The sequence below is a fragment of the Vanessa cardui genome, chromosome 7, assembly GCF_905220365.1.
Source record: "Vanessa cardui chromosome 7, ilVanCard2.1, whole genome shotgun sequence".
Classification (NCBI taxonomy): Eukaryota; Metazoa; Arthropoda; class Insecta; order Lepidoptera; family Nymphalidae; genus Vanessa; species Vanessa cardui.
Genome location: NC_061129.1, coordinates 6422110 through 6536950, shown reverse-complemented (window position 1 = coordinate 6536950; position 114841 = coordinate 6422110). Strand labels below are relative to the sequence as shown.

General features: G+C 31.1%; 6 protein-coding genes across 9 annotated transcripts; all 6 read left to right on the top strand.

Moving 5' to 3' along the window:
- Positions 1-5236: 5236 nt before the first annotated feature.
- Positions 5237-35256, top strand: LOC124531095 (cAMP-dependent protein kinase catalytic subunit 3). The gene is made up of 7 exons (XM_047105550.1): positions 5237-5989; positions 22911-23079; positions 24392-24501; positions 28223-28468; positions 30120-30301; positions 32634-32711; positions 33491-35256. The coding sequence occupies exons 1-7, from the start codon at positions 5812-5814 to the stop codon at positions 33614-33616; spliced, it is 1089 nt and encodes a 362-aa protein (XP_046961506.1). The 5' UTR covers positions 5237-5811; the 3' UTR covers positions 33617-35256.
- Positions 35257-36203: 947 nt separating this feature from the next.
- LOC124530938 (clavesin-1-like) lies at positions 36204-44650 on the top strand. Its single transcript, XM_047105310.1, has 14 exons — positions 36204-36478; positions 36673-36829; positions 37462-37591; positions 37793-37924; positions 38294-38404; positions 38764-38866; positions 39410-39546; positions 41364-41517; positions 42289-42445; positions 42983-43112; positions 43524-43655; positions 43811-43921; positions 44002-44110; positions 44437-44650. Exons 1-14 carry the CDS (start codon positions 36340-36342, stop codon positions 44586-44588), a joined length of 1854 nt encoding a protein of 617 aa, XP_046961266.1. The 5' UTR covers positions 36204-36339; the 3' UTR covers positions 44589-44650.
- Positions 44651-48156: 3506 nt separating this feature from the next.
- LOC124530856 (clavesin-2-like) lies at positions 48157-55356 on the top strand. 3 transcript variants are annotated; one of them, XM_047105199.1, is made up of 8 exons: positions 48157-48668; positions 50893-51041; positions 51166-51322; positions 51549-51678; positions 52202-52342; positions 52656-52766; positions 53429-53534; positions 54516-55356. In XM_047105199.1, exons 2-8 carry the CDS (start codon positions 50903-50905, stop codon positions 54653-54655), a joined length of 924 nt encoding a protein of 307 aa, XP_046961155.1. In that variant the 5' UTR covers positions 48157-48668; positions 50893-50902; the 3' UTR covers positions 54656-55356. The 3 variants fall into 3 exon arrangements, with proteins under 3 accessions (XP_046961155.1, XP_046961157.1, XP_046961156.1); XM_047105200.1 differs by having other exon boundaries at positions 48160-48668; positions 52202-52333; XM_047105201.1 differs by lacking the exon at positions 52656-52766 and having other exon boundaries at positions 48158-48668; positions 52202-52333.
- A 973-nt stretch (positions 55357-56329) lies between these two features.
- LOC124530937 lies at positions 56330-69944 on the top strand. The gene is made up of 15 exons (XM_047105309.1): positions 56330-56558; positions 57022-57178; positions 57745-57874; positions 58270-58401; positions 58748-58858; positions 58938-59043; positions 61397-61533; positions 64820-64849; positions 66335-66476; positions 66548-66707; positions 67645-67774; positions 67931-68062; positions 68670-68780; positions 68924-69026; positions 69368-69944. The coding sequence occupies exons 1-15, from the start codon at positions 56420-56422 to the stop codon at positions 69499-69501; spliced, it is 1854 nt and encodes a 617-aa protein (XP_046961265.1). The 5' UTR covers positions 56330-56419; the 3' UTR covers positions 69502-69944.
- Positions 69945-74017: 4073 nt separating this feature from the next.
- On the top strand, positions 74018-80174 carry LOC124530855 (alpha-tocopherol transfer protein-like). The gene is made up of 7 exons (XM_047105198.1): positions 74018-75110; positions 75186-75327; positions 77080-77239; positions 77315-77486; positions 77811-78011; positions 78906-79011; positions 80000-80174. The coding sequence occupies exons 2-7, from the start codon at positions 75186-75188 to the stop codon at positions 80149-80151; spliced, it is 933 nt and encodes a 310-aa protein (XP_046961154.1). The 5' UTR covers positions 74018-75110; the 3' UTR covers positions 80152-80174.
- A 2736-nt stretch (positions 80175-82910) lies between these two features.
- Positions 82911-114529, top strand: LOC124530861 (FYVE, RhoGEF and PH domain-containing protein 4-like). 2 transcript variants are annotated; one of them, XM_047105208.1, is made up of 9 exons: positions 82911-84211; positions 96454-96703; positions 97260-97346; positions 98435-98752; positions 99241-99381; positions 107147-107360; positions 112411-112500; positions 112625-112677; positions 113703-114529. In XM_047105208.1, exons 1-8 carry the CDS (start codon positions 83097-83099, stop codon positions 112663-112665), a joined length of 2256 nt encoding a protein of 751 aa, XP_046961164.1. In that variant the 5' UTR covers positions 82911-83096; the 3' UTR covers positions 112666-112677; positions 113703-114529. The 2 variants fall into 2 exon arrangements, with proteins under 2 accessions (XP_046961164.1, XP_046961163.1); XM_047105207.1 differs by lacking the exon at positions 112625-112677 and having other exon boundaries at positions 82912-84211.
- Positions 114530-114841: the final 312 nt, after the last annotated feature.

Here is a 114841-nt window from a genome sequence, read left to right as displayed (position 1 = left end):
GCTACGCCACTGTTCCATATTTAAATTGAAAATATTTTGTTTGTTTTTTTTTTTTCAATATTTTTTTATTGAAGTGACTGATCGTGTTAGTAAGTTCGTTTTAATCTAACATAAAAGTAATATAAAATTGAAAGTTTTTACTGTTCTTAAACACGCTAGTTTTAATTTTGTAATTGTTGTATATATGTAAGTATATTTAATTTTGTAGATTTGTAAATAAGACTGGGAATTCTTGAATCAAATTGTATAGTGGAGGTGGATTGTATGAAATTTTAATCATTTATGTTTGCTTTGTATTGTTGTAACCCAGTTTAAGTAGCTCGTTGGTGCTCACAACTCACAGCAACAATGAATATGAGCAGAGGTGACTACGTAACCTTACAATATCACAAATGCTCTTGTACCTTAGATAAGACAGATACAGCCTGTAAATTTCCCATTTCTGGGCTAGTGGCCTCCTCTCCCATTAAGGAGAGGGCTTGGAACATGTTCCACCAAGCTGTTCCAATGCGGGTTAGTGGAATGCACATGTGGCAGAATTTCGTTGAAATTAGACACATGCAGGTTAACTCACGATGTTTTCCTTCACCGCCGAGCACGAGATGAATTTTAAATACAAATCTTGTACCTTAATGCTATAAAAATAAAAAGTAATAAATTACACATATTACAAACTTGTATTTCACATGTTTTAGTATAAATATGAAAACTAGTGGATATCCTTCGAATGAATTGTTATCTTCATCTTATACTCTTAAAAGGTCATAAAGAAGGTCTGATTATTGTATTTCTTATTTTTTTATAAATACTGGCAATGTCTCGTTTTTTTAGGAATTACTAATAATATGAACGAGGCTTTCCTTGTTATGAGTGAGCCGATTGAGTACGGCAATATTATAAGTGCTCAAGATCAATACAGCGATTTTTACATCGCTTGCAGGCCAATATATGACTTTACTTGAGAGATAGACTTACAAATTCTGAGTTGTTACTAAAAAGGAATAGAATAACTCAATAAATTGTTATTGACTGAACATATGATCCTGGACGTTCAAATGTACGAGATAGTAAAGTTGGTAGATTTTTGAAGAATCGTATACCTTTTCCAAATATGATTTCATGCTATATGACTATTATTGCTATGCTGGTCGCAAAATCTTTAGTAATATGTATAAATAATACATTCTACAAATCAGTTCTATCAGGTGTTACGTCATTCTCGAGCGTAATAAATAAAAAAATGTCACATTTATAAAATTACTAAGATTATAGAACTTATTTACTTAACTTATTTCACGTTCGAATATGACAAGTAGTTTTATTGTTAATAATTATTGTGTAGGTATGTATGTATGTTATTACTTATAACTTGAGCATATGCAAACAATTAAATTGTTTAGTAGTTCATTTATAGATGACATTATCACGGCTTTGATTCAAAAAATCATTCATATCACCTGTCACATAATTTGGTTGGAAGTTGATTACTGTTATCTTGTCTAAATAATGTTACATGGTTTCGCGTGTTTGGTTTATCTTGAATTCTGATATATTACGTTGAGTTTATTCTGTAGTGAAATCTTATCTGACGATATATCGCATAGTGATGTACTATAGTTTATCTCGAAGACACATCAATATTCCTGGATAACTATGCGCAGACCTGGTGAAAGTTTAAATTATACAAATTTTTTGTAAGGTTAATCGGCAAACAACGGTATTTTGTATAAATTTTTGAGGCATATTATTATTTGAAAGCTACTAAACGCTACAGCCTAAGCCGTTTAAATAAGTTATTATAGAGCCTCTTTATATATATGGTTATATTTGTCACATAAAATTACAGATAGTTAATTAATAGTTAATAGTGCCATATTATTTGATTTTTTTTTCTAAACTAATAGTATATATATGTTGATTTATGCAGTTTTGTAGCTAATAAAATAGTAATTCCACTTTCGAAATACAATATTTTTTAATTTAGATATCTGTAAAGTTTTTTCAAAAAATACAGATCACATACAATTTGTTTATCTATGATCCATGATAAAGTTTATGGTTAGTAAATTGTTACAAAGAGCGTTTTAATTCGAAATGTTTTTATTAGCCACTTTCTGAAATGATGAGCAAAGACTGATCATTGGTTGCTTGCCGCTTCATCAGCTGCCATTGGGCAATGTGCATTCAGATTGTAATAACATCTTATTTCCTTATGAGACTTTGATTAGCGTTTCAGAAATTGAGAGTTCGTCTTTTTTTTAACAGCCAACATGATAGAACATAAATTAAAATGTGTTTCTCAAAGTTAATGTATGAATAAGATCTTTATTATATTTAGTAGGAAAAAAATATTGAAAGGAATATTACCAGTGTCTGATTATTATTATTCCACCTGCCACTATACGAATACGAGTTTACAAAAATATTAAAAAACCTCAGGATTTTCATTTATGTTTTTGTCGTCACAATAATTTCACTTTAAGAGAAATATTGTTTTGTAAATTTTCTTTTAAGTAAGTTTTGTTATAAGTGTCCTAGGTATTTATTTTTAAATGTAACCCAAAATCACATATATCGGACTTCAGTGATATTAATATATTGTTTAACTATGTAAGTAAATACATATTACGCTTGTTGCCTAATAAAGTTTTAAATAAAGTATTTTTATTATTTACAATCCCTAGTTCTGTTACGACATATGAAGAGATGCAGTGATATCGGTATTATAGTTTTAATGAAATCAACCTCCATATAGTAATTATTATTCTATTCTAAACGTACAGCATTTGGTTAAAGCTGTGACATATTTCTGACTTCAACCATCTCTAAATAGAACACATAATTGAATTGCTTCGGGAAGGATTAAGGATTCTAATTAGATTTAGAAATAGTTACGTTTTGCAGTCAAGTTGTCGATGAAACTTTATTGAAAAATACGTAAGTCATGTTGACCGAATAGGCTATTTGACAATGCGAAAAATAAATTGAAAGAATACAATAATTCACAATTTATTTTTCGCATTTCGATTTCAATTAATCAGTGTATATTATGAGTTTAAAAATGGTAATTTACTAACGAAACTTTAAAATATTACTTAATTTATTCAAAAATCAATAAATAAAAATGCATTTTTTCAAACGTTTGTCACGTGACACAAAACGCTCCTGATTAGCCGGGCTTATGATGAAGTCACTTTGTTGTAAACCTTGCTTTTCTGCTATATGTACAGATTAAAATACAGCAAAGTGACGTCACCGACCCCATTGCAGCGCCATATTGTCCAAGTAGCGTTTTCGCGCGTTATTTAAATATGGAATTTTTAATATGATATTTTTCGGCAAATATGTATTAGAAAAAAAAGGTTACTTTTACTGGGTTCCTTAACCTCTACTAAATAATATAAAATGGATTTTAAAAACCAGTCAAATAGCCTATTATAAGATGCTCATAGAATTTATCGGAGTACTGAATAGCAGCATTTAAAAAACAAAACACCCTGTTTACGCATTTAAGAAACATTATATTATACTTTATGTATGATCAGCAATAGGTCAATGTAATTAAGCGTTGTCTATAAATGCCTTTTACAAATCCAGCCCGCAGTAGAAGAAAAGAAAAATATAATTAAATATTTTTCGCCTGAGTGTAAGGAGAGCTATATATTCTATAGTTAATGGATTAGGTGCGTCAATAGAATTTCATAAAATCGTTTTAGTTGTTTAACTTTAAAAATGTAACAGGCAGTCAAACATATAGTTACTTTCGCATTTATAATATCAGTATAGATTAGGAAAGATTGTTCACAAATTCAGTGTAATTGTATTATTTTAATATGGAAATAGTCGTTTAACGTGTACAAAACATTGAGCGCTGTCCAAAGTCAATCGACCATTAACTAATTTGGATATAGTCGTAATTAAACATCCTTTCCGATACTTATTCATTTTATGGATAGATTCTGATTTTTGTTATCTATAAAATAAACGTAATCGAGTGCTTATTTATTTTATTCACCAACAACAGATAAATAATAAAAATATGGATATTACTGTCTCCCATTTAGTTATTATCAATAACTACTACTACTAGTAGACATGGTTTCTCCAAGGGCACATCACTGAGCTCGACCCTCAAGTGGCCATCCAATATTACGCTGGTCAAGTTGTGGACTCTACCGCAGAACATTTCTATTCCTATTTTTGGGATACTAAGACATACATTTATAGCTCACTCCAGTGTGTTAATTTGTTAGTGGTAATAGACCATTAAAAATACGTCATGTTGTTACATGACCGAATTGAAGGTGAGAAATATATGTCCGTTCTTACAAAACCAACGTGCTGCCAAACCACGGGATCTAAGATACCTACTAAGCGAGCCAGCGGTAAGCGAGCGTACAATATCTAAGTACATTGAATACTCTTTAGAATTTGATTGTTTGAAATTTTTGTTTGATTTTTATTATTTATATTTAAATCAATCGCTGACATAAATGAAATAAAAAAGGGCAACTCATTTCAAAAAAATAACCAGCTGCGAACCATTATTCATTAGTCTCACGATTAGTCATATCTATACGTTCAGTAGTTTTCATATGATAAGGCACAAAGAAAAAAAATACTTCATAATAGAAGAACTCTTGCCATGAGGTAACTCCACTTTTGTTAAATGCATTTGTTTTTGAAAAATATGGAGACATTATATTTGCTGACTAATTCCACGAAATCTTTAAATTGTCTCTTATCAATTTATAGATTTTCTTAGTTGTCATATACTACTCGACTTTAAACGCGCTCAGTGATATCTTAGTTGTATCATACTGGCAGGGGCAGTCCTTTCATATATTCTATAAGCTATCAATAGTAATGTCTGCCCCATGGGCGAATCATATCTATATATATAATCAATCAATTGGGCAGCTCACCTTTTTGTAATGACATACACAAACTTTCAAAACGGGAACGTTTCGAACCATTATCATATTAAAAAGTAAAGTAAATTCTTTAGAACCAAACATGTATACATATTTTAGGTCAACAAAATATTTAAATTTATTGAAATGAAACGAATATAGAAAAGAATATTAATAGGTTTTTAAGAAATTTTATAAATATCCAATCCCATGTTGCTTAGTAAAACAAATTTTAAAGCAAATTTTAAAGCAAATTTTATATTTTCTATTTCCAACATATATTCCGTTCCAGACACAGTGATTTTCATTTTGGTTTGAACTTTCGAGAATATTATTTGAACATAATAAAACGGTAATGACTTATGAGTAATAACTTCGTAGTTTCATATTAATAGCGGCAAAACACAAAATGACAAGTTCTGAGATTAATGCACTGGTTCTTATTTCAGTTCTTTGTGTCGGTCTGTATGTAACACGATGTTTAGTAATTACTGACATTTATTCGACAACGTTTACGAATACATTTTCCTAAAAATAATGTTTCTATCAAAGTTTGTTTAGGGACCAGAGTTTCGCACGTTAACGTTTGGTACACCGATGAGCGATCTCTACCGCCCAGTGAGAATCGAACCGCGTTGAGGAGAGAACGTGTCTTATAAATAACTCAATCGCGCGTTTTGCACTCTACGTATTCATCAAAACATAAAATCAAACAACTGGTTTAAAATAAATCTCGTAAATTGTCATAAATATACTGTAAGTGGGACGATATTATTTCTCGGATTCGTGATAAAAAAAATTAATAACGACAAGCTATTTTTATAGAGAATTTAAATAATGGTATAAATATATTTTCATCTTTTCTAGTTTTGTTTTAATTTTTTTTTAATCTTTTAAAATGATGATGGCTAGTGCGAAATTGATTAGAGACTGTAGCTCGGAGCTAAGTTCTGATGTACGGTCTCTTTCGGTGGCATCTTCGACGGAAGAACAGGAGTCAACTACCACGGACACTGAATATTCTGAAGAAGAGAAAGAATATGAATTAGAAGATCTCCAAATCTTAAAAACTATCGGTAAGTTAAATAATACAAAAGGTCTTACGCGTCACTAAACTGTAATTAAATTAATCCCGCTTTGTTATCCATTATAATTAAAAAAAATAACACATAATTTATGAAATCGAAAGAAGTCGTTGTAAAAATATCGTCATAAACTTTTTTATATTCATGATATGATATGAGTACTTATTATTTATGCATATTTAAATTACTCTAATAAATTAAAATTACCATACATAATTATAGACTTAAATTTGACCTATTTTATTTTTGAGGGAAATCGAAAGAGTTTAGTTGTTTTAAAAACTCATGAAATTTTATTACTATTTGGCACTTTAAATAATTTTCATTTTTAATGCCTAAATTAAGAAAATTTAAAATTTTGCCAGAGAGAGTCATTCTCTATTTACGACCCTTTGCCAGTTATCTTCGAAAGTTTTTCACACGTATGTGTGATGTGAACGTGAAGATAGAAAATAAAAATACCGTCGAAAACTAAAAACATAATCATAAAATCAATATAGCTATTGCCTATTTTCCTACGTGTACTTATGTAAAATGTTATTGACCGACATACCTGTAAATTGCATTGATTATAATGTTAGTTTACTCGTGTTCTATCTATCCATTATATATATTTTCAGAATAATCAGCACGTTAGTGGTTTGTAAATATACGATAAAATTATATCAATGTCCTTGGTCTAAATATTTCGTCGCGAATCGTTGCAAAGCGAAAGGTGTAGGAAGCCCCCTTTGACCTAAATATGGAGGGGAGGTAAGAGTCAAGGCCATTTGGAATTTGCAGCTAGATCTGTTTAAACTATTTGCGTATTGAGTTTTGTATATGGAGTGTTTGCAATTAGCTAACAATTAATTTTGTTGATTTTTTAATGGTAGGGATTCTAAAATAGACAGAGTTTACGTTATTTAAATACTAGAGTTATAAAATTCAATTTAAACGATGGGCATAAGGCACAAACCAATTATTTTTTTATAAAGTAAAGCGATATGTTAATAATTTGGCAATTGCATCAGTATTTACATATTTATATACTAAATTTACTTTCAAATACTGTTATTAATAATAAAAACTATAATGACAAAAATCAAGTCTTATCGAGAGCAATCCCTGAGATGGAAAACTATTGTGAAGATGAAACAGAGCACAAAGCGTCTCGCAGACAGATGTATCTGGTTTACCTATTATCCTCTCAGCGCCCTAGTTACAACAGTACCGAGTACCTAACGACTGCATCACGACTTTGTTTCTGTCAGTCAGTCGATTGAGAAGGTGACCAAAATATATGACTAGAAGACAAAGAAGTAACAATGTGAATTTCTCCCTGTTTTGAGTAGTTTTTTAGTTTATTCCACTGTATTGTCCCGATATGGGTTGGTGGATTTTCATCCAACAAAGAAATATACTTCACGATTTTTACGATGTTTTCTTTCACCGTGGAGCAAGAGATGAATGATAAAAACAAAACAAGCATATGAAAAAACAGTGGTCAAGAAATACTATAGAAATACTTAAGGCTATTTCGACTACTATTATAAAAAAACACATGGATGACAATAGTGAAAACGTATAAACGCTTATCTTTTATGAGTCATACTATTGATATGGAATTATATCTTTGATTTTGGTCGATTTTTATAATTAAACATAAATAATAATAAGCGATAAATGTTTAGTGTGTGTGATATTATTTGTCATTATTTTGTCACGCGTGATTAGCAGTAGAATGTGGGTTAGTGTATCACGCGAACTTGGAGATCAGAAAGTAACGCATTCGGTATCCAAAGAACATTATCTATGTAAATAATTAAATTATGCTATTGTGTCACAACGATGTCCCAAATGTTGCTGATGGAATAAATTGATATCACCTGTTAATTAGGCTTATCATTATACTAATAAAATATTTGCCAGACAATTTAATGATCACTAGTATAACGACGTAACACACGTATTAATGTATGTATGTTACGACGTTATAATACTAATTTAATAATTAGTTCAGATGTTCTCCCACACTAATGTCACTTTTTGATTTGTCGCCGTAATTATAATGATTCACAAAACTTTATTAGCACGACATATTAAAGAGCCACGTGTATCCTGCGCTTAGAAATGCTTATTATACGAGTATTATAGACCCGCGATGTATACAGAGTACAAATGACATACATTTCTTTAGTCAAAGTATATTAATGTGTAATAATAATGTACCTAATAAAATTCAAATAAACGATCTTCTCATCTCAAACTCATTAGCCCGTTTTTTAGAGTTCATTAGATTTGAGCAATATATTTCTACGTATAAATAATTTAGAAAATTTTACGATTACTATACTATAACAAAATTGATTAGATTTTTTACTATACAATCATGATAGAATCATAAACTTCCAAAAAGGCATTTATAGTACTTGTAACATATATGTTTAATAGAAAAATATAAATATTTCTTACTCCTATTGAATACTAGCTGTGCCCGTGACCTTGTGCGCGTTTGAATTTAACAAAAAAAGCCGGAACAAACATACAGACAGACCGACAAAAATTGTAAAATATGTTATTTTGGTATATGTACCGTGTATATATCGTGTACATATGCATTGAGTAAAAAGAGCCATTTCAAAAATTACAAAAAGACACTTCAACTTTATTATATGTTTAGATGAAATTTTATACAAAATGAATTTTGAAAAAAAATAATATATTCAAATGGTTATAAGATACACTTGGAATATAATGTAATCTCAGATTGCGATCATAGTTCACAGTTCACACAGATATTTATTACCAGAACTAGGTTTGGTTAGATTACAAAAAGAAAGTCGGCTAAACAATGCCTCGGCCAGAGTTGAGAGCACACGGAAACGATCATATTTCGTACTATTCTGTTTTATAAAAAAACGTTTTTATTTATATAATTATGCACAATGTTGTAATGTAAACATATTTTATTTAATTCAAAATTTCGATAATCATTTTGAAGTAAAAATTTGTTTGGAGGAATGTATCTAAATATTTCTATTTACGTGAATTGTAGATACATATTTAAGGCTTGTGTTTTTTTTATGTCTTTAGAACAAATCATTTTCATAACTAATGTATGATTGGTTTAATTAAATTTAATTTAGTTCACATTTATACCTATTTTAAAAAACATCTTAATATTGATGATTATTGCGGCTGAGAGCTAGACAAGATGATAATATAGTTCACTGCAGATTAATTCATATCTAGAGCACTTTTATATACTTAAGTCAGTATCACATTTAATTATATGGATGGTGATATTACCAGCTATATAAATTTTGAACACAAACTCGCAACTTCCCTGAAAACAGGGCTGAGGCAATAAAGTTTTCTGATAATCCGCAGACACCAACAGACCTGCATCATTGTCTCGGATCATTACTTGAGTCACCTTGCACTTCGATGCAGTACCCTTGGCCGGTTTCCATACTCTGTTTACTTATCTTCATTATTGTTTATAATAGGTATATCAAGAATTAATGCAAATGAAAATGCGTATTGTGCATACGGGCGGTGAACTTGAAACCTCATAACAATTTAATACGATTAATGCATTTATGTGAAGCGTTAAGCTATTTACAATTTATAGTTTTGGATGTACTACATGTCTTGGCCGATTTTTTCCAAAGAGGTCATTCTCAAAAAGCAGTACCAGAGCATTTCATAATTAAAACTATTTATATATGAATCGGAATATTAAGTACTGTAATTATCCGATTTGAAGGGTAAGTGAGCCAGCATATCTGCAGCCATACGGATTATACGCAACGCAATGGAGTTGGAAAGATGTGGTTAATATTTCCTTTGATTCGAATGTGTATGGGTGATGGCATATGGGTCACCTGATGTCAAGTAATATGCGGTGACTCATTTGCCCGTTCACCTACCTTTGCCTGCATAATTCGTTGAGACGACATACGACTAACAATCGTAAAATAAGACTGATAGATAACAGAAGGCTTAACAGATACGGCTGTGTAAACACTGCTAATTTCAAAACTCCGACCTGTTATTGAATTTTATTGTATCGGTAAAATATTGTCGAATTATTCTTTATAATTTGTTATTTTAAAAACAATGAATGCATTGTTACTATTAAATTTCAAACAAAGTGATTAATTAACATTTATAATCCACAATTATATTACTCTATAATGTCTACATCTAAGTTTACTATTTTATTGTAAAATTACAGGTATATGTGGCTTTAATGAAACATTTTGAATAAAGTTTAAATTGATAAAAGTGTTACTATGTCCATAAGTACAAGATTGATGATAAGTATTATCAAAAATATATAGATAAATATAAACATAGAGAATAGAAAAGGAATACATTTTTTATGAGTCTAAAGTGCAATATTTTTTATTGGACGGTCAATGCAGAGGAATTCAAATAAATCGTTGAAAGTGAATTTAACTTCTGCTATTCCTGTAGCGTACTCAGTAGAAGTGGTATTATGTAAGACATCAGCGGACGACTTCAAGATACGTATCCGAATAACGATAACGCTTTCTCTGACACAAACACTCGTCCGCTCCGTGTAGGTCGAGGAAATGTTAATTTATTTAGCTATTTGATTGACCTCACCAAACAGTGATACCAGATTGGTGATTTGTAATCGTTAACATACATTTCAGTCTTATTTTTCAATCTTATGTCCTTAAAATAAATTACGTTTTTAGACTAAGGGAACATATCTTATTTTACCGCCTTCTGTACCCCAATCACTAAAATTCAAAAATAGAAGTAGAAAAAATAAAAGTTTTATCTTTAATTTATGATTTTATTGTTCGTCAATGGATTGCGCCAAGAATAGTAAATCGTAAATCTTCAGTGAACCAACGTAAATCTTTCTTTTTCGAAAATAACAAAGTTCAACTTCGGCAAACGGGTTTTGTTTATGTAACCGAGTGAAGGTAATCGAAGACGATTTTCGTCAAGTCCGGGGCTTGTCGCAAGTTAAATGTGTCGTTGAGTCAATAAACTTGAAAGTGAAGCAAGCTCAGAGACAAGGTGTGTTTAAATAAATTAGGCAGCATATTTCTTTTATTGCCCATGATGTAATTGGAAAGTATTGCGGATTAACCTGGGAAAAATAAACATAACATTTAGTACCTTCCTTTAAATAAATAATGGTATTTCATTTATTTAGAAGCTAAGTGCTTTATTTTATTCAGTGACTCTGGTTGCGGTAAAACTATTAGCTAAATGTGCGCTTAATCAATTTAGGTTGAAAAATGAATATCAGTAGACTAATGGATCAAATAAATAGTACGATCACTTGCCATGCCCTACTAATCCATATTTTTGCTAAACAAAAATAACAAATGCAATTTATTTGAGCTGAATCTTTCTCTTCCGGTGAAACGACCTATTTAAAAGGAACTCACGATCTTCCCACGCTTCTGGGAAACACTCGTTAAAGTTTTGACAATATATTTTAATGTTAAGTGCGTCGACCTGTAATTTTATAGAACAATACAATAAATTATTGTGATTATTCTTATTTCATAACTTTATCAAATGCGAATGTTGTACAATTATTTGCACTTAAGGAGCTTAAAGTATTGTAGCAGCTTACAGCTGAGCTTTTTAGTTTGTTTCAAATTATAATAATCTGTAATGCTAAGATCATTATTGCTTCTGTCAAATATTATGAATGTGTTTCATTTGTAGTAAACCCATGCACGTTTATAAATTTTATGCCAATTGTTTATTATATAAAACTAGTTTGACGTAACGTAACATTTAACTTTAGAGTAACTGGTACTTTGACCTTTATATATTTGATATATGCCTTGTCACTTATACGTATATTTTTTTAAATTTTCATTTTAGGGTTTAGTTATAATTATAAAAAAGTATTTATTGACGAGAACTAATTATTATGAGTGACTAATTTGTCACCTTCAAAGGCTTTTAAACGTGTCGAACACTTTTATTTAATTTATAAAAAGGCTATGCAAAAAACGTAATGCAATACAAAAAATAAATATTAATTCCTTAATCTACCAAAATGAACTAAAAGATCCAAAAGTGGTCCCTGTTGGACGCTCACTTATAGCACAGATTCTGATGATATTATGCAATTTATAGAAACTAGTTGAGTTAATTGATTTTGGTATAAAGCAATTAAAATATGAGCTTTTCCTTAAACACTAATACTTAAGCCTATTAAAGCGGTTTATCCAATGTAATGCTTTACTTACATCACAGAATATACGAATAGCATTCTGTGATATCTTCTATCTGATTTGTATTGTATATACGTGTAAGCAATGTTAGACTAGCGTCTATCATTGACCCTATGAAATTCTTTTGCTCCCAATGAAAAAACTATACGAAAAATGATAATGATAAATGCTTAAAAAAAGAATAAAAAAAGAAAGTAAAGTAAATAAATTAATAAATTTATATATTATTTACATATTATTACAAATACATTGTAATAAATTTATGTATCAAGTAGTAAAACCTTGTATAGATATTTTATTAAAAATGAATTCTATAAGCCAAGCTATGTCAGGATGACTAATAAGTTACATGGACAAAGAAATACCCCATACGTTATTTGTTTTTCAAATAGTGACTCAAATGTCAATTTTTTCCATGATTTATTATTTAATATTATTTGATAGTAATTCAAAAACCTAAAAGTTATACCGATCAAAAACCGAATGACTATTATGAAGTTACTATGTGTATAGGAATATTAATTCATTTAAAATTAACAGCATCTAAACGTTTTTAACAAGATTATATTTCTAAGTATTTGTTATTTTTAGTAAACATGCAATAATTGTTGCCTGCAACAAAAATAAAATATCCTAATCTTAATTCACCTAAAACCTTTGATTCTTCTTCATCCGTTTTTGATAGGGAAAACGTATTATCTATGACTTCTCAGAGATATTACTATTGCGATAAAAATATTTATAGCTGTACTATTATCATGTTTGTCATCACAAGATCTTTTCTTACATAGCCTAGTGTACTGTCGAATATAATAGACAATGAAATTACGACAAAGACGGTGTTACTATAATTGTTAGGCTTTTGGCAATAATAAGACAAAACATACGACATCTTATTAGTGATATTATTTGTCTATGCAATCTATACTTATTACTATTATAAATGTCAAAGTAACTCTCTCTGTCTGTCTGTTTCTCTTTCACTACCAAACCACTGAATCGAATTTGATGAAATTTGTTATGAAGCAAACTTGAGCTCCAACAAAGGATAGGCTATTTTTTTGCCCTCAATCAAGCTCTTAAACGCGAGTAAAGCCACGGGCAAATACAAGTAAATATGTACGATCTATATTATATTGTATATTTTAATAACTACGTACATACTACGTTTGTGAAAATATTAAAATAGACTTTAATATGTTTTGCTTAAATCTCACTCTCAATCATCACATATTCTACCGTCAAACATGAATGATTAGTGCTGTTGTGTTCTGGTTCCAACGTTGAGTGACCCAGTGGAACATTTTACCTCCCAAGGTTGGTAGCGCATATCGTAAGCTGGTCAATTTGTCTACTCGCTACCTGGATTATAAAAAAAATCACGATAACTTCGACAAACTATCACTTTTTGTGAAAGTTATTTTTTTTAAATGGCATAAAACCTGATAGATTTATAAAAGCTATTTCAAAGAAGTAGTAATAAAAAAATCACGTTAAAATAATTCGTCTGCGTCAATACTTTTATGAATCTGGATATATTTTATTGATGAATATTATCTTTCAATAGCATTTACGAGATGTATATTGTTATTGGAATGAAGAAACCAGTAAATTTAACATTGTTATGAAAGATTAGTATATCGATGGCTGCCAACACGTGCCGTCTGCACAAGCTTGATGGAAATAATATAGTGTTTGTAATCTTTACGAATATCCCTTTCATTTAACGTCAAACGTCTAAGTAATCCGAGTTATTACTGAAGTTTCTTTTTATAAGACTGCTGGCAAACAGCTGTAATTTTTTTACTGTTTTATAAATGTCTAGTCTACACTGGATCCTCTTGAAAATATGATACACTTTCGTGATAAATTCAAGTGTCAATTTAGAGCATTAAGACGTAAAATATTTGCTAATTAATTATTATTCATCAAATATTTCATTTTTAAATATAAGGAATATAAATCCTACACATTACACATTTCCTTTCTTTAAGTTGAAATGACCAAAAATAATGTCTTAACAACGGCGTACGAATTAAAACTAATGTTCCAAATTTCAGCTTTCTAGACTTAGTAAATTTGGCCGTATGTTAATAGTCCGTTTTAGAAGTATTGATACAGCATTCCGTCTTATTGCTTCCACTGGTGACAGGAGGCCTGTCTAATTTATCGTCCTGATAATCGGAATTCCGATTCAACGCGGAAATGCTGCTACACTTGTTACCATTCCACGCGGTCATTATCTGTTTGGTAGCTATTTCTAATCTCGATTTTTATGTATTGATTTAAGTTCCTAATGTAGTTCCTAAATAAAAATGTATATAGACGGTGTAAAGGTACCGTCATATGATATTCATAAACGTCTACTAAGACTCGCAACCTGTCAAGTGCTTAAAAAATACATCATAACCAGAATTTAAAACACATATAATGAAAACGCATTACTGTGGGCCATGATAGTGTTAAAGGTTTAATCTTTTAATTTTCGTCTGAGTAACGAGATAGCAATTAGACACATATTAAAATACCAAGCGCTTATAAGACAACGTACACTGGATTATAAAAGATAATACAGATTTTGTATAATTATAAAAAAATTGTCACATATACCGCTTTATATGACGAGGAACTTAATCATGATTTATTTATCGAATTTTTAATATTAAAAGAGATTGCTAATTTGGCGAATGCATTTGTTATGGTATGTTTAAGACAATTAATCCCTTAGTACTGTTTTAATTAATTAACTTTTCATGCCAGAGACAATAAAGTATATCTAAAAATATATCGCGATGTAAATATTAGAATTATTAATAGTCGTCCCACGCTGTCGTAAAACGTAAGTGTAAAGGGTACGGACAGCTTTCAATTATATTTGCTTATAGCTAGTTTTCATCATAAACCATTTCAAATAAGTACGTAATTCAATATTTTTACTATACAACAATTTTAGGCAGAATGGATCAGATGTCCTAGTCGAATAAGTTTTACTGAAACAAATATGTAATCATAGCCTTTTTATTATCGACTTATGACACTATCAAGCTTTAAATTATAATAGAATTAAGGCCAAGCAATTACGTATTGCGTTGTCTTAAGAATTTCAGTCCGTAATCGTTTAAAGCGGCTTCGAATTGTTTGAACACAGACAGTTTAAGGTCAATAAAAATATTACGTGCTCAAAGAATGTTATCTTATTACATAATGATTGAAAGAGTGTTTTATAATTGAGACTGGGTGTCAATGTTGTATCTATCTACGGTACATTTAGTTATTCTGCGCGGTGTACCGCATATTACTTCCGTAGTGTCATCGGCTTATAAAAACAGATAGCATTCGTCGAGTTCCTGAGAGCAATTTCCGATTTCACGCGTCACGTTTTAAGATCATTAAACCATATGAAGATCGCGATTGTTTTTTTTCCCGTCCCCAATATAAATAATACATCGTTTTACATCGCGTACATTACATTTAACTGCATCATAAACAGTCTAAGTTATCATTGAAAATACGTGATGTGAATTTTTGTTATGTTATTTTTAGGAACAGGAAATTGTTTTGTTTTTACTGATTGTATTTAAACAATAAAGTTAATTTGCTGTGACTTCTTTAATTGTGATGAAAAATTTGTTTCTTTATAAGATAAAAAAAGTATTTAAAATATTGTTCTCAATACCGGTGATAATAGCCGATTGCAAAGACAGCCGGAGGTTCTAACGAATTCTCAGAATCTAAATATGTTACCTATTTCTCTACTCAATGGACCGTTTATCATTTTTTATAATATTCTTTAGAAATATAATTTTAATTTGACGGTTTAAAGACGCTTTTTTAAAAATTGGGAACTGTCATCTTTACAAGAGTGTCAGGTATATGACACTTTTCGCTTTTCATGTCACGGTTTCTTCCAAATAATTTCTCTATAACGCTACAGTTGATTTAGGTTAATATATTACTAGAGATATTATCATAATACCGTATATTTAAAATACAAATTACTACATATATTTATTTAAATAAACCGGTTTCAATTTAAAGCTAGGCTTAACTGCTTCTAAAGTTTGTATAACCATTTAAAACAAAGGCAATAATCACCTGCTCTAATTTTCAAGAGTGATTTGCTTTTCTGACAAGCTTATTTCAGCTTATTACCATAATATAATATTTTGTTAACCTATTTACGTTGCACGCGATGTTAGGAACGCATGACAGAATTTAATTATTACAACGTCATTCACTTCGTGACAAAGAGATCTAAATGCGTTGAATTTTTATTATATTCTAGTAAATATATAATTTTTTAATAAACCTTTTTTATAGGGGTGTATTCAAATTTATTTATGCAATAAAAAAAATGCAGGCATTATAATTTATTATTGATTTTTTAAGTAAAAACTACTAAAAGTTAGAAAAGAAAATACCCATATCTGAGAAGAATTATTTGAATAGTCAATGACCCTTCTTGAAGTTCAAGTTTACTTTATACCAAATTTCATCGAATTTGGTTCATTAGTTTGGTTGTGAAAGAGCGACAGCCATACACACAGACAGAGTTACTTTCACATTTATTATATTAATATAGATTGAATTAATTTTACGAATAAATTAAAAATAAAAGTCTTGGTGTTTCGTTTTTATTGCAATACAAATAACATTCGTGATCTATGTTTCGTTTACCGTATTATAATCAAGTGTTATAACATTGCTGTTATATTACAAACAATTATAAAGGTATATGAAATTGCTTTCTGTTTTTCCGTGGAGTAATTGAACGAAATAACGATTGTTATCCTTGAGTGTTGCAGTTCACTTTTATGGTAAGATAACAGGTTTTTGATTAAATGCAGTATTAGACTGTGCTTGCAAAAGTAAATATCCAATATTATTCCAGATTTCATACTAATCCTATCAAGTTATATTTATTCAACCGACTTCAAAAAGGAGGAGGTTATCAATTCGTCTGTATTTTTGATACATGTACTTAATACATATTGTCGACGAGTCGGTTTATTCTGGCATGGATAGTTCAGCAGAAGTTTGGGGTTGAGAAGTCGGTAGTGGACTGTTGGTCATGCGGTGTTTTCATCTTCTTGAGACGAACCTGAACCCCAGAGTGAATCTGTGTTGTTGTATATATACACAGACTTATGCATTATAATAACCCTTGTGCAGGCTGCGCAGTTGGCGAGTCTCAGTTAAAGAACAATCACCCTGACTAATGTTGAAAGGAAATCATTGTATTCAAAATGTAAATAGTAGGTACTAAAGGAACACCAGTTACATCAGTTTTATTATTTTAATTACATTAGGATGATAGTTTACTCTGGGATTGTCTCGATGTCTTTAATTGCACATTAATTAAGTACACGAAAAGAAATTAGTAAGCCCTTAGAATATTTAGTTAATCTTGATAATAACAACTGTTGTGACTTGTCTGTTGACGGCCCTCAGACGCAGATTTGCTATGACTTATTGGATTCGTTCCAAATTTACAAGTTAAACTTCACATTTTGACATGAGATGGGGATGGCAACATTTATATCAGCGTTGTTTGTTCTTGTAACACGAGGACAGATTTATGTGTTATATTAATAAAGTGTCTGGAAAAACATTCGATTTAAAAGTGTTAAATTTGAAAAACAATTTACAAGTGTAAGGTCACAACGAAAGCGGAAAAGTTTACGTTGAAGTTATTACTCACAATGACGATTATTTTTTTTTAAAATGGCTACTACCACGAAATATGCTTGAGCTTTATATAAAAGAAAAAGTAATTTACTAGCGAATGTGTTGTAATAATATTTAAACGATGTCGGTATTTTTAGGTTTTTCTTTTGTCGAGGTTCATTATTTTTAAATTTACGATTTAATCTAGTCGCAAACCGTTACGATTGATTTAAATTTTATATTAATCTCTCCCATCATTTTCGAGATAATATTAATTCCACGAAATAATTCGTATAGTTGCGTCTAAAATTTAAATGTTTGAAATTAACATAATATACTTCTTTCCGATACGTTCAGGATAAGAAAGTTGTCTGATGTTGCATATAAATGAAGAAAAAGCTTTAGAAATTTATAATAAAATGTCTGACTTTTGAGATGAACGGTACAACTAATGAAATTTTATTTCCATTTAAACATCTATTTTATTGTTATGTGCATCGAGTTGGTTCTGGCAAATAGCGTCTAATGTTCATCCAAATAAATGTTTATAAAGTTATTCATATGGTATCCATGTAAGTTAAAAAACTTTTTAAAAGAATAAGTAAGATGTATTTTACATTAAAATAGTATATTAAAATCAAATGTCTAAAAAATGGAATAAAACGAGCAAGATATATTTAATTCGGAAAGTGTAGGTTACCCACGCGATGATAAGACAATGAATTTTTAACAAAAACTAAGCACATGAAAATTTAGTTGTCCTCACCTGGGTTGGAACCCGCAATCGTTGAATAAGGTCAACGTGTTCTAACCACTGGGCCATCTCGGTACATAGTAAATTACGTCATACAAAATAATAGTCAAACAGTAATTGAAATAGATGAGCATCTGAGTTCACCACAGAAGTGCAACGTCTAATTACATCGTAGGTCCCAGTTTTAGCTTGAATGTGGAACAAGGTTTGTTTCCAAACGTACTTTATTTGACACTAAACATGTTATAGCACATCCCGTCTCTCATCATCATATGACTTTTATGTGTAATATCGAGGTTTACGGCGGACATAAAAATATCTGTTCTCATCGCTTCTTAATTAAATATAATAATTCTGTTGGCGCATAAATAACCTCTCATTATTGCTAGAATATTTATCGATTCGGCACTAAAAGTGTAGTTTATTGGTATTTTGTGAGTAAAAAACAAATAAGCATGTAAGTAAAAGTATCTGCCTTAGAATTCATGATACTGACCTGTGTCTACGTGTTTTGAATACCTTTCTATTGTTGCCATAATTGGTTAAAATGTTCTTTTTTAATTCTTATTTTCATTAAAATTTAACATATTGTATCTAGAAATATAGAACAAACCAGGTTTAATTTAAATTTGTAAATTTTTTTATTCATTTCCTGACCGTTTTATTAAATTTGATAAAAGGATAAAAATGTGTACTTTATCTAAAAGTAAGTATAAAGGTTAAGATAACTTTTAAACTACTATTGATTTATTTAACATTTAGTAATACAAAAACATAAATAAATTTAATGATTCAGATAACAAGAAAAAATATACGTGACATAATTTATCGATATAAATCTAAGAATATTCAATGTTAAATAAATAATGAGACATTGGTCTTGAAATTGAAAGGATGAGGTTGCCGTGCCACCTGACTGCACACACCTTCCAAGGCTATATATTTTTTATTTTAATCGAAAAGCACGAAAATAGATCAACTCAATTAAAGTAGTGCTTGTTTTCTTTAAATTAAATAAACATACTATATTTAGTGATGTTTTTAACGTGATTTAAAAAGATCGGCAATAAAAGTCACAGAAAAAAAAAAAAAATACATTAAAATTGTTACAATTCTAAAGTTGAAATAAAACGCAATTTAAGTGATATAATTACTCAGTTTCGAATAAACCGTGAAACTATTTAAAAACCGTGATGTTTTACCAATTTTATTATTTTATTGTTGTGATGACGTCGGTAACAAAATACAACTGTGACGTAAAAGTTGGCGTCGGATCCGTTATGTGCGTTATGCTGACAGTGAAAGTAGTCAAACTTGTACCATCATAGTTCGTTGTTTTGTTTAATGATTATGTCCTTTTCTTTCTAATATTCAAAGACAGAGACTGTATACTTTCAATAAGAAATGGTGTTTGTTTATGCCATTCTAAACTTCCGATTACAAGGTTCCCGTTTTATACGTTGCAAAGTCAATTATATAAGATTTGATTGAAATTGATTTGAGATACCATTGAATTATGTAATGAAGTAATTTGTTCGAATCTAGTTTGCTCCAAGTTAAATCATTAAGTTAAAACTGGTTTCAGAGGAAATTGAAATCGAATCAATTGGTGAATTCCTTTACTAACAATTATTAATTGGATTTATTTATGACTTATTCCAGTATTAGTTTAAAATTTCTCACATCAATTTATAATACTATTCGAAAATCTATTATTTATGTTTGATATAATTGTGCCTATAAGTCACAAAAATATAGTCGTAATATTTTGTTTAATTTAATAAGTATATTATAAGATATAAGATCAAATATTATTTTATAAATTTCGTATAAAAGATTTGCTTATTTACAAGTCGTTATCCTCTCCAGAAGCCAGAAGACTTTGTAGGTTACATGTAAACCTGTGCTATCTTTGCCCACCTTGCGCAAGATATCGCCGAAATAAAGTTGGAAGTAGGGACTTACGAAACAGTACGACGTCATAGCCGCTCAAAAATATCAAACATTACGCAAATTACTCTTCATGACGATTTAAGCAACAAAGTATATGTTTAATAAAATATTTTACGTATTTGCACTCGCAAATTACGAACGTGATTAAAGATTGTTTATGAAAATAAGCTTAATGTTTTATGTGATATTTCTTGAATAAATTTATTTAAAACTGAATATTCAATGACGCATTCTATTCGATCCCTTTCTTGAAGATAACTTAGTTTGTTTTCGCTGTTATTTAAAATTATCGTAGGCGATTGCCCAATGAGGAATCAAGGTGATAAATCTAATGTAGTGTCATTTTAAAAGAAGAGAAAATATTGAAAGCGCTGTCAAGTCGTTGACTTTCCTCAATAAATCACTTTACATTAACACTGGCTACAGCTAAAAGGTTTTTAATGTATTAAAGCATGTATTTAATATCGTATTTTTTACTTTTTAAAAGTAGATAAAATTGTTTTTAATATATCATTGGTCGCCAGGTGTTAGACATAAAATGTGGCTTATGTTTTTCTTTAGAGCATAAACTAGCTATATACTAAATTTCATCAAATTCGGTTCAATAGTTTAGCTGTGAAAGAACGCCAGACAGAGAGACAGAATTACTTTTGCATTTATGTTAATAATATCGATGTATGTAAAAGTAATCTAACAGAATGTTAGTGACTCATTGTTGGACAAACGTCATCTCTCAGTTTGAAAAGGTTTTGAATTTATTTTATCGTGTTGTCACATCCGACATATTCGGAAGATTATCACCGTGCAAGAGATGTACAAGTATCAATTAATATAGCATTAAGCAGTCAGCAACGCTTAATGTTTATTTTTGTGTGTAATGTATTAAATATAAATTTACTTTAACCTCCGTGGTCGGTTTTTATGGTTACGCCACTTCGAAGTCCCGGGTTCGATTCCCGGCCGAGTCGATGTAGAAAAAGTTAATGAGTTTTCTATGTTGTGTTGGGCCTGGGTGTTTGTGGTACCGTCGTTTCCCATAACACATCGTCGATTTTCCATAACACAAGTGCTTAAGCAATTTTCATTTTTTTTTTCAATTTTCTTATTATTATTACTTTAAGTAATATTAAAATTTCTCATTAATTATATCAATTTTTAATTTAATACGAGGAAGTGTGTAAAGATACGGGAAAGTTTTAGTTAAAAATCGGTCTGATGATACAATATTTATTCTAATATTAGGCTGCAATAAAGAAGCGCTGATTCATGATATTGAAAGACGAAATAAAGGCGATGCTTACGAAGAATTACCTCAATATAGTTTATTTGAAAGTATTACTGCAGGGCAATATGTTATAAGATACTTAAGGTAAATATTTTTATCGTAATTGGGAATGCCGCTCATGATTCATCAAGAAAGTTTCTCCTATAATGTACCAGATTATTGGCTAGCAAATTAAGAATACAATAACACCTATCACCTATTTATCTATTCTTATTATTGAATGATTCAATGCCGATAGTTTGCTATTATTGTTTGATTTGTTATTATTATTCTTTTATTTGGTTTATCATAATTATTAATTGAATTAATATGTAAATATTAAAATTAAAAGCTACCGCGATCTTGTTAGACACATTATTAATAGTCATAAAATATCGAACAAAGCGAATACATAATTTAGTGTTACGATTTAAATTAATAACTCTATTACTTATGACATTGTGTTAGGGTGAAAACGTTAGATATATACGAATGCGATATATAATACTTTGGGTTCAGGTTTGGTGACTATACTTAGTTGACTTGTGTTTATTTACCTACTAGTAATCACGCACGGCTTTGCTGTGTTTAGGACGTTGGTATTCATGTATCAGGCAAAAAAGTAGCCTATGTCCTGTCTTGGAGTTCAAGTTTGCTTCATACCAAATTTCATAAAATTCAGTTCAGTGCTTTGGGCGTAGAAGCGCGACAGACAGACAGACAGTTACTTTCACATTTAAAATATTAATATGAAATATAGATAAAGATAAAATCAGAGAATCATGGGGACTTGACTGGACAAATATCTCATTTGACCCGAATTGTAATGTGTTTAATTAATAAAATAAAAAATAATTTTGCCCAACCGGAACGAGTTAGTAGAGGCTGTATCTGCGTTATGAGGCACGGGAGGAGGTAATTAATTTCTTGCGGCGACAGAGAGGTTTCTCAGAGATACTCAATAAATTTTTCATGGCACAATTTGGGCGTTTCAGGTTTTCAAATAATAATAATATTAATCTTACTCAAATGTTGTTTTTATTGTTTCAGGGACCGGAACTTTTGGCCGTGTATGCCTCTGTCGGGACAAAGCCGCGGACGAATATTTGGCTATGAAAATTTTGTCCATGGCCGATGTCATCCGTTTGAAACAAGTGGACCATGTCATGAACGAGAAGAGCATTTTAGCAGAAATCAATCATCCTTTCATAGTTAATTTGTAAGTTATTTGTTTTGAAGTAATAAGGGTACATACGATTCGTATGACGTAAGTAAGAGAAAAACATCGGCTCCGAGCCAATTATTCTAGTAGGCATTATCACATGTAGGTATTTGTTGTTAAATAAATTGAATAGTGGGTACTTAGCATAAATTTATTATTATATTTTTATAATAGGAAAGTGTAATTTTTCCATTCGAAAGAAGTATTACAAATACATGTTTAGTATGATGGTAAATAATTTTGCCAATTGTCGTACATATAAAAAGTAAAGCCTGTAAATGTCCCACTTCCGAGCTAATGTCACTTTATGGTTTTGAGCTTATTTCATTACGTTGCTCAAATGTTGGTTGGTTTCAAATTACATGTGGCAGACTTTCACCCGACAGGTTTCCTTACGATGTCTTTCAAATCAAATTACACCTTAAAAATATGTGAAAATTCAGTGCTTGCCCAGGTTTGAAACAGCCAAATAAAATATGTCCATAGAATTTTTAAATAATAATTAATATATTATTTAAAATATTATTGTTAAGCGCTTTCATACGTGTTTAAAGATTTATTGATTTGCACTATTGCACTTCGGAGTTCGTTCGTACAAAAGTATGCTCGCCAGCGAGTCAAAGGTCCGAGCTAGCATGCCGCACGATCTTAGCGCACGTGTTGGGCAAGCCTAATCGGACGCAGATCTGGCAATCATCACCCTCAATTCTTTTTATTGACAGCAACTGTGATATATTCGAATATCAAGAATCGAACGATTAAACATTCGTTACTAGCTGTCAATTTGAATAATTAAAGCTTTCTTAATATTTTTTTTAACAAGTGCTATTCTCATCACAAAAAGACTACATATCCTGTTTTAGAAAAACATTTGAAACTGAGTTAACTAACTGGAATAATCCAAAGATTTCCTATTTGTGCTTCACAACTACATATTTATCTTTAGACTCATAATGATTTTTTCGATCCAATTATAAAAAAAAAAAATGAGAAAACTTACAAGAGTAAAATAAACACGTCTAGTGTTTTTGCTTTTTTATATACAGAAAATTTTACACCTATATAATCTATACTAATATTATTAATGTAATGTGTGTGAATTTTGTCAGTCTGTCTGTCTGTTGTTTCGCCGTAAAGAATAAAGATACGGCGAACCCACTTAATTGAATTTGATGAATTTTGATATGAAGCAAGATTAAAACTCAATGGAAGACATTTTTATGCAAAAACGGGAGCGGCAACTAGTAATGTATAATATTGTGAGATATTAGCACTTTATGAAAAATAATGGTAGGAAATTTGGTTGCAGACGATGGTGGACCCACGATGACTCCTGCCTCTACATGCTGTTCGACTACGTGTGTGGCGGAGAACTGTTCTCTTATTTGAGAAATGCTGGCCGTTTCAGCAATAGTATCGGTGAGATTATAAAAAAATAAACCAGTATTTGAATTTGGAGTTCTTTAACGTCCTGCAAAGGCTTCGTTTAAGGTGCAGATTCCCAGATTCGTTTTTGTTCATACAGCACATTGAGCACTTGTAGGTTTCTCGTTCCATAGTCGACTACATCTTGACATAATTGTACAGATTGCGGTCAAGAGCAAACCTATATTCCACAATAAAAATACATTTTCAGAGCTGGAATTGCGAACACAATCTTATTATTTGATATATCCACTCTGTATTTAATTAAGATCAAACAGTAGTATAATAAAGTTAGCTAATGCTTTAAAAGATAAAATTACGAGTTTTTCAAAAAACAGTCTGGCAATCAACATGTAGAATTTAGATTAAAACGTTATATAGACATTATTAGTAGGTATATAAATTAGTTTTATAGCATGGTGTTTAACAGAAATGCATAAAAACTTAAATCGGCGAGTGGATTGTTTCAAGGTAGATGTATTTCCTCTGTGGCGTTTTGGTGCAGTGATTGATAGAATGACGTCATCGTATTCGTTCCGTGCCAACTTTATTTCATTACACCAAGTAAAATTTTATAACAGTAGGCACTTCTGTTATTTGAATAAGAATGCTAAATCCACTTTGGATTTATTACATATCCAACAAAATGGCTTAAAAGATAGAAATCATCTGTACGTCGACTTGCTAATACATGTAAATTTTAAAATAAAAAAAAGCTTTAAAACAAGAATTACAATTCGTAATAAAGTAGTCTTTTACATTTCATTGCTGTCACGAAAAATATACTAGTTTATTGAATAATTATATTTTTATTTATAACGTATTTTAATGTGCTCACTAATTTAAAGCAAGGAATTATTAGATGATACTCAAATACATGGCGTGATGTTGAAAAGCACATAGTATTAATCAGATCTGAATAGGCGAGTATTTCTGGAGAAAGGACATTGACGGAAATAAGCGGTCAATGACGCGAGCGTCTGTAACTAAATTTCGAACAGCGTGTGGTCGTCCTTGTGTACAAGTGTTTGTTGTTAATAATTCGATTCAGTTTATCCTCGATTGTACCATGAATATTGTGGAACAATACTGGAGAACATTTATTATTGTAGCAGGTAATAAAGCGATTGCGGTCAGTCGACTCTGGCAGACGTCGTGACGCCTGCGTCACTCCTGCTCTTGCTTATTATAACCCAACTTATAAATATTTTGTGATCCGATTACGAGACTACCTATGGGGAAATAAAAAGGAAAAATTTTAATACAGTATAATTTTTTTGTGGTTATTATATTTAACTATTTTGTTTTATGTAAGACTTTTCTTTTAGTTCTCTAATGTATTGATTTTTATGTTATAAGAATTACTAAACAATTTAAAACGATTGCAGAAACAGCTGTGAAAGATGTTTCAGTATGAAAACTTTTTTGGGTTGTATAGTTGCATAAAATTTACAAGTATACGAAGTTTTTGCTGCACAAATGCTTTTAAATGATGTTCATTGCGTAAATGTTAATATATCAGTTTTATTCGTTTTAAATAGATCGTAAAACGATTGTAGAAAAGTGTTTTTGGGTTGCGATTTAAGAAAGCTGTGTTCCATTTCTATTTTCGTTCGTGATATGTAAAATTTGTTACATTCGTACACGAGGGATGGTGTTCTTACTCATCAGTCACAATTTACACTTTGAAAGTTTCCGGTTGTTCATTTTACTAACGTTTTACGTAATATATTAATAATATATGTTTTTTTTAATATATTTATAATTTACTTTTTTATTTTAAATATTTTTTTTTTATAAAAAAGCAGGTCTCACCGACTTCATGTGAATCTGCCTATACCGCAGTCCGCAGTTCAAATCCAGTAATTCATTTTTAAGTTTATATTTTGTTATTTATTTCTATATATAATATATATTTATTATTATTATCTTTAATTTTAAACTAACTTTATTCAAGTAGGCTTTCGATATCTTTATTCAGTTCGTAAGTCATCTTAATATCAATATTATTTTAAGATCGTTTCGGTAATTAGGGAGGAAACAAATCGTGAGGTAACAGATATTATAGACAGACAAAGTTACTTTCACGTTTATAATAGTTCCGACGTAGTATGCGAAAAATGATTGTTTAGGTTTTTTATTTATCCTTACTTTTGAATTAGTTTCTTAATGAAAAATTTCAATTACAACTGGGACAAACCAATTTATTAATAAAACGATATACTTGATAACCTTAATTTATTCCCTATAGCATTTACGAATAATGTTGCTTGAAAAAAATATATTATAACTCATATTTCGTAAACTATATAAAACAAAACAACTGTTTAACAACGAGGTGTGGGTTTTGCTGTTTTATAAAAGGCGCAAAACTTAATATTCAGCTCGTGATCTTCGGAGCCTTAATTTGGTGGTTCAAGTTCGTTTAAGACAGCGACTTTGAGAATCGTGATGTCATTCAAAAGCTTATAACCATTACTGACGCTTCACTATCGCCCACAGACCGTTGACTCATTCGGTCCATAATTCATTCGTTCAACTCATAGGCCACTTTATTTATCGTCAAACATTAAAAAATATTGTGATGAAATAGTGACTATACTGTGTATCGTTATTACGTATTTAAATAGTATCTTATAGTGACCCACGTGGGCTTTGTACGGGTGCAATACTGATATTAAATATACTGCAGAATTTGTTTATTACCGAAATTACATTAGACACTTCTAAAAATATCAGTCTTTGTTAACTATATTGTTCATGTATTATACACAAAAATCTTCTTCTCAAAACAATCTATCTATTAAAAAAACCGCATCAATATCTATTGTGAAATTTTATAGAGCTAAGCATGCATGGGGAGTAGGGACAGACAGCTGTAAGCGACTCTGTTTTATACTATGTAATGATGATATGCTATGGTACCTATCGTAGAGGACAAAATTTTCCTGTGAGAAGTGACTCTAATAATACACAAGATGACGCCCGACATCGTCCAGCGCTGGCACTCGTCAATGACTTTATGAACACAAAAATAAACTCATTTCTTTTTTCAAAATCATAGCAACACTTTTTTTTAATAATACGCAAATACTTAATCTTAGTAATGACGCACCAAGGAACATATTTATGCCATACAATAAATACATAATATATATTCATAAATAATCCATTTTTGTACTTGATATATTTTAAATAGTTTGTTACACCCTCGAGAAGTCATCAAAACTTGATATTATATGAAATTGGTGTAGGTGCGTGTTACAGAAACACCAACACGAACTAAATATAACTTAATATATCAGCGCAATCAAAATGAATATTAGTCATGTGAAATATTAACATACTTGTAAAAATTGCCTCGTGTAGAATATCTATTTAAAAACTAAAAAAAAACTTTAAATGTAGTGTTGTGATATAAACTTTTTTTAATGAAATATAAATTGTAAAAACGGTACCATATTTTAGTGAGTATAGGTATAACTATAGATTTCGGAGGTCATTTAAAAAAAAGAACAATGTTGATTGCTTGACGAATTATCCTATAATATAATGTGCAAGAATACCTCAATTACAAAGATTAATTTATTTTTTATTTCAAACAAACAAATACAATTGAAAAGATAGATAAATAGTTTGTAATTCATTACAAACACTATCCGCCAGTATAGAGCATACAGTAGTATATTAATGTGTTCGATGCTTTTTGTTACAGGCAATTTCTATGCAGCGGAAATTGTATCTGCGTTGGAATATCTTCACGCTAGGAATATTGTATACAGAGACTTAAAACCAGAGAATCTGTTGCTCGCAAAGGATGGTCACTTGAAGATCACAGACTTTGGTTTTGCGAAAAAATTGACGGATCGGACGTGGACGCTTTGCGGTACACCAGAGTATCTCGCACCCGAAATTATACAGAGCAAAGGTCACAACAAGGCTGTTGATTGGTGGGCTTTAGGTAAATATTTATTGTTTAATTTCTTCAATACACATCATTTCTACAAATTCGATTTTTTTAAAATAAGCCGTCAAAAAACGTTTAATCGCTTTTTCGTTATTTAAAATAACTGTGTGCCTGTAATATTAATTTAATAATAACTAAAATGTAAAAATTAATTATTTGGTCATTATGGTACGTTAGAAAATATTTTATTACTTTACATTATGGCAAACAAAAAAATCTATGAAATCACCATTTATTAAACAATAATAGTATGATTTAAATGCACTCATTTATCGTGTAGGCGAGTTTTTTCTCTGTTCTTGAATAAAAGGCGGGTCACGCGATGTGACTCATTTCTGTTAAGGTCACTAAAATGTTATATTTTACCTTAAAATATTAGGCCTTCTTGGTGGTTGTTTTGGTGAATAACATATTTTTTTAATTTCCGAATGAGTCAAGATTAAATTGCAATAGATTAAAAAAAAAACAAATACTCATACGTTAAATTGTATTCCAGTGTCAAGTCGATTAAAAATATTAATAAAACGGATTTTATACTAATATATTATATTCTACACACGCTGTAGCGTCAATATTTTATTATTATTTTTCTTGAATACCTTGAATAATGACTAGAAAGTTACACCAAGCAGAAATGATCCATTAAGTTTTGCGGGCACGTAATTTTTATACGACACTTTTGACTTATGGTCTAACACTTATATGTTGTTATGATGTTATATTAGTGGTTCACAAAACGTATGAATTTCATGAGGTTTCCATTAATTAAATATCGCTTGATATTAATGGAAAAGTTTTATCGGTGATAACCTAAATTTTATTGGTTTAGTGGTGTCAATTTTGTTTTGATATACTATTATTATTAAAAGTTGATATATAACGCGTTATTTTGCATCTATGTAAACAGCTTTCGTACATATTAATTCTTAATATTGTTGCTGTTCCTTTGAAAATCCGGCTTAATCTAGAAATGCAAAATTTTAAAATAAATAAATTTTAAATTAAATGTGTAAATTTTGTATACGGGTTTAGTCGGACTAAGTTTCCAGGTCAATATTTGAGACAAAATATATAAGAAAATTCACAACGATTTATTCAAATTATAAGCTAAATGACGACAGAATAGTTTTATTCTGTTCATAAACAAAGCGATATCGCGTCTGAGTAAAATAATTTTGGTAAAATTGTCAAACAACTTTATTCTATTCTTAACGTTGAAGAAATCACGTTGATAGCTCGTTGTTTTTCGTCAACGCGCATGCGCCGCTTATAGTGCGGCGTCTGGTGACATTTAATGTAATGTTTACATTATAATTATTTAATGTTGTAGTGATTTATTGCTTCGTCTGTCTAATTTGAATCGCAACTTGGTGCCAGACTTATAAATGCGTTTAGATAATTTATTGTACAGGAGCTTGCGTATGATTGTCTGTGATGTGGGGTCCTTGGCAATGGAATTGGAAATTCAATATTGATAAATATCGCATTCAAAGTTTATTGTCTTTCACAAATCAAAGATGTCACATTAGAAAATAGATTGGGTAGATTAATTGTTTTAAATAAACATGTTGATCGTACGCTGCATAATATGACGCTTACAATACAAAGTGCATGGCTATATACTTTATAACATTATATTTTTCAGGAGTTCTCGTGTATGAAATGCTCGTGGGTTATCCTCCTTTCTACGACGACAATCCTTTTGGAATTTATGAGAAAATTCTTAATGGTCGCGTGGATTGGCCGCGACATCTCGATCCAGTGGCCAAGGACATCATCAAAAAGCTATTGGTACAGGACAGAACTAAGAGGCTCGGCAACATGAAGGTAAATCTTTTTTTTTTTCATTTATCTTTAGATAATTTATGAGATACACACTTATCATCCGCACTGCACTACTTTAAGTAATCGAAGGGTTTTGTTTTATATTATAGAATTGATTACTTAAAAGATTTTTGTAAGAGTGGCATTATATAAATGACGCCGTATAGTATCAAATTGTTTTAAAAGTAAGGCTCGATCTATTTACAATTTAAATAACACGTGGCACAACTCATCCACATTAGTACGGGTGAATTTTTCAATTGTTTTTTAAGCATTTGATGCGTTTTATTTGAAGTAAGTACTTGAATATAAATTAATAATTAATAATTCTGTAATCCAACACTGCGTTCTGTAAGAAGACAGGAAATATATTAATATTACGATTTTGTTTACATGTTCATTTTATTGTACGACAATAAACGTTTTGCTAACTAAACATTTATAATAATAGATTTTACTAGTTTCTTGTAGGTTTTGTTTAATGGACGTGTAATAAAATCTAAAAATATATCGGCTAACGTTTTAATATTTCACTAGAATTATGCAAGTGGAACAAATTGCAATATTATTGTTTCCATTTTTTTTTAATTTGGCTTATATTTTTTTAAACATCGCGTTAAATTATATTAAATAATGGCATCTAAGTGGCTTGTTTTTCAATTGTAATTCAGAACGAAATATTTAAACCCACTTTAATTTTGTAAATAAATTGTGTTCTCATACGATTTTTATTCGAGTTTGTACTGCAGAAAAAATGCCGTACGTACTTCGCTTTTAAAGTTGGCTGTTTTCCAGATGTTTCCATATTTAACTCCTAATCTAACATTTTACAAATTGCATTAAAATAACAAAATTTAAACGTAACGGACAAATTAATTTAGGTACATTTTGAAATATTAAATTTAATAATATCAGAAACTTCTATAAAATTAATTATTGTTTTATCGTTGAAATTCAATGCTCATTCGTTTTATAATTCGTAACGGAAGTTCGAATGCTATTTAGACTTACTTTAAATGATAAATGGTCGAGACATCGTGTGATGAATATTAAAATGTGGACAAATACGGCAGTTGTAAAGCCCGTGCCGCCTCTATTTCTCGTCTTGAAGGTACAAATAACGTTAGAAAACTTTCAAGATTTTCTCCAAGTAAGTGGACACTCATGTGGTACTTTACTTTATAAAGAGAGAGTATGTATTAGGAATGTGTTCAAATGACTGCAGTTTCTAGTAGTGTGACGTTTTCACCGAGCTTTTTGCTTCGATGTTGCAGAAATCTTTAGAAAGCCATCAGTCAAGTATCCAACGACACTAAAAAGTGTCTACACTATATAATATATTAATTTATTGCAATATAAATATCTATATAGGCATAAGTAATTGTTGAATTAATTAAAAATAAAATAAGCCTTAAGACAAATTGACGATGAAAGCATTCCATTTATAAATTGAAAATATAATAACATTATTTTCAACAAGAGGTAAAATTGAATATTAATGTTAATACTATGTTATTTTCGTAATATAAACCAATGGTATACTTAATACAATTTAAAAAATCACGTCAAATCAAATGTAATAGGCAGCGGCTCAGAGAATAATACGGATCATAAAAAATTATAATTAATCATGTTAAATTACTCAGAACGTCGTGAAAGCCAATAACAACAAAACCGCTTTAATTCGAAACCATTTTATTACGACTCGACGATATTGATTGATGTACATGAGAGGAATTGTTTACAAAAGCAATATTAGCTACTATGATGGAAAGGCGGTCTAAATGTTCGTTATTACATTCTGGTTTATTTCCGATGTTTCACTTATAGGACATTCATTGTATGAGAAATACTTTCAACTTTTTATTTATAAACAAAAACATTCAAAACATTCTTAACAATTCGACTTGCTCTTATAAAGCGTCAAGTTTTTACTAAAAAAATAATAATCATTGATTTCCTGTTACGTTTTTTAATAAATAATTTTTTAAACATAAAATATATACGTCTTAGCTGCAGGCGTCTCAGGCGTTCTATTTTAATACATAATACATTTTAAGTATTCTTGAATACTGCACCCTTGCATGGTGGTATTGTCATAAATCGGTGTAGTCAAGTAGTGAATAAAGTCAGAGTGTCAATAAGCGCTTTATGTACCTTGAAACTTAAAAGTCAATAAGTGGGTCTGATTTAGCCTAAAGCTGTATGAATTTATTGAGGAAAAAACTAAAAAACTAAATATGTCTTATATGAAAACTTATGTTATTGACATAAATGGTAATAAAAAAATATCTTATTTACAAAATTGATTTAATTATTGTAATGTTATTTTCAGTGCGGTTCGGAAGACGTGAAACGGCACAGATGGTTCAAACATATCGACTGGGCTGATGTATACATGAAGAAATTACAGGTAGATTTTTAATTATATATTTATACATTTACCATAAACATTAAGAATTATTAAATAAACAAACCTTGTTCCAATTTCAATAAGCAACTGTTTTTAAACGATACAATTATAGGCAATTGACTGCTGAGGTGCAATACTAGTCTAGCAGTAATAACTCATTTCCTCTCCCGTTACTAAGAATGTTAGTTCGTAGTATCAAATTAAATACAATTTATAATTTACCGATATACCTACATTTTATAGTAAACTATATATACTTGTTTTTATCTAAGTACATTAGAAAGATGGAATGAAATTCTTGTCTATCGATAATATTTATCGCATATTTTTTTTATTTTTATTATTTTTAAACTATCCAAATTAAGCTTGTATTATTTAAAAGGTAAATTGCCAGGGTTGTCACTGGTAGACACTAAACTACTTTATATTATTAAAAACAAAAATAAAAAAAGATGAATTACGACCACAGACGATGCTAAATTTAGAATTTTCGTAATTACAATTTGTATACAACCTCCTTTTTTAATATAACCTTTCATTTACTTTAAGTATTCATTTTCGTAATAATTTCGTAAATTTATTGGAAAGTAAAAGATAAGTTACAATGGAAATGTCCCACTGCTGGGCAAGAATCTCTTGTTTTTTTTTGGAGATTTGGAGATAGTTTTATCGCCATTATATAAATTCAAACTAAACATATGATGCTCTGAAATTTGAAGTAGCGAACATAATAATTACTACTACATTTTATAAATTGTGTAAATATTTGATCTTTCTAGCCCCCGATTATGCCGTCTGTGTCTTACGAAGGGGACACATCAAACTTCGACGAGTACCCCGAAACAGATTGGAAAGCCGTGCGGTCGCTCGATCCTGACGAATTGAAATTGTTCGCTAACTTTTGATGTACACTAGAATAAGACGTATGCTAGATAAATAACGAGTTAGTAAATGTTTGAACGAACATTTTTAGTGAATCCTAATAATAATAAATAAAATCGATTTATAAGTATCGATAAGGAAAAACAACAAGAGAACATGGATTCCAGTAACGCTGGTATAATTCCATTGGTATTAACTTATCTGGTGAATACCATTTATTACATTTTACAGCGTATTAAAACTTGTGTAAAATATATTACTATTAAAAATATTTAACTATAAACGAATAGCGTCTAAAAGAAAAAGAGACCGCTAAGTCTTGTTTAAATATTTAATAGATTTAGCATATTAAAAACTATATTTTTTATTGTAGATTACATTGTAACTTAATTTTCTCAAGGTATCAAGTTGTGGATAATAACAAATAACAATATAGTTAACGTTAATCGTACAGTGCAGTAAAGAGCCTCTTAATATTACACTACGGGCTACGGCCCCCTCTCTTTTGAATTTAATTAAATATACATGTTGTAGATTTTCATTCGACACATATATTTCAGGAGAAAATTTAATAGTTATTGCTGGGTTTGAACCTTCGATCTGTACTTAAGATTCTTGAGTTCCATCCACTATGCCATCGGCTTTTGTAAATGTTGTATTCATTTAGCGTATTAAGCGATATCATTAGTTGTCATAATTCCAATGCTTCATATTACTGACATGAATCTGTTTGGATTTTTTTTAAATAGAAATGAGTCAGTGTCCAACGCTTGTGATTTATAGTATTAATTATGTTTATTAAATATTCACATTGCACTAGCTTTTATAAATGCAATTAAATTAAGAATGATGCTTATTTAAAAGTTTCATATTTTTTATATTATATAAAGCGTATTAACAAAGTTATTGATAGTGTAATTTATTGTAACGCGTTGACAATAAACATACTTATATTTATTATTAGGTTGTGTAGGTTTGATTTAGTTTTGGTCCGTAATACTTTTTATTTATTGAATAATTTATTTCACTTTCATTTATATTGAATGCAAGTAATTTCAAACATTAAATTATATTTCTTTTAAACTATGGAAGATGTAAATTGTACAGAAATAGTTTTATATAAAAGAATATACGATGATTATTTAAGTAATTTTTAATTATATAGGTACATTTAATCCCAAAGAAATTACTTATAGTAATAACGACTTAAATAGGTATATAATGATTGGTGGGCATTACGATGATGTTCAAGAGATCAAGAGATCAAGCAACTGTCAGAAATTCTTGGTAAAATACCACTGTTTTTTCATCATAGGCTTGAGAGCGGGTCTTGTGGTATATTATCTACAAGTCTTTCTTATTTTCCTAAATCACACATTCACTATTATACGAACATATTGTGTGTCTAATAAATCGTAATTGTTACATGTTTCACATAACTGTTTCGTTAGTTTTCGATTGTTTAATGCCATATATATTGAAGAAGTGATCTCTTAGTCAGTATTGGCTAAACGACTACTAATATTGTAATAAGAAAACCAACTTGTTTATCAAAAGTCTCACGAGCTTTCATAGCGTAGATTATAAACGTAACAAGGTTGTAAAAAGTAGTACTTAGTGATTGTAAATATGTACCCAAAAATAAACATTTTATTAAATAAAATTGAATGCGTTTATTTTATTAGTCCACAAACAGTTTTCAATATAAAATAAAATCTGTATAATATAATAATCCAATGCATCATTTAATAAAAATAAAAATATATCGATTCGTGTTTCACTGTAGTAAGAATTGCGTACGAAAGTTAAAATTTTCAGTGACGCATTCGCTTGAAAGACGATCTCACCGAAATTATTTCCACATAATTATTTTGGTTTTGGGGCAGGCTGTGAAGTCGGCCTGTAGTTTATTTACTTTAATCCAGAGCAGACAGCACGCCGCCGTCAGAGTTTAACGATTGCCTAACTAAGCCGCATATAATTTTATTTATTTAATTACCCATAGAGGTGATTTAAACAAGATACAATATGTATGTCTTACAGAATGTAAAATATACGCTCGAGAGATAAATTATGATTTTTGTTTATTTTCGAAAGGTCTTATTGAATTTTCATTTTTATTATATTAACAGATAAATCAAACGTAGTTTGTTATAAGAAAAATACCACAGATGTATTGCAATACCAATAATCTTCTTCAATAATTGTATAATAGCTCTTTCTGTTTTTAAACCGCGTAATATTTTGTGTACTAAATAGAGGGTAATGAATAATGATAAAGTAAAAAAAAAGTAAAGTAACAGCCCGTAAATTTCCCTCTGCTATATAATGCTGCGGGATAATAATGATTATTAAAATATAAAAAGAAAACATGTATAAACTAAGAATATTGTAGTTCACTGTCCCAACATTTAAAAATACAAACATTATAAATTACATTAAATTAAATCTTGTTAAAATCACATAAATGTTACTACGCTGTAAATCTAGACTGATATGAGGAGATTATGTGATAATCGGTTTAATATTATATAAGTGCAATTAATTTAAAGATCAAAATTAGAAATGTCCTCTAGTATGTAGCGTACTTATCAGACATTGAACATTAAATCGATAACAAATCTAAGATAGTACACAAATATCACAATAATTCAATCGTTGTGAGGTTAGACTTGAGTATTTTATTATTATAAGGTGTTCGAATAATCGAATAACGGAGTTGGAATTAAATAATTAAATTTAAATAATGAATATTCGGCCTTTGACACCCGAACTCGCAGAAAAGGCCCGGGTGGAGCTGAACGAAGATCCGAATAGGATCGCGAGTGATCTTCAACACATTAAGGATTGGCTATCAAAACAACCGCATTTACGAGCTTGCACAGGTATATTTTTATTTCTAGTAATTAATCCTTTGTCAAACATATTTAAAAAATAAATAATGTATTATATTTAGGTAAAGAATAAATTCGTGTTATATTATTCTCATTGAATATAAATAATTGAAATAAATAATTGATGACTTTATTATTAATAAAATATAATGTTTAAATGAAAAAAACGACCTTTGACGTTTCAGATGATCAATGGCTTGTAGCATTTCTGAGGGGTTGTAAGTACAGCCTCGAGAGAACAAAGGAAAAGTTGGATCTTTACTATTCACTGCGCGGCCTCGCGCCAGAAATTTACAACGTCCAACATGACGACGCAAAATTTGATACATATATGAATAACGGGTAAATTATTAAATAAATAATTTATTTTTTTACGAATACTTTTATAAGTCCAGTCATTTCGTACGAAAAAACTTCTATATTTCATTTTTGAATTTATATAATGATGGACTATATAATTAGTTGGTGATAGGGCTTCATAACACCCACTTGCCATACATTTTACTGCGAAGTGGTAAAAAATACTTAGTATTTTTGGCTTCCGTGTAGTATTTTTGGAGGGTAGGGTTCAGTGTATTCAGAGTCGGATTTAAAGGTGTGGAGGCCTCGGGGCCACAAAGCAGTGAGGGCCCTAGACAAACAGAAGCGTGAACACCCTAATAATTATATTATTATGAATTAATTAGTTTTTTTTATTTCAATCAGTAAGCTATGAATTGTTTCGTATTTGTATCGGTTCTGTTAAAATATTAAATAGTAACATTATTATAATTTGACTATATCTCAGTATTTGTTAACTTGCTGAAAACTGTGGCCCCCTCTCATGTGGAGGCCCCAGGGCAGTTGCCCCGGTTGCCCTCCCCTAAATACGGCCCTGAGTGTATTCATAGGCACAAAATGACATTTGTCAGACTGCCGACCTAGATAACAAAATCCACTACGAACATTCAATAATTTGACTTATTAATTTATAGCGCATACTTAATGCTACTCGACACAGAGACTCCAACATCTCCGCGGACAGGAATAATTCGTCCCGGCAAATATGATCCCGATACACATAACGTCGCTGATTTTTACTCTGTAACGTCAATAATTCAAAAGGTATTTGAAGATCTTATGATAATCGATGTTTATTAAAGATACACTACATAATACTATGAATATTTTACTCGTATATTTTATATAATTTGACGTAAATGAATGCATTTTAAATATAGGCATATATTATATTATATTTTTTAATTGAAATTTTAAAATTTGAATTGCATTAGTTAAAATATATTAATTTTATTTATTTATTAGATTTTACTTTTCGATGACGACAAAAGTGTAATCTCCGGCAATCAATGGATCATCGATTTGAAAGATGTGAAGATCGGTCATCTGTTACAAATGACTCCATCGATCATGAAAAAGATGGTATATAGCTCGCAGGTATGTTTGTTTATTTCATATTAAATATAAAACTATAAAAGGAACACTAATAGAATGTAGCAGTGCTGGTCAAGATCATAATCATTTATAAGTTTCTTGTAAAGTTTTATAAGTTAAAATTATTTCGTTTGGACAACCATATTATTAACCCAACTAAAGTATCTCTTCAGTACCGAGAACAATATGAGTTTGAGGTTCTTCTATTCATTAGAACTGCTCAATTTTAAGCAATGAAGTTCTGTAGATAAACAAATACTTAAAATATTCGTATATTCATATGTATTCTGAGTATTATGTATTTTGATACATTTACTTAAATAATTCCCTAATTTAATGTTAATAAGAATTACATATTTGTGTATTTTTCAGGAAGCTGCACCAATACGTATGAAGGGAACACACTTTGTAAATGCACCGGCCGCCTTTGAGAGAGTATTAAATACAATGAAGAATTTCTTAAATGAAAAAAATCGGAATAGAGTAAATATTCTTTATACATAATATAATATTTAATATTAATGATATCATCTACGGCTGCATTTATACAATTCAGTTGTGAAAAGATGTTCAGTGGCCTACATTGGTTTTTTTTTTATTGATTTTTTTTTTCATTGGTATAAAACAATTTTGACGTTAAAAGATAATCATTGTGTGTATATTTTAACGCAAGTGTGAGTGTAACTACAGTCACTAAGAATTTAACATTTTAACTCCTACGGTTGGCCGTGTAAGGAGTCACAACTCAACCACTCAAATACATTGTTATTAATTAAAAAATATAGATTTACAAAAACAGTCAACTGTTTATTTTTGGTTTCAAATTTTATAAACTTTTCTAGATCTATGTGTATCAAAATTACGAAGAATTATATAAAAATATACCGAAGTCAATTCTGCCTAAGGAATATGGAGGAGATTCGGCGTCTGTTGAAGAAATAATAGGTACAAATCTTATATTTAATTATGTTCAATCGGTATTCTCTTGCAAACTTACAAGGTCATTCCTGTACTTTTATAAGTTTAGAAAGAGTCGTCTACAAGCTATTAAACAGACCAAAAATTGAATTTTCGTTTTCCGCAAATACATATTACTAAATATTATTTAACATAAGTATTTAAGTATTATATAATAAGATCTATTTTCAAATTTAAAAAGATTATTAAGACTAAAGTAATAAATAAATCATATTATTTATTAAAAGAGTACTTTTAGAAAGAAACGCCTGGCGTTAGGCCCGGGTTCCATCATAGGACACTAATTATTGTAAATAACAGCATTGTAAATCTGTTTATTTGAAAAGAGCAACTATGCGAGTTTCTTGCCGTTTCTTTTCGCTAGAAGCTGCTTTCCGAAACGGTGGTAGTATTTCATTATTGACGATTCAAAAACGCTTCATTGTGAAGTTTACTTGAATAAAATTGATTTGATTTGATTTTAGTATAAAATAGTATCTGTAATGTTTCATACATAAAATTCATTTACAGAGTATTGGAACAATAAAAAGATAGAATACGATTCATGGTTAAAGGAAGAGATGAAGAACGGAACGGACGAATCGAAGCGACCAGGGAAGCCGAAGACGGCAGAGAGTTTATTTGGAGTTGAAGGATCTTTCCGCCAATTGGATTTTGATTAATGTTGAATAAATCAAGTTTATGTGAAATGAAATACCTTAATAAAAAGATTTTCTCCAGAGTTTTCTCTTTTCGTTTGGTAAATTATTTCTATTATTGGCTCCAGGAACAAAGTTGCGTTTATACGTACGTATTGTACGTACTAAGCCTTTGTCTATCTTAGCCATATCTTTCGTAATAATTAACTTGTATTATCGTAACGTTATAATGCAGATTCATGGAAAGTTATTATTTTTTCAAAGGCTACTTACAAAATATTTTACAGCTTAAGGAATATTGAAACTTTTAGATATTTGAAGTTTTTATAAGACATGGAACACCGGTTGCATTTCCACATCTATCTAAAGACTTGACCCTATCTTGGTTTCACCAGGCAATCAGACCAATTATATGGTAACAGTCTGTAAATTTCCCACTGCTGGGCTAAGGCCTTCTCTTCCTTTGAGGAGATGGTTAGGTTAGAACATTCCACCACGCTGGTTCAATTTACATGTGGCAGAATTTCGTTGAAATAAGACACATGCAGCTTCCCTCACGATGTGCTACTTCACCTTCGAGCTTGAGAGAGCTTGAAGTACAAACACGAATTAAGAACATGAAAATTCAGTTTGATTTTGATGAGTTGTGGTTCTAAAATCGGTTTTGCTGGTTTGGGGATTGGTTTTTGAAAATAAACTTGGCATATACATTCATATATTTATGATGATTTAATAAGAGCTCTTAAATAATCTTCTTAAATAATTCAGCAGATGCTGTCTTGACCACGTTACTCTAGAGCGGATAGCTTGGTAAAATTTAATTCGATATCTAATTATATGTATTCTTACGATGCAGGTTTCGTCACGATGTTTTCCATCACCGCCGGTCACGAGATACATTATAAACACCAATTAAGCATATATATTATAGTGCTTGCATGAGTTTGAACCCGAAATCATCGGTTAAGATGCACGCTTTCTAACCACGGGGCCATCTCAGCTTAAGCAGAGCAGAGCAAACATATATTGGCTAATAACGTTAGTACAGAATAATTCAGTTCATATGACTCTCGAAGAATTAGTCTGAATATTCTCGTATCGATGATTCAGCCTACTATGCTATCATTTGATTTAGGGGTTTCTTTATGTATATTTATATTTTTTTACGAGATATTTTTTACATTGATTAAAGCGGATGGCTATTAATTTTACCAGTTACCTACTAAAATATCTTCAAAAATTTTTTGTGTTTTTTTTCGTACTATTTTTTTAAACAAATCTACAATAAAATAAGTGCTTCGAAGATTTTCCTAATAAATTCCCGAATTAGGAATACAGTTATTTTAGTACCATTAAATCGACAAGTAGCATTTGGTGATATCAGGGAATTTGTATCGTCGAGTAAATAATCGATACTGACATAGTTACATTGATAAAAATTCTATAGTAACAGAAACAGATAAATGTTCTACACCGTATAATATTTTATTCATTATATATTTTGCTCAATAAAATATATAAATAATAACATAATTAAAAAAAAAAAAAACTTTTGCCATTGCGGTTTTATATAAATAACGAGGAAATGATAATTACTGAACGCTTAATTAACTTTCTTTTATATTCTTGCTGAATGTGAAGCGAACTAAACGATATCAGTAATATTAGTGGAGCAGTTACGTTACGAATGGGTAGCAGCTATCTACCTATAAAAGATATGTAATCAAAGATTATTTTATAAATATCATGTTACGTGGATTGGACGTTGGAATAGTTAAGTCTACTTCGTTTCAAGCGAAACGATCACTGTTTCACTGATAATCTGAAACAAAGGACGGAATATGCAAATTCGGCCTTTGTGTGCTGAGCTTGCTAAGAAAGCTCAAGATGAGCTTAATGAAGATCCAGCGAGGATAGCGAGTGATGTGCAACACATCAAGGACTGGTTGTCGAAGCAACCGCATTTGCGCGCTCGAAAGGGTAATGTTTATTATATATTAGAATTAGAATCACGTGTGGCATATTTGTATTATATACTTACAAACCTATTTTACCATATAAGGTTTTGGAAAATTTCATTTATCAATTAAGCAATTATTATTGCCATCGTTCTTATCATTTATTGTGATATTTTGTACGGGTATTTACACATTTGTGTAAGTTTTAAATTAATTAGGTATAATTTAATCTTATATAGGTAGGTAGCCTGGCAAGTTGGCCATCTGATTGGCACTGTAAGAAATATTAACAATCACTTACATTGTCAATAGGCATCTTAGGAGCTATGATACTTTTTCTTGTGCCTGGATAAGTCCAGGCAAGTTAGCTAGTGTAAGCACTGGGCTATGTGATAGTTGGGTGTATTATCTGACCTGGATGTGCTTTTAGAAAACCGCAATCAGATTTTAATCGATGTGTATTTTTTTTTTATGGTATAGGTTGGCGGACGAGCATATGGGCCACCTGATGGTAAGTGGTCACCATCGCCCATAGACATTAACGCTGTAAGAATTATTAACTATTCCTTACATCGTCAATTTGCCACCAACCTTGGGAACTAAGATGTTATGTCTCTTGTGCCTGTAGTTACACTGGCTCACTCACCCTTCAGACCGTAACACAACAATACTGAGTACTGTTGTTTGGCGGTAGAATAACTGATGAGTGGGTGGTACCTACCCAGACGGGCTTGCACAAAGCCCTACCACCAAGAAAGTGTATAATAAAGACACTATTCACTAATGTTTCCAGATGACCAATGGCTGGTGGCGTTCCTGCGTGGGTGTAAGTACAGTCTTGAGAGAACAAAGGAGAAGCTGGATCTTTACTACTCGATGCGTAGTCTCGCCCCGGAGCTTTTTAGCGTCCTTCCCGGTCACAAAATTTTTACAGAAATTATGAATAATGGGTTTGTATTTTATTACTTATATAAGATTTTATCGTGTCGTAATCAAAATGTGTTTTATTACAAGCACTTGATAATTGTCATTTTATAATTTTCATCAGATATTTCAATTAGAAATGTAGTCTCCAACAAAGCAATTTATGGAAATAGAATTTTACTCATGAAAAAGGACTCAGCAAAAAGTAGATTTGTGTATATCTAAATATTTCTCGTGAATTGTCTTTGATATTTGATTATATATTACACATTATTTTAATATTATGTATCTGTATGAAAAGTGTTCCCGCGCAAAATCGCCAGTATGAAATTATTTAAACTTTCAAATGTTGAGATTTCAAACAATACAAATTACAATTTATTTTATTGTGCTGTAGCGAAACAAGAAACTTTTTCTATAAAAGATTCAAGATCTATTTTTAAATACAACAAGACAATAGTTATGCTAAGTGCTATTTCTTATTATTGCCTTGTAATATTACGGTAGAAGCAGATCTTTTCGTTTAAACGAACAATATTAATAAGGATTTTTTTTTATTTCAGTACCTATTTAATACTGCCAAAATCTACGACGCCAGATTCACCACGGGTAGCGATTGTCCGACCCGGTAGCTATGATCCTGACAAATACAAATTATCAGACATATTTTCGGTTTCTATCGTGCTTCAAAGGGTAAGTAAAATGTTCAGCAATTGAAAGTTATAAAGATGCCACATCAATACATAGTCACATTTAGCGAAACAGTTCTTGACAACTGTTTGATCATGTTGTGCGTTTAATCTTTTGAAATATGAAAGAAATAACAGAAACAAAACAGTTCAGTGCTTTTTGTCATCTGTTTGTCAAACGATTTTTTTTGGTTGCCGGCTAATATCCACTTCTTAGGATAATCCAATTCGTAGGATGATAAGTTGAAATTTGATTAAAAAAATGTATTAAACTTGACAGTTCCTGTTGACTCCTTATGTTTTCCTCAAAATAAAAAAATAATATTATGATCGAATATCGAACACGAGGGGCACTATTAATATACAGTAGTTCCTTTAAAAATATTATGCATTATTATTTCTTATATGTTCTCAGATATTGTTAATGGAGGATGATGCCACTGTTATATCTGGTTTTCGCACAATATTGGATTTAGAGGGAGTCACAATGGCTCATTATCTTCAAATGACTCCTGCTATGATGAAGAAGATGGCGGTTCTTTCACAGGTAAATTTTGTCTATGTACAACGTATATACTTTCATAGTGAAATATTAGTAATTCTTTTTGCAAGATTTTAGATTGTATTTTTTTCTGGAGTTAGGAAAAAATATGACGCCTGTGTATATGAAGATTGAGATACTTATACTATATATGTTTTCAGGACGCTGCCCCAATGCGTATGAAAGGAACTCACTACATCAACACGCCACCAGGATTTGAAACCGTATTTTCCGCTATTAAGAATTTGCTTAATGAAAAGAATAGAAAAAGAGTAATTCTATTTCAATTTCTTATCCTATAATATAATGTTCTCTATGTTCTTTTCTTAACTTTAGTTATTTTGTCTTTCAGTTATACGTTCATAACAAAAATTACGAAGAGATGTACAGTCATGGTATAAGTAAGGATATTTTACCGGCTGAGTACGGTGGCAACGGTGGAACTATCAAGGAAATTATTGGTAAGATTCCAATGGTCGTCTATATTTTAAAACAGGCGTAGATCTAATTAGTTACACGTCTTTTATATCTTACTGATATGGCGCAATTTGAAAACTATAATAGAAAGTTTTCAAGACTTGGTTTGTAAAATAAAAATAAGCCAATTTATATGATGTTTGAAAAGTTGAATGACGATTGAACGAGAAAGTACACTTTTCAATTTTTTGATAATTAATAATTAAGAAACGTCGCATAACGCATTTGAGGTTATAGTGAACATATTTGATATTACATTTAATACGTACAAAGATAATAATTAAATTGACAATGTGTTATATAATTACAGATCATTGGAAAGATAAAGTACAAAAGTATAGTTCATGGTTGGAAGAAGACTTGAAATATGGAACGGACGAGTCGAAACGGCCTGGACAGCCGAAAACTCCGGAGAGCATGTTTGGATTAGAGGGTTCCTTTCGACAACTAAACTTTGATTAGAAAGGATACAGTCACAAAGTTATGTTTTTGTAAAATTATTATACATTTTATACATTTGTGTATATGTTATTTTATTTTTAATTCATATTATGGTTGTGTTTTAAAATATGCGATCCTGACTACAGTCAGTACAGTCAACTATACATATAGTTAGGGAGGCGAATAGGGGAATTTTCGGTAATACTCGAGCGCGGCAGTTTAAGATATGAGAGATACCTTAGACCTAATAGAACAACCTTGCAAAGTATTTAGCTCTATATGTAGTGACGCGCGCCTAGGATAGACGATCAGATTAGAAAAAAAAAACGATAGTCTGAAATACTCGAGCGCGTCAGATTAAGATATTGGGGGTTGATTTTAGTGTTTTAAGACTAAATTTAACTAATCTGACGATACGTCCTTGACGCTGCCGAGTTATAGGGTCGCGAACTTGTAAAAAAAAACGTTAATCCGGCATTTTCGAGCGCGATTTTTTTAATTTTTATTTTGAAGAATATAATCTAAAACTTACTAAAAATACAAAATCTGCCGGTTTCCGCATGACCGGAAGTCTGGAGGAGCCATTTCGTCTTCCGAAAAACGCGTTGCGGCATATAAGTCGCGAACGATACATTTTACAAAAAAAAAGATTAAATAAACAAAAAAGGTAATTTTATTTTACACAAAAAAGGTCTCTTTACATTTTTGTCCAAAGTTAAAACTTTTTGACTTTAAGCATCATGAAAACTCAAACTCCCGGTTTTTTGAGTATATCTCGAAAACTGAGGGTGTTAAAAAAATTGCTATGAAATAACGATGATTAAATTATGTGACTTTTATTATATCTCAAATTTTTTTTTTCTCAAGCTTCTTGACAGTTTTCGTGGACTCGGAAAAAGTTACGCGTATCTGTATACAAAAGTATTATTAACATGTACAGTTTGATGTATGATCAATAGCCTGTTGATCCTCAAATTGTTTTTGGACGTACCGTAAGCATAACGAACCAGTATTTTTCCTTTATTTCACAACGTTGATGGTGGGGAAAGGAGCGGTAGAAGGGAATTTTCGGTATACCCTAATATAAATATATATATATATATATATATATATATATATATATATATATATATATATATATAGGTTTATGGTCCCCTACCGTAGACCTTTGTGCCTTCACTATGACGCCGATTGAAGAGAGAGAAAAGACCCGACGGTATGTTTCTCGAATGTGCTGGAAACTTTCTCCCCTGTAGCCCCGCCCCGCACTCGCTGTATCTATTTTTATACAATAAATAATACATTTCGTACGACATTTCATCTACATTTACGTTGGTTGTATCTATTGCTTTATTGTTATTCTTAAATTCCCCTTTTATTCGAGGAGAAAGAAAGGAAAAAAAAAAGAAACCCAAAAACCTTTTTCGGTCAGATTAAGAGAACCCACCAACATTTTTGTCAGATTAAGAAAATATGCTCTCAGGATACCGTGATAAACCTCCCCTATGAAAATCTGACGCGCTCGAGTATTTCAAAAAAACTTTTTTTTTTGCATTTTCAAAAATTCATCGTAACTTATCGTCACGCCGAAATCGTCAGTTTTTTTAAAGGGAGCTACCTTGGGGCCTACTTATACACCCCTTCCGAAAATCTGACGCGCTCGAGTAAATTTTTTTTTTGTGCATTTTGACTACTTCATATGCCTAGCCCCACCACGCAAACCGGCAGATTAGTGTACCGTTGTTATCAGAGGCACTTGGGGCATACGTAGTATGAATATCTGACGCGCTCGAGCATGCCCAAGTAACTGTTTTTTTTAACATTTTTGAAAAACCGTACACGCCAAACCCACCGCTAAAATTGTTTTTACCATACGAGCTTTTCTTTTTGAAATTGTTTTATCTTTCGATTTTGATAAGTCTCGACGGCGCCGTTGAATTACGCCATTTAGCTACCTCGCCTCCCTAACTAATAGTTCATTGACAGAATGACATTGATCATATATAAATAGCATGTGTGGTAGGTATATATAACTTTGGTCTTAATCGCAGATATGGATTACATTAGTATTTTAGAAAATCAATTTAAAACATATTTAATATACCAAGAAAATTGTGAAATGTACAAATAGATTAAAATAACAAGTCTGTAGATGAAAATATTAACAATGTTAAACACTTCAGGTTCTTAATTCGTTTTAAAGTATACACACTAGTGAATCATCATTTAACAAACGAATTCTAGGCTAATTTTATTATATCCCAATCAGTAGATATGTAGATTTATAGATTAATAATTTCAATAGTTTTAAAAGGCAGACATAAAAAAGCAAGGGCTACTTCCGTGACAGCACTAACTTTTTTAAATTAAATTTATACATTAATTTAATTTAAATGCATATAAAAATAAAACAAATCAATTATATTTAATGAAAAATTTAAAAAGAAAAGAAGGAGAAAGAATAAGTGGCCACATAAAAGAAAATTGCATTTAAAAGTCAATTGCACATTGTCGTCTAAACACTAAAAAGAGGCATTATAAATGTTTCAGCCACAAGTGTAATAAATACAAAGAGTTGTGAAGGCGATGCGCACTATATTCAAATTTGTTTTTCAAACAACGTGTGGGTGACATCGAGTCAGAATGTTAAATTTACACGGAAGCAGACGTAAAACAGCCAATGGTCTACTTGACAATAATATGACTTTCGATAAAAAATAATTTATTTTCATAATCCTTTAATGTCACAAACACCAAGGAACTTAATTAAAATCCGTAAACATCAGGTTAATATTGTTCGGTGGTTGAACAATTAATGAGCAAATGATGACGAAGGATAATAAAACAATCTGCAATTGACCTTTTGACTTGACAGCTTAACAACAGGATTCCAAGCGTCACCATAACATAAAAAAATACCCAAGGATCTCACGTCGATATAGGTGTCCCCCCGGGGTCTATTCTTAGACACTTTCTTTTTCTCATATACATAAATAACTTGTCTTTCTTATAGGGAACAAACAAAAAATCCACAAGACAGTTAAAGTGTGACGATGTAAGTAACGTTGTTTCTAAAATTGTCTTCTATTTTTATGGTGATTTATATATTTAAGGTACGAGTGAAGTGTTAGTTGCATGTGGTGTCACACACTACAAGAACTCGTTTTCTACTTTTATTCGATAATTTGTGATTCTGACAATGGTGTTTCGAGGATCCCTAAATAAATAAAATAAAACAGTCTAAATGGATTAGCGATTACACTTAATTAAGTTCGTCAGTTATGAGGCATTTGCTGCTTAATGAAATATAAAAAAAAATTCCGCCGGGTCTTCTTAGGTCAAGATATTTCAAACCGGTGTTAGTTTTTATTTTCACTATTAAGAAAAATGCGTCGCGTGAATACTGTACGTGTAAACATATTGAATAAATTGATTTATTTAAATTTGATATTTATGTTAATAAATTAAAACAAAGTATTTTAGTATATCTTTAGTCCTTTTAATCATTCATCAAGGTTCACCCAGTACAAGTACCTTTTGTCAGACGCGATAATTTCTCATTGTGTTTTATGACTTATAAGCCGGAATACCGCAAGACGAGCGTCAGTATCGCGAATATCAAAGAAGGAACGAGATAAGATTCTAAATACACATAACCTATCATTTATTTTAAAAATGAATGATTTATTTGTGTGTAACGTTAAACATAAAATTAGTAAACAATTATGTGACACGATTACGATCTATAATTAAATATTCATTCTAACAGAATCAAGGTCAATGCTTAACCTTCAACGCGTGCTATCTCTTTGTTTAGAAGCATTTGAACTCGCAACACATAGTGTAGTTTTATTATTTCTACAAAGTTAAATAACTGTATCGCTCATTATATAAAGTATGTGTTTGTGCGTTTGTGTCTGTGAACATTGTGCCAGTGTTTTAACAAAGTATTTATCGAAATGTTTTATCGATAGAGCAGTTAACTAGTTACGTGATAAAATCATAGATATAAAGTATGTTTTTGCGTACTCTATAGTGACATTCTTGTGCTTGAAAGACGGCGAATAAAAACTTGATGTAACAACAAAAAGTAGAGTCTTCGTAAGTAAATATTACAAAATATATTCACGTTGAATTGAGAAACATTTGATACTTTTGTAGGTAATCATTTATGGTTAAGTATTTAATTAAGGATTTTTATTTAAACATAGAGTTATTTAATATTAAGATTACATTATATTCAAAGTTATCAATGACTAGAAGCACTGTGTTTGATTTTGAAATAATACCTAATCAAATATAAGGAGATTTAGTTTGCAACGCGTATAGGGAATATGGGAAAAATATGCTTTAAACAGTAGTTTCGCTTTATTTTTGGACTTTTGCCCAAGATATATTTTTGGTGATTTTCAAAAAATGTGCCACATACTATAAATATCAAAGTAACCAAGTCTGTGTGTTTTTTTAAGTTTTCGTGGCTATAATACGGAACTGTTATAATTGGGCTATGAGTAAGTTTGAACCCCAACAAAGGATATAGCTTTATCTTTTAATTTCACTGCTTTGTGGGATTAACGTACTGCTATTTCGCGACAAAGTTACTCAGAGTTAGAATGGTCATAGTTATTGGTGCAGTTTGGCTTAAAACTTACATATCTTGGTGATCTCACAGACAAGCAGTTTCCTCTTGATGTTTTCCTTTACCGTTAAATACAGAGAGTATTAGAACAATAAAACGTAAAAAAATATTAACAGTTAATATAGAACTTAACCTACATCGCAGTCCGATATGATCCGGTACGATCTTCACATTAGGCTTTTACTTTCACAAATAGGAATGTCTATATTTTATATTTGTAATGTAATATAACTTCAAATTGTCTTCATAGAAATTGGCTGTATAAGGTTTTTGTCACAAACCGAAAAATACGCGGGCAGCTAGTATTTCGTCTGTCGTAATACGATCGCTCGACAATAAATCATACATCACATGTAGATCAAAAATTGAATGTTTTATTTGTCAATTTACAAAGTTATTAATTATAGTTGGTATGAATTTTAGAAAAATACTGTTCGAGAACCCACTTCCTTGCATTCCGTTTTCGTTTGGCCTGTATGAATATTCCCGATTGTTCATGGAAAAATAGTTTAACATGTATGCATTATTATGTTTGTTTGAATTTACAGCGATGGGCGCTATGTTAGTTTTTTAAACGGCTTTTGTTTGTTTTCCATTTCAAACGTAAATTTATAACATAATATATCGGCACAAAACGTTAATTAATTATTATTTTTTAAATTTCGACTGTATTATCATTATTTGAATATTTCTCCTAGAACTAGCTTATCACATATTACAATGTATATCAATGACGTATACTCCGACGTGTCTTGACCTTCCATAAATCCACACTTCTGGTGACCCAAGAACCACCCAAACCAATAAAATTATAATTATTTTGTTTAAAAGTAGTAGATGTATAATTTTATACTGATAAGAACTGAACAACTGTGGACTATTTTGTTCTACGAAAGCAAGTATTTTAGGGTTTCTGATACCGTTGATAAACGATCGGACTTTTGGGTCAAATTACATTATCGTTAATATTCATAGAACTCACGACTCGAATTGATCACGAGTTATTTCTCTATACGCTTGATATTATGTAATCTAAATGTTTAAATATAATATACAAGTAAGATATTTAAGTGTTTTAAAAGAAAACTGAATTTGAAAACAGGTATACAATCATATATTATGTCTAATGAATTCTAAAGTCTAATGAATTAATTACACGTTATAAAGATATTAATGAGTAAATAGACAAAACGAATATAGAGGGGTTAAATCATTAATTTGTACATAGAATAGGTATGATATACTTGGTCTCGAATTTATCACTAGATGGATATACATATATTGCGGAATATACGCATACATGAAGTATTTTTATCATTTCTAGCGATCGAAAAAAATTATGCTGAAAACAAATTATATTAATTACCCTATTAACTATGTATTTTTTACATACATTACATACAAGTAAAAAAATTAATTCATGTTTAATTAATAAAATGTAATATTGGATTATTGTAATTATATTTTTTATTAATAATTTTTTTTATTAAGATAATGTGTTATCAGCTTTATGTGATATTGCTTTAAACATAAAAGACAAATTATTTTGCGTTCAGTATGTATTAAAGTACTTATACTGTTGTAACCTGCTTTAATTAGTTGAAGTATTTCTTTTCGTTGTACCGTTTATGAAGTGTGGATTTTTGACCGATAAAGATAATTAATACTTGTAATAAATCTTTCTAGATTTTGAATAATGCCTGTTCGGCCGCTGCCTCCTGCTTTAGCAGAGAAGGCTCGATTAGAATTAAATGAAACCCCGAAAGTACTCGAAGAAAGTATACGTCATTTGAAGCAATGGATCTCAACGCAACCACATTTAAGAGTCAGAACAGGTAACTTTTTTTGCAAAGAACAATTCATTAATTAAATTTAGTGTAAGTTTGTATAATACAAAGACTAGAGATTAAAAAATTTAGACAATTAATCCATATGATATTTTGTTTATACTTTTTGCAGATGACCAGTGGCTGGCTGCATTTTTACGTGGTTGTAAATTTAGACTAGATCAGACAAAAATTAAATTAGATCTATATTTTTCATTTAGAAGTACGGCCCCGTATTTGTACAGCGTTAAATATTACGAACCTAAATTTATGGATATTATAAACACGGGGTAAGATGTAGATCATACAACCAATCAATATTTTTAAAACATATTTTTAAAAGTCAAAAAAGACTAATATTCCTAATTAGATTTTTTTTTATGTGCAATGGTCGTACTTGCGACTTTTCCTTGCTGGCTTACTCGTTTCCTTGTTATGACTATCATGGCATGAAATTTAAGCGTTCCAAATTTATTTAAATAACCTTATATGACCTTAAAATTTTTTCGCGTTCAGAGCAACTGTAATACTACCAAAAACGAAGAACCCAGCTGATCCACGAGTTATATTGTATAGAATTGGTAAAATAGATCTAAAGAAATACACCATAATAGATATCTTGTCGGTGCTCGTCCTTCAAGAACAGGTCAGTTTTTGATTAATTTTATCTACTCATTTAGATTATGATAAAGTGTATGAATACTTAATCATGTTACAATGTAAATGTAAACAAATGTTTTATCTAAATATAAAAAAAGATAATCATGTGCATGTATAAATATAGATATGAGTATATCTTTTGGGATATGTCATATTATAGACTTCGCCACTATTGAACCGAATGCTATGAAAGCTTTTTAGGTATTACGTGTTCTTTCATGGAAATTGATGATCTTCCCATTAGAAAGCGTTGCATCACAACAACTTCCTCACAAATCAATATATCGCCATGATATAATTGGTATAAATTAGCATAGAGAATTTAATACCACAGCGCTAGTTGTACTGGTTGGTATTATAGGCTTCACAGACGTATTGCAACGCCGCACTAAGCTCGTAGTTTATATGAAAGAAAATAATTAATCAATTTCATTATATTTTACTTTTTACATTTCCATGTATCAGTTTTCAGTTTATTATTTATCGTGGTAATTATATCTAATCTACAGATCTGCTTAATGGAAGATGATAACTTTGTAGTGGCAGGCACAGTCAACGTCGTAGACCTAGACGGTGCTAGATTGGGACACTATACACAGACTTCAATTAAACAATTAAGAAACTTAATTGCTGCAAATCAGGTAATCATATTAAATGGCCAATCACTGACGTGCATTTACATTGATGATGTAATAATTAAGAAATATTTAACCAATCTCAAATTAATAAATCGCAAATACACCATCCACTTTGAGGACTAAGATGTTATTTTTCTGGTGCCTGCAGTTATACGGGCTCAAGTATTGCTATTGTGTTTGTTTTATGTGTTAAGTTGGTGGTAGCTATCCAGACGTCTTTGTACAAAGCCTTACGATCATGTATATAATTAAGATTAAGTGACAAATCAGATGCATTTATACCATTTTATTGTTTTACAAATAACACTTTATTCATTTTTTGTAGGATGCGGTGCCTGTTAGAATTAAGGCCATACATTTTCTAAATAGTCCATTCTTTTTTGAAACCTTTTTTGGTATCGCTAAAAGATTTATGAATGAAAAGAGTAAGAAAAGGGTAAGTTACTACCATTTTTTTTAAAGATAAAAGATAATTTTGGAATTTTAGATATTAATTATCTCAACGTATTTAAGAACGATATTACAAATAGTTTTGAAATATTGAGATTGAACGATTGAGGTAAATCCGGTGATATATTACAAAATAGGCGACTTATTTTAATCACATTATTTTTTTAGTGTCTTTTTTTGGTAAAAATGTTACCAAAAAAAGGCATTAAATAAATATGGACTACACGAGACGTCATCAGATGTAACATCAAAATTGATGGTTATTGAAAGAGTTTATGATTATAGAAAAAACAATAAGATATAAGATAAAATACATCATAAATAGTTACTTTATGAAAGCAATATATATATTGTATGAAAGCGGGCATGACGCTTACCACCAAGGCATACTAATCGGTGTAATTCCCAAGGTCCATTGATGTTTCAGATCAAAACGAATCGATTGCTTATCTGATAATTACAAACACGTTTTCATCGATTTAATTTTTTACTGTTTTCGTAAAACTGATGTAATATACTTAAAAAGTATTGTATGCAGTTGAAATTTGCTATTTTTTTGTTTCGACGAAATTTGCAAATACATTTTTACACTACACGATGTTTACTACTAATATGGGTTTGATATCGAAATATAATTTTCTTTTTCAGATAATAGTTCATACCAAGAATTTGGAGTCATTTTATGAAAGTGTCCCCAAAGAGATATTACCTGAAGAGTATGGGGGAACTGGCGATAGTATACAAGATTGCATAGGTAATAAAATATCTTCTTTATATACATTTTTCTGTACGTACCTTGAAATGAGGGTGGATTAAATTAATTACCTATGTATGTCTAAGTGGGATTCTGGATGGTGCAGATTATATCGGTAGATCAAGTTGAAAAAACTTTTATATACAAAAAATAAAAGCCAGCAGGGGTTCCGTGTTGTTCATTTAGTTTAACGGTTCCGTAAGTGTGATGGACAAACGGAATTCTTTTGCGAATTATTGTGTCAATGTGTTGGACCGTCTGACATGGAATATAAGCTATTAATTTATATCTTCTGGATTAACTGATTTTGGATGTTGATACACATGTGAATTTATGTGACGAATTCAGCCGTGAGATGAGTGACTATTGTATGATAAGTGTGCATGAGATGACTAATCCTAGTATAGAATGTAGACTGCAAAATAATATTAATTAAGATATATTTGTTGTGTAATTCACGCCGGTAATTTCACGTGAGTGGCGCGAACACATGTAGGGTACAGACCTATATCGTAAATAACTTTAGGGGGGAAAAATTGATAAAAAAACCTCAAAAGTTTTGCATATTAAACCGTGCAGTATATCAAACAAAAGAGCTTGTGCCTGTCAAATACATAAACATATATTTTATTATTTTAAAGTTACTTGTGATATCACATCAAGTTTTAATAGGCTACTGGACATTGTTACTGAAACTTCTAGATCAAAATTAAAAAATATATATATTTAAATATTGGAAATATACATATGTCTTTGGAAAAACATATAAACTTACATTTGCATATGGATAGTATAATAGACGTCCTTATACACGTCAATCGTAAGTGCAGCGTAGTCAGGTGAAACTCAATTTATCACGCGGTTTCCAATACCGACGTTTACAATTCGATAACGTATAAGTTAGCTTCGATATTTTTTAAAATGATACCGATAACAAATTATTTACCTCGTACTGACTCTATACGTAATATTTCATTACAGACCACTGGAAGAACAAGATGCGTGACTACAGCTCGTTTTTCGAAGACGATCTTAAATATGGAAGCGATGAATCGAAACGACCTGGAAAATCAGAGCCAGCAGTCATCAATGATCCGTTTAGACGATTAGAACTAGATTGAATTTGAAATATAAATATAGTGTTGCTTAGCAACAATGTTCAACTGTGGTGGCAGATGGCATAAAATATTATGGAGAAGAAAATAATTTAAAGGTATCTAGAGAAAACGATACATCGTCACTGTTTTAAAATTCAGAAAATTGTGATTGTAAAAATTTTGATCAATTTTAAAATTGTATGTATGTATTCAAAAAAGGTACCTTACTAAAGATGCAATAAATAAATGTGGCTTGTGTCATACTTTGTTATTTATTTCATGAATAATTTCAATTCGTTTAGAATATATTCGTCGTCAAATTCAGACTCAACTAAAACACCCAATAGCCGTCCCGGCTATGTGTCGCCTCGTACTCTCTTCGCGTTCTTGCCTATAGTTTTCCAGAGGTTGACATTTATGATTACTTGGTAAAATGCTATCTACAATTTTATATATAAATAAGAATTGGTATAAATAGATAATACCAGACAGGAGGAGGACTGAAGCAAAGTCTAACAGGGGCATTTCATACTATTAATGAACGATGGGAACGCTGAAAATAACCAAAATTTTATTTAAATCCCAGGGTGGACTGAAAGTTGTTATTTTTAATCGAAATAAGATTACACTAATAACTACACTAAACTAATTGTATATACCTACTGTAATGAAACTAAATAATTATTAAAATAATAACAATTATAAGCGACAATCACCAGTTATTACGATTGTTTTGTTTTATTGTCTTGAAACCATATTTTATTGTGTTATTTAAAGTCTTAATTACAATGTTTATTAATAACATTGGTAATTTCAATTATAATTATCAGAAAGCGAAGTAATAATAAAGTATTATCTAAAAAGAGCCTTCATACGTTCAATGTAAAGTAAATGAAGATAGCCATTTTCAATCTTTTGTGTCATTTATATGATTACTTTAATGACAACAAAAGACCCGTAGCTTTGTCCGCGTAGATAGTTTATATTTTTTTTTAATGTATCTTTTATTTAGCGAGTCCTCGTCGTCGTTATCTGAAGTGTTTGATTGGCACTAGTTCCACAAGTCTACATTGTACATTATATGTAATTTCTATTTTGGTTTTGTTCCAAGCAAAACCTTTGTGTGGTATTACGTTGATACCTAATTTCCTTCCATATTGAGAATTCCATATGAAGTTAATGCACTACTAAATCGTAAAAGCATAAAAATTTATTACTTTTTGTACAGTTTTCTGAAATGTACATATGTACATACGACTTGAACAAGTTCTATGTAAGATATATTTCTGATGCTATTCTTTTATTACAGATTGCTAAGATTATAAAATACACTTTTAACCGACAAAGGTCTATAGATAGCTACAATATTTTTTGAAAAATCTCTTGAATTTCATATGGTAGTGTTTTGTACAATCCATTATTGTCTTTTGAAAAGCGTTTTTAATTTGCTAATATACCAACCAAGACCAAATATGAAACGCTCTTTAGTCACCTTACGTCATCAGTTACCATCTACCAATTGTAAATTAGATTTTAAATAAATCCAGTTCATGTTAACAATGAGCAGTAGTTTTGAAATTGGCAATTAATTTGTTTAAAAATAAATAACATACAGACAGTTGAGCGTTATCATTATATATACAGAAATGACACGTCACAGATATATTCGTATCAGTCAGTATTGTTTACGTTATTTCTGATACTATACTCGCATTGTTAGGAACTCGTTTCGTTTATATTGAAAATTTATAAACAAATATATATTGGTCGAATTATTTGAATCTCAATATGGCGGTCCGGCCTTTATGCCCAGCTTTGGCGGAAATAGCAAGAGTGGAATTGAATGAAGACACCGAGAAGCTGGAAGAAAGTATACAATATTTAAAGCAATGGATTGAAAATCAACCTCATTTAAGGGCTAGGACCGGTGAGTACATTTTTAATAGCGATACGCTCTTAATATTTTTATATGATTTATTAACTACTTAAGATATATTTTTTGATATATTTTCGATTGTTATTTTCTCAAATGTAACAAGACTTAAAGTTTGGCTCAATTTCTCTTGACAAAGATTCATCTAAGGATCGGTTTCTGTTTTTTTAATCGACTTCAAAGAGCTTTTTCATCGATTTCCTCATTTAGTGTGAATCGCTTGATTAATTTATTTTTGTTTTAACGTTATTTGTGATAAATTAAAAATTACGAGGAAGAAGAATGTAGGCGACTTTTATAAAAAGTAATACTGTACCAATGGCTTTTGAAAAATATTCTTTCTATATACGAAAAGACACCATGGGCTTATATTATGACTAGAATATCTAACTACGCCAAACAGATTGTACGAGGAAGCCAAATCACTATAAAAATTTTCTATTCTTCTTTCTTACAGATGACCAATGGCTAGCTGCATTTTTACGTGGTACTAAATTTAGGTTAGAACAAACCAAAAGTAAAATGGATCTCTATTTTTCACTAAGAAGTACGGCGCCGTATCTTCATGACGTGAAATATTATGAACCTAAGGTTATAGAAATATTAAATTTAGGGTAAGCTCGATTCTATGTATTATAACTATTTACATATTTGACACGTTATATTTATTGTTCAATAAAGATATTATGTAAAAAATGTTTTTACGTTTATTCGGATGTAGGTAATTGAATTTTTGTAAGAGTCGGAAACAAAATTGTCAATTTTGTTTTCTAAACATCTAATGAATAATACCATCTAATGATGTCAGTGATAAGTGATCACCCATATAAATAAGCACCCTTATGAATGAAGTTATACCAATGTTAACGACAGTTTGTCGAGATGGCCCAGTGGTTAGAACGCGTGCATCTTAACCAATGATTGCGGGTTCGAACACAGGCAAGCACCGCTGATTCAATGCATTGGAACAGCGTGGTGGAATATGTTCCAAACCTTTTCCTCAAAGGGAGAGGAGGCCTTTAGCCCAGCAGTGGGAATTTACAGTCTGTTGATGTTGTTTTAACGACAGTTTATTTTTTTAAGTAGAAATTTAAGATGATCCTAATAACGCATCATTATTTCCTTATTAACCATGCTATATATTATATATATTTAATGAAAAATAATCTTTTGTTTCCAGATGCACTTTGATATTACAAAAAACCAAAAATCCAGGGGATCCTAGAGTTATTATATATCGCTTGGGTTTATGTGATCCCAAAAAATTCTCTCTAATAGATATATTATCAGTCTTTGGTTTTCAAGAACAGGTAAATTCACTAAGCAGAATCGTTGTATATTATATTTTTGAATCTATTTAATTCCCTTATTGTAATATTAATACGATGCTTTTTAAAGAGAAAATGGATGATGATATCAAATAGCTTATACGGAACATAAGCACAGTTGCAGTGAAAATTATCTAGTTTATGATCGCTTAATAAAATTGTGTAGCTTTAGAACAAATTAAAATATAAAATTATGAAGACCACTCAGTTGGAGACTTATGACAACTAATAGTTTTCATAAGTCTCCAGCGTTAATGGATAAAAAATACAAATAGGCCCTACTAATTAATGCTGCAAAACTCCTAGAAATGATTACCAATAATTGTCAGCTTAGCTAGCCCTGTTGCTTCTGAAGGTGATTGATATTTCATTTTTAGATTTGTTTTATGGAAGACGACAATTTCGTTGTTTCGGGGATAATAAATGTTGTGGATTTAACCGGCTCTACATTAGCCCATTACACGCAAGCATCTATCAAGCAGATAAGAAATATAATTAGAGCCAATCAGGTTAGTTTACTTTAATTAGATTAGATTTATATGGGGAAGATTAAATTTGAAAATTACCGCTAAAGAGAATCATGAAACCACAGAAAGTATTATGTAACAAAAATTTGATGAATGCACGCAAAATAAATTTAGAGATACGCTAATCCCTCAGATTAGTCGGCTTAACATTGCATGAGTGAGTTAAAGCAATAAAAGTTGCACTTCTGTTTTAAGTATAAATTTGATTAACTGCTACACTAAGTTATTTTTTTAAATATAAAATATATTACGAAGCACCTTAAGGAACTGTTAGGTCTGAATATTGTTTTTTTTTTTAATAAATGTAATTTATTTCAAATAATTTTAGGAAGCGGTACCATTAAGAATCAAATCAATGCATTTCATCAATAGTTCACCATTTTTGGAAACATTTCTCAACATTAGCAAAAGATTTATGAGTGAAAAAAGCAAGAAAAGAGTAAGTCTTAAAAGACATTGCGAATTTATGCATATTCAGTTTCCTTTGTTTTATTTTAAATCGAGCATGTGCGTTCCAGATAATGATACACAATAAAAATATAGAATCTTTGCATGAATACGTACCGAAGGAAGTCTTACCAGAGGAATACGGAGGAACGGGTGACAGTATTCAGAATTGTATAGGTTTGTTCAATATTGAAATTTTTTAATTTGATAAATAAATATTAGCAATATCTGACAGCTCTGAGACATTCTGCCGGACAAGTCGTAAAATGAATACAATGTACGTCGAAACGTACAAAGGATTGTACGATATAGTTTTGAAGTGGCGAAGAATGTAAAATAAAAACATTATCATCGTTAGTTTGTTCTACTAACGACTACGAAGATTTTTTTTATTTTTATGGAATAGGTGGCAAACGAGCAGAAGGCTCACCTGATGGACTACCACCGCCCATGGACATCTGCAACACCAGGGGGCTTGCAGGTGCGTTGCCGGCCTTTGAGAAAGGAGTAGGCTCTTTTCTTGAAGGTTCCCATGTCGTATCGGTTCGGAAAAACCGCCGGCGAAAGCTGGTTCCACAGAGTGGTTGAGCGAGGCAGAAAATGTCTAAGAAATCGCGCTGTTGTGGATTTTCGGACATCAAGATGGTGCGGGTGAAACTTAGAATTTTGACGAGATGTCCGAAGGTGAAATTCAGCAGCCGGGATTAATCCGAACAATTCCTCGGAACATTCCCCGTGAAAAATTCGGTAGAAGATGCAGAGTGATCCAACATCTCTACGCAAAGCCAAAGGATCAAGGAGATCGGAAAGGGCTTGATCGTCGATAACTCGAGCCGCTCTACGTTGGATGCGGTCAAATGGAAGGAGCTGGTACTGGGGAGCACCCGCCCAGAGGTGAGAGCAGTACTCCATGTGAGGCCGAATTTGCGCCTTGTAAAGTTTTAGGCGATGGGCCGACGTGAAATACTGTCTCGCCTTGCTGAGCACACCGAGCTTCTTTGAAGCCAATTTGGCTTTGCCTTCCAATTGACCGCGGAACTGAACGAGGCTCGAAAAGAATCAGCATTGTTGCTGACTCTGTCGCTCGGATCATCCATCGAGAAACAAACTCACCCCCATGGGTAAGATGCAAAGAAGGACCGCATCCCATCCCAATCTGCTGACTTGTAGTGCCACACGCGACGACAGCCCGCGAAACGAGGTCGTGAGTATCGTGTAACTGGCACTGTACTCCGGACGAGACAGTGGTCCGACGAGCCCAAAGGGGGATCGACGACAATCTTATAGCCGTCCGGATGCGAAGTCAGCAGAAGGTCCAACAGGGAAGGTGTATGATCCTCCACGTCCGGTATTCGCGTTGGCGAGGTGACCAGTTGTGTCAAATCATAAGTCAAAGCGAAGCCGAGAACAGATCTACCCGCATGATCAGTGGTGCGTGATCCAAGCCACTCTGTATGATGTGCATTGAAATCGCCCAGAATAATGATCTCTGCGGATGGAGTCTGCTGCAGCACGGAATCTGTAGCCAATTGGACGTGCTCAACCAGTCGGTCGGTTTCGGCATTACCGCTATGGGACCTATAAAGGCACGCGTAGATTCGCGGATGGTCGTCGCAGTCTACGCGCAGCCAGATAATTGATAGGTCCTGCCCTTCAAGGCTGCCGAAGCGTCGAGAGCAGATATCATCTCTGACGTAAACGCACACCCCAGCTCGTGGCACAAAAGTATGCTCCAATTTGTACCCGGGGTAAGAGAGAAAAGACGTATCGGCAGGAGAAGATATCTGGGTCTCGGTAAGAAAGAGCAAGGCCGGCTTCGCCGTCTCAAGGTGAAAGTGAACGGCATTCAAGTTGGAGTTGAGTCCCCTTATGTTGCAGAAGTCCACAGCGAGTGTGGTAGGGGTTGCCTTATGATGCCTGCTCCGCTTGCCCCGAACAGTGGCGAGCGCAAAATTGCCCCCCCCCAGAATTCGGAGGGCAGCCTGAGCATGGATGCCCAGAGAGGGATTCTCCATCGCAGTCGCTGATGGTATCCTCCTGGGGTAATGTCACCAAATTCTACACAACCATGTTTTGGGGGGAGAGGGATCGGGCCTCCGGAACTCTCACTTACCGGACGAAACGCGGTAGCATAGCTACCACTTTACGCCGATTTTAAGTGAGAGAGTGGTACTTCCCCGTGCGTGCCGGCCCATTCGACTGCAACCGAGAGGTATGCAGTGTGGCACTACCACTTGATTAAAAACTATATGATTATTTCAACTCTTAAGCAAAGACTGTTCTATTTAACATATTCTGCGCTTTTACCATTGGACTGTATAAATTATTTGGTATCCAGATTCTTTCTTCCTGAGGTTCTTGGTTCAAACCCGAGGTCATTCGGATATAATGACATATGTCAATTGATAATTACCAGTAGGAACACTATCAGTATTATTTGTCCTACTCATGAACACCTAAGGTTCATGACTCTTAGCGACGAGCCTTTGTGTTGTTATTCATTAATGTAATATTTTAAATTTTGCAACAGATTATTGGAAGAAGAAAATGTCAGACTACAGTTTATTCTTTGAAGATGATTTGAAATATGGGAGTGACGAGTCTAAGCGGCCGAGGAAAGCTCAATCATTCTCAATTGACAAGAATTTCAAACGTTTGGAGTTAGATTAAAAGGCAATTCCAAATAATGAGGTTGTATTAGGGCTTCTTTAACCTATTGGAGGCCCTGGGCATATGAGGATAATGGCACCCCCATGACTTTGACAGGACACTATTTTGTTAGAATAGACAAAGAAGCTGTCATTGTTCTCCATTTTGCGAATAAATTATGGTCTATTGTAATACCTAGTTATTGTTTTACATTTGTATGTTCTGAATGTGTCGGAAAATCTTTTTATATGATCTGTGGGGGACCTATCGAACGTGACGCCCTGGGTAAGTGCCCAAAGTGCCCCATTGCGAAAGTGGCGGTTGGGTTGTATTATTTTATACACGATACTCATATTATTACTACTATTTCATCTTTTTATAAGAGGATTCCTTCAATGTATTTTAAAGTATATCTACATCCATACTAATTATCTATATTTTAAATCTGAAGTCACTCTTTGTAAGTCTAAGTTTAGGTAAAAAATGAATCATATGTCAAATTAAAATGATAACTTTTTCATGTCAATACATTTAAGATATTAGTAAAAACAATAACACAGTATTTTTATTGTTTTATTTTAAATACATGGTGTGTCAGAGTGTTGTTTTCTGTGCCTCTTTTCATTGTAGGAAATATACCTCGAATACTTAGAAAAAAATATGTGAGTAGTTTGATAACAAGTTTTAATATCATATTTAATTGTGTCATGTAAAAAAATATCAATTTGACGTCATTTAAAGTATATTTTCTCCTTTTTATGGGATTTTTAGATTTCGCTGGAAATGTTTTAAGTTTGCTCATGTCAATTACTGGAATCTGTTTTTTTACTAAGTAATCCTACAATTGATTTACCCCTATTTACCACATATGCTTGGCCAACGAAGAATATTGTGCCTTATAAGATGAAGGTCACTTACCGTCATTAAAACAACATTCTAGATAGGTTGCAATAATTACTCTTATCTCGACAAATTACCCCTGTCCAAATTAAAGCCAGACTTTAAACTATCTATGACCTTTCACAGTTAAATAAATTTATAAGAGATCATGTATGTGCTCTTTGTCTTCAAGTAGTTCCCTCGTTAGGAGTTTTGGTACAGCTGTCCTGAAATCATGGACTTAGAAAGGGCATACCATAGTTATCATTGAAAATTTATCAAATGTTAAATTTTCATTATGTAATATAAGAGGTAATGGAAGTTTTTGTTTCTTCTATTTTTAAAGCAATGAAAAGTAGCTTTTTTCATAATTATTCCCTTTTGTATCTTGAGCTATCCAAACCCGCATGAAAGGTATTATATCAGGAGGGGAACCATCAACTTATGTTTCCAATATAAGAAACAATTTTATAAGTATGATTTTTAAAAATAATGATAGTAATGCCTCAAATTAATTAAGGAATTACTATTATCCCTATTTAGCTCTCGTTAAAATCTTAAATAATACAATGGATAAAGTTCGATCCAGCCAATTATATATGGGTCATTGTCAAACTTAGCGTAGGTAATCGTGACTAAAAATGATAAAATTATAAAAAAATAGAAATACGTATACTTGAGTTTTCTTTTCGTCAATGCCTGTGATAACAACTTAACTTGGTCTCTTAACAGTAAAAAAATACAACTCTGTTATCACAACGTATTATGTGGTCACGCTTGGTGGCCCGTAATACAATGCCTCATTGACGTTGATGTGTTGTCTAGTTATAACAAATTAAAACAAAAGCAACTTTTTTGTCACAAACTTATAGGTAAAGCTACGGGTGTGAGCTGGTTAAAAAATGAAAGTCTTGTGTTGAATAGGCCTTATTTTACTGTCTACAAGTCAGAAGGTTAACTAAGACAGACGAAGGGTTGAACCCTTTACCTACTGTCATACACAGGGAGCATGATCTGAACGCTTGATTGCAGCTGAAACTGGGAGTGATGTCACGAGAGAACTGGTAATATATCTATTATCAGAATACTACATTGGTGTGAGTTAATTCTTTTATCTAGTATTTATCATTAAATTAAATTCATATCAGTGCAATCTTAATGACTTTATGAAAAGTTAACAGCTGTCGAATGAAGAGGTATAATTTTATAAACATGATATGATAACTTGAACGTTGTATATGTCATTTGTTTTTTAATGTCAATTATTATTATTTTTAATTTGATCATTAGTAACGCGAACTACATAAAACTTTAGCAGCCAAGTTATAAGTTTAAAATACTTTATTGTATAAAATCATCAAGGCATAATTTAAATAATATTTGTCTTAACTGAAGCTCATTTGCAGAATAATATTTGAATTATACTTCAGGCCATTTTATAGCGCAATTATTTAGAAGTGTAAGTACATATATACACTTGAAAGTATTTGTAAACAAAGCCTTTCCGTGTAATTCCCACTCAACTGTATTAGCCTTTTAGGTTTTAATAGTCATTCCTATTTCTACACAGCAATTAATAAACATATTTTTAATTTTTCATTCTAATACGCTCGATTAAAACACGTCATTTAATTATGCAGAACAGTCATCATTCAATTGAGGATATTTAATGTGAATAATATTATTTATTTTCGTACGGTATTTTCTTTAAAATAGATTTTGAAAGCATTCAGACAAATCTATAATCCAATTAGTTTCAGTTTATACGTATTGTTAAATTTAAATTATTAAAAAACTGGTCCATTTACACAGAACTATAACTTTTGTAGTAGATACATTATTTGACGTCATACGGTTTAATATACTAGGTGACATGGCAAAAGTTTACGTGTAAATAACGATATATAACTTTTTTATATCTTTTTTGTGTTATAAGTTTTCGTTTGATTACGATTTCATTATTAAATCTTACCAAACTAATAATAATATAAGATGGATACTGAATATACTTAGAAAGGATATGTACACGACATTTTCGACCTTTTGCCAACGACTTTTTTTATCATCAAAAATAGAAATGATCAAAATGTGGAAATTATATAATTTATACACTATATAAAGATGCTTTTCCAAGTTTTTCATTAATGATTATGTTCAAATTTCGAACACGAGTGAATATAATAGCCGTTAGTCAGATATTCTGTAGAAGGTGATATTTCGCGATAACATATAACTGATAAAAAGGTGTAAGTCGATACGCCATCGATCTACCACTCAGTACGTAACTGGTTCATTACAAGATTATTCCGTCTTTATTGGTAAGTATAGTAACAGTTTATTATTACAAAGATAACACAGTTTGTCGTTCGAAACGAGTTTTAGATTATTTCACTTTGTGTATCGTGTGTGAGAGACATCGGTCTGAAATAAAATTGTAGTGTGTAAAAAAAAAACGGTAAATATAAAATCCATTATATTAAATGTTGCAATAAGAAAGTGTTAATTTGTAATAAAATAATATTGACATATTGTTGTATTGTATTCAAACATAGTTTATTTGTATTGTTTGAACAAAAATCTTAATCAAATATACCTTGTGTATATTATGGTGTAATCTAGCTAGGTTCTAAAGATAAATAAAATGTTCTTATTTTATATAACTGAGCTTATAAAACTTCATAAACGAAGATTGTTTTATCGCTATACTAAAAGCTAAATTTAAATTATACGAAAAATGAAAATTGTTTTTTGATTAAGTATGATAGTTAGATTTCGAAATGATAAACACCTGACAAGACTATACGATTTTGTATATTCATGTCAGGTGTCAATACCACGTAAATATAAACAATGATAAAAAACAACAGACATTTAAAAATCGTCTTCATGATAGATTTATTCAAAATTAATTGACTGACAATGATTAGTAATGCTCATGGTTTAAGAGTTTAGTTAACTTGTAACTTGATTTTGTTCCGTTGAAAGTGCTGTAAACCCATTTATATTACATTCTGCATGCGTCTCGTCAAATTATAAATGTAAATATTATCGTAAAAGTACAGCTGTTTTTATAAGTGCATAATTGCTGACATAAGAACACGTTACAGTTTTAATTGAATAGTAAACATTAAAAAAGGTTCGCGACTCCAAACAGAGGCAAGACATAAATTATTTTTATTTTTTATTCCAGTTCAAATTTCTTTATGGCAACAATATAATAACCATGTTCATTTGTTAAACATTTCAAAATTTCTTTTAATTAAATACACGTTTAAAATAGAAATTGATTTAATATTAAATCATAATACGTACTTAATAATAATATTTACTTAATATATATGTTATTTCATTTTATCGTAGTTGGTATATAATTTAAAATTAATATAGTTTATTGTAAGCTGCCTTTATGTAATTCATATTGCAAAAAAATTGAACGTTGTTTTTTATTTAAAATAGATCGTATTCATTAACAATAAAACCAAAACGAGATCCATTAAATTTATTTATTTATATACTGTTGACGGCAACGCTTGTACAATGAAGGTCATCTCTTAATTTATATTTAAAAAATATGATAATTAGTTGTCGTCCTCGGCTCGCATTCACGGGGTTTGTGGTCAGGTGTTGATATACAAACTGTCCGATTTTCTTAATTAGAATTCAAGCTTGCGAGCTTCGCCTTTTTCATCAAATTCGGTTCAGTAGTGTGGTTGTGAAAGAGCAACAGACAAGTATATAGTTTTCGAAAGTTAAAATCACCTAGTCTCCTTATATTGTGAACGTGAATATGATTTTTTTTACGATAAGTAATCACAGTAACTGAGTCACAAATATTGAAATCTGATAACACGCGACTACATCGAGTACCGACCAGATTGAGAGGTACTAATAGTGTCGAACTATCTCTGCTATATTGTAATAATTTCTATAAACTTTACAGATACCAATGATACGTGAACTATCTCCGGAATTGGCAAAGATAGCCAAAAATGAGTTGAACGAAAATCCAAATCAAGTTGCCAGTGATTTACAAAACTTAAAGGATTGGATTTCGAAACAGGCCCATTTGAAGGCAAGAACAGGTGAGTTTGTTCAGAATATGTTTTCATAGGAAAAAATATGTTCCAAATATATATTTTTAATATTCTTTTAGATGACCAATGGCTGATTGCTTTACTCAGAGGCTGCAAGTTCAGTTTAGAACGCGTGAAATTGAAGTTAGATCTGTTCTACACTTTACGGACAACAGCTCCTGAAGTTACCTTACGATTAAAACCAACCGAACCTCATTTTTTGGATTTTCTAAGACTAGGGTAAGTCTTTTGTTTAAAAGTGTGAAACGAAATGAAAATTTTAATAGAAAGATACTCAAAGAGACACATGATGGTATGTTGTCACGCTCATTGGCTTGTAGACTTTGGCTTTCGACAGAAGAACAAAGCGCTGCCAACATTGTGAATAAAGATGTTCTCTCTCTTGTGAACATAACTTCAAGCATGTTGGCTCATTCATTCTTCAAACTAGATTACAGAATCTGTATGATATAATAAATAGGAGGCAGGCAATATGCCTTTTGCATACAAAATATTATATATGCTCTTTAATGTAGTAAAACTTAAGACGAATTAAATCAGTTCGTACCTTGGCATACCGCTATACATGCTACCGCAATTAGTCTCATGTAGATTAATTATTTTTTGACAAGCCGTGCCCGCAACTTCGTGAGCGTTTGAATTTAACAAAAAAGTTTTTGTTGTAGCCTAAGTTACTTATTAAATCAACTTCCTCTTCGTGAAAGTCCCGTCAAAATCGGTCCAGGCTTTCTAGAGATCAGCCGGAACAAATAGATAGACAGACAGTCGAAATTGTAAAAAATGATATATTGGTATACCATTGTATCATGTATATGTACATATGCTTTTAGTAAAACGAGGTTTGGTTTTGTTACACGTAGAGAAGATATAGTTGGGTGGACTGTTGAATGGGCCAATTGGTGGTATGATGTCAGTGGGTGGTAAATGGTCACTATCGCACATCGGCACTGTTAATATTCACCATTCCTTATATACCCAATGCGCTACTAATTTTCGGAACTACGAACCTTCAATATATACACTGGCTCACTTAGTCTTAAGACCGAAACAACATTCCTACATATAGCAGTTTACTTACAGGCTTAGAAGATAAGAAGATAACAAATTTTAGTCGGTGTCTATGAATATTAATGTTTCTTTGTTTATATGGTTTTAGTACATGCGTTATTTTGCCACAACCGAAAAACTCCCTAAGCCCTTGTGTTATACTGATACGAGCGGGACAATATGATCCAGAGAAATACAATGTCGCTGATGTCATGTGTATTTTGTATTATTTAGTACAGGTAAGACTTAAGACATACTTATGAAGTACTGCTTTTTTGCTTTTAAAGACCAAATTCCGTTTTTCAGTTATTGTGTTACATAAAAAGTAATGTTTTATGTAAAACTCAGAATGAAAAAAAAACCACTTACTAACTCATCAAATTGTATGGTTACAGATTTTAGTTATTGAAAATGATACGGCCACCGTGATGGGTACTGTAATAGCTGTTGACTATCAAGACGTTACATTAAATCATCTAATGCAAGCTAGCCCTGGTCTGCTGAAGAAGTTAGTAGCAGTCAGCCAGGTAAGGTGTTTGCTCTTGCATTTAATCATTAGTGTAGCTAAAATATTTTGGAAAATAATAAGGAATTTAAAAAACCAACCTTAACTTCACGATCATTCAAAAACCGGGCTGTTATTGAGTTTTATCCATTCCTCCTAGGATTTGAGTGCTGAACCACAGGATCAGCATTACATCTAACCACTAGATCAAAAATGCGTAAACGTTTTAGACTAGGTGTTTAGTTAAGATACATTTATTTCTCGTGGATTTCTCTCATATTTCATCATTGATATTTACGTCAAGAAAACGCTGAATAAGGTTTATTTTTATTTAAATTCATTATCTTTCTGATCTGATAAGTGCAATAACAACCATAATAATAAAGACTAATTTTTTATATGTTAACTATTAAAATCGGCATTGCATTGATGGTATAATGCTTTCGTGAATTGTAGGGACCACTTAGCAGATTGATACTATTTTTATAAGTCTTTGATATATGTCTTCTGCATATATGTATTATGCAACCTCTAGAATTAATCATATTAGTAATAAGATCAATTCGAGACGCTTTTAGATTTTCACAGGCGATTTCATTTAATTTTAATTTACCGTTGGTCCCTTTCAGGATTCACTGCCTCTTCGTCTGAAAGGCAGTCACCATGTAAATGTACCGTCTGGCATTGAAATTATATTTAAGCTTGTATCTGGATTTTTAGGCGAAAAAGCTAAACAAAGAGTAAGTACATCTAAGTAAAACAAATATCGATATATTTTTAAATACAAGAAGTATTTAAAGCGTTCCATTACTGGCAGTGTTTATTTTAATGTAGGTATCAATAAAGGTTGATATAATATATCATGTTCTGTTATAATTTTCAGCTAAAAATATACAAAAACAATGACGAATTACTAAGTAGCTTACCAAAAGAAATAATGCCCAACGAATACGGAGGTACTGGGGGTCCACTTAATGATATAATCGGTAAGAGTTATATGCAACATCTTAATTTATAAATGTTACTTAACGTTTATTTAAACGCTGTTTTGTCTCTTTCTGTTATAATTTGTTTGTCATTTGAGAGAAGAAGCCGCAATAGTCTTGATCTAATGAAGTGATCGTTCTGTTACGACTTCGAAATATGGTTACAACAACAACGACAGCCTGTAAATTTCCTAATGCTGGGCTAAGGCCTCCTCTCCTTTTGATGAGGTTTGGAACATATTCCACCACGCTATACCAATGCGAGCTGTGCAACAACACATAATACGTATATTTAAAACATTTTTCATCTGACTGTATACAAATTTATTTAATTTTTCCAGAATATTGGGCAAAGAAAATAGTCGAATATAGGCCTTGGATGGAGCAAGAAATGCAGTTCGGAACGGACGAGTCAAAACGAACAAGTAACAATATGCAAAACCAGGGATCATTCAGAAAATTGGATATAGATTAAAAATAGTAATAATTTGTAATAATATAGGAGTAAAAATCCTATAGATATGTTAATTTCATATTTCTTTTGTCACTTGTATTAACGTAATAACAACGAAAATTACTTTATTTTTTTAATGAGATATTTGAACAAAGGAAATTAAAAAATTAAATCAAAGATTTTCTGTATCTTTATATCTATATTCAACAATGAAAAATATCTGACATCAATTTCTAAACTTGATTTCTATTTCTAGATTGATTGGCGATATATACCTATATTGTTTAACGTAATTTATATATTTCTTACTTGACAGTAATGATTATTTTTGAATATATAAGGTATTATAAGATAAGCATTTATATGTCTTTACTAAATTTTATTTTCATATTTATAGCCAGTAATGGGCTAAATATTTTTATATAACAGCCAACGATGGGCCTCCAATAAATTGATAAGTTTTACTACTTTCGTTTTTTATCGTAACACTGTTACAGTAAATAGTACTTCCAAAACTATTATACTAATACGATCTCTCGATATATAATTAATCGATAGGTTATTAACTTGACTAGACAATGGGTGTGCGATTAATGCATTCGTTTAAATATGTTTATTTAATTCCTATGATAGAGCACTAAACATGATAAAAATTCTAGCACTGCCCTAATAACATACAATATCGATATTCTAGGCGAAAAAAGCATCCTCAGTAATAATTGGAGTGGGGGGGAGTTGTGTGTGTTTTAGAAATATTTCTGCACTCACATCTAGACTCAAATGAAAAACTAGTGTTTCAGCTGCAAATATGGCGAATTTATAATTATCAATTGGATACGCTTGTTTCGCAAAAGTGCGTTTGTTCGTGAATATATTTATCAAATGTCGATAGTAACAATGGTGACACTTTGCTGCGAGTTGCGACGTATCTATACATATAATAAAATTGGAGTGTCTGTTTGTAATGTTAAAGTAGCCCTTTTTTACTCAATGCATATGTATGTATACACCGTACATATGCCAAAATGACATTGTTTACATTTTTTTGTCTGTCTGTCTGTTTGTCAGTTTGTTTCCGCTAACCTCTGGAACGGCTGGACACATTTTGACAGGACTTTCACTGGCAGATAACTGATATACTAAGGAGTAATTTAGGCTACAATATATATTTTTTGTTAAATCAAACGCATTCAAAGTCGCTGGCTCAGCTAGTAAATAAATAAAATAAATTACATAATTATGTATGATGTTCTTAATTGTTATTTTGCCCTAATTGCGCGGTTAATAATATTAAGTACTTAACGTTACGCTGCATAAAATTAATAATTATAATGTATGTAAAGTATACATGTAATACTGTTCGTGGCCTTGGAATTTAAACAATATTTTATAAAGTGAAAAATATTTTAAATGAATGTATGTATTTATAATTATTGTATCCAAGTAAGAAATCCCAAGAATGCGTTGTGTTGATATGTTTAGTTCAATTAGATGATTATAATACTTGGACATTGTTTGATCACCATGAATATTGATACACGATACTCATTTATTTTTCAGGGAGATGGTTTTTATTCCATCAACATTTATTGTTGCACATAACCGGTAGATCTTCTACAGGATATCCTTCAACCAATCACTGTGACAATTGTTATAAGTAAATATAAACACAGTCTTCCGGGTTTTTTACGGAACATAAAATGATTATAGGTACAAGTTGATTTTATCTAAAGAAACCAACATGTGCTAAGTATAAAAGAATGTTAATATTTATATTTTTATACCCAACACAGTATATAATAAAAACAGTTAAGTTCTGAATGTATTATTCCGATTGTAAAGAACATCTACGATTTATATATTTTTATTCGGTCACTGAGGACGCACGGACACACAGTGAATGAAAATATCGTTAGAAATCATCGTATCGTATGGTATAGAAGTATTGCAGCAACGTTGTGGAACATATTCCAAAGCTTACCCTTAATATGGGAGGAGGCCTTTACAACTACAATAATACAGACCGTTTTGCTGTACAGTTTGATGTATCTAAAGGATGAGAGCCATTGAAATTGAAGTCGTGACACATTTTGAAGTAAACAAAGATGCAAAGTCACATTTAAAGTGCAAGTAATTGTATTGAACTTTAAACGTTTGCTGTGATTGTACTGACCTACAGGAATATGGAACAGTGACTAACTGACTAAATAAATTAAACGATTATGATATTTATATTTAGGAAAACAAGGTTGAGAGTTCTCAATGCTTTTTAAACTTGTCACTTTTTCTAGATGTAATTATTATTATATAAAGAGATAACTTCACTTTGTTTGTTTTCCTGGACTGGCGCTTCAAATAACCGTTTAATATGGAACTTTCGAACAACATTAGTTTACATTTAGGGCATAAGTATGAATACTTTGTATGTTGCTTATGTTTATAGTATGTTATCCTCAAATTGTTGGTCGGGACGTTTATTTAGTGACACAAAAACCCTGTGAGATAAGGGTTGCACTCAAACAGTTTATCGATAAAATTGACGATACCAATTTCTTCATTTGTAATATCGTTATGAACCTTTATCCACGTTTCATTTTAATTACTTTGTCTCGTTTCACACCTTCTTACTAAAACAAATATTTTATTGTTATATACAACGTTTTATTCACGAAATAAAGAAGAAATTTTACATATCCAAGTCAAGATGGACAAAATTTAATTTAATAAAAAAAAACATTTATATAATGATTATATTTTTTTAATTGAATCTTAATAGTTAGAGCGCCCTTGTCATTGTTTAGATTAATTGATTAATAAATTAATAACATTAACTACTTAACCTTGATTTCTCACAACAAATAAAGTTACAATGTAAATAGTTAATTTACCTAAGAATTATTAACATTAAGTCCTTAAATATACAACAATATGAATTAAAAATAGTTACTGTACAAATTATAACCGCGTGGAATGGTGGTAAAAAAACAAGCGACATTTCCCCCCTGAAATTCAATTTCGATCCTCTAAGCCAAGAACAAACCAGCCCTTTTATCACCAGTTGAGGCAATAAGGCGTGGTGTTATACTTTTAATGAAGCTGATTGCACCACTACTCCAAGGGCCAAGAGTTTTGACAGCAAATGGGCCAAAGAAATAATTTGACATAAGACAAGACTATTTGAATAGTTTTTTTGCTTCAGCTATTTCCGCAGCGCCGCCGGCTCTTAATATCATTTGTAAATTATGTTGCAATTATTAAGTATAAGTAGCTAAAAATCTATTGTTTGGAGCTTGTAGCTTCAAATAAAACTTCTCCCGTCTTCGACAAGCACTTCGATCACGATTCGCGAGTGACGACATGAGCGAATTGAGATTTGAATTATCGATATAATATATCTAAATAGTTTTCGTTTGCCAATCAAGTATTTATATACTTGATTGGCAAACGAAAACTTTATAGTAAATAGAAAACGGTCATAAAATGGTATTGAATAAATAATTCCGATTACACGTGTAACTTAATTCAGAAGGGAATCATAAAATTGGAACGACAAATAAACAACACCATTATAATACTTATTATCAATCAATCAATGAATGCATCGTTGTCACAATTAATAAAGTTATGTTTAGCTGAATTAATTTTGAAACTGCTAAGTAGACATGAACACTATATATCTCTTAGTCTAAATTATGTATGCTACAAAGTAACAGCCTATAAATGTCTTACTGTTAGGCTAACGCCTCTGAAGAGAAGGCTAAGGAGCATAATCCATCACGCTATTCCAATGAGGATTGGTGGTTGGTGGTGCGGCAAATTCAAAAGAAATTATTAAGCAAAATTAAATTATGGAGCAAGTTAAAATTCACGTATTCAAACCACTTGACTATCTCGTGAATTATGCTATGAATACAAATAAATCTATGTATATAAACGGGTAATACCGCATATTGATTCACCGTGAAATCTTAAAAACCATAACACATTATCAACAGCCCATGTTTGATCACTGCTTGACATAGGCCTCTCCAAATGCACGCCTCTATGGTCTTTCTTCGGCCAACCATAAGACAACAAACTTGGAATTTGGCAGGTGGGTTCCTTATGTGGTGTAGACATTCGCTAATCTGCCGTTCGAATTTTCGTAGATTTCGTAGATTATATTGATTGTGTATTAGGATTTTGTGATATTAAGTCATTGGTAGAAGGAACCCGACAGCAGAGTGGTGGCATGCGAGAGGACTGGGAGCGGTACTGGATAATATTTGGACATTTTATTATAATTTTATATACAATTTTACAATAATAGCATAAGTTGTTCCTTATTACATCAGCTGCGACAAACAGAAAGACAGACAAAAAATTGTAAAAAGTAGTACATGTATATATATATATATATATATATATATATATATATATGTGTGTATTTGCATTTAGTAAAAAGCGGTTATATTTATATTACAAAACGAAAACTCCAAATTTATTATGATATGATTGTGTTCGTATATAAAAAAGGATATGTATAAAATTAAAAGTGTTAAAGAACTTCTTACTAAAGAAATATCTTACTATTTATAGAATAATTTAATCAGTTTCTTAATTCCACGACATATCATTTATACTACGTGAATGAAGGGCGATAAACGTGTTTAGTTTATATTATGTTTTTTTTTATAAAGATCATTGTACTTGTATAAATCTTTCTAATTTCTATTATCTTATATAATAAGTGTTCTCAAATAATAAGTTAATCTTAAATAGTTATACTTTAATAAGTTTTATAAAGCTTTACAAGCTCACGGTTTCTTCTTAATATAAAAATGCACGCCGCTTTCTATTTCCTTATTAGTATTTATCGTAATAACTCCGCTGTGTTAAAATAAAACTTAAACTTATTAAACCTATTAAACTATGTGTATTGTAATATTTTTTTAAATTTGTATGGTAAATTCATAAATATAACAGCGACAGGTATATTGGGGTAATACTAATTAATAGTTAGGTTTATTGTAGTTTTACGAAAATAACAGGCACATAAAAGTGTAGCAGAAATTTTGTGTCATACAGACATACATACGTGTGCAGTAACTCAGTTAAAATAGTATTTTCAATGTAGTTAACTAGTAGTTAAGCTATTAATAGGTTTTAATAAAATAATTTATAACTTAGGGCTCAGCAAAAGTCGACGTGAATGTCATCGCTTTAGGGTTCACTATAGTATAGAAACCTTTAAAAATCAGTCAGTTTGTTTCCAATTTTATTCAACTCTTGATGAAATACAATGATGTGTAGCAACCACATATATTGCTACAGATATAATCTATCTCTCTCATACACATTGAATTCGATAAACCATAATTATTACAATCGATTTCGTGGCGATGACAAAAGAATATTTTTATCAAATTTTACATTCGTTTATTAAATTTATAATACGTACGGAATTCATAATATAATGACGAGACTCGTGCTGACTTATTTTACATTGTTATTTTATTTTCATTTGTTACTTAAATTCAACCAGTTTATCAGGAAGAGATGTTGTGTTGGCTGAAGTATTAACATTTTACTTACCAGTTTATCTCAATTAATTTATACATTCGAACATCGCTGTGTGGACCGCTTTGAATGTAAATAAATAAATGTAGCTAAAAATTAATTTAAAATCATACATATATTTTTAAATTATATATTATATTTTCCAGATGACGTTGAGACCTTTACCACCTTTGCTGCAAGAAAAATCTCAGAGGGAAATCAATGAGGATCCTGACAGAATTGCTTCGGATTTATCAGCTATTAAGGAATGGATCGAAAAACAACCTCACTTAAATTCTGTTAATCCAAGTAAGTAGCTGATCTATCGACTTATGCATTTATATTCTCAAAATCCCACTGCAAATTTCATTACAAATTCTTGATATTTACGTTTTATTTTATTATTTACCTATTTTGTTTGTACGAAAAGTAGGTAATCTTCATTTAAAACCTGTTATAATACTTAGTAACAAAAGGTTTATTAAGTACTTTGTTTGTCCAGAATATGTCGTTTCTAATAATAACTACATGTAGGTAAGTACCTACATGTAGTTATTATTAGTAATAAACATTTCAATATGACCTGATAATTAAGTAACTATCAGGTCATATATTGAAATGTTTCATGGCTTGTATTTGTGTCTCTGAGGATATTCATAAAATTCCCAAAAAAATGCTTTCGAAAAAATAATTACCAGTAGGTACCAGTTTTCTTCTTAGTGTTCCGCAGTCAAAGAGCGCACTTCTTATAGGTTCTCATATTTGATAGGAAGTTAATACTTGCAAACATCTTATCAAAATTAGAAACTGTTTTTAACCTGGTAACCGCTAAAATAGTATATATAAACTGGAAGAGAAGAAAACGCCTCATGACAATTGACTGTTGATTCTAGTATAAATAGGTACCTTCAAATCGTCAAAACACCTGGTCATTAGAGATTAATCTAAAATTTGATACTATTTGCTCATAGCGCTACAAATATTTTTTGATTAATATTATTTATTTACAATAATCAAAACTATTCAATTCATATCCACTTTAATTTTAATTCTGTTATCAACCCACATTCAAAATTATGCAGTCAGAAATCCTTAATGAAAAGTAGATATATTATATATAATTATGCATGCATTTACATTATTTTAAATTATACTGCATTTACATTATTTTAAATGAGAATCTTTTGTGGTAAAGTTATTGCTTAACTAACTTGTAAAAACGGATTTCATATCGAATATGTTTTTACTATATTGGAAAGCAAGAGAAATTTGTAACGTGTTATATGCGCCTAGCGCCATCTATTGATGTCTTTGGAAACTTTGTCAACAATTTGTATATACAAGCGCCATATGGTTTGATAATTTGAAGTGTGAACAGTTCGAGCACTATACAATAGATGACGCTACTTTATGAATGTTTAACGTTACTTTTATTATTTATTATACCTTTACTTTTATTTGACTAAATATACAATGCAATGAAAAAGCATAGATGCAATAAGTACACATATTATGCAAAAAATATACATCGATAGGGCTTTATTCCAGTTCTAGGTGGATACCACTCATCAGATATTCAACCTGTATTACTTAGTAGTATAGTAGTTATATTTTGGTTTGAAGTGTGAGTGAGCCAGTGTATCTATAGGCATAAGGGACATAACACCTTAGCTGAAATTAAGTGATAGATCATCGAGTAGTCCTTTAGGCCGATCGTTAATATATATTATGGGCGCAGCAAATTCTTTAATATATTATTTTCTAACAAAAAGTGTTCTTGAGTTCAGCTCATACAAATACTAATAATGTTTATGACTTTGGACCCATTCGATTGATTTAAAATGAATTATTCATGTTATCATTATCTTATCGTTATAATAATAGATCTTGCTGTTATTGAATAATACATAACCAAGACCTAGCTCGCCTAGTATTCGTACCTCTATATTTATCTGGTCCTACTGAAGATTCAATTGTGTTCAGTTTTATTTATCACTTTTATGTTCCTTATAACAAATATTTTGCCATAGAAACTGTACTGTACTTATTTATCATTTCTAGGTGATCAATGGCTCCTTGCTTATCTGCGCGGAAATAAATTTAGTTTAGAAAAAACAAAGAACAAGTTAGACATGTATTACACACTACGAACGGTCGTCCCGGAAATATTCCGCAATAGAAATCCATTCGATCCAACCGTTCAAGCTATTTTAAATATGGGGTAAGTAAATTGCATAAGAAAATCAAGGAAACGTTCAAAGAATATAACGCTTATTGGATATTTTAATTGTTTTAGAATTTTTCTGCCATTAAGGGTAACTAAATCGGAAGATTCTTGCAGAGTTTGTTTACAGAGGTACAAATACTTTGACTCTTCTAAGTATCGTTTCGTTGACATCCTTAAGGTTAGCTTTATGATTATCGAAATCTTGATACACGAAGACGATAACTTTATAATCGCCGGAGAGGTTTGTAAAGTTTTTTAATTATATCTCTTTACTATATTAAAGTTCAATATTTAGTGCACACGAATATTAATTGAGGATTGCGAGTTCAAATCCGGGTGAGGATTTATGTATCTTTATGTGATTAATTTGTGTTCGTTGCGGCGGTGAAAGATAACATCGTGAGGAAACCCGCATGTGGTGAGTGTATGGTACACAATATCCACGAATCAGCATTAGAGCCGTTTGGTGTAACAAGTCCCAAAACCTTTCCTTCAGGAATAGAAAAGAGAGTCTATCAGTATAACTTATTATAATACTCTATGAGCATATACTTTTATTTTTTAGGAGTTGTTAGTGGACGCAACTGGTTTGGACTTGACGACGCTCTCTCAATGGACTCCGGCTTTGGCAAAGAAGTGTGTAACTATTTTTGAGAAAGCTCTGCCCGTGCGTTTGAAGAGTAGCCACTTGTTTAACTTGTCACCTGGATACGAAACAGCGTACAATGTATTTAAGATATTTTTGAGTGAAAAACTTAAAAACAGAGTAAGATTTTTATTTCTTTTAAAAAAATGTCTAATTTATTTGGGTTTTATAACTTAATTCTGTATACTCACTCATCCATGGGTTTATGGTCTATCTATTGTATTCATAATTGTTACAGAGAATAGTTACTAAAATGTATATTATTTGAAACTGACTAATTAGTTCGATGATTGTTAAAATTCGTATTCATTATAGTATTTAATGTCATATAAGTCAATCTCAATAAGCATTAGTTAATTAAGGCATAATTATAATCTAGTAACAAGTGGCGTGTATAATTTTACTAGGAATAAATATGATATGTTCTGTCAGTATTGATTATATTGAGTCGCGATGTCCCAGTGGTTAGAATAACATTAATTGTGTATTCAAACTCGGGCTAAGACAACAGTTTTTAATGTGCTTAATTTGTGTTTATTATTTAATTCGTGCTTGTCGATGAAGGAAATCAACGCGATGAAACCACCATGCGTCTGATGATAGATTGCCTCATGTAAACCAACCCGTATAGAAGGAGCATGATGGAATGAGCACCAAGCCTAATTTTTATATGTTCTTAGTGGAGCATCAACGAGCTGCTGCATTATAAATTTTATTCATAAAATGTACTACTTTAAGTTCGATTAGACCCCACATACAATTTAAATAATTTTACCTTTACTTTATAGTTTTAATGTTGAAAACGATTTAATACATAATAATACTAGTTGTCGCACCCGATTTCGGTCTGGTTTTACGGTGTTACTTGTCAAGTGTTAGGCAAAAAAAGTTTCTTAGGTCCTTGGAGTTTCATCAAAATCGGTTCATTGGCTTGGTCTCGAAAGAGCGACAGACAGCCAGACAAAGTTACTTTCAAATTTATAATATTAGTAAAGATTTATATGTTTTATACAGTTTCATATTCACGGCAATGGTTTCGAGGCATTGTATGACGTTGTGCCGCGTAATATACTGCCGAAAGAGTACGGCGGTGAACAGGGCACAGTGCGGGAACTAACGGGTAAGCTGTTGTAATTATTATCATTAACTAGCTTGTAATGTTGTTAGTTATGTGTTGCGACGCCGGAAAATTCATCGTTCTCACGGTTTGCGAAATTTAACTCTTGTAACGTTAGCATAAAAATATTTTTTACATAATAATTTCGTGTAGACTTATTCTTTAATACTCTTTATGACTAATTTGTATTGTTTTAAAATCTACATAATATATTTTATTATGTACCCAATAATGATAACAGCATTGAGCGTCTGCTCATTGTACATTGTACAGTACCTAAAATGCAAGTATATGTTGTTGTCTACACTAATATTATAAAGAGGAAAACTTTGTTTGTTTGGTTGTAATGAATAGGCTCAAAAACTACTGGACCGATTTTAAAATTTCTTTCACCATTCGAAAGCTAAATTAATCCCGCATAACATAGGCTAAATTTTATTTTGAAAAAAATAGGGTTCCGTAAGATATTTTGGGTTTTTCGGACAAAAAAGGAAAAAATCTACCAAAAAAGTTGATTATTGCGTATGATGCCTAAACTATAAAAGATAGAACTATAAAATGTTCTAACTCCGGTACTTAGAGGGCATAATGGCCTCCGACCCTAAGAACCTCATCAGATTCGTGGCTGATGTTGGTCTGGCTGAGGTGTTGTGATCACGAATTTGAGGTTTATCACAATAGATCCAAGCGCCGGTTGCAGTAATTCTTCAAATGTGACCGTGCCTCAGCAGTAGGGATATTAGAAGACTGATTATGAACCGTTATCTACGCGGGTGAAGCCGCGGGCGACCGCTAGTTTTAAGTATAGAGATACTAATGTGTTCACACAACAAACACATACATTTTGTTTGTGTGTTGTTGTATCTGTGAGATTATTCTGAGTAGTATTGGTCTAAGTTTGTCTTTTTGAATTATTTTAACATTTTCAAATAATAAAACTTTGTTATTATAAGTATTGTAAGTTAATTTTTGTTTTCGTTCTTCTTAACAGATTACTGGAAGAAGAAAGTAGAGAGCTATAGTGAGTGGTACCTTCGCGAGGAGCTTGCATGTTCAGACGAGTCCCTGAGGCCAAACGATCCTAAGACGAGTTCCAGTCTTTTTGGCGTTGAGGGTTCTTTTCGTCAATTACAAGTTGATTAAACAGAAAGATGGTTTCAATATTTGAAAAAAAAAACTAGAATTTAGATGGTAGTTTTTATAATAAATATCAGAAAAAATAATTTTCCGTTTATTTTATTTTTTAATTTGATACTGTTGTCGACAGATTAAATACGCCATTATGTTCTACAAAATTAATGTATAATTTTGTAATGTTGCCACATTAATAAATTATATGCTCAAATTCTGAATAAAAGGCTTTTTGAATTTGAATGTTAAAATACTGACGCTTTAATTTTAGTAATATGTTAATTTAGATTGATTAATACTATAGGTACGCATGCATTGAGTTACGAGGACATGGGAATTAGCAAGGAAAACAGTAAATATACTGATTTAATAGGTCTTCTAGTCCACTCTCGGTCTAACTCCACTGTCTTACTTCTCGCTTGCATATCTTGTTGCTTTATGGTGGAGGATATGATATTTTAAGACTGTATGCTATATGTAATATAGTCGAGATGGCCCAGTGGTAAGAGTCAAGATGGCCCAGTGGTTAGAACACGTGCATCTTAACCGATGATTACGGGTTCAAACCCAGGCAAGCACCGCATGTGCTTAATTTGTCTTTATAATTCATCTCGTGCTCAGCGGTGAAGGAAAACATCGTGAGGAAACCTGCGTGTGACAAATTTCATAGAAATTCTGCCACATTTGCATTCCAACAACCCGCATTGGAACAGCGTAGTGGAATATGTTCCAAACCTTCTCCTCAAAGGGACAGGAGGCCTTTAGCCCAGCAGTGGGAATTTACAGGCTGTTGTTGTTGTTATTGTTTTGTTGTTAAAAACTGAACCGAGTTCGATGAAATTAGGTATGAAGCAAGCTTGGGGTATAAGGAATGTATTATCCGTAACACCTGAAGACCAACATCTATACTATATAACAAAATTGGAGTGTTTGTTTGTAATATTAAAAAAAACCGCCTTTTACTAAATGCATATGTATGTATACACGGTACATATACTAAAATAAAATTTTTACAATTTTTGTCTGTCTATTTGTTTGTCCCAGCTAATTCCTGGAAACCGGCTGGGCCGATGTTGAATTGACTTTAACTGGCAGATAGCTGATGTAACAGGGAGTAGTGTCTGCTACAACAATAACTTTTTTGTTATCAAACAAGCACGTAGTCGCTGGGTCAGCTAGTCTATACTTCGAGCAAAGACGCGGGCACGCCACATACGGCACACGTAGTAGAACAGACGCAATTACGGCATAAGAGAGGTTAATATGCTGTATGCCGTCACATACCAGTCTTAACCCCGCTCTCAATCCCATTGAACCTCTAAAAGATTTATAATGATTTATGATATATTAAGATGAATTAGGAATACATACGATATAAATTATTTTTATTTAACACCCACATATTTACATATGTGGATCAAAGTATGTACTGGATAGGTAATAACAATGCATTTTATAATTTAAAGTGATTACCAAGTAATTAAAAATAAATTCGAACCTTCAATTGGAACATCTAATAATTTGTCGAAACCAGCATTTACAATATCCTTTTATTCAAATAAATATTGATGTTCAAATTAAATAACATTTCGATTACTTTTATAAATATAATTAAATTAATTAATCATAGGCTACTTAACTTAGTCCTAATAAGATTTTATTGACACAAAGTTCTTAAAACAATCTTACAGTTTAAGATTTCCTTTTTTTATTGAATGAACGAAGAATGGGATTGAATTGATGTTTTTAGTAGCACATATGAATATACATTGTTGTTTTTAATCTGTGTTTTTTGTTCCTATGAGAAATCTATTAAGTATGACGCTCTATTTATAACTTTTCTGCCTACACGGACTTTTATGAAATAATAACGTACGTAACGTATATTTTAAAAGTTGTGTTTTGTTTGTGTATAATGTATTTTGAAAATTGATACATCTATTATTTTATTATATGTATTTTTTATATTTACAGTTAAGATATTTTTATTGACTATTTATGTGTAACTTATTGTTTTTCTTGGAAAAATAGTCGAGTCGTTCCAGGAAAACACGTATCAAAACTAGAATTACTTCTGCATTAATTTTAACTTAACACATAACGGGTCTATAATTAACGACTGTGCTAAAAGAACCGCAATTTAACGATGTTTTATGCATACAACTTTAAAAACATTATAACGTAGGTAATAACAGCCAGCCATTTCACATTTACTTTTTTACAAAAAAAAAAAACTTATTACAGAAAGATGTAGTTTCGTTGACCGAATGCTTATGTAAGTAACATTATTTGTTTTCGCTTCAATAGATTTTACTATAATCCGAAGTTATACCACTTGTATGACAGTTTATACTTCTTAATGCACTCAATGAACCTATGTCAATAAACTCATCACAGCCATGTGCACTTGCAGGCGTTTGAGAAGACGTTTTATTCCCTTTTGACTATACTTTGCCTGTTTTAATATCAATACTATTAAAGTTCAAGTTTTTATTTCGATAAATGCGTATGAACATTACCGAACGCTCTTAATTTTTTTTTATTTAACCGATATTTAAATGTTATTCCCATATCAATATAATGATACGGGAATTACGTTACGTTTCAAGTAAACTTGATATTATTAATTACTGTTATCGGAGATCAATGTAAAGTTTTTCGTAAAATTTGTCATCAAGGCAACCGAGTATATTTAAATCGTTCAAATAGTTCGCTTATCGCTATCACGATTCACATTATTTGGGTAAAGTAGATACTAGTTAGCACGGCCTAAGCAGCGATGCACTGACGTAGCCGCGGGCAGCGTGAAGGGGCGCGGGCGCCGTCATGCCGTCAGTCGTGTTTAGTTGTCAAAGTGAACGCGCGTTGTTTGTGCGCAGTAGCGTTGTGCGTTGATATGTGTACGTTTCTGTGCTATTCCTGGTGCTTGTGCGATCCCTAAGTGCCAGCACGTTACCATGTCTAGCGAAGACCTTAGGAAACGTTTCATTGACGAGTCCTCGTCTGGCCACGTTTCTGACGACGACGAGGTCGAGTTGAGAAAGGACAAAAAAAGCGTCAAAGAAATGATACTTCGTTTTGAAAGAACTGGCATCTATATCGGAGGTTCCGTTGAATCCCTCGAACGATCCAAGGACCCTATGATGGGAAGCTTAACAAATATTGTCAATCCTATATATAATCATTTTCACCATCTTTCCCCAGTGCCGAGATCTCATGATAGAAACTCAAACGTGTCAGTGAATTCTATTTTATCGAATGTTTCGGAAATAAGTTGTGAATCAAGTTCTTCGGGCTTTGTGTCAGATAGGAAATCAGCTTCCTTAAGACCCCATAGACCCGCTCCCCCTCCACCACCCCCAGAACCATTTAATGATAGTTCTTCTTTAGATAGTAAATCACCCGCGCCAGAGGAGACTGTGACGATTGAGAGGCGATTTTCATTTACGACGCCTTCCTCCTCACCTGTTGTATTAAGACGGTCAAGACAGCCACCCGTTATACGCAGGAAATCTTCAATAGGAAGTCAAGGACGCATGGGTGAAACGCATTGGTCGTATGGTGTAAAACAAAGTGATTTGGAAAAATTACTTAGGTTGAAACTATCAGAGCCCTCAGACAATGAGGAAGAAACGAAAGTGAATACTGTTACCAACACATTGTCAAACGATAGCAGTAGCAGCGACGATTCCTCTGATAGCGAGAAGGCAGAAGGAGGCGAGGAATACGTGGTTAATAATGACGATGGAAGAACAGATACCTTGTCAACCGATCAGTCTACAGATACTCTAATAAACGATTACGAAAGTGATGAAGGCGATAATTTATCTGGTGCTTCTGAAGAACAATGTAATTTTGACAATGTTAGCATTAAGTCCATATCGTCCTTGGACATGGTGCCGTACCAGAAGTATGATAGTATTACAGTGTCTTCGGACGAGTTTGGCTCCGAGGTGTGTCATGCGCCAGATACAGAATTCCTCACTGTTAGTGCAGTAAATGAGTGGTGTGTTTCAAAGTCCATGGAACCGGTATTGATGCCGGTCGAATCGAAAAAGGAGAAATATCGAAGGTGAGGTCATTTGACTTTTTTCTTGATATCACAAGAAATATTTGCGATATCGTTGCGAGGCTTTGTCACACATTGATATCTGATAATTTATCGCTTTACCGGTGGAGGTTGATGATAATGATATGCGTGATACTATATTGTTGCGTCTTTGTTCAATTTATTATTATCAATACGAAGAACCGAAAATTATACTGGCGCTAAATTCAATAAGATTTAAATCTTATATAATAATGAAAATTTATGTAAAATTTTCGTTTAGGTATGATTATAATATTATTTTTATTATTGTCTATATGCGATTCTCAATCAAAATGATTCAGAATACATTTTAAATAACAGACAGGTGATTATTGCACACAAACATAGTCAGCTGTCGTGTTCACTACGTATGAGGTTTCACCTTGACGTTTATTCATATGGTAGGTACGCGGTTAGTACGTGTAGGTGTTTAACGTGGTTATGTTTGCCTCATATTTATTACAAAACTTATCGATTTATAACGTCTGTTCTCAGCTATTCTATTCTTAGTCAAGGTTATTTTAATATTAAATTAAACATAATTTAATCTATCGATTACTAGATCTTATTTGTCGATTTGTTTGTGTTTTCATAATTACTATTAAAAATGACGCATTGTTGTCCAAACGTAATCTGTTTACAATGTTACTTACCGAGAGTAAAGTACAACGTCGAGCTACAATTATGAATCTATCTTTGCGTGAATTAATGTTAATTACCTTAACGTAACTCTAGATTGAGACCTTCGAATGTGCTACTAAAAAAAGTTTAAATATGTTTTAATTGTATTACGAAGAATATATCAAAATATAAGTTAAATATATGACAAAAAAATATATTTAAATAAATTCGCAATAGCTAAGAAAATACGTTTTGTTTTGTTTAAAAATGTAAAAGTAAAATTATAAAATAAAACTATGGCTTTCGAAATAAAACCGCAACAAATCATTACCTCGTTCTAATCGTGACTTGATGTGTTACGATATTATTTACATTACTTGCGTATCTTATAAACGAGAACACATTTTCTCGTATGTCCTATTCCAAAATGACGTTTTAAAAGTGCATCTCAAAGCGTACTTGAATAAAGTATTATCTTTATATTTGAATTTGAAAGAGTTAAAATAACACACCTGAGATTTACATATTCTTTAGTACCTTTCCGGTTCTCTACCATATTGTGCAAGCATTATACATATAAATTGAATCTCTTGAATCAATCTATCTTTTGAAAAAAACCGCATTAAAATCCGTTGTGTAAATTTAAAGATTTCAGCATACATAGGGACAGACAGCGGTGAGCGACTTTCTTTTATACTATGTATTGATAATAATGATTTGCTAATAATTATACTAATTATGTTCTACAAATATATTTTTTTATTTTTTAGTAAATCGTCAATCCGATGTCTATTCAAATTTGTTTCCTTTTATCAGAACTCCAGTCGCCTTAAACTTAACTTTCAAATTACGATCACAACTTCACCAACACTGAAAACATTTTATTTCATTAATCTATAGTAATGATTGTCATAGATTATTCAGAATCTCGCCTGATTTTAAAGTTTTATTATTTATCTCGACTGTTTCTTTGATTGCTTAAATGCAACGGCTTAGATGTGCATCGAAACTGCGATATTCCCGTTGCAACCAGCAACCTGGTTGTTTAAAGACTAAGTAACTGGAAAATTAATCTTTCATCTCAAGCATATAATTCTGTACAATATTGTACATATATTATATTCAATCAGGAAACATAAATTTAATTGTAAATGGTTATTACATATCAATGCGTATATGTATATAGGTCATTCATATTTAATTGATAAAAAAGAGTAACTTAAGAGTTTTTCCAGTTCTTCCAAGTAGAATCTTGCGTTATGTACCGGTGGCTTTAGAGTTTTAAGCTTGTAAAATGAAAATTCAAAATTGCTTGTAAATCTTTAATTGAATAATATATTCTTTTTCTCAAACTTTGGGAATTTCTTCGTTGTTTATCGTCAATTGTAATCTTATTGTTCTTTTTATCTATATGAGCATACATAAATGGATGTCAGTATGTTCTGTTAAATATAGCTTTTGGTAAACTTATTCATACGGTGTGAATGATACACAGTTATGTAATGCAATCCGACGAATAAGACCGCTGCCTTTGTTTATAAACACCGTCGTAGCAGTTATGGTATGACCATTTTCAAACGTGTGTATTAGTAAATTATGTGTCTTTGGATATTGGAAAATTATTAATGCGTAATGTGTTTATCTTATTAGGTAATTTGGTTCGTATTTGTAAATTGAAATCGCCGTATGATACTGCACTGATTTCTATGCTATATAATATAGTTATATATAATATGAAATACACGGCAAAATATGGATTTATTTACATTATTTAATTTTTCACTCTGGAGCCGTTGACCTTTAATAACACAAAATTAAATTCGCGTTTTTTTGTAATATTAGCTCATTTAAATCTCAATAGATATTAATTATATATATTAATTTAAATAAAATCCGTACTTAATTATTCGAGAAATTACATTTGAGAGTGAGTAACACGTGAAATAGTATTTTATTAATAATATTTGTAAGATAATTAAATTTAAAATGCAATTTGCATATTTTAAATTGTTGCAGCTAAACATGTCTAGTTACTTTTTGAAACCGATTTTAATATTTTTTACAAGTATTATGCATTGAATTAGGTCTGTACATTAATTTGTAGTTTAATAATTCAAAGTGTTGTTTCAATGGAGCGAGAAAGATTCCAAGGTTAGATTAGAGATAACGACTCTATATATTTAGTATATACAAATTAGTATGTTTTTTAACGCGCTGATTTCTGGACCTACAATCAGTCGGATTAATAATAAACTTTTTGCTTTTATTTTATTTTCCCATCTATCAAGGTAAGGGCTAAGGTGGCGTTACATTAAACGCGTGTATATCTACGCATAGTCGAAAGTCCAAAAAGGTTTCCGATAATAATGAACAAGAATAGCACACATCAATTATTGTGACAATTCATTACAGCATTGAAACTTTCGGACATTAATTATTGCATATTATTGCACATTCGGTAGCTGGTCGGGATAATCGTATTTTATCATGAGTGAAAAGCCGCTTCTGTTCGCTATTCACGATTACGTCATAATTTTATTTTATGACTTTCCTACTTGTCATGTTTTTGACTGACTCGTGGGTCCAGTAGCTTAATTATACACAGGAAAATATTTCGGTAAATAGGTCGGTAAAATCTCTAAAATTATCAGTATCTTTCTACTATAATGTATTACACACATAAACCTTCCTCTGAATCAGTCTATGTAATTATATAATAATATTTTTAAGCTATAAGCATACATAGAGGCAGACAGCGGTAAGCGACTTTGTTTTATACTATGTAATGATTTTCTTTGAACATAACCTCAGTAGCAGTCCGGGGTATTAAGCATCATTCGAAACCCTGCCCAAAGGCGTTTGTCCGTTTGTTCGATTCCTATGCTTGTATCTCAACCCCGGTCCTCTCAGCTGTTATGAGTGACACAATAGTGTTGTGACGTAGGCTTCATATATTGTAAGCAAACTGCTGCTCTCTCTCCTGCGCAGGTAAACTAACCTTAACAACAGAACAATCTCAATATAACATATCTTCGTGACAATTAGTTAAAAATCCTACAGAATCCCACGATGTCTTACAACGTCAAGGGAGACAACACTACAAAAACGAATTCCGAGTAACTGAGGTCGTCCTTGTAGAGTTCAAATCAAACTTTTTGTCATCAATTTGCGATCCTAAAGTTTAAATAGTGATGTTGCCAGGCCATAAAAAACATACCGACACAATGAAATGACATAAGTCTAGTTAATATTAAAAGTCAATAATATATAAAAGCGGCGCGGACAGTACGTCTGTGTAGCTAATATAATGAATGAAAAATGACTCAATATTATTAATTTTTTTTATCTATTAATAACCGTATTTGATCATTTTCTTCAAAGTAAACTTCGAGACTAAGGTTTCATACTGGTTACACCTTTTGCGAGTAATTTGATGGCATCGAAAGAAAATTTCATAGAAAGTTCTTGTTTTTGATAAAATATAACTATTTTTAAACATAACGATAATGAGATGATAATGAAATTAAACTTTAAAAAAGAAAACTTAACAACCTCTAAATGTCTCGCAAGTGACAGGTTTCCTTTCTTTTAGAGGAGCATGTTTAGAGGATTTTACATTCAACACTTACGGTTTTCCATATGTTGAGACAGATGAAGTTAATATGACGTTCTCTCCACAGGCACATCTTGGTTGTTGAAGGTATAGCACAAAATATGTACATATATTATCATTAAAATATACCAGTTTTAAAAAGAACTATACGACACATAAAATTAAAATGTTACAGATAACACAGAATTTAGAATTTCAATTATTTTTTTTCGCAAGTACCATAATTATGATAATGTACGTTTTAAAATAATGAATTGTAAAAACACAATTTTGTAAAGGTCGGTGTGGCATCATATAATTACTCGAATTTCTGTCGCCTGTCATTGGTTAAATATTTCAGCAAGCGCAGGCAGTATTTGACACCGTGTTTAACGTAATTGTGAATAGTGCAACATATATTATATTTAACTTATTCAAAGTGATTTTAATACGTTTTATATTACCTACACTTGTATGTGAATGAAGTCGGGAAGTGAATAATCCAGTGAGTGGAATTTAATCTTATTCTAATTGCCATGTTCATTTGAAACTTGAAAGTGTGTAAGAATTCTATAGACAGCGGACAGCGGTTGGAACACGTTGTATATAAAAAACAATACGGACTAACTAAATCTTCATGTATTTAATTTGTATTTATACTAAATCATGTTTGACTAAGTTATGCTTTTTAATAATCTCATGTTCATTGGAGAAATAAAACGACGCGAGGAAATTACGTGTCAGAAGAAATTTAGCTAAACACATGATGCATAATTTTAACACTGCCCATGCACATTTTAGGATAAGAGCAAGAGATAACTATAGATTCTTTACAGTTGTTTTTGCTTACTTACTAAATAGACCTAATTCGATTGTTACTTTCGGGCTCTTTTGAACTTCAAGCTGATTACTTAGCCGGGAGATAGATCAAAAACAAAATGTACTTTGTTCAAGTAGACTCTGGACAAGCACATTTGAATCATCGTTTTATAAAGATTAAATAAAGTTACTACTGGTTCGGAATTCTGATTTTACTAAAGAATCGACTAGAAAACTTACTTGGGATTTTTATAGTAATACTAATGGCTTCAAGCAACCTTCAGTTTTAGTAGATTTCGTTTGTTTTAACGAGATATATAACATCGAATTTGCTGCAATGATGTTCAGAAATACAAACGCGTGTGTCATATATTTTTAACAATATATATTTTTATTTTATCTTCATACAATTAGTGTTTCTACAATAACTTTCCTTTTAAATTGTATTTTCGAAGGAAATTTGAATATGCAAATTGGTGCGTTAAAATTCGTTTTGTATCCATAGCGTATCATACTTTACACGGTACACAATAAACAGTTTAAGTAAACTGTTTTAAAGATTTGTAAAGGACTAATGCGCGATTAAGTTTCTATATCGAATTAAGTCTCTAATGTAAAAAGTATAGATCTAAACCTTTATACTTATATTATAAATGTGAAAGTACCTCTGTTTGTCTGTCGGTTTTTAACTACCCAACCGCTGAACTGAATTTGATTAAAATCGGTTTGATCAAAATTTGAATTCCAAAATCAAAATAAACTTTATTCAAGTAGGCTTATACAAGCACTTTTGAATCTTCATTTTACAATTAGTACCTAGTAATAATACAGATGATTAATGCGGTCAGCTGACAATTACTGGTATATATTTTATTAATGTATGTTTCATGCGACATATGGTGAACCTAGACCTAACTATTAAATACAATAAATGAAATTGCAATACGCTGGTGTATTTTAAATAAATATAAACCAATTTATGAAACAAGCGATTACCATTAGGATATTAAATGTTTATTTGTATGTTATCGCAATGATATAATCTCCTAAAGTTATGAAAGGATTTTAATGTTATATATAAATATGTAATTTTTAATCGGTACTGATAATCTATGTCTTTTGTGAGTTGTAAAAACTTTTTTAGGACTTAAACTCCCAAGTGTTTTCAGAGAATGTGTTTCAGAGTTAGAATAAACAGTATTTCTCAAAATCGTAACCCTTGGGGATTTGTGAGGAGGTAGACTTTGTACGAAAAAAGATATATTTTTTATTTATTTACGTCATCTTTACAGGTAATGCTTAATTTAAAAGGACGACGGTATACAGGCATTAAGTAGATGTTCAAAAGTATATTACAGACGAAGTATACATTTTATAAATGGAAGACACGAATCCTAGTTGTGGACCAATTCTCGGCCTTGGTGTTTTGACGTTACTAGAAATATACTCGTGAAGTCTCTGGTCGTAGTTGGTATTCGTCAGCTTTGTGGTGGTATTCGTTAGATATTATACCGGCAAACAGCAATATTTTCAAACAGGACAATACATAGGTATTGTTGTGTCTGGTGAACTTTCAATGTTTCTTTTATCTTGAGGGGGCCTGGTTAACTATAGACACAAGGGACTCAAAAATTCGTTTCCAAGGTTGGTCGCACATTAATATTTTTGTCATAGACATTGATCTAGTGCAATGGTGACCTAAAAAGTAAATCTTACCTAATTCGATCGCCATATTTATATATTTGTATTCGTTAAACATTAACTTCTTAATCTAATTAAATTAATTTGTAAAAGAAAATAATGATAAAGTATGTGCAATGATAAAGTCTATACAAAAAAGTTTTTAATGTTTTAATTTACTTGAAACTGACGCAACATTACTCATTGCCAATACATTCTCTTATTATTAACATTTATAAATAAAACCTGAAATATGTATGACTACAGCAGTATTGAGATGATTTTTATAACACGCCTTTAAGTCAAAGCTTATAATAGTAACTGTCTTTCAGTTTGTAATATTCGTGAAAAAAGTTATAGATTCGTTATTATGATATTTTAAGGGTGTCTGTTTTATTCTTTTAGGTATTATTCGATCCTAAGACTTTCAATAACAGTATAGGTATTCAGCAAATTCCAACCGATGTACATACATCCTTATGTAACTCATAAAATATCTTAACCGTTTTATGTAAACGTAAGTGAAAGTGGCGTAACGAAAAAACTTTATTGTATTACTCGTAAATACTAGCTAACGTCTTCATTTTGTATTAGTTTGCGTTTCATCTTATAATTTCTTAATGCAATGAAAGTCAAATATAGTCATCTTGTTAGTTTAGTTATTCTTCCGCCAAATAACAGTACTCACTATTATTGTTGAAGGGTGAGTGAGCCAGTGTAACTACAGACACAAGGGACATAACATCTTAGTTCCCAAGGTCGGTGGCACATTGACGATGTAAAAAATTGTTAATATTTCTTACTGCATCATTGTCTATGGGTGATGGTGAACACTTACCATCAGGTGGTCCATATGCTCGTCAGCCAACCTAAAACATTAAAAAAAGAAAAATTGTTATATGTGTAATTGAAAAAGGAGTAATCAATATTTGTTTACAAAAATGCTTATAACTATTGTCTTATAGCTGTCTAATGATAATGATTGTATAAGTAGTGAACTTGCTTGTAGTTAAGTCATTATTAAACTTTTCTGTAGTCACTATCTGTTCTCTTAATGATATGAGTCATAGTTTGAATATCCTAAGTCAATCTAATTAGGGGGTTGTTTCAAAAACCAAAATACTTATATATTTATAAGATTATATGTCGATTTCGATGACCGGATTCGAATACTAGTTCGGGCAAATAAAAAAAAGAAGACTGGAAGTCAACTTGTTTGTATACTCCTTATAGCATGTAAAGTTTGTGCTCTCTAACTAAACTCTTTCCCGTCTCTTCGAATTCGAGGTGAGAATATATTAGTGTGTGCGCACACACATATGCACATACCTAATACGTTACGTATAACATTTAAAGAGTTTCATTATATGCTTTGTAAAAAGAAATTTGTCCAACAGACCGATCTCGTATACACATGTATATAACCAGTGACGTAGGTAGGTAGGCAAGCAAAGTGCTTAGATAAATAATCGGGTCCTCATCCCTTCCTTCCACCACCTCTTTCATTTATGTTGTGTTTTAAAATTATAGATAAGAAAAGCATGAGTAGTGTCTCGTTTTTCTAGCTTCAGCAGCTGGTGTGTTAGCTGACCCACTCTTTTCTAAGCTTAGTTTAGAGGGCATCTGGCACCGAGGCTCTGGTGCACAGCAGCAACTGGCCATATTATAGCTACAATATTGTATATAACTTATATGAAATTGACACTAAAGAATAACATGGTTAATACCAATTGATAAAGTAGACAAGAATAGAATGGAGTTGTAAATCCAGTCACGTGTTTCATTATTGGCTTATTTGCAATCGATGTTCACTTGCGTCTTATGAATAAATACCAGCGGAATATCATACCGTACTTGACATAAAAATTATGTTAAAAAAGTGGTTGCAATATGACTGTCATTAATTTATGTAAGTGAATAGGACACGTGGATTTCATCTGAAGGTTGGGAGTTCAAACTCGTGCGAGCGTTTATTTAGAGTGTAGACTACTTTTTCTTTTATGGAATCTTAAATATATGTATTATATCATATTACAATATGTTATATAACTTTAATGAAAGGAGAGGAGTCCTTTGCCCAGCTGTGGGAAAATAGCACCATGTTTAGAAATATATTTTTTTTAAATGCCATATTTGGTTTTGAATAATGTAATGTAACAATAATTATTTCATAACGAAACATATTCCATAAGGAATCAACTCCTTTAATAAACATATTATATTTATTTATTTTTTATTTATTTATTTTTTGGGAAACACACAATTATAATTACACTTAATAGTAAAAAAAAACAAATATAAGAAAAACATAAATCAATCAAGTTTCCACTTAAAATTAATACAAATATGACATATTATATTAAAAATAAAAACAAAAACAGAAAGCACAGAATGCAAGTGAAACAGCTATAATTTAACTATATGACGTAAACTAAATTTAAATTCGCTAAGTTTTGAGTTAAATATATCTAATTCTGTACAATGTTTGTTATAACTTTTACATGCACGTAACAAGAACATATTCTTTGTATAGTCACACTTACACTTACAAATTTATATATATATTTATATATATATTATAAAGTACGTTGCCTAGATGATTCCATCTTATATATATATTTATGTTAATAAATAATTGTTATTACTCGTATTCTATGCACTAACGTATCCTTAATGCAATTGAATTTTAACTCGGTATTTTTATTCCTAGCAAAGTACTATCAATATACAATATTTAGAAAATTTAAATTTTATGTAATTGAGGAATTTAAATAAATTTATTAATTTTTATTTACTGAATAATTCTAATATTTTGTAGTCTCTAAGCTCAGTTTATGTTATGTATTTGATTTATTTATGTTATGAAATAATTAAAACCTTTAGATAGAAAGTAGTTAAAATTAATTAATGATTTAATAAACATTTTATTTTATAAAGCACACTGCTCTTGGAATTATGATCCTAAAACATTCGAATTTCAAATATTAACTAGGACGTAATTTAATCTGTAGAAACAGTGCTAGTTATGTTAAGGTAGGTCAGTTAACAAAGTAATACATTACTATATCGAAACGACCTTTGATCCGAATTCGATTCGTGCCGATGACGGGTATCATATCGGTTTTAGTGTGCTAGAATCTCATATAACTACTAGTAGAGGTACTGGGTATCTTTCGAAAAGTAACCCTGCGTGAATATAAGTCTATGAAGCTGCTGCAATTCTAAGCAATAATTAAATATCCGAGGGCTAAATATGTGTTTAATATTCCTTAAACATTCGACGGCAAAGGAAAATGTTTTAAGAAAACGAATGTCTGTCGAAATGCAAGACGTGTATGTATTTGACAACCGGCAGTACATTAGGACAATACATATAATAATGAATAATTAAAATGTATGTACTTTATTCAAGAACATTTTTAAAGACACGTACCACCAAATATTCCAACTCTAACCAGTAATATTGTTGTTTTCCGGTTTGAGTGTGTAAGTTAGTGTAACTACAGCTACAGACTCAAGGGATACCTGGGCCCTTACTACCAAAGTTGGTAGCGCATTGGTGATGTAAAGAATGGTAAACGTTTCTGCGCCAACGCCTATGGGCAGTGGTGACCACATATCCTAAGGCGAATCCACTAATAATTGATGTTTGAGAAATGTTTATTATTCTAACAAGAACTCAGTATTATCTACTGAAAACAGTACAAATTTGCAATAAGTAAATACAATGAAGTCTAAGTCCTTTATGAATTTAACGATCACTTCTAGAATATCTAGTACTTGTCCCTCAATATTTTTTTGATTATAAGTTTCAAATGTGTTACTGTTTAAAAGTAAAATTGTATTTTTTATTATAAATTCTATAACCTTGTTCAGCAAGGGTTCCAACGATAATGTATTTATTTTAAGTAATATTTACATCAAGAGCTGATTTTTTATTTATTTTTTATAAAATAATTATAATTGTTGTTTTTTTTTATACTATTGTGAAATAATATGAATTTTAATTATAAAAATATAAAAATCATACGGTTTTGGTCGTGTATATTTTGACTTGTTGTATCATTGTCTTGATGTCACCTCGGTGCGTAATATTGTTTTGGCAACATTACAAATTCATTTGAACTACTGTATAAGTTAAGTTTGGTGGATGACGATACGTGTATATATGTGTCGTGTATGTATGTATGTTTATACGTGGTCAACTACAAGTTCCGAAACATCATGAAAGTATATATGAAACCGAATAATTGTTGGCATTAACATATGATCAGAATCAAAAATCAAAATCTAAATATTCTCTATTCAAGTAGGCTCTTTACAAGCCCTTTTGAATCGTCAATTTACAGAACTATATTAAGTAAAACTACGACCGGTTCCGAATGTAGATTAAGAAACTCAGTACTTACTCTTTTCTAAGGTTTGAGGTACAATATGTTATTTTAATATAATTATATTTATATAATATAAAGTCAACAAGTATTAGTATCACGCTTTATTGTCATCTATGTAATCTAGTGTACAAACGATTTGTATGTATAATTGGAGAAGTTAAAAATATCTGCGGAATTTTGTTATATAAATCTCGCCCCAAAAAGGTTTTATTGACTTTGTGGAGTCGGAAACTTGGCGTTATAAGCTTATTCTTACATCGCGTGTACTTACTTACAAACAACGATTATCATTTATGATTAATCTAGCAATATTTTAAATTGTCGAAAAATTATTGAAATCGCATTTTCTTATATAACGGGTCAATAATATTAATTATAAACGCAATAAATTATTCTAACCTAAGTAATTATGAATTATATACGAGTTCTGTTGGACAACAAAGACCTAGTTTACTATCTATCTAGATTATAAACTAGGTCCTTGTAATTTTACGGTGACATAATATACATAAATAAACATAAAATATTACTACACTCTCTGTTATAAGTAGCTTTATTGTATCAATGAAATTCCATTTTCATTAAACAACGTATCCGGAAATCGTTGTTATTAAACGTATGCTGATATATGTACCGTTATCATCAAAAGGAAATGGCTCACGAGTTATTGGGGAATTACTATTATCCATATAACAAAAGCATGAGTCTGATTTTGTCAGGTTTTTAAGCAATGACATATTATTTTTCAATTAAAATATATATGAATTTTAAATTAAGAACGACATCCAATTGAAAAGAAATAACTGAAATGATTAATGAAAATAACGAAAATTTGAAATGATTCCGTACTTCTTCCGTATTTTTCACTGAGGTCGCTAAGTTCATTTTAAATAGACGCTCAGGCGTCGCGGATGCCAAGGTTACTTTGTGTTTACGTACAGTAGATATATTTAGATGCAGTGAATCGATTTTATTATAAAACTAAAATAGTTCAAACGCAATGTCGTAACTGTTTAAAGGAACATCGAAACTATGCCAACTCATTTTGTTTATAATTTAAAGAGATGAAGAATTTAAATGAAATTATTGGTGGTCAAAATATTTTAATTTTTTTTTAGACGTTTGATGGAACGCGTAAACGAGTTGCTGCATACAGAAAACGTTTATGTGGAACGATTGAGACATGTCGTAGAAGATTACATTCCAGTGCTGATGAAGGAAGACATTCCACCGACGCTTAAAGGCATGAAAGCGGACATATTTGCCAATATCGAACGAATATGCCGCTTCCACGGCGAAGAGTTCCTACCGGCATTAAGAGACTGCGAAAACGATCTCAGAAAACTTGGCCAGTGTTTTCGGAGATTCGTAAGTATTTTTAAATGCGAACATAAATTTTGTTACGGTTTCTGAAACGGCGATTGTATATTTAAAACGAGAAATTCCAGTGAGCGAATAATCAATTAAAACAATCGTTAAAAATGGTGTCACGGTCCGGTGTGGTGCGTGATTCCATGCTTTGTTTGCTATCCATTATAAAAGATCCGTTTCTTTATCCGTATTTCTATATCGAAGATAGTTTTTAAAGTAAAGTAGTGGGTCTTTAACGGCTGGCCAGTTATGTTGTTAGCCATGCACGAATTTCCTAAGTTATATAAACTGATGTCTCATTAAAAAAATGTAAGAAAGTGCTGTGACTTTTTGGTGAACGACGCAAAACAGAAATGAAATAAAGTTCAATGATTTGAGAGCTGGAGGCATCCTTTTGTCTTAAATCGCATCGTTCCACTTACACGAAAACAACATTACAAGGCACAGTATTAGCTGGTAGAATGCCTGGTTAATAACTGTTTCCTATCTAGACATATTCATACATATTTAATATATGTATAAAGATTATTACATTGTATGTTTTATTTCGTAGGAACCAAGGTTCAATATGTACGTGATGTACTCTAGAAATAATAAGAGAGCAACTAGACTGGTGTTTGAAAATAAACAGTTCTTTCAAGTAAGTAGCTTTTACATTACATTTTACATTCGTATTAAGATTGTATTATAATATTCATAAGTCTTACGTGAGCATTAAATTCATTTTTTGATACAACGTTATAAAATATAATAAGAATATTTTCTCTAAGGTAAATGTGGTTGTATACATTTTATTTACGAGTATTACATTGAATGGTTTGAATATAAATTATCTCAAGAACCGAAGGTGAAAACGCAGGTCGATGACATTACCAATATCCCGTAAATATGCTTATATCACGACGAAGCGTGATCGCTATTATTTCCTCATTTCTGTATTTACGGTGTATGAAATAGCAATTTCTGTTTGAGCTGTTGGCTTACCGTTATATTTACTCGAGCCGCAAGCACGTATTAAAACCCATAAATATTATTTGACAATATTAAGAGTACTTTAATGAATAATTTACACCAGCAGAGTGAAAGTTAATACGTTGTCTCGCGCCATTTCCATTCTAACAAACTTCTCAGTCTACTTATTCGGATAAAATTCTGCTCCAATTATCCCACCCGATGGCGATCACATATCATTCGACCCGAATTTCCAGTAAAGTCAGTGAAAGGCATTCGATACTTAGGCAATGAATCAGTATGTCTAAATTTATTTATAGTACTAGCGAACCGCCCTGGCTTTGCACGGGTGCAAGACTGATTCTAAATTATAGTACGGAATTTGTTTATTTACAACATCACATTAGAAACTTCTAAAATTGTCAGCGTTTATTCACTGTATTGCCCATGTATTATACATAAGAGAAGAGAAAGATTTTTCTCTCGGATCAGTCCATCTATTAAAAAAAAACGCATCAAAATCCGTTGCTTAATTTTAAAGATATATAGCATACAGGCATCGGTAAGCAACTATACTATGTAATGACGAGTGAGATACAAACGTATGAATTGCAGACATAATTACGAAAATTATTAAGCCTTTTTTATCTGTGAGTGTTACGACATATTCGTGTGTGTGTTAACATAAATTCCAGAATATGTAGCACACAGAATCCTGATAACGCCGGCGGGAGTTATGTAACTAAATTTATGTTCATTGTCTTATTTGTTTTGCAGGAACGACAATTAGAATTAGGTGATAGGTTAGACCTTTCGAGCTATTTATTAGAGCCAGTGCAAAGGATACCCAGGTATAAATTATTTTTGGATGATCTCGTTAAGACTTATACGAATTACGAAAACGAGAGGTGCGAGTCGGACTCGAGAATTTCTAAGTTGAGTGTGGACAGTGATGAAACGGGGGGAAGTAATGGAGAGTCATCCGATGCTGACGAAACGCCTTTGGAAAGTTTAAAGCTAGCGAAAACTATGATTGAGTGCGTCTTAACAGCTGTTGATGGAATAATGGCGTTAGAAAACATAACCGATTGTCCGGTGAGTTAAACATCATTACCTATACCCGGTTTTAACAACTATAGCTATCATTTTAATTTGATTTTAAAGTTGTTCTATTTTTTTTAATAATTTAAGATAGTACTAGCATCGGATTGTCCTTTATTGCGACACTGAAATAAGAATAAATATAAATAAGTTAGACGAAGAAAACTTTAAAAATATTTACCAAAAACATAATTACAGTTTGGAATGGTAGCAAGAATGTTAGCAGTATTTTCCCGTTGAATTGTAATTCCGATGTTTTGGGTAAAATATTTGCAAGTCAACCTTTTTTCACTATACAACAGAATTAATCTTATATATATATATATCTTTTAAAAAGAAGGCTTATTATCAAAAATGTTTGAATTTATAATTTGGCATAATTATGTAATATTCCAACGGAAAATGTTACTAAGTGCTTATTTTTTAGCAATAAAAATATAATACATTCGGTATATTATTAAAAGGTCAACGTTCTTTTGCAGCCACATCTGAACCTTCTAAACCAGGGTCGCCTATTGCGTCAAAATGAGTTCTACGCTATGGACAACGCTCGCCGGCGCCGGCAGCTGATGAGGATATTCCTCTTTGATAAGTTGGTCCTCATTACTGCGGTTTATCGGAAGGTCAGTAATGTCTTGATATATTGGTCCTACATACATTGATACCGAACATACATTCAACACATTCTCGGATGTATTAAATTACATTAGGATCTATAAATTCAAATTTATTTACTAAGCAAACCTATGTGAATTAATTTTGAAAATAATTACTCTTTTTTGTCGGTTCTTCTCGAAAAAATATATTGAGAAACGGAGGTAGCTTAACACCGACTATAATCTTGTGAAATGGACCTAATTGATTAAATACTTCATTTTGATTTTGATTCACAATTAAGTCTTTACTTGTGGACTTTATGTTCGAATGAAATTTTATTACAATCATATTTTATTAATATTGTAGTTGTATGTATGTATACTACTATCTGTACTAATAAAGACGTTTGTCTTGACTGGTTTTATCAATGCGCAGCCAAAAGTCTAGAAAACGAAAATTTGGAACGTAGGTTTATTTTATAACGTAAAAATTTGCTAAGACTTCATTTTTGGAATTTTCACAGGTTCAATTTTAATGAGTTTGTAAAAAATTCAATTTAAATATTGAAATAATAATCTTAGAAAGCAAAAATAAAATAACAATTCGGTTGATTTTAAAATGTAATTCGATTTTCGATATAATGGAACTCGATTATTATAATAATTGTGTTTTAAACGTTTCAAATATCAAAATTTATAGGACGAAAGTTTTTAAACAATTTAGCGAGTTAAGAAAATTGTCGTAGGAAACGATAATATGATTTATGTTTGAGACATGATAATGTCTTTGACGTCTTTAGGAATCGGAAGACACGATTGACAATGTTCGAGATAAAGGGCTGTTATAGGCAGTAAATAGAAATCGTTCAAATCTTGTAATTAATTCATTAAAATTGTTTTGTTATTTTACTGATTACATTTGTAATACTGATATTTGATGTCTTAATAATACTGAATATTTTGTTGCTTGTATTTTAATTTATCAAAATTAAAATGGGTATCTTTTTTTATATTTTTTATATGGTATAGGTTGGCGAACGAGCATATGGACCACCTGATGGTAAGTGGTCACCATCACCCATAGACAATGAAGCTATAAGATATATTAACTATTCCTTACCTCGTCAATGTGCCACCAACCTTGGGAACTAAGATGTTATGGCCCTTGTGCCTGTAGTTACACTGGCTCACTCACCATCAAACCTGAACACAACAATACTGAGTACTGTTATTTGGCGGTAGAAAAACTGATGAGTGGGTGGTACCTACCCAGACAGGCTTGCACAAAGCCCTACCACCAAATAGAAAAGAATCTCAAAATAGTAATAAAATCGTGTACGTTATTTGTTGGATAAAATCTCACAAGGTTTGTGACCGTATTCCGTAGTCTATTTACGAACATAGTTTCATTTGTAACTTTGCTATTTAAATGATTGCAATGTAATTTTTTTTTATTTCGTAAAAATAATCCTCAACTATTTTAACTATAGATATAGTTAGGTACAATAAAACCTTCATGCAAATTAACTTAAAATCATGTTGCAAATTATTAAAAAAAATATTATATTTTATATAATTATCAGACAACAAAAATTACTGTGCGATGAATCATTTCATTATGAATCGACGCTTATCAAATTGCAATAAAAATTAGCATTCAATTGTGGTCACTTTTGTATCGCCCACAGTAGTCAGTATTACAGATAAGAGGATGAATAGACTAAATGCTACTCAATATTTATATTTACTTAATTAAATAATATTTACAATTCAAGATTTTATCTTATCGAATATTATATAAAACTTTCGTCTTAATATTACTTTATAATTATAAATAAAATAAAATATTTTTTACTAAATTCGCTTCAGTCGTATAGCCATGTAAGAGCAACAAAGAAATATACCTATTTTTGAATTTATAATGTTAGTTTGGATTTAATGGATAAGGTACTAACATATTAGTTAATACCTTATAGTTTTATAGCACATCAACTTCTATACTCTTAATATAAAATAATAATTAATCGCTATTAATATTGCTAACCATTTGTACACTCAGACAATACAACAGGCGGCTGTCGCTAATAACTTTTATAAAGTCAAATATCAATGTGGTTAAATTATAAAATATTAAAGAGTACACTTGAATTCGTTGCTGATAACAATGTAAATAATTTTCTTGTTATGTTTTAATATACGGTGTTTGAAATATCGCGATTAATCGTAAAAATGTACTTTTCTATGACTTCGATCTTTTTAAAATTTTACTTTTGTCATATCCCATTAATTAAAATAATAATAATATATCCCATTAAAATAAACGATTTCACGTTCAATGGTCTGTATTAGCTCGTTAATGTATCACATTCGCCTAAAGACTAGAAGGTGTTTTATGAGATAGAGCTCAATCAAGCAGGGGTATCGGCAAATAGAGAGGTGTCAAATACTATGGTCGCTGTACTCTTTAAAGAATATAATACAACGCGAATTACATGAGGTGACCTCTTGAATAAAATTATTACCAACACAAGATACCATCTGGGCCTTCGTAGTCTTGTAAGAAGGTATTATAACTGAGTCAGAGAATAATGAACTCTTATTCAAATCTCATCAAAATGCGTCCAGCAATTTTTGCATTCTTTAGTAAAAAAACACAAAACTTACATATTTATAAGTTAACCTATTCGCAATGTTACTTCTGCCGTGAAGAAAAGAATATATTATACGTTTTTTTACACATTTTATTTTAGGAAAATTGTGTAGAATTAATTTCATACATCCTGTTTAGAAAATATAGATTCTACGAGGTAATTTTAACTAGCAATATTACTGGACCATAAAGTTTATATTAATGTTTTCCTACGATAAGACATAAATTAAGTAATTAGGGAAGTAAAAAGTCTCTGCAGGATGTTATCGCAGAGATGATACCTTTAATAGCTCATAGATTTCCCAGATTTTAATTTAAACCTTCTGTATAAAGACACCTTATCTTCTGGGCTATCTCGACTCCACGTTGTATCGTACGTTTAATCAGCTTTAAAGATTATAGTTGAAAATAACATTAAAATTATTGTACTTTGTTAGCGAAAGCGTTGCTTTTTTATTGAGTTGTTTACAAAAGACTACCCGCTGAAGAAAATCCGGCGCTAATAAGATAATGCTTATAAACCTTTATACAAAATATGTATTTGCTTTTATGTACAATGTTATCGGGTTTAAAATTTACATTTATTCTTTAAAATTAATTACAATCAGTCATCGTTAATTTCAATATAATTACATGTTATTAAGAACCTTAACATATTATGTAATATATTAATAATTGATGACGTTAAAAATGAATTGCTATGCCTATTAATTTTCGTTCTAAATTTAATTTTACGATATGGAAAGAAATTTGCGTAAGAAATTTATAAGTGATATATATTTTTTATATTATAAAAGCGCTTCCATTTAACGTAGCGTATAATAAGACACTGGGCAGATATTACAAAAATAGTTTATTACGCGGACGCGCCTCACTGGCGTCGGAAGATGATTTCGTAGACGGAGAAATTACGTACGACTGGCTTTTCTAGGTTCCGTATGTTATCTCCATGTACTATGTAGGCTTGAAATAAGTTCTATGTAAATGTACATGTACATATTATATATAATTATGTCTCGATTTAATCGATATAATATTCAAATATATCATAAAAATAAATGCTATTTTATAACGTTGATCGTAGTAATAGTTGATTATATATTTATGTATTGCTACCATTTTCTTTTATGATATATAATGTCATATTTTTTACATGTATTCTTCTTTTATTTTATCTATAAATTTTCATTATAAAAATAAAATCTAATTTAATTTTCATTATGGCACAATATTTGTTGTATATGCAGGTCATGAGTTTGTTTCGTCATTAGGTAATCAAACTGTGCATTCATAGAAAAATTCAAATCGTGTTTATGTTTGGTAGATACGGTGACAAACGTACAGACAAATCAAGATTCATCCTGTAAGGATTACGTTTTTTAATAGATTTACGAAACCCTAAAAATGATAGGACGTAAAAAAATCAAAGTATTCATTAAATTAGATAAAGCCGTTACTTTTTAAAATAATAATAAAAAAAGATGTATATAGACCGGTATCACCTCCTCACTTAACTTTGATGTACTTTATATAGCTGTTACCGATTATTATATCGAAGTGTAAATTTACAATAGGTGCAAGGAATATGACATCTTAGATATCTTCCGTAGCCAGTAGCCCTCTTAATACCAGGAAGTCAATTTGTTTACTGAAATAATTAAAATAATATAAACATTTGCGAATGATTTGAAAAAAAATAATTAAAAATTCTTTTATTGATGTAATGCTATTAAAAATATAGAACTATGTTATCGTTGTGACAGTTTCATATCAATCAGGTTTGTAGTATAACAATAATCCAATATTTTTGTTTGTAAGTTAACTGTACATATTAAACCTACTATATACCTTCCCATTTATTTTTGTTCTCTGTGAAAAACAATTCTTTTTGCAAAATTATAACGGTTATATAAACTTTTTATAATCATATAAGTAATACAAATAAATGAAACAAACAACACATACACACACAAACATGATATAACATAACCATAAATGAAGCATGCGTACCTTCCATGATACTGTGCTACACACACAAGGTTACCTAACTAATAAGTCTAAGAATAAGTATAAAAACGAATAGTATTATCATCACATAATATGATTATAATTTATACTTAAAGGTAACTTTTATAAGTTTACTTGGTAGTAGGGCTTTGTGCAAACCCGCCTGGGTATGTAACATCCACTCACCACATATTCTACTGCCAAACAACATTGCTCAGTATTGCTGTGTTCTGTGTGAGTGACAGGCACAAGGGACAAAACATCTTAGCTCCCAAGGTTGGTGGCGCTGGTTGTGAGGAATGAATAATATTTCTTACAGCGCCATTGTCTATGAGCGGTGGTGACCACGTACCCGGGTATAGGTTAGGTTAGGTTAAAAAAAACTAAGTATTTGGTAGAAGTACGTGTTATATTTGTAAGTTGTAAAATAGCGATGTTTGTCCTTGCTAATACCGCGGAACGGCTAATTGACCACGCGCGGTTGATTTCAGACGTTCGACGACACCGGAAGCACGTAACTCATTCACTCTGCTATATTTAACATATCCACTCGATATAATTCTATGAATATTTATATTTTCAATATGATAATAGGAAATAAGTGCTTGAATGCATTCGATCCATGTTTATCGATTATAGAACATTATCTTTATTATCTAAGTGTCATAATTATAACGTGCGTATTGTATATTCCCCGGTAGGTACTTAATTTTGATTACCTACAAAGTAGGGATGTGAAAAACGGGCGAATATAGAACACAAATTATTCATTGGATAAATCTTTTAAAAAAAATACCTATGTGAAAAAACATATATTTTCAAACATAATATATAAATAATAACTTCATTGTTTTGCGAACAATCATTACTAGTCATAAAAATGATTAAAGAATACAATTTATAACAGCTCATCATGATTAAGAAACGCAAATATATTAACACACTTGATAACAATTTTTTTTCTGCGAACCATGAAAATATCGTTCCAAATGATATATGTACCGTTTTAAACCGACTTCAAAAAGGAGGAGGTTATCAATTCGTCTGTATTTTTTTTTTTTTTTTTTTTTTTTTTTTTTATGTTTGTTACCTCATAACTTTTCACTGGGTGGACCGATTTTGAAAATTTTTTTTTTGTTTGAAAGGTAGTGCTTCCCGTGGGGTCCCATTTTTTTTTTATTTTTTTCCGATGATGGTATCCGTATGAAAACGACGTAAGTCTTAAATTTGCATTATGTCTGTGCGCGATAAATAGGTGAATAACTCAAAATTGGTTGGCACAATTTTGATGAATCTTTTAAAAATATAAAGGACATACTTTAAGGGTAGTTTGTTGAAAGTTTGGTAAGGTTCTGAGTATAGGATTCATGACAAATTAAGGGAACGGGAGGGAACGGAACAATTCTGAGGAGCACGTTAGCAATACTCGGTCGAATCTTTTATTTATGGGTTACTTGGATATTTAAATCACCTTCCGGAACGTGGTTATGTTCATGTAATTGTCAAAATCGAATATTATAATTAACTAGCGACCCGCCCCGACTTCTCACGGGTGCAAAACTGATACTAAATATACTAAAGAATTTGTTTATTTACGACATCACATTGCAAACTTCTAAAATTGTCAGTGTTTCTTTACTATATTGTTCATTTATTATATACACAAACCTTCCCCTTGAATCACACTATCTATTAAAATAAACCGCATCAAAATCCGTTGCGTAGTTTTAAACGTCCTCCGTGGTCGAGTGGTGTGTACACCGGTTTTCATGGGTACGCCACTCTGAGGTCCCGGGTTCGATTCCCGGCCGAGTCAATGTAGATTACCATTAGTTTTCTATGTTGTCTTGGGTCTGGGTGATTGTGGTACCGTCGTTACTTCTGATTTCCATAACACAAGTGCTTCAGCTACTTACATTGGGATCAGAGTAATGTATGTGATGTTGTCTCAAAGATATAGGGACAGAGAAAGCGACTTTGTTTTATACTATGTATTGACGGAACTCCTAAACGGCTTACAGTTAGGGTGCGATTTGGGACAGAATTTCTTACTGTCTTTAATCAAATTTTGTGTATATGATGTGATGTCATATGATGTACGACATAGCATACGAATAGCTCTTTTGCAAAGTTTTTTTACTGAGGTCGATTACAGCTCATTCGAGGGTGGTACCTTGTAGTTTATGTCGCATGACGTATTAAAGCCGCATTTTCGAAAATCTATTTTTGCTTTATTCGAAAGTTTCTTTTGAAATTGTCCCCGAAGTAGTTTCTGATTCATATAAACGGCACGCTTAATCTATCCATATTAAGAATAAAATGTTAGTCTACATCAACTTCACTTAAAATCAAAAAATAAATAAAATTTTAATAAAAAGAAAAACCGACTTCAAACAAAACATTATTTTAAAACAAATAAAAATGCCCTAAAAAGTAATAAAAATAATTGCATATTTAACATATTTTTGAGAGTCCTCTTAGGTAAAATGAACTGAAAAATATTAGACTACTTAAAAGTCGATTTACGATTATATAATGTAGTTATAATTATTGCTATATTTGGAGTCGGTGTCAGCCAACCTATATATACTATATCTATCAAAAAACAATACGAGAATACTTTAAGAAATATGTTTCTTACAAATTACCTTTTATACGATATTATACTGGGTCAATCAAGAGGCTCGTGGTCAAGAAAGAAGCGATTTCTTTCTTTTGATTGTTGAAGCGGGTACCCGTGGCTGTCACCGGCTCCAAATATAACAATAACTATAACTACGTTATATAATCGTAAATCGACTTTTAAGTAGTCTAATATTTTTCAGTTCATTTTACCTAAGAGGACTCTCAAAAATATGTTAAATATGCAATTATTTTTATTACTTTTTAGGGCATTTTTATTTGTTTTAAAATAATGTTTTGTTTGAAGTCGGTTTTTCTTTTTATTAAAATTTTATTTATATAATCTAAGCTACTATATAAAGCTGACGCATTTTTTCATATGTTTGATCGCTGTAATCTCTGAATATATATATAAAAAAATATAGATTTCGTTATGTTTATTAGACTAACATAGCATAAAAATGTATATGATAGTGTGTTCTATTATGTAATTTCTTATATTTGTAATTCCAGCAATTGACAGTGGAGTTCTTTATATATAAAGATCACATCCCTGTCGACGATCTCGGCATAACCGCGAAGGAGCACGATCAATACAAATTCAGCATCTGGTACAAAAAAAGGAATCTGAAGTCATATAAATTGGAAACGAGGGATTCTTCGATCAGGAACGTGTGGGTTGAAGAAATAACATCTCTGCTGTGGGAGCAGGCGATGCAAAAGAAAGGTAAATAGCAAAATAGAATAATTATACAGCAATAAATGAATCATTTATACACTATTAAGAAATATGCTCAACAGGCGCCCTTATCGCTAACACAGCGATCTCTTCTAGGCAACCTTAAGGTAGAGGAAAGACAGATATATAAAGGGGTAGGGCTGGCTAAATGTAAATGCTTCAAACAAAAACATAACAACACCCAATACCAGTGAATATGCAGCTATACCGAACGCAATACAAAAATAATCATAAAGATTGGACTATAAACAAACTATAATATGACTATAGACGATACCTTAATATAATTCAGATTACATATTGGTTTATAAGTTGCTTTAAAGTTATTGGAAATAGTTATATCTATAAATAATACTTTACGTGATTGACCGGCTTTAAATTTTTAAAGATGGGTGATGAAATATGACCCATTTATATGACACGGTGCAATTCTTAAGCAGTTTTGTGGCTTATTTTCCACTGACACAGGCAGGTTTCCTCACGATGATTTTCTTCATCACTAAGCACAGGATGAATTATTATAAAGACAAATTAAGCACATGGAAAGTATGTGTTGCTCGCCTGGGTTACAACCCGCAAGCATTAAGATTAACGTGTCTCCAAGGCATTCTCGGCTCTTTAAATTATATGTTGTGTATATTTTTCTTCATCTATAATCGCCTTTGTATACATGTACTTTACTTTCCAATCCGTACTTCAATGTATATCAAGCAGGATATTTCGTTTAGTTGAATGAATTAAGTCGCATTCCAATCAATTAAAGTGTGTAGTATAAATGCACATACAGAATACATTGATACATTTTTATATTTCACCCGAACCCGTTTTCTACGGCTAATTATAATTCTGATATTAAAAAAAAGAGTATTTCTATAAAGTTAATAATTCAAACCTGGGTACATCGTTTCCTCGTCATTTTGTTACTTAGTTCACCACTGATTTAATGCGAATTGGTGGATTTGATTTTGATTGAAGATTAATTATAATTTTTTTTTTAATTTTATTTTTAATTTTTAAATATAAATTGTGCTCATTAAAATACTATAGTGCATCTGAACCTGCTTTTTTCGGTTAAGCACTAACTGTATGTATATCCACTGGACTGCCTCGACTCGGTTCTACTAATAACTTAATATATAATATACTAATTGTATAAAATAACGTTAATTAATATACAGTTGTGTTTAACCACGTCGATCGTATTTATCCGAATAGATCATACAATGCATCGCTTATATTATTTTAGTGCAGGGAATCAGGGATGAATAGCACGTTGTGCGGCGAATGTCATGTGTCAGTTGGAATTATGTCACTTCTGAAATCACAGTTCACGTTTGTCTGGATCGCATTTCCAGTTTGAATTCGCAAACCGCAACGCATGATTCATTTGTTCAGTAATTATAACCAATTAAAGTTCATTTCACGGACCACCGAAGTTGCCGCAGGTTCGATATGCTCGTAAACAAACAACGAAACGTTACATGTGTCGAATATTATATAATGCTTCGTTCGAATTACGAATTAATCGCAGAGTAAACATAATGTACGCTTACACGCTTTCGTAAGTATATAAATGAACGAATGTTGTTTTAAGTTGGTTTGCTCGTAAAGCAACTTATTAAGTCCATCTGGCACTCAGTCTCGATAGCAGTAGCTCTCGCATAGTAAATACGAGAAACTTTTTAATTGACCGTCATCTGCTCCCGACGTTTATACGTGACGGAAGAAATGCAAGGCTCTTTATCATGACTGACGCACGCGGGGTCAATGACTGCTTTTTTATTGGGTCTCGTTGACTTGCATGTGCATTGCGTCTGCTGTGGGAACGTCAGGAAGTTAGTTTTTTTACTCCCATCAATCACTCTCGCTCTCGTTTTTTATTCAACGCAGTTGCGAATTAAATAAAGCTATGTTTCGATGCATACAAATATTGACAAATATGATTTTATAATTACTACATTTGTTTTTAACTTAGGTATATATTATGTAGTAATATCCCAAATGTTAAAGATCGTGCTGATTTAAAAAAAGAAAGCATTTATCGTTACGTGTTAGTAAGTTCATGTCACACAATAGCACTTTTCAAACAGATTCTATCGATAAGCGTAAACTGGTACGAGCATTTTGCATTTCTTTGTTACTGCATACGATTCTAAGCGACAATTGCCATTTCCTAGTATACAATAGCCTTTTGTCTAAAGTAAAACATGTAGGTAGTGATATACTGTTTGCATGATTCACGTATTGTGGTTGATATTACCGATTCATTACAAAAGCCGTCAGTGTGTTGTTATTATCTTAAATATAAATTAAACATCGTAATTATGTATCGGCTGTTATCACATGAAATCACGGTAATGAATATGTAAATAACAGTTTGTTTCATAATAATAGCTTTTGTTTTTGATGAGATTAATATAGACACATATATATTTATTTGTATAATGAAAGCAAATACGTGAATGGTCCATCTTCGTTCTAGATATTAGCACGTTAATAATAGTGAGATCATAATTGCGCCGCCCACGTTTCTAAGACGTTTTGCTCTTGATTACACTGGCTAACTCACTGGTGAAAACGGAATAATACTCTGCATTGTTCTTAACTTCTCTTGACTTGATAGGTCTACACAATGTCTGTATGATCATTATTTTTATAACACAAAGTATAAAACAAAGTTGCTTCCCGTCGGTACACTTTGATCTTTGAAACTGGGTAACGGATTTTAATGCGGTTTTCAGCAATAAACAGAGTAATTCAAGAGGAAGTTTTATATGAATAGCACATACGTTTCTACCAGGATAAATGAATTTTTCATATGTTTTCTTCGATATAGATGTTGAATATATATATACCCTTGTTAGTTGTATTTATTAAACTGCTTCACTTGCACAAATTTATGAGATTAGTAATATATTTAAACGAACACTCGTATTCTTTTTTCAAATATCACTTCAACGAAAGATGGAAATAGAAGAACAGAAAGATATAAATAATTGTCTAACCAAACTCTCGCATTGAATAAACATCGAAATATATTAAGGATAAGTTTTCGGTTTCAATATAAATAAGTATTCAAAATAATTCCAACTCTGGTACAGTGAAAGCATTGCAGGATAAAGTTTCATTCGTTTCAGTTAGCTCTGGTGACTGAATTATCCAATACAAGTATATTTTAACTTAGTCCCGGTTTAGTGGTCGGCCTTTGGCTAGCTCTATTGTAATTCCGTTTAATAACAATCGAATTTCCATCCGTCTTTACCGCCATAGCTGAGTCGATTGTTTGAAATTTTGCAGGTTTAGTTTTGTTAGCCGTATTATTATATAAATTTGTAAGCGGTTAGTTTCTACTTTGTCGATAATTTCATTGTGATTCATAAAATTTTATCACTAGTCACTAGATATTTTAAAACAAAGTCCCCCGGCCCCGTATGTCTGTCTGTATGTTCGCGATAAAATCCAACACTACGTTTTCACTTATAGACAGAGGGAAGGGTTAAGTATATAATTTATTAAGGTTTTTGAGTAAATTAGTTGAAATAGAAAGACAATTGTTAATCATGTCGGAAAAAAGTAACAAAAAAATATCAACCCGTGCGAAGCCGGTACGGGCTGTTAGTTCATATGGAAAATGTTTAATTATTATAAATCTTATATATATCGCAGCTGGCTCTCGATCCTCGATTGACCTATTTCTTTAACTTCCCTCCTCTTCTAAGGTCGACCATCAACTGATGCCTTGACACGTATGTAGACTGAATGGATTGCTCGACCTTTAGGTCCCTTCGGTTCACTAGGCTACATTTGTAATAACACTTAAACAGAACTTACTTCTTCTCTTTGCGAAATTTCCCCGACCGAAGACCATTTTCTCTGGGGTATTTATTTACAAGTTGACCTTTGAGCCTTTTTTAAAGCCGAATAAACCCAGTGGTTGTAATACATGGATCTTAATAGAAGATTGCTAGTACAATCCAATTCCTAAGGTCGATAGCGTATTGGAGATGTAAGGAATGATTAATTGTATAATTCTTACCTGTATACCAATTAAGTGCTTATAGTGTGAAAATTACACATTACGCAAGCTGCAAATGAAACTTACTAGTTCTCCCAACCCGCATTTAAGTAGCGTGGTGGAATTAGCTCCAAGCCTTCTCTTCAAACAGTTTATCCTTAATTCAGCTTTGGCATATAGGACTTACACTACTACTTACTGTAGTAACTACAATGCTCTCATCTTTCTATACTTACTATAGAAAGTTGAGAACATTGTATATATTTTTTTGAAATATGTTTTTATTTTTATTTGTTTTACTTGGAGTTTATACAATTATTTTTGAAATAAATCTTTACAAACATTTCTTTAAATCGGAAACATTGTTTTTATCAATCGTTATCCCAGATATTTCTTTTCCTATTTCTGTTCAATGACATTATTTTAAAAATAAAATAAATATCTTTATAGATTGCAGTCTTCAGTATCATATCGGCTTATCTTTTGCTTTTATCAGTTACATCCTACTCAGGTGCGGCCCCTCGATAATTTCAAATTCTGTAATTGTTTGATGTCCAACATCGTTAACAATTAAAACAATGGATTATTAAAATTATCTAAGCCCTGACATGAATTGATTGTATCGTCTATTAACACAAAAACACTAATTCTTAGAAATGAAATAACTGGGGACGTTTATTATTTCTCGATTCCATTTTATATGATTCTGATATAGTATGTATACTAAACGTATGACATGCAAATATACATTTGAAGTTAAATGGTTTGTAGATTGCTTGATGATCTATTTTATATACTTACTAAAAATTAATGTTTTTATACTAAAATTAATTCTTGTTTGCTTCTTGCCAATATTTTGATTTTAAAGAACAGTTTTGTACATATATCTATGATACGTAGAGTAATAGTTTTGATACAGTTTTGAAAACATTTACAAATTTTCATACAATGGTTACGACTATTCTTTCAAATTAATTTATGTTACAAAATATACCTAATTGATATTTTTTTATCTTTTTTCAGAATTACTTATGCAACAACGTAAAAAGAGAACATCGATGGCTTCCATGGACAGCCAAGATTCAACGGAAACGGACAGAAATGACGACAAATGTAAGTAACATATATGTATGTAGTTATATCTTTGAAATCTACTCACGCCTGCACATATCTTATCGCCAAGCTAACACTTTGAATGATCTCATTAAGTTAAATAATGTACAAATCTTTCCTCCAGGTATATTAGATGGTTTCGTTTACGTGAAGTTGCATCCATGAGTTGCTTTTTAGGTCAGTACTTTTAGGCACGCTTCCAAATTTGGTATATTTTTGGGTGTATCAGTGTAATCACTACATTTTTTTTGCTCCGTGGGTGTCTATGGTTTCTTATTTGTTCTGTAATATTCTATCTTTAGTTATCTATATTTTTTATAATGTCTTTGGTATGATGGTAAGAAATACGAGAAGTATTTCACAAATATAGGAAATGACATTTATATATTGAATTAATTGTTTGAACAATATATATTTATTTACAATTTAATAACACTCATATATCTTTCCATAAAATTTCGTTATAATTAATAAATGAATAAATATATACATAATATAACCACACTACAAAACCAGAGATTAATGGTAATGGGATATTATGGGAACAAGGTGTAAATAAAGAATTAAACAGTTTTCATGGTTACGTAGAGCAGAAAAATATTTAAATATCGGTGTAGTTGGTTCAATTGAATTTAATAAATATTCAAAATAATACCAATCTCTATTTAAAAAAAGTTAAATAGTACAAAAATGTTCTCTTTAAAAGTTAATGAGTTTGAATTGCATTATTAAATATTGTCAATTGTGTTCTGAGTATCTTTTACAGTCACTTCTATATCGATGAGAAAATATTTTTGACTGGCAACGCTATTTAATTATTTTGAGTAAGTCGTTATTAAGGTTAGTTTCATTTCTACAATCGTATTACATAAGTTTATGTAGCAGAAGAAAATTTATGTGACCAATTTTGAAATAAAACTACCTAATCTACTGAGTCAAGTTAAGTAGAGTTACTCGAAAAACAAGTACACTTTCAAGAAGTGTTGTCAGTCTAAAGTTCTTTCGTGGGAAAGGCTGTATCATTTCTATAATATTTATTATTATTTATCATTATCGTATTTTAATGTTGGTTCAATTCTTAATGTAATCTGATACTTCTTTCAAACGTTTTGATGTTACATTTTCTGCTATTGCTGTTTGTTTTGAACATTTGTTTGACTTAACGAATATTATTTACGAGAAAAGTTTTATGTCCTTTCCAGATAATTCTCTTCGTGGCGTACCTGGCGAGGTCCGTCGTTCGGGAGAAAAGATATTTAGGCGGACGACGTGGTATTGTGAATGAGGTCATAAAACCACTATTTTCGGGACTAAGCAATACTTAAACGAAATCAAAGACAATATTATTTATTGAGGAAATGTTACAAAGTAAATTAGATACTTAATGCTTTAATGAAACTGTTAGTTGTGTAAATAAATGAATTAAATCGATTTTAATCTGATATAATCGAGTCTTTAACTAATTATAAAGCCGTTTCACTTTTATTAAACCATGCGGCTTAGTTACTACCAAATATATTAAGATAAAGATGTTTCTCTCACTTGTAGACGCTAAAGTAAGGATGTTAGATGTTATAATTTTCCTAAGAATACTTGTTTATTAGTTGCGTCGTAAGAGGAGCTGGCAGTTAATGCGATACGCGAGCAGAATGGCCTTTTAACATCGACGTGAACATAATTCCAAAGAATATAAATCATAATTAAAAAAAATATTAGAAAATTTAATTATCTTAAAAAGTTTTAAATCAGAACTTCGATTGAAACATATCTAGAATATCGTAATATAAACGATATTTTGAGGAATGTGATAAAGTATAAAATAGGTATTCCATTATGTTACTAATGTAATTTCAGTCATTATTTTACGGATTATATTGTTATTATATTATTGTTGAAGTTTTGTAAATAATTATTAATAATTGTAAACTTACTTATTATATACTGTCAATGATAAACAAACATTCTATTCTTAATAATCTAAATGTACCTTAACATTTTATAAAATAAATTGTCTGTAAAATATTATATACATTTTCTTTTATTAATACATAATATTTAAAGGTGAGGATGAGGATGATGATATTTAAAATTGTTTCCCAATAACTCGTTATAGTATTTGAAAAAAAATCTGTAAAAATCTGTTAAACTCGGTCGTGTAAAAAAATTTCTCCCGAATCCAATAAGAGGAGTTGTTCTTGGATAGCAAGCGATGACGCCCGAGTGCTTTTGCCATTTGTATTTTAGGCTCAGCTGCTGAAATCTCACGTTTCACCTGTCGAAAGCATTTGAATATAGTTCTACTCTTTTATAGAACATTTTCCTAACCTTATCTAGTTTTTTA

Excerpts from the sequence above, each read along its gene's own strand:
- LOC124531095 (XM_047105550.1), top strand. The coding sequence starts at position 5,812 with ATGATGATGGCTAGTGCGAAATTGATTAGAGACTGTAGCTCGGAGCTA. Across the intron at positions 5,990-22,910 it reads CCAAATCTTAAAAACTATCG|GGACCGGAACTTTTGGCCGT; the intron begins GTAAGTTAAATA and ends TTATTGTTTCAG. Across the intron at positions 32,712-33,490 it reads TATACATGAAGAAATTACAG|CCCCCGATTATGCCGTCTGT; the intron begins GTAGATTTTTAA and ends TGATCTTTCTAG.
- LOC124530938 (XM_047105310.1), top strand. The coding sequence starts at position 36,340 with ATGAATATTCGGCCTTTGACACCCGAACTCGCAGAAAAGGCCCGGGTG. Across the intron at positions 37,592-37,792 it reads TAACGTCAATAATTCAAAAG|ATTTTACTTTTCGATGACGA; the intron begins GTATTTGAAGAT and ends TTTATTTATTAG. Across the intron at positions 38,405-38,763 it reads ATGAAAAAAATCGGAATAGA|ATCTATGTGTATCAAAATTA; the intron begins GTAAATATTCTT and ends AAACTTTTCTAG.
- LOC124530856 (XM_047105199.1), top strand. The coding sequence starts at position 50,903 with ATGCCTGTTCGGCCGCTGCCTCCTGCTTTAGCAGAGAAGGCTCGATTA. Across the intron at positions 52,343-52,655 it reads CTGCAAATCAGGTAATCATA|GATGCGGTGCCTGTTAGAAT; the intron begins TTAAATGGCCAA and ends CATTTTTTGTAG. Across the intron at positions 52,767-53,428 it reads ATGAAAAGAGTAAGAAAAGG|ATAATAGTTCATACCAAGAA; the intron begins GTAAGTTACTAC and ends TTTCTTTTTCAG.
- LOC124530937 (XM_047105309.1), top strand. The coding sequence starts at position 56,420 with ATGGCGGTCCGGCCTTTATGCCCAGCTTTGGCGGAAATAGCAAGAGTG. Across the intron at positions 58,402-58,747 it reads ATATAATTAGAGCCAATCAG|GAAGCGGTACCATTAAGAAT; the intron begins GTTAGTTTACTT and ends AAATAATTTTAG. Across the intron at positions 58,859-58,937 it reads GTGAAAAAAGCAAGAAAAGA|ATAATGATACACAATAAAAA; the intron begins GTAAGTCTTAAA and ends TGTGCGTTCCAG.
- LOC124530855 (XM_047105198.1), top strand. The coding sequence starts at position 75,186 with ATGACGTTGAGACCTTTACCACCTTTGCTGCAAGAAAAATCTCAGAGG. Across the intron at positions 77,240-77,314 it reads CAAGCTATTTTAAATATGGG|AATTTTTCTGCCATTAAGGG; the intron begins GTAAGTAAATTG and ends TAATTGTTTTAG. Across the intron at positions 79,012-79,999 it reads CACAGTGCGGGAACTAACGG|ATTACTGGAAGAAGAAAGTA; the intron begins GTAAGCTGTTGT and ends TCTTCTTAACAG.
- LOC124530861 (XM_047105207.1), top strand. The coding sequence starts at position 83,097 with ATGTCTAGCGAAGACCTTAGGAAACGTTTCATTGACGAGTCCTCGTCT. Across the intron at positions 98,753-99,240 it reads AAAACATAACCGATTGTCCG|CCACATCTGAACCTTCTAAA; the intron begins GTGAGTTAAACA and ends GTTCTTTTGCAG. Across the intron at positions 112,501-113,702 it reads GGACAGAAATGACGACAAAT|ATAATTCTCTTCGTGGCGTA; the intron begins GTAAGTAACATA and ends TGTCCTTTCCAG.